The 140,000-nt window shown below is 46.0% G+C and overlaps 4 protein-coding genes across 4 annotated transcripts in view; 1 reads left to right on the top strand and 3 right to left on the bottom strand.

Moving 5' to 3' along the window:
- The window catches only part of KIFC3 (kinesin family member C3), a 38,442-nt gene extending 32,726 nt beyond the window's left edge, over nt 1–5,716 (bottom strand). Inside the window, 1 exon segment of the mRNA XM_075189439.1 lies at nt 5,405–5,716. Coding sequence (XP_075045540.1) covers nt 5,405–5,554 — 150 coding nt within the window. The 5' untranslated portion in view covers nt 5,555–5,716.
- A 15,660-nt stretch (nt 5,717–21,376) lies between these two features.
- Nucleotides 21,377–84,825, bottom strand: CNGB1 (cyclic nucleotide gated channel subunit beta 1). The gene is made up of 44 exons (XM_075189438.1): nt 84,715–84,825; nt 84,326–84,573; nt 83,950–84,077; nt 82,151–82,184; nt 81,493–81,535; nt 81,227–81,341; nt 78,799–78,817; nt 77,284–77,326; nt 76,208–76,319; nt 75,798–75,825; nt 74,791–74,923; nt 74,300–74,393; nt 73,480–73,519; nt 73,366–73,390; nt 72,986–73,000; nt 71,023–71,089; nt 70,407–70,443; nt 49,788–49,898; nt 45,414–45,524; nt 42,143–44,053; nt 40,457–40,613; nt 39,632–39,664; nt 39,152–39,193; nt 38,597–38,650; nt 36,235–36,328; nt 35,462–35,504; nt 34,010–34,243; nt 32,986–33,142; nt 31,856–31,924; nt 31,523–31,680; nt 31,233–31,418; nt 30,052–30,260; nt 28,760–28,810; nt 27,649–27,735; nt 27,501–27,565; nt 27,236–27,358; nt 25,717–25,858; nt 25,458–25,617; nt 24,942–25,039; nt 24,764–24,847; nt 24,389–24,507; nt 23,135–23,281; nt 22,762–22,948; nt 21,377–22,358 (listed from the first exon to the last, which is right to left on the bottom strand). Exons 3-44 carry the CDS (start codon nt 84,067–84,069, stop codon nt 22,152–22,154), a joined length of 5,964 nt encoding a protein of 1,987 aa, XP_075045539.1. The 5' UTR covers nt 84,070–84,077; nt 84,326–84,573; nt 84,715–84,825; the 3' UTR covers nt 21,377–22,151.
- A 9,083-nt stretch (nt 84,826–93,908) lies between these two features.
- SPMIP8 (sperm microtubule inner protein 8) lies at nt 93,909–105,026 on the top strand. Its single transcript, XM_075189437.1, has 8 exons — nt 93,909–93,977; nt 97,301–97,507; nt 97,668–97,729; nt 97,801–97,975; nt 99,521–99,582; nt 100,605–100,669; nt 102,516–102,548; nt 104,919–105,026. Exons 2-8 carry the CDS (start codon nt 97,318–97,320, stop codon nt 104,947–104,949), a joined length of 618 nt encoding a protein of 205 aa, XP_075045538.1. The 5' UTR covers nt 93,909–93,977; nt 97,301–97,317; the 3' UTR covers nt 104,950–105,026.
- A 1,828-nt stretch (nt 105,027–106,854) lies between these two features.
- ZNF319 (zinc finger protein 319) lies at nt 106,855–113,710 on the bottom strand. The gene is made up of 2 exons (XM_075189436.1): nt 110,593–113,710; nt 106,855–110,559 (listed from the first exon to the last, which is right to left on the bottom strand). Exon 1 carries the CDS (start codon nt 113,326–113,328, stop codon nt 111,661–111,663), a length of 1,668 nt encoding a protein of 555 aa, XP_075045537.1. The 5' UTR covers nt 113,329–113,710; the 3' UTR covers nt 106,855–110,559; nt 110,593–111,660.
- Between the last annotated feature and the right edge of the window lie 26,290 nt (nt 113,711–140,000).

The raw sequence follows: 140,000 nt of genomic DNA, 5'->3' as shown, positions 1-140,000 counted from the left end.
GCTCCGGGGTCCCACACTGGCTGCTCAGGGATCCGACACCGCCTGCTCCGGGGTCCCACACCGCCTGCTCCGGGGTCCCACACCGGCTGCTCCGGGGTCCCACACCGGCTGCTCCGGGGTCCCGCACCGCCTGCTCCGGGGTCCCACACCGGCTGCTCCGGGATCCGACACCGCCTGCTCCGGGGTCCCACACCGCCTGCTCCGGGGTCCCACACCGCCTGCTCCGGGGTCCCACACCGGCTCCTCCGGGGTCCCACACCGGCTGCTCCGGGGTCCCACACCGGCTGCTCCGGGGTCCCACACCACCTGTTCCAGTAGGATGTGGAGATCACGTAGGAGAACAACACATGATGGTGATATGGGCAGAACTAGGAAGGTATAAAAAGGACTGGGTGGCAAAGGGAACGTCGGTGGTCATAGACGGCCATGTCATAAATATTTTAAGCTTTATATATAACCCAGCTCACAATGTGGAAACTGTATTTGATGTATTTGTAATGCACTGGTTCTCACACCTGTCCTCACCCACTGCAAATGTTTTGGATCTCTTCCCAGAAGAACACATGGAATAATTACTGACCCAACTGTCCTATACGTGACCTGGTAGAAGATCACATAGTCGTCGGCTCAGTGCTGCAAAGGACAATGGTAGAATTAGCAGCAGGAGATCAGCTCTCTGCAGGTCACCCAGAAAGTGGCACCAAGTGCTCTTAATTATAATGTAGTATTTGGAAACATAAAACAGAGGCTCTCCCGGGTTAAGTAGCTATTAAGAGATCATTAAGAACAATTACGTAAATTCCGTATATCGAAGCTGCAGCCTACAATACGTAGATGCCTCCAGTTCAGAAATCACTGATATTTATGTCTAAACAGGCTGAGAACTTATACAGTAAACCTCATCACAACCAACTCACACACTATATATATATTTATATAAACACACACACATATATCTATCTATCTAATCTCCCATCAATGTCACCCGTTAGATCTGATCTCCAGTCCTTGATTTACAACCTGACCGCAGGCTCTGGACCCCTATCCTGGGGACGCCCTGTCTCACATACACAGAACACTGCACACAGAGGGTCCTAGTTGTAGATAACAGAGCATAATGAAAACAGTCAGAGAGCAGACTTGTATCTTTGTGGTCATGCCGGTTGTAGTATGTACAGAATGTTATATACACCAGGAGCCTGAGTGTGATATACAGGAAGAGACTCATCGCCCCATATATTGTGTCCTACTATGTCTGCAGAAAACCTGACACCACAGCAGTAGCTGCAGTGTTAAATATTTCATATCCAGCCACGTGATTCCCAGTCAGATAAACACCTGTCACACGTATAACAGGTAACCTAATAGATTATATTCAATCAACTCTTTAATGCACCGCAATATGGAAGCGGAAATCACCACATAACAAGGTCCAGTCACAGTATATTACTTTATATGGCCCAAGAGAGAAGAAGAGGTGAAAATAAAGCACAATCTGCCCATATGTGCTGGTGAGTCCATTAATGGAGCAGAATGAGGAACCCTACACTGAGCTGATGAGTCCAACAGAGGGGGAAACAGCTGTATGGAGCCGACACTTACCTGCCTACTGTATACTCAATGGGTAACTCAGAGGACCTCTGAATCCTCTCACCAGCCCACAGTCCTCGGTGCCTCTCCAGCCCACAGTCCTCGGTGCCTCTCCAGCCCACAGTGCTCGGTGCCTCTCCAGCCCACAGTCCTCGGTGCCTCTCCAGCCCACAGTCCTCGGTGCCTCTCCAGCCCACAGTGCTCGGTGCCTCTCCAGCCCACAGTCCTCGGTGCCTCTCCAGCCCACAGTCCTCGGTGCCTCTCCCGCAGACTGATAACACACCTGCAGTGCTCCAGCACAGCTCCTCTCACAGACACTGACTCATAGTAATAATACTAATATGCTCAGACAGGGAAGTTTACATGGAATCCTCTAAACCTCCACACCCTCCAGTATCAGGGACACTCATCCGTTTCACAATTCTGTACAATATTATTAATTATACGAGTTCCCGGTGAGAGTAATGATCACTCGACTTACAACAATGAGTTTGGCTGCAGGCTCACAGCACAGACCCAATAAACTCTGTTTTCCCAAATGTCAGGAGAAGGCAGAGAAACCAACCAGATGAAGATGGATACACAGGTCTCTCACCTGCTCATATTAGCCAGTATTATTGTTTATTTATAGGGTGCCGTACAGGGGTAGAGTAGACCATATGACTGAGGGGCCCAACAGACAAAGTACCAGATACAGGGGATGTAAAACAGGTGCCCCAAAGAACATGTTGGGCGCGAGGACGAACAGGTGGACAACATGGGAGCTGTCAAGATAACAGGAGGAAGGAGGGCCCTGGTCATGAGAGCTGACAATCTAATGGGGAGGAGCGTGGCTGAGACAATCGGGGTGACACAGAGAGAGAATGTGGGTGCAGACAGGAGTTAGGGTGAGTGCAGGTAGGAGGTGAACTGATGGGTTTCTAAGGAACTTTTGAAACATGGAGGCTGGTGGAGAGTCTGATTGGACATTGGAGTGTAGTCCATTGGTGAGATTGGCACAGGAGAAGTTTTGAGGACGGAGTGTGATGTGGTAACCAATGGGGAGTTTAGGCACGGTAGAAGTCTTGCAGGCGAGCATGGGAGGAGGTAATGAGAGGTGAATGGAGGTGGAGGTCAGAGGTGGAGCGGAGTGGTCAGGTAGGTAGGTACCTGGAGACATGGTCAGAGATGTGAGGGGGAGAAGAGTCACTAAGGGCTTTGTATGTGAGGGTGAGGAGCTTGATCTGAATTCTGAAATGGATTGGGAGCCAATGAAGGGATTTATGCAGAGGAGAAGCAGAAGTGGATGAGCCCAGCTGCAGTATTCTGTATGGATTGAAGGTCAGAAATGTGAGTCAAGAAGGTCAGTGAGAAGGAGGTTGTAATAGTCAAGATGAGAAATGAGTGAATGGACCAGGATTTTGGTTGCTTCCTAGGAGAGGAAGAGACGGATTTCCGTGATGTTACGGAGGAGGAAGTGGCAGGATTTGGTAAGGACTAGATGTGAGGGGTAAAACTGAGGGCTGAGTCAAGGGTGACTCCAAGGCTACGGGCTTGGGTGACAGGAGAAAGAGAGATGTTGTCAACCAAGAGGGAGATATTGGAAGGGACAGCAACATTGGCGGGAGGAAAGATAACGATGAGCTTGGATTTGGAGATGTTGAGTATCAGCAAGCGCTATGACATCCAGGTAGTGACAGCAGAAAGACAGCTGGATACCTGGGTTAGCGAGGCGGGAGAGAGGTTAGGGGAGGAAAGATAGATTTGCATGTCATCAGCATAGAGTATTGAAGGCCAAATGACTGAATGAGTTCATCAAGAGAGGTGGTGTAGAGAGAAGAGCAGAGGGCCAAGGACAGAGCGGGAGAGGAAAGAGTCAGAGCAGACACACTAAAAGACCAGCCAGAGAAGTAGGAGGCAAACCAGGAGAGAGCTGTTTCGCAAAGACCTAGGAAGTGAAGGGTGGTGATGAGAAGAGAATGATCGATGGTGTCAAAAGCAGCAGAGAGGTCGAGGAGTACGAGAAGGGAGAAGTGACCTTTGACGAAAGGCAGACTGGAGAGGGTCAAAAAGAGAGTGGGAGGAGATAAAGTGATTCAGACGATTTTAGAAGCGAAGGGAAGCAGAGATATGGGGCGATAGTTGGAAAGAGAGGATGGGTCAAGGGAAGGTTTCATGAGAATAGGAGAGATGAGAGCATGCTTGAAGGCCGAGGGGAAGATACCAATGGAAAGAGAGAGGTTAAAGAGGTCAGCAAGATGACAACAGGCATTGGGAGAGAGGGAGCGGAAGAAATTGGAGGGGACAGGATCGAGAGGATTGTAGAAGAAAAGGTGGAGAGGAGACAGAGGATTGTACTGGAAATAACACTGGCTATTTTAAATTTAGAGGAATGCAATAGGAAAAGCTAAATAATTAAAGAGGGCACTAAAACTGCAAGACAAGTTCACAAATATCAGGTCTCTGTCTTGTACCAACTAAAACTACCTCCAAATACTCAGGGTGGACAACATTACATCAAGCCCCTTGTACCACTAGATAATGTCCTGTGCTCTATAGGGACATAGAGGAAGTGGAAACGGTGTATTACACTCTTATATTCTCAACAATTCCTCCATATTGAGGATGACTGTGGAACCTCCCGTCTGACTGGCAGCTCTCCAGAGACAAATGAGATTCTCATGCCAGAGATTTATACTTCACATCAGCTATTAGCAAAGTAATTGTGTCTCCCGGGCACAGGAGCCGTAACAGGTAACAACATGTCATTGTTTGGGCTGCTTCTCACCCATCTGCGATGCCCATTTCTCTCTCTCTGGCAGAGATGTACCCGTCACGTACCTGGTAGATGTATAAACACTACACGGCATCATGACCAGAGTCCACCCGCTCCCTCTTTCTACCTACAAAAAGTGCAATTTAACTGGATTCTGTATTATTGTGCAGACAAACGGCAGAAACATGACATAGTACATACTACCAATCAGACATCAGCTGTGATCAGGGCAGAACTACAAACTTGTAGCCCCCACAGCAAGATTCTAGGGGTCCCCTCCTCGAACCCCCACTTACTGGTCTCTGCGCCACACCGCACTTCCTGCGATCCCCACCGCTCTGAGCAGAATTTAACTTTGGATCCTGTTCTATTACTAATCTATAGGTTCCTGCTCTATTACTAATCTATAGGTTCCTGCTCTATTACTAATCTATAGGTTCCTGCTCTATTACTAATCTATAGGTTCCTGCTCTATTACTAATCTATAGATTCCTGCTCTATTACTAATCTATAGGTTCCTGTTCTATTACTAATCTATAGGTTCCTGTTCTATTACTAATCTATAGGTTCCTGCTCTATTACTAATTTATAGATTCCTGCTCTATTACTAATCTATAGATTCCTGTTCTATTACTAATCTATAGGTTCCTGTTCTATTACTAATCTATAGGTTCCTGCTCTATTACTAATCTATAGGTTCCTGCTCTATTACTAATCTATAGGTTCCTGCTCTATTACTAATCTATAGATTCCTGTTCTATTACTAATCTATAGGTTCCTGTTCTATTTCTAATCTATAGGTTCCTGCTCTATTACTAATCTATATGTTCCCGTTCTATATACTAATCTATATGTTCATGGTCTATGACTAATCTATACGTTCTGTCCTGTATCTGCACATATTAATGTCATACATGTGTCTTTATTAAGGCATTTTATCTGATGTGAGTTTTAGAATCACAGACAGAGTCACTATAAGAAATAAAGAGAGAACTGCTATGTACACATAAGGATACTCCATCTGTAAATACTTGTATGGTGTTACTTGTTGTCTCTCACCTGCAGCATTGAGGGGGACATCCCGATCTTATTCATCATTGTAGATCTCAGTGTTTTTCTCTTTGTTTTCTCCATTTTCCTGTCTGTCCTCTGATCTCGGACTATAAAGTTCTGGATGGAGAGAATCAGCAGGGAAGAAAGAACATACATTATAGATGAACGCTCAGTCCCTAGCGGATCTGGGGGCAGTAACAGACGGGCATCTCCTGGCACGGGACAGTAGGGTGGTCTCCTCTCCTGTGGCTGGTAGCTGGTAAAGGGCCACAGATCCTGATCGCTCCACTCTATGTCTCCCACTCCAAGGAGCTGATGGATGCATAAACATAGGGATTACAGTAGGGCACGTACGGTGAGTAATATATAACCTGCACAAAGCCAGCCACATCCATGATCCGCAGCAGAGCTCAGGATAAGCAGCCCCCTCCCTGGAGACCATCTGTCGGTCTGACCTCATTGTGGACGGGCTGCGGCTGGGATCTGTGCAGTCAGCTGGGGGACCCCAATTCCTCAGAGCCCCCTTATTTCTCCTATACATTACATTATACCTGGATTCTGCTATACATTATATTATACCTGGATTCTTCTTTACATTACATTATACCTGGATTCTCCTATACATTACATTATACCTGGATTCTTCTATACATTACATTATACCTGGAATCCCCTATACATTACATTATACCTGGGTTCTCCTATACATTACATTATACCTGGAATCCCCTATACATTACATTATACCTGGAATCCCCTATACATTACATTATACCTGGATACCCCCTATACATTATATTATACCTGGATTCTCCTATACATTACATTATACCTGGAATCTCCTATACATTACATTATACCTGGATTATCCTATACATTACATTATACCTGGAATCTCCTATACATTACATTATACCTGGATTCTCCTATACATTACATTATACCTGGAATCTCCTATACATTACATTATACCTGAATTCTCCTATACATTACATTATACCTGGATTCTCCTATACATTACATTATACCTGGAATCCCCTATACATTACATTATACCTGGGTTCTCCTATACATTACATTATACCTGGAATCCCCTATACATTACATTATACCTGGAATCCCCTATGAATTTCATTATACCTGGATTCTCCTATACATTACATAATACCTGGAATCCCCTATACATTACATTATACCTGGATTCTCCTATACATTACATTATACCTGGATACCCCCTATACATTATATTATACCTGGGTTCTCCTATACATTACATTATACCTGGAATCCCCTATACATTACATTATACCTGGATTCTCCTATACATTACATTATACCTGGATACCCCCTATACATTATATTATACCTGGATTCTCCTATACATTACATTATACCTGGAATCTCCTATACATTACATTATACCTGGATTCTCCTATACATTACATTATACCTGGATACCCCCTATACATTACATTATACCTGGGTTCTCCTATACATTACATTATACCTGGAATCTCCTATACATTACATTATACCTGGATTCTCCTATACATTACATTATACCTGGATTCTCCTATACATTACATTATACCTGGAATCCCCTATACAATACATTATACCTGGATTCTCCTATACATTACATTATACCTGGGTTCTCCTTACAATGATTGATCTCTAACTGATATTCCCCATAACCCGCAGAATCCTGCAACAATTACAGTCATAGAAACGTTATTTCCAGCCCCGGTCTGTAAGCTGAGAAGTTATCACTAAATCTGTGTCCCGGTGTTTTACTGTGCACCATCCCCTCCTATGTGTATGGGTCAGAAATAAATAATCACACCTGTCACCCAGAAGTAATCATACCCGGTACCAGGGACTACACAGTGAATATTATATCTGACTGCAATGTTACCCAACAGAGCAGGGATCCTGGGGCAGAATATTCTGTAAATGTCACACAACACACACACGGGGTATTATTCACATGTTCCTGTTGTATCTGGTGATTCCATCTTCATCATTACTGTTTATTTATATAGCTCCAACATATTACACAGCGCTGTACAATACTATACATATATATATTTATATAATACTAACCACTGTGCCCCCTAATACTAAGCGCTGTGCCCCCTATATATAATACTAAACGCTGTGCCCTCTATATATAATACTAACCACTGTGCCCCCTATATATAATACCACTGTGCCCTCTATATATAATACTAACCACTGTGCCTATATATAATACTAACCACTGTGCCCCTATATATAATACTAATCGCTGTGCCCCCCTATATATAATACTAACCACTGTGCCCCCCTATATATAATACTAACCGCTGTGCCCTCTATATATAATACTAACCACTGTGCCTATATATAATACTAACCACTGTGTCCTCTATATATAATACTAACCACTGTGCCTATATATAATACTAACCACTGTGCCCCCCTATATATAATACTAACCACTGTGCCCCCCTATATATAATACTAACCACTGTGCCCCCCTATATATAATACTAACCGCTGTGCCCTCTATATATAATACTAACCACTGTGCCTATATATAATACTAACCACTGTGCCCCCCTATATATAATACTAACCACTGTGTCCTCTATATATAATACTAACTACTGTGCTCCCTATATATAATACTAACCACTGTGCTCCCTATATATAATACTAACCACTGTGTCCTCTATATATAACACTAACCACTGTGTCCTCTATATATAATACTAACCACTGTGTCCTCTATATATAATACTAACCACTGTGCCCCCTATATATAATACTAACCACTGTGTCCTCTATATATAATACTAACCACTGTGCCCCCTATATATAATACTATCCACTGTGTCCTCTATATATAATACTAACCACTGTGCCCCCTATATCTAATACTAACCACTGTGCCCCCTATATATAATACTAACCACTGTGTCCTCTATATATAATACTAACCACTGTGTCCTCTATATATAATACTAACCACTGTGCTCCCTATATATAATACTAACCACTGTGCCCCCCTATATATAATACTAACCACTGTGCCCCTATATATAATACTAACCACTGTGCCCCCTATATATAATACTAACCACTGTGCCCCTATATATAATACTAACCACTGTGCCCCCTATATATAATACTAACCACTGTGCCCCCTATATATAATACTAACCACTGTGCCCCTATATATAATACTAACCACTGTGCCCCCCTATATATAATACTAACCACTGTGCCCCTATATATAATACTAACCACTGTGCCCCCCTATATATAATACTAACCACTGTGCCACCGTGTTACGTGTTACATATTTATCTCAGACACGGTTCCTACAGTTCGTCACTAATAATCTCTATAAATGTGCACATTGTAATAAGTCACAATCAGGTGATAGTTTTACAGTAGGATCTACATGAGGGGCTACTACGTGTTATACCAGTAAGAGTAACATTAAGGGGGACCGGTAAATATACATAAATAGTATATGAATTGTTTAGTATTATTATTATTACTAGGTATATAGTGATTTATGTTTAAATATCATTTTAATGTTGTGGCCTTTTTAGTTTTCTTTGTGTATGAAGTTACTGCGCTCTTAGTCAATATGGTTAGGACCCCTCCTGTAATGAGGGCCCCGGGCCCCTGTAGCCTCAATCCAGCTCTGAAACAGACACCCAGGCCGCAGAGCAGACAAGCTCCTAGTATATCAGACAATCGCTACAGACCAGATTGTTGTCTGTCCCGGATATTATCCGTGTTACAGATTCCTGCGCACAGATAGCGATTCTAGGAAATTCAACTGAGAAACCTTTTCAAATATGATCTTTTCATTAAAGAATTTGTATAAGACCAAAATCTGACAGATCCGATATATTGAACATGTTCAGAAAAAACATTGGTAAGATCTCATCCAATATGATTGCCACAAAGACATCATTCTGTGTGTGGGCGCCTTCATATATTGACGTATACAGAATATAATATAATATCTCCATCTAGCACAGTGATACAACTTTGTCCTACTAATTGTGCCACAAAGTAATTGCATCATGTGCTGACGTATGATTTAGGGAACTAGTAACTTTATGACAGAAGTTTATATTTGAGAGATGTGTAGAATGAAGATGAGATTAGCAGCTTCCACTTGTAAAAGACTGAAGTCTGAGTAGCAGCAATTATCAAGTATTAAAAAAAATCTAAATAAAACGCTCTACAATGGGTAATAAAACCTCTCTATATAGACGTTAGAAGCTTGGAAACACCAGTAATAACCACAACTGGTAAAGGGCCACATCAGAACCGGATAAATACAATAGAGAAATATCCCTCTATAATATAACCGGGGGAAGAAAGTTACCAGCCTCAATTACAGGTGTGAAGACAGAACACTTTATATATCTGTACATAACAAGAAAGCCAGTGATAGGAGGTATTGGTCACACACCATTTGTACTATAGAATCACCACTGGTAAGTGCCACAAACAAGGGCTGGAGTGTGGGCATTGTATATAGATATATGGGAGTGTTCTGTATATAGATATATGGGAGTGTTCTGTATATAGATATATGGGAGTGTTCTGTATATAGATATATGGGAGTGTTCTGTATATAGATATATGGGAGTGTTCTGTATATAGATATAGAGAAAGCCTCTAGTACTTCATCTATTGTTGGATTCTTTCTGAGTTCACTTAGCGTCTATCCCTCCATTATGTGACTATGTTCTGCGTACTGTGCGCTGCCGGATGACTGACCAGAGCTGCCTGTAAAACGCTTACACTGGATTTGTGAGGAGAAAGCATTGAGCGGACATCCGTGTACAGAAGTTGTGTCTTGGCTGTCATTAGATACCCTCAGAAAGTCCTCGCTCCGTGGTCTCTCTCACCCAGTGGATAATCTTACCTAGACTTCACTCAATGGACACGATTTCCATATATCGATGGTCTGCTTCTTCATAGCTATTATTTCTATATTCTATTCTATATATGTGAATTTGCTGTGTATAAGGAACCTAGATGGACAATCAGCTGTAGTTCCTGTTTTCTATTTTCATAATTTTCCTGATAAATACGTTGAAATGAGAGATTCCGGATCCTGTCCCATCTGAGGGATTTGTCACTTCACCTACTGAACAGGTAACTGTAAGGACATCACGAACATATAAGGTCTCAGACAATTGCCTATATGGTGGTTTGGGATGTGCCCTATGTCCCTGTCTTGGCTTGAAGGGGTCCTTTCCCGACACTTTCCAATGTGGGGATTGGCTGCACAGTCATTGTTGGTAATTGGAGCAAGTGGCCAATCACTGCACAGAATCCCCTGGAGCGCAGTGACATTAATAACCACAGAAACAGGAGGATTACATCTGTGCTGACATATCTCTGTGCTGCCTATCACTGGCTACAGACACTGAGGAAAAGATTTAGATCTTACACCGGGCGCTGGCTGGTTGGCAAATAAATTGTAAATGTGTACAGGGGCAAACGCAGGAGTCCTGGGGGGAGAGTTCAGAAAAAAGCAAAAAAATACAACAAAACACTTTCTGCAAGAATAATACAATTAGAACAATACAAAATACATAAATGTAATAACATATGTTAAAGAAAACAATGAGATGTAAACACACTTGTCGATGTCAGAGGGGACGTCAGGTGACAAGTGCAGGAGGAGTCATGGTCCCGCCAGGGCATCACCACGGCCCCGCCTCCTCCTATGTAATCCCGAGATAGGGGAGGAGCCTGATGATGCCAATTGGGTCCATTCACTAAAGTCAAAAGTAAATACAATCACAGTGGCCATTTTGATGAAACCAAAGAATCATTTCTGATACACTGTTACAAGCCCCGGGGTAGCAAAGTGGCTCAGTAGTTAGCACTTCTGCCTCACAGCACTGGGGTCATGAGGTCGATTCCCGACCATGGCCTTATCTGTGAGGAGTTTGTATGTTCTCCCAGAGTTTTGCGTGGGTTTCCTCTGGGTGCTCCGGTTTCCTCCCACACTCAAAAAAACCCAAAACATACTGGTAGGTTAATTGGCTGCTAACAAATTGATCCTAGTCTGTGTGTGTGTGTCTATATTAGGGAATTTAGACTGTAAGCCCCAATGGGGCAGGGACTGATGTGAGTGAGTTCTCTGTACAGCGCTGCGAAATCAGTGGCGCTATATAAATAAATGATGATGATAGCCTGCAAGCAAGAAGCACTGACCAGCGCTGGATCGCTTGTCGGGTGAGTATCTCCCTCATCACAGGCTCTGCATCCTGGGGGAACCATCTCAGATTTTTGGGCAACTGATAACACCCCCTAAGGCCGTTTAGGTGTTTCTGACCTTTAATGTACACATTACTGATGGTGATGTCACACGCTGCAGAATGGGATCCCCTGTGCCCGCAGTTGTCTCACCTAAGGTGAAAAATGATTGTACAGTCCTCACCAGGGACCCCGAAGGAGGTGATGGGTTTAGAGAGAGGACAAAGGTCAGGAAAAGAGCAATGAGTCAGGGCTTCGTGTAGCCAGGGATCAAGAGAAAACTGCTTGGGTCAGATACCCTCAACTTGGACAGATGCAACAATAACGGCTCATTTATGACCGTGGGGGGAGATAAATAACCAATCACTGAAATAAAGTACAGAGCACCTGTGAAATGGAGACATCCGACCTGAAATACTCATTGTCCTGACCCCTATGAAATGCATAAGATATATATATATTATTGCACAAAGTGAGGTCAGCTCCTCCGTGAATCTCAGGACTATGCCCTAATCCATTGCAACCATGTGCTCCTCAGGTAGCAAATATCCCTATGCCGGCACCTATTAAATAACCTCAACCTAATACTAAGCATCGATTATACAACATCCTGTCTAACTCTGACACTGTATCCAGGTATTGTTAACCCTACAATCTGTGCTGGTGTTACAGATGATGTGTGTCCACCCCATATTTAGTTTTCTGTATCCCTATTACCCTAGAAATCATTAATAAAGAACAAGGTTAAAGAAAGACATGAGGACATAAAAGTGTTAGTGTGTATATATTAGGCCACGGTTTGTAATGAGAAAGGCATATGGTGGCATGTTAATACATTCACAGTATAGAGCAGGTTTCTCTGGGCTATGGTTAACATTTAATTCCCCGCAAGCGACGAGGGATTATGAGTCTGACCTACATCCTGTACCTCACTAGGCTACTACTCAATATAAATAGTATGAAACTTTAGGTGACTATGGGGTTAAATGCAGCAAGTTCTCATTCTGCAATTTCATCTCTTGCCAAGCGCACACTGATAGAGGAAACTGTGGTTTCTTCTCTTCTCTCTCTGTGATGCGCTGTCTGTGGTCCAGACGCTATGCTTGCGGTTTATTGATTTTATCTGACAAAGCTGAGAATGCAAAGTTTCCACATATCTGACACGGATATTTCCTCCGCTCCACAGTCGTCAGGTAACATTTGATTTAAATCTCTTAAAAATTCTGTGTTTGTGTCCACTATTAATGACAACCTGGAAATATCTGACTTGTGCTAACAAAATGAAACATTTCTTTCTTTATCCACTTGGTGATCGCTGAATGGCTTAAACAGAGGCCCACGGTATATTTACTAAACTGCGGGTTTGAAAAGTGGAGATGTTGTCTATTACAACCAATCAGATTCTGTAGAATGTACTAAATAAATGATAACTAGAACCTGATTGGTTGCTCAGACTTCGCTGGAACCTGAATTGTAGTTTTACAATAGCTCATAAAACAGCCCTGAAAACCCACTAGAGAGTATTTTCCAGCCTTGCGGGGCTCTCACTGCAAGGTCTCACTCTTATCAGCCTTCCTATAAAGCCAATAGGACAAGTGCATCCTCTGTATGGCTATCTGCCCCTCATAATCACTTAACAATCCAGCCCCTCTCCTCTAATACCAAATTCTGGGATCCCAGAGCTGTCTAATAACATTCTCCACAATTCAAAATACCCAATAAAAAAAGTAATTCTCCCTGTCTGTCCTACCTTCTCCTCTTCGGTCCTGTCCTCTCCCACCCTGTCCTCTCCCATCCTACCTTCTTCGGTCCTGCCTTCTCTCACCCTGTCCTATCCCATACTACCTTCTCCCGCCCTGTCCTCTCCTGTTCTACCTTCTCCTCTCCGATCCTGTCCTCTCCAATCCTACCTTCTCCCGCCCTGTCCTCTCCTGTCCTACCTTCTCCCATCCTGTCCTACTTCTCCTCTCCCGCCCTGTCCTCTCCCATCCTACCTTCTCCTGCCCTGTCCTCTCCTGTCCTACCTTCTCCTGCCCTATCCTCTCCTGTCCTACCTTCTCCTCCCTTGTCTGTCCTCTCCCATCCTACCTTCTCCTCTCCCGCCCTGTCCTCTCCTGTACTACCTTCTCTTCGGTCCTGCCTTCTCTCACCCTGTCCTATCCCATACTACCTTCTCCCACCCTGTCCTCTCCTGTCCTACCTTCTCCTGCCCTGTCCTCTCCTGTCCTACCTTCTCCTCTCCCACCCTGTCCTTTCCCATCCTACCTTCTCCCGCCCTGTCCTCTCCTACCTTCTCCTCTCCCGCCCTGTCCTCTCCCATCCTACCTTCTCCCGTCCTACCTTCTCCTGCCCTGTCCTCCCTTCTCCTCCCTTGTCTGTCCTCTCCCATCCTACCTTCTCCTCTCCCATCCTACCTTCTCCCGCCCTGTCCTCTCCTGTACTACCTTCTCTTCGGCCCTGCCTTCTCTCACCCTGTCCTATCCCATACTACCTTCTCCCACCCTGTCCTCTCCTGTCCTTCCTTCTCCTGCCCTGTCCTCTCCTGTCCTACCTTCTCCTCCCTTGTCTGTCCTCTCCCATCCTACCTTCTCCTCTCCCACCCTGTCCTTTCCCATCCTACCTTCTCCCGCCCTGTCCTCTCCTGTACTACCTTCTCCTCTCCGATCCTGTCCTCTCCAATCCTACCTTCTCCCGCCCTGTCCTCTCCTGTCCTACCTTCTCCCATCCTGTCCTACTTCTCCTCTCCCGCCCTGTCCTCTCCCATCCTACCTTCTCCTGCCCTGTCCTCTCCTGTCCTACCTTCTCCTGCCCTATCCTCTCCTGTCCTACCTTCTCCTCCCTTGTCTGTCCTCTCCCATCCTACCTTCTCCTCTCCCGCCCTGTCCTCTCCTGTACTACCTTCTCCTCTTCGGTCCTGCCTTCTCTCACCCTGTCCTATCCCATACTACCTTCTCCCACCCTGTCCTCTCCTGTCCTACCTTCTCCTGCCCTGTCCTCTCCTGTCCTACCTTCTCCTCCCTTGTCTGTCCTCTCCCATCCTACCTTCTCCTCTCCCACCCTGTCCTTTCCCATCCTACCTTCTCCCGCCCTGTCCTCTCCTACCTTCTCCTCTCCCGCCCTGTCCTCTCCCATCCTACCTTCTCCCGCCCTGTCCTCTCCTGTCCTACCTTCTCCTGCCCTGTCCTCTCCTGTCCTACCTTCTCCTGCCCTGTCCTCCCTTCTCCTCCCTTGTCTGTCCTCTCCCATCCTACCTTCTCCTCTCCCGCCCTGTCCTCTCCTGTACTACCTTCTCCTCTTCGGTCCTGCCTTCTCTCACCCTGTCCTATCCCATACTACCTTCTCCCACCCTGTCCTCTCCTGTCCTACCTTCTCCTGCCCTGTCCTCTCCTGTCCTACCTTCTCCTCCCTTGTCTGTCCTCTCCCATCCTACCTTCTCCTCTCCCACCCTGTCCTTTCCCATCCTACCTTCTCCCGCCCTGTCCTCTCCTACCTTCTCCTCTCCCGCCCTGTCCTCTCCCATCCTACCTTCTCCCGCCCTGTCCTCTCCTACCTTCTCCTGCCCTGTCCTCCCTTCTCCTCCCTTGTCTGTCCTCTCCCATCCTACCTTCTCCTCTCCCACCCTGTCCTCTCCCATCCTACCTTCTCCCGCCCTGTCCTCTCCTGTACTACCTTCTCTTCGGCCCTGCCTTCTCTCACCCTGTCCTATCCCATACTACCTTCTCCCACCCTGTCCTCTCCTGTCCTACTTTCTCCTGCCCTGTCCTCTCCTGTCCTACCTTCTCCTCCCTTGTCTGTCCTCTCCCATCCTACCTTCTCCTCTCCCACCCTGTCCTTTCCCATCCTACCTTCTCCCGCCCTGTCCTCTCCTGTACTACCTTCTCCTCTCCCACCCCTCTCCTGTTCTACCTTCTCCTCTCTGATCCTGTCCTCTCCAATCCTACCTTCTCCCGCCCTGTCCTCTCCTGTCCTACCTTCTCCCATCCTGTCCTACTTCTCCTCTCCCGCCCTGTCCTCTCCCATCCTACCTTCTCCCGCCCTGTCCTCTCCTGTCCTACCTTCTCCTGCCCTGTCCTCTCCTGTCCTGTCCTACCTTCTCCTCCCTTGTCTGTCCTCTCCCATCCTACCTTCTCCTCTCCCACCCTGTCCTCTCCCATCCTACCTTCTCCTCTCCCACCCTGTCCTCTCCCATCCTACCTTCTCCCGCCCTGTCCTCTCCTGTACTACCTTCTCCCCCCTGGTCCTGTCCTCTCCCATCCTACCTTGTCCTCTCCCGCCCTGTCCTCTCCCATTCTACCTTCTCCTCTCCCGCCCTGTCCTACCTTCTCCTCTCCCACCCTGTCCTCTCCCGCCCTGTCCTCTCCCATTCTACCTTCTCCTCTCCCGTCCTGTCCTACTTTCTCCCCTCCTGCCATGTCCTCTCCCATCCTTCCTTCTCCTCTCTGGCAGTGCCATAAGCAGACATTTTAGTGCCCTGGGCAGGACAGGGCACTGGCGCCCCCCATTTAAGTGGGAGTGACATTTGCCAAGTGGGTGTGGCCAACCTAATGTGGGGGTGTGGCTAGCACTTTACTGAAATAATTCTGTTACATGTCTGCGGACCCCAAATATGAGCACAAAAGCATGGAGGAGAAGAAGCTCCTCTGTAAGGTGAGGTACAAGGGGTCTCACAGGCGACCAATCTCCTCCAGCTATTATCTGCTGTTAGTATCACTGATTTACATCTCTTCACTGGGGAAATGTCAGATAATACGTAAACTTGTCTTATCCATCCCTGATATTAGTTATTGCTGCCACTACCTGAACTTTTAGTTTATTTTCCCTCTCAATGTATTTAATTTGTCCCTCCTTCCATTGCTTGCTGTATGTGTTTGGTTTGTTTCTCCATGATTCCTTTAAATTATCTTATTTCTTTCCATCTGTGATTGTTTAGACCTGTGCATGAAAAATCAATCTACAACATAAAGGGGTCTATAATGTCACCACCTGTCACCACTTCAGAAGTGATGGAGTCCTGTCTGCAAATTTTTCTCCACTAATTTATTTTTAAAAAGGCGACAGCACCGCCTGCACCTGTCTAGTTACGGCTCTCCTCTCCGGTCCTCTCCCATCCTACCTTCTTCTGTACTGCCTTCTCTCTCCCTGTCCTCTCCGGTTCTGTCCTCTCCCATCCTACCTTCTCTCTCCCTGTCCTCTCCTGCCCTACCTTCTCCTCTCCGGTCCTGTCCTCTCCCATCCTGCCTTCTCTCTTACTGTCCTCTCCTGTCCTACCTTCTCCGGTCCGGTCCTGTCCTCTCCCATCCTACCTTCTTCTGTCCTGCCTTCTCTCTTACTGTCCTCTCCTGTCCTGTCCTCTCCCATCCTACCTTCTTCTGTTCTGCCTTCTCTCTCCCTGTCCTCTCCTGCCCTACCTTCTCCTCTCCCATCCTACCTTCTTCTGTCCTGCCTTCTCCTGCCCTGTCCTCTCGTGCCCTACCTTCTCCTCTCAGGTCCTGTCCTCTCCCATCCTACCTTCTTCTGTTCTGCCTTCTCTCTACCTGTCCTACCTTCTCCTCTCCGGTCCTGTCCTCTCCCATCCTACCTTCCTCTGCCCTGTATTCTCCTGTTAACCCTTTACCTGCTCTTTTCTCTTGAGTCTGCTCCTGTCCTACCTCCTCCGACCCTTTCCTCTCCTGTCTTGTCCTCTTCCTTCCTACATTTTCCCACACAGTCCTCCCCTGTCCTGTCCTTTCCCATCCTACCTGTTCCTGTCCTGCTTTCTCTCAACCTTTCCTCTACAGTCCTGCTCTCTCCTGTCCTATCTTTTTAAGCCTTTTCCTCTCCTGTCCACTCTCGTCCTGCCTTCTCCTAACCCTCTTGTGAAGATTATGTAGTATATCTAATCACTGATTGTTATTTTCTGTTGAATTCATCATCATAATCATCATCATTTATTAATATAACGACAGCAGATTCCGTAGCGCTTTACAATTGGGATCAAACAGTAATAAAACAATACTGGGTAATACATACATACGTAGATGTAAGAAGGCCCTGCTTGCAAGCTTACAGTCTATGGGACAATGGTTTGATAATTCATGTATGACAATGTGAATATTTAATGTAACCTCTCAAAGTATGCTTTGCTGACTGAATTAAGTGACCTGTGCAATTGATCAAAAGTCTTTTGAAATTAACCATGCCCGGGATAGATAAGCATCTCGGGATAGATAAGCATCTTGGAGGAGTTTGAAGCCCGAAAGTTGTAAACCATCTAGCCTCTCAAGCAGAGCAGAGGTGAGAGATCCTCTGAGATGCCAACATATATCTTAGTGATAGATAATTTACTTCAAAAGCTCTGTGTCATTTTGGGAATCAATCTGACTTAATTGAAAATGTAATTCCTAAGGTGGGGGGTAAAGAGCCTGTAAGAAGGGTTTAAAATCTTTTGCTTTAGACATTACAGTGTGCATTTTCATGAAGGGATCTATCAAGACTGAAATGTCCCATATTTCTCAATTGTGTTCCCTCACACACACCAAGTCTTAACTAGTAAGTAGTGACTCTGGTTTTATTTCCTATTTTATTTCTGAAACTTACTTATGCAACTTATTGTATGTCTTGTTATTAACTTTTTTGTAACTAAGCCTTGGAAACATTTTTTGGATTAAAATAAATTTCATCTAGTGTATTCTCAGTGATTCTTTGTGAAGTTATGAAGCCCAGGGAGGCTCATGCTACCTGTGTATGTGATTTAATTGTGAAACATTAATAAGTGGTTCTGGTGAATGTAAGGACACCATTATAAATCCTTCATGGTGGCAGAAGAGGTGCATTCATTGCTAAGTGACTAAGGTGACGCCAGTCACGGCCAGCTGTTCAGATTGCTGTATCTGAGACAGGCTGGGCGTTCGTGACACCTCTCCCATCCTAGCATCTCCTGCTTTTTCCTCACATGTCCTCTCCCATCTGCTGCCCTCTATCCCCCATGCTGCCTTCTCCTGTCCTTGTTTTGCCACCATCTTTTCCTGCCATGCCTTCTCCAGCTCTCTCCTCTGCAATTTCCACAATCTCCCATCCTACCTTCTCCTGTTTTGCCCTCTCCCGTCCTACCACCTTCTGCCCTCCTGTTTCCTGATACCCCCCATCACACACACTGCCTTCTCCCCTCCTCCATCTCCCACCCTGTCTTCTCCCACTCTGCTTTTTCTGCTCTGCCTTCTAATCTCTCAGCGCAAAGATATTTCTGATAACCGATGGTGAGTTAACACCTAGCGAGCTCCAGTCCATTAATTAGCCCAACTAGAGGCCTCTTATGGGACCTTAGGAATACTCCACCTGGCTCTGGTGGCTGTCAGAGATGAATGGTGATAAATAAAGTCGCTGGTCCATGTGACCATAATGCTCAGTCTATGGGTGTATACTCCGTGTAAGGCTGTGTATAAAGGTGACATATACTGTATATATGAAATATACGCTGCAGAGTAATCCGCATTGTTCATGGTCTTTTCTGGAGATATGTCAGTGTGCGGGGACTGTTCTCTAACTGATAATTAAGGGATCTGCCGTCATTTACAGACAAAATGTTCAGTTCTCCGGGTACTGGCCTTGCAGATGGTGGTGCAGTAGCACCACCTAGTGCCAACACACAGGTACAACATAAAGTAACATTGTCGGCCTGGTTCATAGGAATAGGAACGTAAATTCTATTTTCTTTCCTATAAAACACACGTAACTCGTGCATACGCATGACCGTTTTCAAAGACAAGCGCACAAAAGGAATACGTTCACAGATGAATGCGGTAGTAACTCACGTAAACTCTGACACAAGTGTCATAGCATCTTCTATGTGATTTTGGAGCAATTGCAGCTTATTTCACTACATCTTTCTTTACACCTAACTCACAGATGATTAATTACCCCTATTCACCTCATTACTCCTAAACAATTACTGCATATTAACCCTTTATATGCATTGCCACATCAACCTGCACCGTTCCATGATGAAAAAAAAAATTCAGAACATACTTCAATGACAAATACACATTTGCTTAAAAATATAACACACAAAAAGGTTTTTTAAATAAACTTTTTTTAAAATAAAAAATCAACTATTTTTGGGATCAAAATGTGTTTGAACATTACATAATCTGCACCTGGAAAAAAAATGATAATGTATGCAACTATACAAAGGCAAAACAGTACTAACGTTTTAAAACATTAAACCGTATTTCCTAATGTATGCAATTATGTCTAAACATCTAAAACAATATTCTGTGATGCAGAGTCTCAATTTATTAGATGCATTTTTAAGTCTCACATTGAACATTTTTAAAAAGGGTCCGTAAGACGATATAAAACATCCTCACATGCTAACGTATGCCATACTTTCAAATTACAATAAAATGCTTTTGTTGTTACTGAGAAGCACATGTGAAAGTTTCACCTACCTCTAAACAGACAGCAGTATGTCAATCAGTCCAACACAATGTAGAGGTAAGTGGCAGGTAGGTAGCGCAATCAGGTCCAACTGCAGGGCCAGTTGCAGGAAAATAGTGTAATCAGGCACAAGGTCAGTGGCAGGCAGCGGGCAAATAGCATAGTCAGGACCAACAACAGGGTCAGCAGGAAACAACTAGAGAAATCAGGCACAGGGTCAGCGGGAAGCGATAGGTAAAGAGCGTAGTCAGGTCAAGACACAGGGTCAGCGGTAGAAAAATAGAATAATCAGGCACAGGGTCAGTTGCAGGCGTCGGGCAAATAGGGTAGTCAGGTCCAGGCTCAGGGTCAGCGATGGTGAACAAACCAAAACACAACAGGAGACAGGAACTAGCAGCAGAACCAGTACTGACACCTGTGAGAGTTATAAAGCACCATTACTGGCTGCAGGATGATGTTATCCGTCTCTCTGCTGAAATGGTGTCTGCACACAGCGACACCTCAGGCGGGAGGATGTTACTGCACCTGCAGAATCACAGAGGTCAGGACTCCCGATAGCTGAATCGTGACCCCCCCTTCCAAAAAAAATAAACAAATTATCAATGTGATCGTCAAAGGGCACTAAGTTTGCCCTATATGGACTACCCCAAATAACCGTTTCTTCAAATTATATATTTATAGGCAAAACTAGGGGCAAACCTACTGCCCATAGCCGTCCCCAGTGAAAGTCATACTGCCTCTCTGAGATCCGCCAGCCCAGCATTGGGAGTGCTGGGTGTCTAATGAAATGTAAATACATAGGTGTGACTCCAATTAATATCCCCCACCAAGTTAGGAATGTGAATGTAGGACCTCGGATAGGCAATGTGGCTCTGAAGACAAACACCAACAAAACTTGACAGCTTAGAAGTTAGAGACCCTATACCTGATATTACGGGGTGACCCTATACCTGATATTACGGGGTGACCCTATACCTGATATTACGGGGTAACTCTATACCTGATATTATGGGTGACCCTATACCTGATATTATGTTGTGACGTGATGGGGGTGAATGTATTAGTGCATTTTAAGGAGATGATTAATGAAGGGTAATAAATACACTTTGATGTTCTATCCTTAATATCATCTAGTCGGACAGGGCAATGGTCTGGGAGAGATTTCAGATCCTGTTGGAACGTCTTAGTGGGATCATAAGGTTGATAGAATTTTCCATGGATAGAGCACCATATGAATCAATCTCAGATTACTTATGACAAAGACAATACAGACCTTGAAACTGCTTAGCATCATTACTTTTATTTAAAAAATATAAATTCTAAGAGACTCCTTTACAAAGCTGTACTCCGTTACATGTAAGTCTGTCGTCACAGGGGGAGCTGTATGGAAACCACAACACAAAAGGTTTGTAAGTGTCTCCTGCATCTATTGTGCATTCACTCCCGTAGCTCAGATATTGTGGTTGTGGAGCTGCACACTGAGGTCACACTAAGTACGATCCCAGCAGTGTTACATTGTAACTATGAGGATGAGCTTCTGAAACCCCTATATGTACTGCCTGACGGGCCCCTGTCTTGCTGATGAAGAATACCAGCCTGGTGCTTGTATTTCTGTGAGTTCTCCTGCAGGTCAGCTCCAAGGTATAGATCATACACATATATAGGGGGTCAATAGATGCATATCTTCTCTCAGGCTCCTAGATTTATATACACTACACCTACAGTGCATATACTATGCTTGCAGATCTGGTAATAGTTCCCTCCGGTAAGCTGTGTGTATGGTCTGTCTCCTGAGGAGCAATAAGCAGACTCTTTCTATCCATCTGTTCATGTCCATTCTGGCTGCAAATAGTAATATTACTCCACACGGTGACTTGAGTTAAGAAAGGGTCGGTTTAACCCTCTGTGTTCCCAGACCACACTTTTCTTTCTCCAGAGAATATCATTATCAGTCTGGTGGTGACCCTCGTGGGTGGTACCATTGTGGTAATACTGTGCAAGCTCCCCTAGGAGAGCATTTATCTGCGCTCACTCTATATTCCGATGCTGTTTTCTATTTCTGTTCCTCCTCTGGGCCTGTTACTTCCACAGAAAGTATCTGCTCATCCCCTCGGGGAGAAGGGCTGACTCTTATAAAGACGGTGGTGTCTGCAGACTCGGAGACTATCTCAATGGGATCGTCATCTTCTGGTTTGCTGGTGGGTACCGGAGAACGCCGGTGTACGGGTGACCCAGGAGGAACAGGGCTGCTTCTCGTGGGCTATGGAAACAATTACACAAACAAACACATTAAGAAGAACATCTATGTTACTCATGATGAAGCTCATGCCGGACCACCATCATTCACACCGCATTATGGGCCTGAATTATCTCATTACTTATTTGTAAGCTACAATGAAAACAGAGATGTCGTAGTTGTGTTTGTTCTGCAGTTTTCTCGTGTGTTCCCAGATCCACCTATCAGAGACAGTGTTCACTGCCTTGTTGTTAGCTCCTGTGCTGAGAATGTACCTCTGTCATTAGCAGTAAGTCATTGTGCATTATGTCACACAGTCTACATCTGTGGAACTACACTCTTATACTATGTTGTACAAATATTTACCAACTTTGAGAAATGTTCATGTAAAATGTCCTTCTAGATCCTTAGGATCTCCAGGTCTCACCTCAATGGTAGTTTTGACTTTCAGATGGCGCCTTAATCTAGATAATCCCTTGAAGCCCATCTTTTCAGTGGCTGCAACAGCCGCCTTCAGTAATTTAGGAGTCTCTGGTTTGGGTGGTATGATGTGCTGGAAGCCTTTCTGTGTCGGACCCTCTTCTTTAGGTTTACTGCTGTTTTTAAGCATTTTCCTGGAGTGAGGAAACACACAATGTATAACTAGAATACAAAGAGCTGTCATTATTGAGGTTCTCCCTGATTATTGTGGCCACCGATCCCCGAATGACTGTGGCTCTTGTTCAGACGTGATGAATCTGTTATTTGATCTCTACTAAGTCACCGGGAACTACAGTCTGGGTGACATCAGGGTCACTCACTTTGCTTTCCTGCGTAGAACCTTCTGGGACTCTGGGTAATGGGTCAGGATGTCATTCAGATCCTTCTTATCCAGGATGAAAAGGTTGGTGAATCCATGGGCCACCACATTTGCTGTGCGTCTGTTTCCCCCACCGACTGCCAGCAGACTGACGGAAGCAAAATAGGCGACAAAGTAACCTACAAACGACTTAACCCCAAACCTTTTCCTGATAGAGTTGATGATGCTCCCAACTCCTCCACACAACTTACAGTGGAAGGGACCAAAAGGTGCAAATTAGGAGGTAACCCAAAGATTGAAACAGGTATATCATAATGTCCCGGTGGTGAGCAGGGAGTTATATCACATTGTACTGGGAGTGAGCAGGGGGTAATATCACAATGTACTGGGGGTGAGCAGGGGGTAATATCACAATGTACTGGGAGTGAGCAGGGGGTAATATCACATTGTACTGGGGGTGAGCAGGGGGTAATATCACAATGTACTGGGAGTGAGCAGGGGGTAATATCACAATGTGCCGGGGGTGAGCAGGGGGTAATATCACAATGTGCCGGGGGTGAGCAGGGGGTTATACCACAATGTGCCGGGGGTGAGCAGGGGGTTATACCACAATGTGCCAGGAGTGAGCAGGGGGTTATATCACAATGTGCCGGGGGTGACCAGGGGGTTATGTCACAATGTGCCGGGGGTGACCAGGGGGTTATGTCACAATGTGCCGGGGGTGAGCAGGGGGTTATATCACAGTGTGCCGGGGTGTGCAGGGGGTTATATCACAATGTGCCGGGGGTGACCAGGGGGTTATGTCACAATGTGCCGGGGGTGACCAGGGGGTTATGTCACAATGTGCCGGGGTGAGCAGGGGGTTATGTCACAGTGTGCCGGGGTGTGCAGGGGGTTATATCACAATGTGCCGGGGGTGAGCAGGGGGTTATATCACAATGTGCCGGGGGTGACCAGGGGGTTATGTCACAATGTGCCGGGGGTGACCAGGGGGTTATGTCACAATGTGCCGGGGGTGAGCAGGGGGTTATGTCACAGTGTGCCGGGGTGAGCAGGGGGTTATGTCACAGTGTGCCGGGGGTGAGCAGGGGGTTATATCACAATGTGCCGGGGGTGACCAGGGGGTTATATCACAATGTGCCGGGGGTGAGCAGGGGGTTATATCACAGTGTGCCGGGGTGTGCAGGGGGTTATGTCACAATGTGTCGGGGGTGACCAGGGGGTTATGTCACAATGTCAGCTGTAGCGAGCTCACCTGATCTCTCCAAACACAGATCCAGCCTTTAGACTGACCAGCACAGTCTGCCCCTCTGGTCCCCCCAGGACATGTACTTGTCCGGCTTTGATGATGTACATTTCACGCCCGATCTCTCCCTGCAAGACATATTATCTATCCATTACCAGATCCATATTGTCACAATGCCCAAAGCCACCTTCATGTTTATGTCAGAAATCCCCAGGGGGGTAAAATGTTGTCTGAGATTTATATAACAATGTTACATGAAAGTGCTGAGTACTAACATTGTACATAATCAGGTTATAATCTGCTTCCGGTCAGTGAGGACGGTGGACCTTTTCTGTCATCTATTATAAAGTAGCTTCCGGTTCAGATTATTATGTTATTATCTACCTTTTTACAGACATAATCTCCTGGCAGGTAAACAACAGAACGAAGCCTCTTGAGCATGTCGTAGATCATCTGACGGTCACAACCCTAAGTAACAAGAGAGTCACAGAGTAATAACCCGCAGCCACAGTCATCACGTGGAACGTGACATGTAAGGGGCGGTATAGAAAGTGAGGTTTACCTGGAACAGAACCACTTTGCTTACAATGTTGTAATTCACATCGATAGCGAGGTCCAACCTCATCTTTTCCGGAAGCTGCACCATCAACTCAGACTCATCTAACATAGAACATAACGCATTGTTACCAACCTCCTTATAGTACTGTACATGTAACATACCAAGGCAACGCATGTTGTAGCCGCACACATTGTGCCTGATTCAGAGTGAGAGGTGCCGTTTGCTGAGCGGATCTTTTTCACGTGCTCAGAAAGTGAACGTAGACAACTGCGGCCACTCAGACCAGCAAGTTTTGGCCTTTACAGCTCCTTACTCCTGAAGAGGTGATGGGGGAGGGAGGGGGCGCTCTAACCTAGGCAGTGTACAGCAAGGGCATGGTCGGCCAATTGTGTACGGCTTCAGACGGGGACGTAGGCATAGATACGGCTGAAGGTTTATTTGTCGGTGGTCGGGGGTAGGTGTAACTAGTGAACAGCTTGTAATTAGAGGCTTGTGAATAATCTGCAGAACAGTTCTTACCCAGCATGCCTTGGGACTGCCACGTGTATTCATACCACTGCTTTACTCGGCTTTGCACAGAGCGAGGAATCTTGTAGCAGTTCATGTATTTGATCGTGCTGTCCATACAGCTGCGGTAATACGTCTGCCCAGCAGTCGCTGCGCCCACCACGTCCCTCATCTGTAGCAGGGGAGAGAGAGACAGACGCTGTGGGGTGTACCTCTTACATACTCTATATTCAGCTCCATATAAACGCTATAAATTCCATACACAACGTACCTGACCAATCATCACAGAGAAGGCAAATACACCCATGAAATAATTCAACAGCTGGAACCAAAGTTCAAAAAGTGTCGTTGGATCCGGGAGTCCTCCGATCGTGATGAGGGTCTTCACAGCCCAGTAATAACAGCGGATGTAACTGGGGGGACAGAAAACCTTACAATACATTGCAAATACTTTTTGCAGCTATTTACATGTATACTGAAGGAATTCGGGCAGGTGTGAGAATTATAAGTAAATATATGTGTGATGTTACTGAACGTTTCTCACCAGATCCCATAAATCAATGTCACTACGCCCAGCCAATAAGATATGCAGCCCTCCACCAGAGGTGGAGATTTATCCATACCCCTGAATCTCTATACTGTCACTGCAATGCATTGGTTTACCTGTCAGTGGCACCAGTGGGGGCGGGATAAAACAAGAATTTAAACTCCACCTCTCTACTGCTAGCCACGCCCACCACTTAAGATTCAGTCTCCTGTTTAGCAGAGCTGTCTAGGTGGAGAGATAGGTGGGAATCAGAAAAGCAACGAGAGGATTGGGCAGAGAAAGGCAGCGATACATTACATGTCCCAGTAAAAAGGGTACAACTAAGGGCGCCTAAAATGTAGGGATATACCAAAATCTGTCCCACAAATTGAAATAGGTAAATAACTTATATAACTTTTTCCACTGGGGAAAAGTCTACAGAAAGTCACATGTGCAGAAAATTGGACAATGCCTCCAGGGCGATTGAAAAGATCGGAAGCCACATAACCACCTTCCAGTGTTGGTTCACAAGGCAGATGTATGAGATCAAGAAATTAAATGTCTCCTCATATGCCAAGCCCAAGATACAGGAGAAGTGTCCACAGTAGTGTAACGTTACTGAAACGTCAGCTCTCATGTCCTGTGACCGCCATAGATACATCATTCTTAGTATCTCAATACTTATAGCCTTCCTGACCAGGTGTGGGCCGCTGGTGTGGACTCATATACCAGCTGCACCATGGCACAACGTGGGTACAGCGAGACCTCGCTGAGTTACTGTGGACACAGTAATATTGAGGGTGAGTTATTTGTTGAGTGTTGGACAGGGCCTGTCCCCAATGTGCGCTGTGTGAGTGAGATTAGGGCTTCTTATCGTTAACCACTGTTATTGTTCTCATGTCAGAGTATATTATCCCTTCTACCATCCTTTCCCACATCCATGACTTCCCTGTCACACGCCAGTAGCCTTTCATGTATCACACGTGTTTACTGAGCATGGGGAGGACAATTGGATACAAGGTGAAAAGTGTGAAATGCACTTACCCAAAAATATAACCTAAAAAGTTATACTACACGCCCAACAGTTCAGAGTTCTGGGTGTAACCTACTCACAGGGCGACACAGCAAACCTTAATCCTGAGCAGTGGACATGATATCAGGTCTTGTTCGTCCTACTGGTGACACCTACCCTCACTTCACGCCGACTCTCACAGCCCATGATGAAGAACGGATTCCTGCATCTACAATGTATCAGGTAACTCACCTGTTACCTTCTCCGTCATACACCCACTTGGTGGACCTCAGACCCTCGTAGTCGGAGGCCCAGTAGTAGAGACAAGCATTGATATGCAGACAGTACAGGAGATAGGCCGTCGTCCGGATGACTCTGCCAATGACAAGAGAAGAAGGCCGGCTGCTGAGTGAATGTAACATGTAACGGACACACGTGTTTATTCCCTCCCCTACATGGAGAATCTCGCTACGTGTAACACTGGTGGTGACAAGTAATAATATAACAAGGCTCTGACCTGTAGATATACGCCTTGCTGAGGATCGACTCCAGACGGTTGTTAAATTCTAAGAAGGCCATATACTGTAAGGGAGAAGGGATCTGTCTGATATATACAGTATATATAGGTGAATAACACACTGCATAGAGTGTCACAACCTACTCACCTTCAGTAAACGTGGAAAGCGCAGAATGGACTTAACACCAAACTTAAAGTACAGAAGATCCAGCGGGAGAAGAGAGATCATGTCCATCTACCAGTAACAGGAATAACCAGTGAGACCAGCATCTGATACCGTGTACAGTAACAAGCAGAGAACATGACGACAGTGGGAGAAATATGGGTGGTACAATAAGATACACAGGGCGGGAGGCATAGGAATAGTGGGCGATATAACATGGGCAGCACGGTGGCACAGCAGTTAGCATCGCTGTGGTCATATTGTGTGAAGGGAACGGGAATGTGGTCCCAGAGACAGACTAGTCAACTCCATAGATTGAAAGCTTGCGAGCAGGTGGTGGTACTCATTAAAACAAGGACGGAAACACTGACAACAGACACCCCGACATGAATACACCAAAGGTGTAATCCCCGACATTCTGCTAATACTGGTCCCGGCAGGCAGCGATGACGTCACTATGAAGGGCCACACTATGATTCCTGCTCTTAACCTGGTAATTTATGGAGGCGCCACCTGTACAATGTTCTTTATGAAGCCCAGTACATTGTACAGGTGGCGCCTCCGTCATAGTAAAACTACTGTAAAGCTCTATATAAATAAATGTTAATGATGATGATAACTGTATGTTAGACATCGAGCAGGAACTGGACAATGAGATGAGATGCAGTGGGAACCTGTCTCAGTTATTATGAAGGATTCATACAAATAGAAGTCACCAGTAAATCTTACACAGCTGAGATGACGGCGCTCCCGATGCTGCGGTCACAGATTGAGGGGATACGTTTAGGACAATCTGATGCTTCGGCTGGATCATGAGATCCCCACATACTGTTACAGGCTACATACATGTGCTTTAATGTTTACCAGTACTACACGTGGTTAGGGTGTGGGGCATCTCGCTCTCCATTGCTGTTATGGTAATGGAATATTTAATTTAGCTAAATCTTGTTACAGTCTATTTTCCCTTCATTTCATTCATTTAAAAGATTCCACTTTAACAATGGTTGTATTAATTAATACAATCCTGAGCACAGAGTCACAGCAGCCGGACCGACCACTTGTGTACATACATCAGCACGTTCCAGCAGAGAATTACCTTAAACCGCTCGGACTTGACGTAGTTCTCACGCATATCCTTCTTAATCATCTGTGAAGTACAAGAGCAGAGGAGAAATTAGTGGATATAAAAGTGGTCACTCTGCATTTCCTTCCACAAAGCAATATTTAATTATTCATGATACAGAACTGGTGAAAAAAAGAGAGAATCCATCGCACTCTGTTCCCACCATCTGCAGCAGCCCTCAGTAGTCGCTGCACTCCACCCCCTGGTGTTTCACCCCTGCTGAACTCCACACATGCTGCGCTCCACACTCATTGTGCTCCACCCCTGCTGCGCTCCACACTCACTGTGCTCCACCCCTGCTTCGCTCCACACTCACTGTGCTCCACCCCTGCTGAACTCCACCCATGCTGCGCTCCACACTCATTGTGCTCCACCCCTGCTGAACTCCACACTCACTGTGCTCCACCCCTGCTGAACTCCACACTTACTGTGCTCCACCCCTGCTGAACTCCACCCATGCTGCGCTCCACACTCATTGTGCTCCACCCCTGCTGAACTCCACACTCACTGTGCTCCACCCCTGCTGAACTCCACACTTACTGTGCTCCACCCCTGCTGAACTCCACCCATGCTGCGCTCCACCCATGCTGCTCTCCACACTCACTGTGCTCCACCCCGGCTGAGCTCCACACTCACTATGCTCCACCCCGGCTGCGCTCCACACTCACTGTGCTTCACTCCTGCTGAACTCCACCCCTGCTTCGCTCCACACTCACTGTGCTCCACCCCTGCTTCGCTCCACACTCACTGTGCTCCACCCCTGCTGCGCTCCACACTCACTGTGCTCCACCCCTGCTGCGCTCCACACTCACTGTGCTCCACCCCTGCTGCGCTCCACACTCACTGTGCTCCACCCCTGCTGAACTCCACCCATGCTGCGCTCCACCCCGGCTGAGCTCCACACTCACTGTGCTCCACCCCGGCTGTGCTCCACACTCACTGTGCTCCACACTCACTGTGCTCCACTCCTGCTGAACTCCACCCCTGCTTCGCTCCACACTCACTGTGCTCCACCCCTGCTGCGCTCCACACTCATTGTGCTCCACCCCTGCTGCGCTCCACACTCACTGCGCTCCACCCATGCTGAACTCCACCCATGCTGAACTCCACCCGTAAGGACCTGAGATTGAGTAAACTGGGAAAGTTTACAAAGGATATAACAGATTTAGCAGACGTTGTGCTTGGCGGACTATTAACCATGGCATGGTGGTCACTCTGTAACCGCTTACCCGGATCAGACATGATCACGCTATTCTCAGACTTACTATGATGTCACCTCCTCGCACAAACTGCAATCGGGCCTGGAAGACGGTAATATCCAGCAGATAGATGAGGTCACACAGATAGTCCATAAACAGCCAGTAATAGATGTTACTGGGCGTCTGATAGGGGAAGGCCCAGCGTACAGGGATCAGCCAACAGTTCCAGTTCCAGGCCATGACCACGAAGAACAGCCACAGTACATACATGAGGTCTGCGTGTAGGAGATACAGAGACAACATAGTACATACATGAGGTCTGCGTGTAGGAGATACAGAGACACGGATAACAAGATACAACACAGTACATACATGAGGTCTGCGTGTAGGAGATACAGAGACAACACAGTACATACATGAGGTCTGCGTGTAGGAGATACAGAGACACGGATAACAAGATACAACACAGTACATACATGAGGTCTGCGTGTAGGAGATACAGAGACAACATAGTACATACATGAGGTCTGCGTGTAGGAGATACAGAGACACGGATAACAAGATACAACACAGTACATACATGAGGTCTGCGTGTAGGAGATACAGAGACAACACAGTACATACATGAGGTCTGCGTGTAGGAGATACAGAGACACGGATAACAAGATACAACACAGTACATACATGAGGTCTACGTGTAGGAGATACAGAGACACGGATAACAAGATACAACACATCACATACTGTGATACAAAACTAGCGATGATCCCTATTGCGCCCGGCGGTGCAGGGTTATTTCACGGTCTCAGACGCTGCGCTGCGCAGCTGGCGAATACTTTCTGCGCTGTGTATTTCATATGACAGGATCCTGCTCCAATAGCCTCTTACTTTCCAGTAACAGATAAATGAGGGTCATCCTAGACCAGGCCTGGGCCAGGTGCTGTGAACTACAAGCTCCAGCATGCTTTGCCAGCAGATAGCTGGCAAGGTGTTTTGGGACTTGTAGTTTCACAACACCTGGAGAGCCATAGGTTGGACAGACCTGTCCTAAACATTATATTTACAGTAATCAGGAAAAGGACATTTAATGAGAGGTTAATGGTGAATGTACTTCTCCTGGAGGTAGTGTAATTCCAGGTCACGAGGTGACAGAGTACAGGGACAACTTCAATGCTGGAAGAACCTGCCCCTAACTCCCCTCTCCACCCCCATCCCCCCCACCCTCTCCATCACCCCCCACTCCTTACTGGTCAGTGGATCGATGCTGGATGGGAATTTGTATTTCTGATAACACTCTCGCCAGGGCCGGGTCTTGAGCTTGCAGCAGAGCATCTCGCAGTAATGTTCCTCCTCTGCGGGGCCATCTCCTTCTGGTTTCTTCTCCTCAACAGGGGGCGGTGGAGGTGGGGGAGGTGCAGATTTTTTAGATGGTGCTATATAGGTAGACAGATACAGCCTTTTATACTTGGCACACAGACATAATGTCCCCCATCTCGAACGGTTGTCCCAGTGTGTTATATGCACTCTGCAGACTCACACGCAGTTGGACTTTCCTCATCAGAAGACAACTCCGGGTCTATGAGTCGTTCCTTAACTCGTTCCGTTCTGTCCTTGAAGAGTCGGACCAGCTCCTGTAGTCGTTCCGTAACAATCGCACTACTGCGGCTGATAGTGGATGCGGATCGCTCCATCACCCTAATCAGAGAGACAGACGGAATCATTACAGCACCTGGACAGTGGCTGCTAACCATGGCCAAGACCTGGTCGTATCAAACTAGTATTATAGGAGCCAGGTACGATGCTCTTGTTGGTGTAAGAGCGACAATACTATAGATATTAATAGTAACATTGTGCAATGAAATCTCCTTACTCTTCATCCTCTGGACCAGCGTCTGACATCTCATCCATGTTCTCCCCATAGGATTGTGTCCTCTTCCGGCTGAGGAAACAGACAAATTGCCAGACTGAGATGTACAAAGTGCCTGGTATGGAATCACTAATTATATTTGGGTATATGTCAATCATTGGTCTGGGATTTTGCCCATTAATTATCATCTGTCATCGTAACGATGATTTTTTGGAATAATTTATTAAAATATCACCCCGGTACAGCGCATCTGATAGGAGGCCGTCCCGGTAGTGACTTCACTTACCTTAAAGCTCCCATGGTCTGTCTCTCCTCTTCGGTCACTATGGCAATGTTTCTTAGCGCATACGTGACCTTAGGTAGTGCAGACACATCCTGCGATAGTAACCGAAGGAGAGAGCAGGTAAGGTGTGGCGAGGGATCCCTCCACCACAACGCTCTCCCTTCAGGATTCAATGGCCAACGCCATCTTCATATGGCGTTACCCTTTGGGGACAGTCCCCATTGACTATTATGGGCACTGCAGTTAATGTGATAATTTGCTTAATGCAAACGACATCTCCAATCTCTCCTGTGTTAGGCTTGTTTTACATGATAATTTTACTTAAAAATGTCTAAACCATATGGAAAAAACAGTTTCTGCCTAGTTTATAGGTCCATAAATCTCAAATCCAAGTTACTGTCTCTGAACTTGTGGCACCGACAGATCTACGGGAACTTGCAGCACTGAAGGTATCTCTGATAGAGATTATTTTCCAATGCACATTAGATTTTCTATGTGTAAAGCAATTCGAGCAAAACCTCAGAGAGCACTTTCTGGTTATTTCCAAGTGCAGCCTAAACTTTGAAATACACTAATTATAAAGGTACAAAATGTTTGCGCGCTGTACAATACAGATACAATTAGATTAGTGTCTATTCCAGGTTTACATATGAATAGTCTATCTGCAGATCTAATGATACAAGCGGCTGAGAGATAGTTACATGTATGTATGTATGGACCTACATGTTCCTATGTCTGAGCTGGACGCTCCTTCATGTATCAGATTATTGCTGTCTGGAACCGATACAGTAGATTAGAGGATTATATAGACGACGGATTGTATAAGAGAGTGACAATGTCTCACGGTTACCTCTTTGAAGCCACGGAGGTCCCAGGTACAGCAAGAGTCCGGTGTTTATATGGGGAAAGAGGGGGCTTAATAGGACCCTCATGTCCTACAACATCCGTGACACTGCCGGAGTCCACGTCCTCAATGCTGACGGCAGGGTGACAGAAGGTCATCACATCTAGGAAGAAGTTATACAGGGCTATCAGATCTGCAGATGTAACAAGCAGGACACTGAATATCAGATGTAGATGCAGCCGCCAGTGACTCAGAGCCCCAGACGTGAGTGCAGGGTAACCTGTCCACAATCCTGTCACCCTTACGTCAGGCCGCATCCTTCTGCGTAAGACAAACAGGAGCGGGCTGGCAGGAAATAAAAGGAATATGGAGAAGAGGCAACAAACAATGGGACTTACTAGGTAACATCCTATAGGAAGAATATCTTTATACAGTCATCCCTAAATCTTTACATTAGACAAATGGGAGAATATGTTGCCCCTGGAGTAGTGACGTAAAGTGTAAGCAGATTGTTGCAGTGATTACATGCGATGATGTGACATAGCGCCACGTGCTGCGGGAGACGTACAGAGACTGCATGTAGGTCAGTGTATACAGATACATTGTGGTGAATGATCACTATTATCAGAATATGAGATGAGAGCGGGATTTACACGTGTACTGGTTAATACCCTGCACTGCGTTCCCCAAATGAAGAGCACAAATAGTGACCTGAACTGATACAAAAGTAGGGATCACTGATCTCTATGTGTAACAAAGTCAATAAGCTGTCATTATTTCAAAGGATGGCTGATAAGAGACTGAAGAAGGTCTGAAATAAGGAACATGGGTAATGATAATGATTATAAATAGAGCTCAATGATTTTGGTTTCTGCATCAGCTTGACTCATCCTTTGGTGAACACAACACAAGTCAACCAGCCCACGTTGGAGCTTAGATGGCCCAATGGGCACACGTGCAATGCCAGCCCAGCGACATGACGCACGGCAGGATAGAGTTACTACACACAGATAGGAGAGCGGAGGTCTACCTAGTGCCTGGGAGGGGGAGCCGCTATCACCCTGGAAGGAGGGATTCAGCACGCCATCTTTGAAGCTCAGAGGGAGGGATGGAGATCTGTAGTTGGGTACATTAGGAAGGTCTAAAGCTTCTGGAACGGCAGCTTGTGAGTGGCGCCCACCACGAGCCCCCTTAGGCACCAGTCGGGACAGTTCTACGTCTGCATTGTGACGAGACATGATGGCAGGAGCTACAGGGCCTGGAGCTTAAAGAGAAGGTGCACAGGGAACAGGTCAAGGTTAAAGCAAGCCAAGCCCATGCCGACACATTCTCTCTCCCGATGTCAGTCATATACCATTCACACCATCCCGAGAAACGGCTCTGGTTCCAGCAATGGACTGGTCAGTCCTCCGTTCTCCTGGACCCTCAGAATAATAGTAGTATCTCTTGTATGACTTCACAATATGACCAACTCCATGAAAAGACAAAAAGACCCACAACGCCGGCTAAAACTACGGATCATACAGGCTGGATCGTCTTAGAATAATTCTCCTTTTCTTCCGTCCTAAAGGTATCCATTAGGAATAAAAACCTTAACGTAGTAGTGGAGATGTGAAAGCTCCAACCAATCAGAGGCAAGCGGCTTTAATGGGCCATTTTCGCTGCACCTCCACTAGAACCACATTCACGTCACTGTTTCCATCTCTGTTGGATTACTTCAGGAGGGAATAAAGGAAGATTCAGATTAATTTAGGTGATCAATCAAGTGGAAAACGACGGATACGGCTGGATATTTATTTTAAATAGAAGATTAAAAAACATTCAGTGTGTTTTTTTTTTTTTACTATTAAGTAGGTTTGTTATACCAGATGATCCACATAACGCAGTTAATGGATGCCAGGGCTTGCTGGGACTTCTAGTTCCACAAACATAATATTTTATACACTATAACCATCTGCCTGGGAGGGGTATGAGGACCTGGATTCTCCTAGGGAACCGGGGAGGGAATCGCATTAGGACACAGGTATGTCACACTCTTTGTAGGGGAAACATTTTAGGAAGGGGCAGAAAACACTTTCTTTTTAATCCTATATTTACTGTTTATAAAAATAAAGTATGTGCTGATCATCACCGCAGGCTGCATATATCTTTATATATCTCTACACGAGGCTTAAGGGAGCTGCAAATATGACCCCTCCTAAGAGTCACATACACCTTTACTGTAAATCATATGTGACCACGCTCCTCTCGTGTAGGCGCTATATGAGATAAGCTTAGTAATAATAATATTACACAACAGTTAGGAGATAAGAAGCTTCTGCTACAATCACTGATGACAGATAATCTGAGTAAACTGCAGCTCTAAGGCAGAGACATCGACCTCCATCCACTAACACTGCAAATATATATATATATACACACACACACACACACAGGCATAATATACACACACACACATGCATACTCACCATGATGGACCTACCTGTGCCTTCCACTGAGAAAATGTCGGCTGCTTGTTCCACCGCCTGGAATACAAACACGTGCATAGTGTGTCATCTACGTACCACACACAGACATTCTAACAGCGTCCTGCAACAGTCAGTCAGTCGGCCAGCGCCCTGCATCAGTCAGTCGGCCAGCGCCCTGCATCAGTCAGTCGGCCAGCGCCCTGCATCAGTCAGTCGGCCAGCGTCCTGCATCAGTCAGTCGGCCAGCGTCCTGCATCAGTCAGTCGGCCAGCGTCCTGAATCAGTCAGTCGGCCAGCGTCCTGAATCAGTCAGTCGGCCAGCGTCCTGCATCAGTCAGTCGGCCAGCGTCCTGCATCAGTCAGTCGGCCAGCGTCCTGCATCAGTCAGTCGGCCAGCGTCCTGCATCAGTCAGTCGGCCAGCGTCCTGCATCAGTCAGCATTATTTTAACCACCGTCTAGAAGACGTTGAATGTTTCTTTTTACAGTTAACATTTAAAAAAATAAATTGAGGTTCAGGATACAATTGAACGATCATTTTACTTTCATGTGATATTTCTGAGAAGCGGTGTCTGGAAGGGGTGCAGCTTTACCTGCTGCTGTGAGCTTTATATAGGGATTGCAGCCCTGATATATTATATAACCTACAGGCTGTGAGAGGACACCGACCCCATCAGTTGTATTTTATATAAACCCATCTATCTGCCAGTTACTATCACACAGCAGCTATAAGTTAACACCGCAATACGGTTCCTTCATGTTGTCAATGCAAAGTCACATTTATAGTACCTGAAAATACTGACTGGTCACCTCCTCTTCAGTCACCGCCGGTGCGAGAGCCGAGGTGTCCGGATATTCAGGGGGACATTCCAGGGTCACCTGACTGACATGTGACAGAAGTCCCAATAGGTGAGTCAATGTCACAGCAATCACTAGTGACGGAAGAAGATTCCCTAATACAGATGTTAGTTCTCACTGACCAGGTGATCAAAAGGGAAAGCCTGTCTTACTGCAATATAAGGCAATGATGAGCCGCTATCTGTGTGCCTCTGGTCCATCTACTGGTGACTGCTATATGTGTGCCTCTGGTCCATCTACTGGTGACTGTTATCTGTGTGCCTCTGGTCCATCTACTGGTGACTGTTATCTGTGTGCCTCTGGTCCATCTACTGGTGACTGCTATATGTGTACCTCTGGCCCATCTACTGGTGACTGCTATATGTGTGCCTCTGGTCCATCTACTGGTGACTGCTATATGTGTGCCTCTGGTCCATCTACTGGTGACTTATCTGTGTGCCTCTGGTCCATCTACTGGTGACTGCTATATGTGTACCTCTGGTCCATCTACTGGTGACTGTTATCTGTGTGCCTCTGGTCCATCTACTGGTGACTGCTATATGTGTGCCTCTGGTCCATCTACTGGTGACTGTTATCTGTGTGCCTCTGGTCCATCTACTGGTGACTGTTATCTGTGTGCCTCTGGTCCATCTACTGGTGACTGCTATATGTGTACCTCTGGCCCATCTACTGGTGACTGCTATATGTGTGCCTCTGGTCCATCTACTGGTGACTGCTATATGTGTGCCTCTGGTCCATCTACTGGTGACTTATCTGTGTGCCTCTGGTCCATCTACTGGTGACTGTTATCTGTGTGCCTCTGGTCCATCTACTGGTGACTGTTATCTGTGTGCCTCTGGTCCATCTACTGGTGACTGCTATATGTGTACCTCTGGTCCATCTACTGGTGACCGTTATCTGTGTGCCTCTGGTCCATCTACTGGTGACCGTTATTTGTGTGCCTCTGGTCCATCTACTGGTGACCGTTATCTGTGTGCCTCTGGTCCATCTACTGGTGACCGTTATCTGTGTGCCTCTGGTCCATCTACTGGTGACTGTTATCTGTGTGCCTCTGGTCCATCTACTGGTGACCGTTATCTGTGTGCCTCTGGTCCATCTACTGGTGACCGTTATCTGTGTGCCTCTGGTCCATCTCCTGGTGACCGTTATCTGTGTGCCTCTGGTCCATCTACTGGTGACCGTTATCTGTGTGCCTCTGGTCCATCTACTGGTGACTGTTATCTGTGTGCCTCTGGTCCATCTACTGGTGACTGCTATATGTGTGCCTCTGGTTCATCTACTGGTGACCGTTATCTGTGTGCCTCTGGTCCATCTACTGGTGACTGTTATCTGTGTGCCTCTGGTCCATCTACTGGTGACTGTTATCTGTGTGCCTCTGGTCCATCTACTGGTGACTGCTATATGTGTGCCTCTGGTCCATCTACTGGTGACTGTTATCTGTGTGCCTCTGGTCCATCTACTGGTGACTTATTACAAACATACATTAACTGCTCCTCTACCCTATAATATAGACCAGGGGTAGGCAACCTGCGGCTCTCCAGGTGTTGTGAAACTACAAGTCCCAGCATGCTTTGGCAGTAGATAACCGTCCGATAGGTGGCAAGGCATGCTGGGATTTGTAGTTTCACAACACCTGGAGAGCCGCAGGTTGCCTACCCCTGGTATAGACACGTTACCCACACACAAGATCTGCCCCTTCCCTTCAGCGTAGACACAAGTTACCACACACACAATAACTGCCCCTCTTCCTTCCAGCGTAGACACAAGTTACCACACACACAATAACTGCCCCTCTCGTGCAGTCTCAGAGTGATTCCATGTCTCAGTAACCTTATGACTAATGTATCGCTCCCCTATTTCTATAGCTATAGCAAAGAAACAGAGGACGCTGTGTGATACAAAGTAATGTAATATACAATGTATTGGTGGGAGATCCCCACTGTCAGCCTCTCATTATATCACACACACACATATACATATAAAACGGAGCACTCACCTGACATACAGCAATGACTTACACTATCCCTGTACACAGACTTGAATTAGAGGGGGCTGCACGTGACAGAAGCTCTACCCACACCCCCGGGGTCTGTCACTTCCATCTCAGCTAATGACAGATATTGCTCTGTGATTGCCGGCATCAGATTAATGCTAATCAGCTTTTCCATGTAACATGATGCACAGGGACCGTTGCTAGGGGAAGCTGAGCGGTTGCTAGGGTGGAGGGAGGGTTGCTAGGAGACCATTTCCAGGGACATGATGGCTGCATGCAGCATCCCAGCCATAGACTTACTGTGTCACCTTTGTCTCCTCCTCACTGTCACTGTGGTAACAGGATATCTGCAGCCTAATAAAGAGAGACAGAGGGTGTAAATCCCGGGTACTCCGTGCACAGGACATGTATGTTCTAGTCACGGGATCCTCTCTAATTACCTCCCTGGCTTCATGTCCCCTGTGCCATAGTTACTGCACAAAATAAACTCTCACGTGTCGGGGCTGCATCAGATGTGTTGTACATTATAATAAGTTGTAGATTATAAAGTCACTTCCTAAATAACATTCCTTTCCCGGGAACCTAAAGCACTCTGGGATTTACAGAAATAGTGCTCAGTTATAGAGTGCAAACACCACAGATGTACCCTGTACCCACCAATCAGATATCAGCATTCACTACTCAATAATGACAGCTGATTGGCTGGTAATGTCAGGGCTCGCTGCTTGCAGCCCGGCACTGCGTAAACCTTATGGCACAGACTAATGACTGTCCTGATTCCTGCACCCTCAGCTAAATGTCCCAGAGAAACAGAGGGGTTCAGCTCAGCTGGAGAATAACAGGATTGTTTCATACTCAGATTCATCTTCATCTTCCTCCAGGATCCAGGAGAGTCGCCTGAGGAGAGAGGAGACAGATGTGGCTGGGATGTGAGATCAGCGCATGTCTGACTAAGGTCACTTACAGCTCAGAAGCACTTCTGACATCATGCACTTACCTTGTGCACTTACACCCGGTTTTACAGGGAAGAACGTGGATTTACAGGACAACATGGGTGTAGGGTGGATTGGGGAACAATATGAATTAGGAGTAAGACCTGTCCTGGAGCGTAATGATGTAATAGAGGGGATTCTCATTTATGTACTGCGCTACTACTCCTGTGTCTGCACTACACCCGACTGCTATTACACCTGCGGACTACACACAGAGTCACCGCCTGTCTCCAGGGACAGTATATAAAGAGTCACTATATCTTCAGGGACAGTATATAAAGAGTCACTATATCTTCAGTAAGGACAGGGACAAGCTCTGATGCACTAAGACTCTAATACTTACTCATTCTCAAACTCCATCACTTCTTTCTCTACCCTGGGAAGAAGAACACATGGTGAGTATCTGGAAGAATAAGGCGAGAGCAGATGAACTGTAAGGTGCTAAAGGAAATATATATAAACTGTTTCACAGGTAACTGAGAAGAAAAAGGGGGGCTGTAACCCATAGCAACCAGAAACCCATCAGTTACAATCTAACTGGTTGCTATGGGTTACACAACCTCTTCCGCACAGGGTGGGACATTCTCCATTAAGGTCTCATTACTTTGCAGTGATACCGAGAGCCAGTAATCTGAGGTATATCTCCATTTGTGGATTTATGGGTCCGTTTGTCTCAAGTGTCTGAGCCAACCTGAAGTAGGGCGATAGGTGGGTGTCCCTAACCTTTGTGGGAACGATACTACAACGTTGTGCAGAGAAATATGACCGGGAAACTAGTAGATTGCATTTTAAATATACAACAACCACAATCCACATAGTGCAAGGTACCAAACATACTACGAGCAAATCACAACGCCAAAGCCACCGACTGTACAAGGAACGTATGGAAACACTGGGCCTCATTCACATAGCGCAGAACAGTCAAGGCAATAAGGAACAACCTCTTTGGTGGTGCCGAGCACCTTGATATGGGCTAGTGCACCTCGAATTCTGCCAAGGGCGATGGCGGAGCAAGATGGTGACATCTGTCCCTACGGGAAAATCTCACCAATATAAATTGTATATGTTAGTCTCTCCAATTAATGATACGTTTTGTTGTGTAAATACTGATTGGTGAATATATCTGTGAGAATAGTAATAGAAACAGGAATTAAATATCATTTCTCACCTTTTCTTTTCTTCCTGTTCTTCTATCTTTGGCATGGAGGCTGGGATAGTCAGACAGGTCCCATCTTCATCTGTGGTGGCTTCCATGATTGCTTCAGCTTCCAGGTGAGGCTCTATCTCCTCGGTCACTAGGCTTTTATCTTCTAACTCCCCCATCGCTGTAAGGAGAGATGGAAAGAGAAGACTCCTTTCTTACTCACATGAATGCACCTCGTTATGTACCTACATTCACAAATTACATTTTTTATTTCACATAATAATTTTAATGATCTTTAAGTGGTAGAGAATTGCACATTCATAGGGGTGTTTCCTGTTCAGGTTGGTTTTCAGATGATTTTTCTCCCCTCCTTGAATTATATATGTATTCTGAGGAGTCTTAAGATTAAATTAGGCTAAACGGGAGAGAAGTGGGTTGTTGTAAAGCGTACTTGCAGACTTTGTAGACCTGCCCTCATCCTGGCCCATCCATCAATGGATGATGATGGATCAGTGGGCATGGTCTGCAGGCTATGATTGCGCAGTACGGGAGCACCGTAGATTTTCTCTCTGCAGTCCTGTCGGATATTCCAGGATGTATGTTCTACACTCTTAGTATGTTGGGTGTATAACAAATATCCAGCTGAATCTGCAATCCCACATAGATAGTCAAAGAGTACGTTTCCGGAGGCATTCAAGTTTGTGCAACCTCCACCCCTAACAGGTCAAATATTTCACCCTACAAAAGAAAATCTAATTTTGCTGGACTGAGCACACAGCCCAACAATTTAATGTACCTATTCCCCATGGCGAGGAAGGCCCCATCCAGCTATCATCCTGGAAAGATTTGCAGACACTGGACCTGTGTAAATCCAGTCCTGCAAGTGTGGTCTTAAGACATCACAACAATACTTGTCGGCTTCTTGCGCTGGAACATTGGTCTATGAATGACCCAGTTTGTGTCACAGATGTAGTGCTGACATCCTCTTCATATTACTGATTATTATCTGACTGTGTGCCGTCCAGACATATCCTGTAATGCCGACACTTTATGTATGTATCATTTATTTTGTATTTCCTTAAGAGCCTTTACATAAACATGGGTTGAAATAAAACTTTCATCACTCTAAACTGACTTCTCAGACACTCCACTAGCCCCTAACACCCCACTACACATAGATTACTACCCACGTAGATTAATCCCCCTCATACAGGCTACACAACACCCCGTCCAGTTAGGTGTAATCCATTATCACTCTGCTCAATGCAATCCATAGAATTGTTAGCTTAGTGCCCTAAAACTCCTAAACATCCCATTAGACAACCATTAAGAAACTGTGTCCTTGTAAATACGCCATTTCCCATAATCTTATGTATATTGTGTAATTGTTGGATAATGAGAGTTTCGCTGATATTTGCACCATGTGTCTTATATCGTCCTTCATCATAATAACATCTTTTACCAGTCCCACCATCTGCCTAGCTCTCATTTCATCAATACCTCACGGTTATTCTGTGGGACGCTGTATTCCTGACTGTTAGGAATACTTTTGTGGCCAGACAAGTGTATCACATATATGAGATTGCACCTCATGGAGGAAAAATTATTCAAGCGGTTGTACAGCAGCTTCAGACATGTTAACCACTAAATCATATATTATAATCGGGGAAATAAATGACACTGTCACTGAAATGGCCGAAGTTTTCATACCTTCTTGTAACTCTATTGTGTCAGATGGAGCAGATTCAGAGATGACGGCCACCTCCTCTTCATACAAGGTCTTTTCTACACTAGTTACATAACTGAGGTCAGGACCTGGACGGCTTTGGACATTTATCTCTCCTTGGCTATCCGAAGTCATTTCCTCAGGTTGGACTTGAATCTCTGAAGTCACCATCTCTTCTCCTCTGTATGACAGCTGCTCATCACTTGTTCTATCTAACTGACCATCGTGCTCAATAAACTTCTCTTCCTCATCCTGATCAACGTGTTCCTCATGAATCAGTTGGTCATTGTGTGTGAGGGCCCTTTCTTGCTCATACTGCCTGTTTATCTCTTCTTGTTGGACCTCTTTTTCCATCGGTGGTGTAGTTTGAGTTTGGCGTTCTTCAGTTTGTACAGGTATCTCTTCATCATATGAGGCCTGTCTTTCACCTTCAGTTTGATACGTTGTGTCTTCGGTTTGTGTTTGTCTCTCCTCAGTTTGAACATTCCTGTCCTCTTGCTGTGGGTCTATGTCTACACTTGATTGACTCTGCAAGTCTGCAGTTTGCATTTCACTTTCTTCATTTATGTCACGCTCCGTTTGTAGCTCTAAGTGTGAACTTGTTGCATGTGACTGTTCATCTTTCCAGAGATTATTTATTACTTCCTCATCTGGGTGTGTTTGTACATCAGTGTCATGTCTGGGGAATATCTCTCCTGTCTTGGTTTGAATGTCTTCTGGAACTGCTATGAACATGTCCTCCTGGATTTGCACCTCCTCTGTGAGATGATCCTTCGTCAGGTCTTCTAACTGAACGTTAATCGGTACTTGCTCACTACTTTCACCCTCTGCCTCTAGATGGGAGTCTACAAGCTCTGCTTGATTTACATCACCATCCTCATCCATAAACTGCTTTGTCTTGCTCTCTGTTTCTATCAGACTTTCTGAATTAACAGTTAGGTGACTTAAAATATCCTCTTCCTTCTGGCGTCTGACCTCCTCTGGGATGGGTTGTAGGACACTGTGTGTTTGCTGATTACACCCTTCTACAAGGTTATCAGTATCTTCATCTGGTTTACTTTGTATTTGCTCATCTCCTTCCTGTTGTATCTGGTCAGCTAGATGGATTACTTCTCCTTGTTTGTCTATCTGGGACCTTCTTTCTTCCACATGTACGTTATCTTCTGGTTCCACAAGCTTTGTGTCCTGATTTTCTGTTATCTCTTTTAGCCTTTCAGTTGGTGAATCATCTTTATGAGTTATCTTGTCCTCCTCCTCGTGTACTCCATCTTGATGACTTTGCTCGTCAGGTTGTTTTTCTACAACCTCATCCTCCACCGGAGTTTGCCTTTGTTCCATGCCATCTTGTTGGTTTTCTCTGCTGTGGTGTTGAGCTCCTGTTTGTTCACCCTGTTTAAGCTGATCAGAATTTATCTCCGGTTCATTTTGTGTTTCCCAATCTCTGGTTGTGTTTTCCCCTGTTGGTCTTTCTCCCAAACACTCAACTGCTATTTCGTCTTCTGGAAACGTCACTTTCTCATCAGATTTGGTAGACTGATCATTGCCCACGTTCTGCCCTCTCTCTTTTTCATGTGTTTCCCATTTACCTTCTGTCTCATGGATCTCATACTGCTCAATTTCAACATTTCTCTCACTCCCATTTTGGATACTGGTTTGGTCTTTGGACATGTTGAGCGGATACTCGCTAACTTCCATGGTATCATCTGGACTCTTGTCCTCATTTTGCCTTTGTCCTTTAATGTCACATATTATTTGCTGCTCCTCCATTGACTCAATGTTGAACTGTTGTTCTTTAGTTAGGGATGATATCTCCGCGGGGCAGCCAACCTCTTCCACACTCTCTGCTTTGGGGAACCCTCTGCTCAGTTCTTCAGGGTATTCGGTGGAACCTCTCCCTGGAAGGGAGGAACGTGGCATGGGGTTACCATGTTGTTTATAACCCAGTCATAGTGGCATCAGTACAGTACTATATGCTGAATAGAGGATGGGCTGAGAGATACACAACAGGGTAACTTCAATCATAGAACTATGGGAACATATGACATGACCACTAGATACCAATAGATTAGAACCCCATAAAAGGCTTCGACATCTCTCTGAACATTATAAAAGGCTTCAGGTCATAGCAGTGGCCGGGTAGATGGGTGCTGACTAGAGACATGATGACCTTGGGGGCAGGTCATCAGGAAGGTTATTGTTTGGGGGTGACTTGGAGGGGGTCTACCAGGCATAGGAGTAGGTTAAGAATAATGGACATTAGGGAAAGGATTTAGAGCAATGATAGATCTGTGAATATTGAGGGCAGAGATTTACAAAGACCACCCTCTTGGAGAATGAGGGATTAGGAGATTAGTCTCATGTCACAGCTTAATCACTATGAGTGAAAGAGTAAGTGGTAGCTGGCATAGAAGGATTTAATACCAACTGAAAATAGGAGTAAAGAAGGGAATGGAGAACTGCACCAAACAGTCCACCTATCTCATAACATTATCACACGGAAATCTGAGTGTTGCAGGTGACGGTATTGTCAGGGTAAGAGCGGGTGACGGTATTGTCAGGGTAAGAGCGGGTGACGGTATTGTCAGGGTAAGAGCGGGTGACGGTATTGTCAGGGTAAGAGCGGGTGACGGTATTGTCAGGGAAAGAGCGGGTGACGGTATTGTCAGGGTAAGAGCGGGTGACGGTATTGTCAGGGTAAGAGCGGGTGAGGGTATTGTCAGGGTAAGAGCGGGTGAACTGCAGCCAGGGAGAAGGGCAGTTCCTTGTTTAAATCTTCTCCATCTCCACCCACAAATCTAACACTTGTCTCTCCTGCAAATCTGGATAAAAAACCCAACCTGAAATATGTTCAGAATGCAATATGTGTTCAATAATCTAGATATTCTTAGTTATTATAAAAGTCTGGATAATGTAAACATTGTTCAATTTTTCAGCAAAATACATTTAATATAAATGTTGCAGACATCATAATTTCAGCACTGAAGCAAATATGGTCCAAATGTAGAACAAGGTGTTTACTTCTCAGCGGTAATCTAGATATGTCTCATTCAGAATCAGTTCCTGTAGTAAATTGCAGGCAGTCTATTAGACCTTCTGTTCCATGTACATTGTATATGTAATGTGATGCAGTTATTAAGTAGCAGCCTGATACAGTGAATAGAAATGGACTTTCAGGCACTGCCCTGACAACCGATAGGTTACACTGCAGTTATGGTGACTGGGTCTGTTGTACAGTAATGAGCTATTGCTACCTACCTTCGCTTGCCTGGACCTCTGGGCCTGTGTGTGATATAGGTTCCTCGCTCACAGTTTCCAGGTCCTCCACACAGAGATTGTCTTCTTCCACGCTCGGAGGTAAGATACAGACTGCAGAAAAATAATGATTCCCCTGTTTGTTGTGCTGTAATATTGTGTCACAGCCTCCAATGCATAAATACTGGGATATAAAAACAACTAAGTGTGTGTGCACACAACTACTGTGTATATTGTACTGTGTATTACACTTTAATTGTGATTATTTGCATCAAATACATGGATTCCGCTGTGAGCTCAGATTGGGGAGGTGGGTGAGGCGTTGTAGTACAATGTGAACATTTATGACTGGTGATGAAAAGTACATAAATAATCTATTATTTATGTTTCATTTTATAACATATAACAGATTCAGATACAATTGAATTAGCACACTGATTGGGAACAAAAATCCTCCCTCATTGCAAACATTTGGCTTGTAAATACTTGATAAACAGGTTTTGAACATTTATTCTGTAATTACCATATGAAAGACTGTAGCCAGGTTCTAGACTCTGCCCACAAGAAAGGTTTGTACTGTACACAGAGAAATAAGCCTTCTCTCCATGCTTGATCCCCGGACAGAGAGGACATGCGGCTTTTACTCCTAGGTGAACAGGCCTTAGGCCTTGACTAGTGTGAATGATGGAGCTTGAATGTAGTAAAAGGTGAGTATGGATACATAAATGTTACATGGGAATGAATGATTATGTGTAAGGTATATGAGAATGAAAGTTTGAATACAAATGGTAAATGTGATTGGAAAGATTTTGGTTTGGTATGGACAGAGTTACATAAATGCATGCCTTGTTGGGATAGATTGTTGGTTTAAATGAAAGCATTTATGTTATACATAGTTGTTTGATGGTTAAGCTTTGGTCATGGAAGCATTGGTGTTATACATAGTCCTGTGTGGTTTTGTGTTGGTTTCAGGAAGTGATCAGATTGTTAAATATAACGTTTTGTTGGCTGTGTTGGTTTATGCATAGAAAGTGCAGGAAGTAATCAGATTGTTAAATATAACGTTTTGTTGGCTTGAAGGGAAAGTAGAGCAGATGGATCTGGTTGTAACCATGTGTTTAAAAATGGCCGTTGGACCTGAGTGAGGTGTGCATGCTTGTCTGTGTGGATTCTTCCCTTCCCCCTTCACTACACAATGCATTCACATATACATAGCTTAAAACATACACACACACACACTACACATTTAGACAAGAGTTAGTTAACACACACATAATTACATAGATATGTATATTACAGGCAATAAGAATGATGTATGGCACAAAATCTATATTTTGTGTAAAATATTGTTACGCTGTTTATTGTTCTATAATATAATACAACACACTTTAAATGAAGTTATATCTTGTTGTGGTCATTCTTGAAGTCTGTCGATATAAGAGAATATAAGATTGATGTTGCTTTGGTTAATTTAGAAATACCTTTTGAGAGGAGTTGGTTGACGGTAATAGTCATATATATAACGCAATTAAATGGTCATACATACATTTGCCAGAATATTAAGGAGATTGAAACCCGAAGGAGGTAAAACTCCTTTAACAACTGGTTAATCCTAATCCCCCTCTCTATGAAGCCTCCATGACTTCAGTGGTCACTACAATCCCTGAGCACTCCCACTAAGTGGCATTATCCCTGAGATATAGCACAATCCTGACCCAAACTACACCTCACTCCAGAACATCAATTCCAGATAAATGTTTTTTTCCTCTGCTGTCTTCAGATGTCCAGAACAAACACCAGGGGGCGGAACGTCCATAAGGAATGAGCCCCGTTGTGGGTCAATTCCAGAAAGTGTCCAGATTCACCTCCGCACACGGAATGGCAATGTTGGCTCAACTAGTGTAGAAGTGGGACAGCTCTTATTGAGCCATGAATATATAAGTGCCCCTGTGGATGGCCCTAAGCATACATCTATATACGGAGACAGGCCCACCGTATACCTGTATATAAGGAGACAGGCTCACCGTATACAGGTATATAAGGAGACAGGCTCACCGTATACCTGTATATAAAGGAGACAGGCTCACCGTATACCTGTATATAAAGGAGACAGGCTCACCGTATACCTGTATATAAAGGAGACAGGCTCACCGTATACCTGTATATAAGGAGACAGGCTCACCGTATACCTGTATATAAGGAGACAGGCTCACCGTATACCTGTATATAAGGAGACAGGCCCACCGTATACCTGTATATAAATGAGACAGGCCCACCGTATACCTGTATATAAATGAGACAGGCCCACCGTATACCTGTATATAAAGGAGAAAGGCCCACCGTATACCTGTATATAAGGAGACATGCTCACCGTATACATGTATATAAAGAGACAGGCTCACTGTATACATGTATGTAAGGAGACAGGCTCACCGTATACATGTATGTAAGGAGACAGGCTCACCGTATACATGTATGTAAGGAGACAGGCTCACCGTATACATGTATGTAAGGAGACAGGCTCACCGTATACATGTATGTAAGGAGACAGGCTCACCGTATACATGTATGTAAGGAGACAGGCTCACCGTATACATGTATGTAAGGAGACAGGATCACCGTATACATGTATGTAGGGAGACAGGATCACCGTATACATGTATATAGGGAGACAGGTTCACCGTATACAGGTATATAAGGAGACAGGCTCAGCGTATACAGGTATATAAGGAGACAGGATCACCGTATACAGGTATATAAGGAGACAGGCTCACTGTATACAGGTATATAAGGAGACAGGATCACCGTATACAGGTATATAAGGAGACAGGATCACCGTATACAGGTATATAAGGATACAGGCTCACTGTATACAGGTATATAAGGAGACGGGCTCACTGTATACCTGTATATAAGGAGACAGGCTCACTCTGACACAGAAATCTGAGTGTTGCACGTGACGGGCGACGTATTGTCAGGGTAAGAGCGGGTGAGGGTATTGTCAGGGTAAGAGCAGGTGACGGTATTGTCAGGGTAAGAGCGGGTGACGGTATTGTCAGGGTAAGAGCAGGTGACGGTATTGTCAGGGTAAGAGCAGGTGAGGGTATTGTCAGGGTAAGAGCGGGTGAGGGTATTGTCAGGGTAAGAGCGGGTGACGGTATTGTCAGGGTAAGAGCGGGTGACGGTATTGTCAGGGTAAGAGCGGGTGACGGTATTGTCAGGGTAAGAGCGGGTGACGGTATTGTCAGGGTAAGAGCGGGTGACGGTATTGTCAGGGTAAGAGCGGGTGAGGGTATTGTCAGGGTAAGAGCAGGTGACGGTATTGTCAGGGTAAGAGCAGGTGACGGTATTGTCAGGGTAAGAGCAGGTGAGGGTATTGTCAGGGTAACAGCGGGTGAGGGTATTGTCAGGGTAAGAGCGGGTGAGGGTATTGTCAGGGTAAGAGCGGGTGAGGGTATTGTCAGGGTAAGAGCGGGTGACAGTATTGTCAGGGTAAGAGCAGGTGACAGTATTGTCAGGGTAAGAGCGGGTGACGGTATTGTCAGGGTAAGAGCGGGTGAGGGTATTGTCAGGGTAAGAGCAGGTGACAGTATTGTCAGGGTAAGAGCAGGTGACAGTATTGTCAGGGTAAGAGCAGGTGACGGTATTGTCAGGGTAAGAGCGGGTGAGGGTATTGTCAGGGTAAGAGCGGGTGAGGGTATTGTCCGGGTAAGAGCGGGTGACAGTATTGTCAGGGTAAGAGCAGGTGACAGTATTGTCAGGGTAAGAGCAGGTGACGGTATTGTCAGGGTAAGAGCGGGTGACGGTATTGTCAGGGTAAGAGCGGGTGACGGTATTGTCAGGTTAAGAGCGGGTGAGCTGCAGCCAGGGAGAAGGGAAGTTCCTTGTTTAAATCTTCTCTATCTCCACCCACAAATCTAACACTTGTCTCTCCTGCAAGTCTGGAGAAAAAACCCAACCTGAAATGTGCTCAGAATGCAATATGTGTTCAATAATCTAGTTATTCCAAGTTATTGTAAAAGTCTGGATAATGTGAACATTGTTCAATTTTTCGGCAAAATACATTTAAAATAAATGTTGCAGACATCAAATATTCTGCAATGAAGCAAATATGGTCCAAATGTAGAACAAGGTGTTTACTTCTCAGCGGCAATCAAGATATGTCTCCTTCAGAATCAGTTCCTGTAGTAAATTGCAGGCACTCTATTAGACCTTCTGTTCCATGTACATTGTATATGTAATGTGATGCAGTTATTAAGTAGCAGCATGATACAGTGAATAGAAATGGACTTTCAGGCACTGTGCTGACAACCGATGGGTTACACTGCAGTTATGGTGACTGGGTCTGTTGTACAGTAATGAGCTATTGCTACCTACCTTCGCTTGCCTGGACCTCTGGGCCTGTGTGTGATATAGGTTCCTCGCTCACAGTTTCCAGGTCCTCCACACAGAGATTGTCTTCTTCCACGCTCGGAGGTAAGATACAGACTGCAGAAAAATAATGATTCTACTGTTTGTTGTGCTGTAATATTGTGTCACAGCTTCCAACGCACAAATACTGGGATATAAAAACAACTAATTGTGTGTGCACACAACTACTGTGTATATTGTACTGTGTATTACACTTTAATTGTGATTATTTGCATCAAATACATGGATTCCGCTGTGAGCTCAGATTGGGGAGATGGGTGAGGACTTGTAGTACAATGTGAACGTTTATTACTGGTTAATCCTAATCCCTCCGTGACTTCAGTGGTCACTACAATCCCTGAGCACTGGCGCTAAGTGGCATTATCCCTGAAATATAGCACAATCCTGACCCAAACTACACCTCACTCCAGAACATCAAGTCCAGATAAATGTTTATTTCCTCTGCTGTCTTCAGATGTCCAGAACAAACACCAGCGGGCGGAACGTCCATAAGGAATGAGCCCCGTTCTGGGTCAATGCCAGCAAGTGTCCAGATTCACCTCCGCACACGGAATGGCAATGTTGGCTCAACTAGTGTAGAAGTGGGACAGCTCTTATTGAGCCATAAATATATAAGTGCCCCTGTGGATGGACCAAAGGATCAGAGGGAGTTTAATAAATCCCCCTCCTCCAATTTACAGTGGAAGAGGTCAGTTATAATGTTTTTTTCCTGGGAAAGGAAAGCGCCCCCCCCCCCCCCACCATCATACACACTGTGGTCTCCAGAATGCAGAGAGTTTCATGTTCCCAGTCATAGTAATACAATATACGCTGCATCTCTTGAATTGGGAGTAAAACATCTGTCAGAGGGCTCCAGGTTGTCCGTGAATGGGGAACATATTTTTTGAAAGCTTTCAAAATAGCCCCAGGCCACATATGTACATTTAATACACCAATATCCCCATTAACCAGATCTGTCCAAAGTAAAGAGTGCAGAGGAGCAGTATCAATGACACAATGTAGCAACAAAACGGTGTCTAGAGAACCAGCCTGAATGGGAGGATCTGAGGCAATGAGACAGGTGGAAAAGATAAATATATAACTTAACTCAAAAATTATGTTACTTAATGAGAATCGTTGCGATGGTACTACAACATCTTTCAATAACTGCTGATATACTGCTACTCACTTCTTTTAATAGAATTCCGCCTGAAATAATCTGTTGGACATTCAGAAATCTACTGTTGCTGTCTTTTGACAGGTTGTGAATAACTAAGTGTCCAAAGTAACATCTGCAACAATGAAAACAAACTGTGGATGGCTCGCATTGTTATATATTTACAGGAAAGTCAGTTATTCACAACCTCTTTGCCAAATAGCAGAAAGAGTGCGTTTATCAGTTTTCAACAGGCAATTTCGGCAGGAGACCTAATTCAGACCTAAGTCAGCATCATGATTTTAATTAGACAAAATAAATTTTAGTGGCGCTCTGTTTTAAGCTGAATAAATCAGTCCCTTGAAGGGATAGGGATAGTACACTGATGGATCTTGTGAGACATAACTTCCTAGTCCCCATCTGCGATGTATGAGGAGTGCATGGAATGTACGGTATAAATGTCAGTAACCTTGTAGTAGAATCTCATCTACAGTTTCTTCTATTTAGGAGTTGGACATTCTCAATGTAATTACATTCTAGAGAGGAATTTGGTCTCTGGCGAATCCTTGTGTACTAATCTTCATATACTGAGATGTCTGTTCTGTCCTTGTCTTAATTTCAAGCCAAATTCTCAAAAGTAAAGTGAGATTAAAATCATTGAATGAATTCGGCCACATTTTTACTAAGCTCTAAGGTCCATTTTAATACTTATTCAGGGAAAATGATGAAAAAAAGGTGATGGTGCGTTAAAAGTTAATAAATTCATTTAAAACTGGGATTAACTTCAAATTACATCCAGATTTAACATCATATTTTGTGTATATGATGTTATATAGAGCAGTCTTCAGACTGTTAACTCCATATAATTAATATTGGAAACCTTTATTTGTCTTTATGCCACAATCTCCACATCCCTGAGTGTACAGAGCAGTGTCTGTGAATTCGGCTATAAACCTGAGATTTTAGCAAGAGAAGTAAATGCAGCGGTAATAGGAATTTAGGCCCCAGAAGGGATCTGCTCCATACCTGACTGTCAGACATGTATACAGATGTAACAACACGTTACTTGTAGTAAGAGCAGCACATTCCATGAATTCTACACATAGAAACTACTGACTGTAAACACACCAGATCAGGGTCACCAATGTATTATATTCATGGACAATATTATTTATTTTACAGAGACAGAGACACGTCCCTGTTCCTGCAGAGGAATTGTCTTCATTTTGTTATTAAAGCCATTAAGGTCTATACCGGATAACTATTCAGCAAATCATATATTTCATGTCAGTTGTTGGTTTTCATATAAAGTGATTTCTTAGCACCCACAAAAGCTGCAGAAGGATTGTGTTGTCAGGGACACAGCGACAGCCACTGACAGGACAACACACACCTGGCTGCTGGGCAGCAGCATTGTACAGTACAGCTGGAGTCATTGGGGATCAGGGACACAGCGACAGCCACTGACAGGACAACACACACCTGGCTGCTGGGCACCAGCATTGTACAGTACAGCTGGAGTCATTGGGGATCAGGGACACAGCGACAGCCACTGACAGGACAACACACACCTGGCTGCTGGGCACCAGCATTGTACAGTACAGCTGGAGTCATTGGGGATCAGGGACACAGCGACAGCCACTGACAGGACAACACGCACCCGGCTGCTGGGCACCAGCATTGTACAGTACAGCTGGAGTCATTGGGGATCAGGGACACAGCGACAGCCACTGACAGGACAACACACACCTGGCTGCTGGGCACCAGCATTGTACAGTACAGCTGGAGTCATTGGGGATCAGGGACACAGCGACAGCCACTGACAGGACCACACACACCTGGCTGCTGGGCACCAGCATTGTACAGTACAGCTGGAGTCATTGGGGATCAGGGACACAGCGACAGCCACTGACAGGACAACACACACCTGGCTGCTGGGCACCAGCATTGTACAGTACAGCTGGAGTCATTGGGGATCAGGGACACAGCGACAGCCACTGACAGGACAACACACACCTGGCTGCTGGGCACCAGCATTGTACAGTACAGCTGGAGTCATTGGGGATCAGGGACACAGCGACAGCCACTGACAGGACAACACACACCTGGCTGCTGGGCACCAGCATTGTACAGTACAGCTGGAGTCATTGGGGATCAGGGACACAGCGACAGCCACTGACAGGACAACACACACCCGGCTGCTGGGCACCAGCATTGTACAGTACAGCTGGAGTCATTGGGGATCAGGGACACAGCGACAGCCACTGACAGGACAACACACACCCGGCTGCTGGGTACCAGCATTGTACAGTACAGCTGGAGTCATTGGGGATCAGGGACACAGCGACAGCTACTGACAGGACAACACACACCCGGCTGCTGGGCACCAGCATTGTACAGTACAGCTGGAGTCATTGGGGATCAGGGACATAGCGACAGCCACTGACAGGACAACACACACCTGGCTGCTGGGCACCAGCATTGTACAGTACAGCTGGAGTCATTGGGGATCAGGGACACAGCGACAGCCACTGACAGGACAACACACACCTGGCTGCTGGGCACCAGCATTGTACAGTACAGCTGGAGTCATTGGGGATCAGGGACATAGCGACAGCCACTGACAGGACAACACACACCTGGCTGCTGGGCACCAGCATTGTACAGTACAGCTGGAGTCATTGGGGATCAGGGACACAGCGACAGCCACTGACAGGACAACACACACCTGGCTGCTGGGCACCAGCATTGTACAGTACAGCTGGAGTCATTGGGGATCAGGGACACAGCGACAGCCACTGACAGGACAACACACACCTGGCTGCTGGGCACCAGCATTGTACAGTACAGCTGGAGTCATTGGGGATCAGGGACACAGCGACAGCCACTGACAGGACAACACACACCTGGCTGCTGGGCACCAGCATTGTACAGTACAGCTGGAGTCATTGGGGATCAGGGACACAGCGACAGCCACTGACAGGACCACACACACCTGGCTGCTGGGCACCAGGCATTGTACAGTACAGCTGGAGTCATTGGGGATCAGGGACACAGCGACAGCCCACTGACAGGACAACACACACCTGGCTGCTGGGCACCAGCATTGTACAGTACAGCTGGAGTCATTGGGGATCAGGGACACAGCGACAGCCACTGACAGGACAACACGCACCTGGCTGCTGGGCACCAGCATTGTACAGTACAGCTGGAGTCATTGGGGATCAGGGACACAGCGACAGCCACTGACAGGACAACACACACCTGGCTGCTGGGCACCAGCATTGTACAGTACAGCTGGAGTCATTGGGGATCAGGGACACAGCGACAGCCACTGACAGGACAACACACACACCTGGCTGCTGGGGCACCAGCATTGTACAGTACAGCTGGAGTCATTGGGGATCAGGGACACAGCGACAGCCACTGACAGGACAACACACACCCGGCTGCTGGGCACCAGCATTGTACAGTACAGCTGGAGTCATTGGGGATCAGGGACACAGCGACAGCCACTGACAGGACAAACACACACCCGGCTGCTGGGCACCAGCATTGTACAGTACAGCTGGAGTCATTGGAGGGATCAGGGACACAGCGACAGCCACTGACAGGACAACACACACCCGGCTGCTGGGCACCAGCATTGTACAGTACAGCTGGAGTCATTGGGGATCAGGGACACAGCGACAGCCACTGACAGGACAACACACACCCGGCTGCTGGGCAGCAGCATTGTACAGTACAGCTGGAGTCATTGGGGATCAGGGACACAGCGACAGCCACTGACAGGACAACACACACCTGGCTGCTGGGCACCAGCATTGTACAGTACAGCTGGAGTCATTGGGGATCAGGGACACAGCGACAGCCACTGACAGGACAACACACACCGGCTGCTGGGCACCAGCATTGTACAGTACAGCTGGAGTCATTGGGGATCAGGGACACAGCGACAGCCACTGACAGGACAACACACACCCGGCTGCTGGGTATCCAGCATTGTACAGTACAGCTGGAGTCATTGGGGATCAGGGACACAGCGACAGCCACTGACAGGACAACACACACCCGGCTGCTGGGCACCAGCATTGTACAGTACAGCTGGAGTCATTGGGGATCAGGGACACAGCGACAGCCACTGACAGGACAACACACACCTGGCTGCTGGGCACCAGCATTGTACAGTACAGCTGGAGTCATTGGGGATCAGGGACACAGCGATAGCCACTGACAGGACAACACACACCTGGCTGCTGGGGCACCAGGCATTGTACAGTACAGCTGGAGTCATTGGGGATCAGGGACACAGCGACAGCCACTGACAGGACCACACACACCCGGCTGCTGGGCACCAGCATTGTACAGTACAGCTGGAGTCATTGGGGATCAGGGACACAGCGACAGCCACTGACAGGACAACACACACCTGGCTGCTGGGCACCAGCATTGTACAGTACAGCTGGAGTCATTGGGGATCAGGGACACAGCGACAGCCACTGACAGGACAACACACACCCGGCTGCTGGGCACCAGCATTGTACAGTACAGCTGGAGTCATTGGGGATCAGGGACACAGCGACAGCCACTGACAGGACAACACACACCTGGCTGCTGGGCACCAGGCATTGTACAGTACAGCTGGAGTCATTGGGGATCAGGGACACAGCGACAGCCACTGACAGGACAACACACACCCGGCTGCTGGGCACCAGCATTGTACAGTACAGCTGGAGTCATTGGGGATCAGGGACACAGCGACAGCCACTGACAGGACAACACACACCCGGCTGCTGGGCACCAGCATTGTACAGTACAGCTGGAGTCATTGGGGATCAGGGACACAGCGACAGCCACTGACAGGACAACACACACCCGGCTGCTGGGGCACCAGCATTGTACAGTACAGCTGGAGTCATTGGGGATCAGGGACACAGCGACAGCCACTGACAGGACAACACACACCCGGCTGCTGGGTACCAGCATTGTACAGTACAGCTGGAGTCATTGGGGATCAGGGACACAGCGACAGCCACTGACAGGACAACACACACCCGGCTGCTGGGCACCAGCATTGTACAGTACAGCTGGAGTCATTGGGGATCAGGGACACAGCGACAGCCACTGACAGGACAACACACACCCGGCTGCTGGGCACCAGCATTGTACAGTACAGCTGGAGTCATTGGGGATCAGGGACACAGCGACAGCCACTGACAGGACAACACACACCCGGCTGCTGGGCACCAGCATTGTACAGTACAGCTGGAGTCATTGGGGATCAGGGACACAGCGACAGCCACTGACAGGACAACACACACCTGGCTGCTGGGCACCAGCATTGTACAGTACAGCTGGAGTCATTGGGGATCAGGGACACAGCGACAGCCACTGACAGGACAACACACACCTGGCTGCTGGGCACCAGCATTGTACAGTACAGCTGGAGTCATTGGGATCAGGGACACAGCTGACAGCCACTGACAGGACAACACACACCTGGCTGCTGGGCACCAGCATTGTACAGTACAGCTGGAGTCATTGGGGATCAGGGACACAGCGACAGCCACTGACAGGACAACACGCACCCGGCTGCTGGGGCACCAGCATTGTACAGTACAGCTGGAGTCATTGGGGATCAGGGACACAGCGACAGCTACTGACAGGACAACACACACCCGGCTGCTGGGCACCAGCATTGTACAGTACAGCTGGAGTCATTGGGGATCAGGGACACAGCGACAGCCACTGACAGGACAACACACACCCGGCTGCTGGGCACTAGCATTGTACAGTACAGCTGGAGTCATTGGGGATCAGGGACACAGCGACAGCCACTGACAGGACAACACACACCCGGCTGCTGGGCACCAGCATTGTACAGTACAGCTGGAGTCATTGGGGATCAGGGACACAGCGATAGCCACTGACAGGACAACACACACCCGGCTGCTGGGCACCAGCATTGTACAGTACAGCTGGAGTCATTGGGGATCAGGGACACAGCGACAGCCACTGACAGGACAACACACACCCGGCTGCTGGGCACCAGCATTGTACAGTACAGCTGAGTCATTGGGGATCAGGGACACAGCGACAGCCACTGACAGGACAACACACACCCGGCTGCTGGGCACCAGCATTGTACAGTACAGCTGGAGTCATTGGGGATCAGGGACACAGCGACAGCCACTGACAGGACAACACGCACCCGGCTGCTGGGCACCAGCATTGTACAGTACAGCTGGAGTCATTGGGGATCAGGGACACAGCGACAGCCACTGACAGGACAACACACACCTGGCTGCTGGGCACCAGCATTGTACAGTACAGCTGGAGTCATTGGGGATCAGGGGACACAGCGACAGCCACTGACAGGACAACACACACCTGGCTGCTGGGCACCAGCATTGTACAGTACAGCTGGAGTCATTGGGGATCAGGGACACAGCGACAGCCACTGACAGGACAACACACACCTGGCTGCTGGGCACCAGCATTGTACAGTACAGCTGGAGTCATTGGGGATCAGGGACACAGCGATAGCCACTGACAGGACAACACACACCCGGCTGCTGGGCACCAGCATTGTACAGTACAGCTGGAGTCATTGGGGATCAGGGACACAGCGACAGCCACTGACAGGACAACACACACCTGGCTGCTGGGCACCAGCATTATACAGTACAGCTGGAGTCATTGGGGATCAGGGACACAGCGACAGCCACTGACAGGACAACACACACCCGGCTGCTGGGGCACCAGCATTGTACAGTACAGCTGGAGTCATTGGGGATCAGGGACACAGCGACAGCCACTGACAGGACAACACACACCTGGCCTGCTGGGCACCAGCATTGTACAGTACAGCTGGAGTCATTGGGGATCAGGGACACAGCGATAGCCACTGACAGGACAACACACACCTGGCTGCTGGGCACCAGCATTGTACAGTACAGCTGGAGTCATTGGGGATCAGGGACACAGCGACAGCCACTGACAGGACAACACACACCCGGGCTGCTGGGCACCAGCATTGTACAGTACAGCTGGAGTCATTGGGGATCAGGGACACAGCGACAGCCACTGACAGGACAACACACACCCGGCTGCTGGGCACCAGCATTGTACAGTACAGCTGGAGTCATTGGGGATCAGGGACACAGCGACAGCCACTGACAGGACAACACACACCTGGCTGCTGGGCACCAGCATTGTAGAGTACAGCTGGAGTCATTGGGGATCAGGGACACAGCGACAGCCACTGACAGGACAACACACACCTGGCTGCTGGGCACCAGCATTGTACAGTACAGCTGGAGTCATTGGGGATCAGGGACACAGCGACAGCCACTGACAGGACAACACGCACCTGGCTGCTGGGCACCAGCATTGTACAGTACAGCTGGAGTCATTGGGGATCAGGGACACAGCGACAGCCACTGACAGGACAACACACACCTGGCTGCTGGGCACCAGCATTGTACAGTACAGCTGGAGTCATTGGGAATCAGGGACACAGCGACAGCCACTGACAGGACAACACACACCCGGCTGCTGGGCAGCAGCATTGTACAGTACAGCTGGAGTCATTGGGGATCAGGGACACAGCGACAGCCACTGACAGGACAACACACACCTGGCTGCTGGGCACCAGCATTGTACAGTACAGCTGGAGTCATTGGGGATCAGGGACACAGCGACAGCCACTGACAGGACAACACACACCCGGGCTGCTGGGCACCAGCATTGTACAGTACAGCTGGAGTCATTGGGGATCAGGGACACAGCGACAGCCACTGACAGGACAACACACACCCAGCTGCTGGGTACCAGCATTGTACAGTACAGCTGGAGTCATTGGGGATCAGGGACACAGCGACAGCCACTGACAGGACAACACACACCTGGCTGCTGGGCACCAGCATTGTACAGTACAGCTGGAGTCATTGGGGATCAGGGACACAGCGACAGCCACTGACAGGACAACACACACCCGGCTGCTGGGCACCAGCATTGTACAGTACAGCTGGAGTCATTGGGATCAGGGACACAGCGACAGCCACTGACAGGACCACACACACCCGGCTGCTGGGTACCAGCATTGTACAGTACAGCTGGAGTCATTGGGGATCAGGGACACAGCGACAGCCACTGACAGGACAACACACCCCGGCTGCTGGGCACCAGCATTGTACAGTACAGCTGGAGTCATTGGGATCAGGGACACAGCGACAGCCACTGACAGGACAACACACACCCGGCTGCTGGGCAGCAGCATTGTACAGTACAGCTGGAGTCATTGGGGATCAGGGACACAGCGACAGCCACTGACAGGACAACACACACCTGGCTGCTGGGCACCAGCATTGTACAGTACAGCTGGAGTCATTGGGGATCAGGGACACAGCGACAGCCACTGACAGGACAACACACACCTGGCTGCTGGGCACCAGCATTGTACAGTACAGCTGGAGTCATTGGGGATCAGGGACACAGCGACAGCCACTGACAGGACAACACACACCTGGCTGCTGGGCACCAGCATTGTACAGTACAGCTGGAGTCATTGGGGATCAGGGACACAGCGACAGCCACTGACAGGACAACACGCACCTGGCTGCTGGGCACCAGCATTGTACAGTACAGCTGGAGTCATTGGGGATCAGGGACACAGCGACAGCCACTGACAGGACAACACACACCCGGCTGCTGGGCACCAGCATTGTACAGTACAGCTGGAGTCATTGGGGATCAGGGACACAGCGACAGCCAACTGACAGGGACAACACACACCCGGCTGCTGGGCACCAGCATTGTACAGTACAGCTGGAGTCATTGGGGATCAGGGACACAGCGACAGCCACTGACAGGACAACACACACCTGGCTGCTGGGCACCAGCATTGTACAGTACAGCTGGAGTCATTGGGGATCAGGGACACAGGACAGCCACTGACAGGACAACACACACCCGGCTGCTGGGCACCAGCATTGTACAGTACAGCTGGAGTCATTGGGGATCAGGGACACAGCGACAGCCACTGACAGGACAACACACACCTGGCTGCTGGGCACCAGCATTGTACAGTACAGCTGGAGTCATTGGGGATCAGGGACACAGCGATAGCCACTGACAGGACAACACGCACCCGGCTGCTGGGCACCAGCATTGTACAGTACAGCTGGAGTCATTGGGGATCAGGGACACAGCGACAGCCACTGACAGGACAACACACACCCGGCTGCTGGGTACCAGCATTGTACAGTACAGCTGGAGTCATTGGGGATTCAGGGACACAGCGACAGCCACTGACAGGACAACACGCACCCGGCTGCTGGGCACCAGCATTGTACAGTACAGCTGGAGTCATTGGGGATCAGGGACACAGCGACAGCCACTGACAGGACAACACGCACCTGGCTGCTGGGCACCAGCATTGTACAGTACAGCTGGAGTCATTGGGGATCAGGGACACAGCGACAGCCACTGACAGGACAACACACACCTGGCTGCTGGGCACCAGCATTGTACAGTACAGCTGGAGTCATTGGGGATCAGGGACACAGCGACAGCCACTGACAGGACAACACACACCCGGCTGCTGGGCACCAGCATTGTACAGTACAGCTGGAGTCATTGGGGATCAGGGACACAGCGACAGCCACTGACAGGACAACACACACCTGGCTGCTGGGCACCAGCATTGTACAGTACAGCTGGAGTCATTGGGGATCAGGGACACAGCGGACAGCCACTGACAGGACCACACACACCCGGCTGCTGGGCACCAGCATTGTACAGTACAGCTGGAGTCATTGGGATCAGGGACACAGCGACAGCCACTGACAGGACAACACACACCTGGCTGCTGGGCACCAGCATTGTACAGTACAGCTGGAGTCATTGGGATCAGGGACACAGCGACAGCCACTGACAGGACAACACGCACCCGGCTGCTGGGCACCAGCATTGTACAGTACAGCTGGAGTCATTGGGGATCAGGGACACAGCGACAGCCACTGACAGGACAACACGCACCCGGCTGCTGGGCACCAGCATTGTACAGTACAGCTGGAGTCATTGGGGGATCAGGGACACAGCGACAGCTACTGACAGGACAACACACACCTGGCTGCTGGGTACCAGCATTGTACAGTACAGCTGGAGTCATTGGGGATCAGGGGACACAGCGACAGCCACTGACAGGACCACACACACCTGGCTGCTGGGCACCAGCATTGTACAGTACAGCTGGAGTCATTGGGGATCAGGGACACAGCGACAGCCACTGACAGGACCACACACACCCGGCTGCTGGGCACCAGCATTGTACAGTACAGCTGGAGTCATTGGGGATCAGGGACACAGCGACAGCCACTGACAGGACAACACGCACCTGGCTGCTGGGCACCAGCATTGTACAGTACAGCTGGAGTCATTGGGGATCAGGGACACAGCGACAAGCCACTGACAGGACAACACACACCCGGCTGCTGGGCACCAGCATTGTACAGTACAGCTGGAGTCATTGGGGATCAGGGACACAGCGACAGCCACTGACAGGACAACACACACCTGGCTGCTGGGCACCAGCATTGTACAGTACAGCTGGAGTCATTGGGGATCAGGGACACAGCGACAGCCACTGACAGGACAACACACACCTGGCTGCTGGGCACCAGCATTGTACAGTACAGCTGGAGTCATTGGGGATCAGGGACACAGCGACAGCCACTGACAGGACAACACACACCTGGCTGCTGGGCACCAGCATTGTACAGTACAGCTGGAGTCATTGGGGATCAGGGACACAGCGACAGCCACTGACAGGACAACACGCACCTGGCTGCTGGCACCAGCATTGTACAGTACAGCTGGAGTCATTGGGGATCAGGGACACAGCGACAGCACTGACAGGACAACACACACCTGGCTGCTGGGCACCAGCATTGTACAGTACAGCTGGAGTCATTGGGGATCAGGGACACAGCGACAGCCACTGACAGGACAACACACACCTGGCTGCTGGGCACCAGCATTGTACAGTACAGCTGGAGTCATTGGGGATCAGGGACACAGCGACAGCCACTGACAGGACAACACACACCTGGCTGCTGGGGCACCAGCATTGTACAGTACAGCTGGAGTCATTGGGGATCAGGGACACAGCGACAGCCACTGACAGGACAACACACACCCGGCTGCAGGGCACCAGCATTGTACAGTACAGCTGGAGTCATTGGGGATCAGGGACACAGCGACAGCCACTGACAGGACAACACACACCCGGCTGCTGGGCACCAGCATTGTACAGTACAGCTGGAGTCATTGGGGATCAGGGACACAGCGACAGCCACTGACAGGACAACACGCACCCGGCTGCTGGGCACCAGCATTGTACAGTACAGCTGGAGTCATTGGGATCAGGGGACACAGCGACAGCTACTGACAGGACAACACACACCTGGCTGCTGGGCACCAGCATTGTACAGTACAGCTGGAGTCATTGGGGATCAGGGACACAGCGACAGCCACTGACAGGACAACACACACCCGGCTGCTGGGCACCAGCATTGTACAGTACAGCTGGAGTCATTGGGGATCAGGGACACAGCGACAGCCACTGACAGGACAACACACACCTGGCTGCTGGGCACCAGCATTGTACAGTACAGCTGGAGTCATTGGGGATCAGGGACACAGCGACAGCCACTGACAGGACAACACACACCTGGCTGCAGGGCACCAGCATTGTACAGTACAGCTGGAGTCATTGGTGATCAGGGACACAGCGCTAGCCACTGACAGGACAACACACACCCGGCTGCTGGGGCACCAGCATTGTACAGTACAGCTGGAGTCATTGGGGATCATGGACACAGCGACAGCCACTGACAGGACAACACACACCTGGCTGCTGGGCACCAGCATTGTACAGTACAGCTGGAGTCATTGGGGATCATGGACACAGCGACAGCCACTGACAGGACAACACACACCTGGCTGCTGGGCACCAGCATTGTACAGTACAGCTGGAGTCATTGGGGATCAGGGACACACACAGCGACAGCCACTGACAGGACAACACACACCCGGCTGCTGGGCACCAGCATTGTACAGTACAGCTGGAGTCATTGGGGATCAGGGACACAGCGACAGCTACTGACAGGACAACACACACCCGGCTGCTGGGCACCAGCATTGTACAGTACAGCTGGAGTCATTGGGGATCAGGGACACAGCGACAGCCACTGACAGGACAACACACACCTGGCTGCTGGGCACCAGCATTGTACAGTACAGCTGGAGTCATTGGGGATCAGGGACACAGCGACAGCCACTGACAGGACAACACACACCTGGCTGCTGGGCACCAGCATTGTACAGTACAGCTGGAGTCATTGGGGATCAGGGACACAGCGACAGCTACTGACAGGACAACACACACCTGGCTGCTGGGCACCAGCATTGTACAGTACAGCTGGAGTCATTGGGGACCAGGGACACAGCGACAGCCACTGACAGGACAACACACACCTGGCTGCTGGGCACCAGCATTATACAGTACAGCTGGAGTCATTGGGGATCAGGGACACAGCGACAGCCACTGACAGGACAACACACACCTGGCTGCTGGGCACCAGCATTGTACAGTACAGCTGGAGTCATTGGGGATCAGGGACACAGCGACAGCCACTGACAGGACAACACACACACCCGGCTGCTGGGCACCAGCATTGTACAGTACAGCTGGAGTCATTGGGGATCAGGGACACAGCGACAGCCACTGACAGGACAACACACACCTGGCTGCTGGGCACCAGCATTGTACAGTACAGCTGGAGTCATTGGGGATCAGGGACACAGCGACAGCCACTGACAGGACAACACACACCCGGCTGCTGGGCACCAGCATTGTACAGTACAGCTGGAGTCATTGGGGATCAGGGACACAGGGACAGCCACTGACAGGACAACACACACCCGGCTGCTGGGCACCAGCATTGTACAGTACAGCTGGAGTCATTGGGGATCAGGGACACAGCGACAGCCACTGACAGGACAACACACACCTGGCTGCTGGGCACCAGCATTGTACAGTACAGCTGGAGTCATTGGGGATCAGGGACACAGCGACAGCCACTGACAGGACAACACACACCTGGCTGCTGGGCACCAGCATTGTACAGTACAGCTGGAGTCATTGGGGATCAGGGACAATCATCAGAAAGTCATAAGGTGCCCGGACGTGCTCTGCATTTATCAGCACGGAACAGCTAGCGATCCAGATATGGAATGAAACAGACGTTAGATATGTTTGGATGATGCTTGTATCGGACCATGTCTTCCATGACAGATTTAAGTGCCGAACAGGTTGATCTTTCAGATCTGGGCACCAGTAGCCAGAACAGCCAATGTATGGACAACCTACAGTGCTACAAACAGACACACAATCACGATACACTGACAGACACACACAGACAGACAGACAGACAGACAGACAGACAGACAGACAGACAGACAGACAGACAGACACACACGGTGCAGATACTTTTATTTAATGTGTAATTTGCATTGCAAAAAGAAAGGTGAAACATAATTGACCAAGGAAATACAATTAAAGCATTTCTGGGGTTAGTGAGGGGGGAACATTACACAAACTTTAACATAGAACAGCTCATATCCAGATTGATTTCAAACTGTCACCGAACATCTATACAACTTGTGCATTGTGACACCGGGAGAGGACTGTGCTCCAAGCGATGGACATTATAACGAAAAAAAGACATTGACTAAAATTTTTAGATTGTAATCAGTGAAGATTACTGACGATCTTATCTGATTATCTGCATCCGATGCAGAGATATTACTACATAGTCTTCTCAGCCCTACAGGGGATCAGCAGTACCATCATTACTCCCACAAACAGAGGAAGCATTCTCACATCTCACCGTACATGACACTAATGTTACTATATCCTGTGTATCGGATCCCAGTCATGTGAACACAACTGTAACACACATGTACCAATAACACCATATGGCCCATTTATCTTCCAAATTCATAGTCACAGTGTTCTCCAATACCCTGATTATTATAATGAGCTCAATGAGTTATCGCCACCACTCTGGTACTAATTACATACTAATCACCATGGACTGCGTCATCAGTCCCGGAACTCGTTACAAGGTATCACGTCATCAGTCCCGGTACTCGTTACAAGGTATCACGTCATCAGTCCAGGTACTCGTTACAAGGTATCACGTCATCAGTCCCGGTACTCATTACAAGGTATCACGTCATCAGTCCCGGTACTCATTACAAGGTATTACGTCATCAGTCCCGGTACTCATTACAAGGTATTACGTCATCAGTGCCGGTACTCATCACAAGGTATTACGTCATCAGTCCCGGTACTCATCACAAGGTATTACGTCATCAGTCCAGGTACTCATCACAAGGTATTACGTCATCAGTCCCGGTACTCATCACAAGGTATCACGTCATCAGTCCAGGTACTCGTTACAAGGTATCACGTCATCAGTCCCGGTACTCATTACAAGGTATTACATCATCAGTCCAGGTACTCATTACAAGGTATTACGTCATCAGTGCCGGTACTCATTACAAGGTATTACGTCATCAGTCCCGGTACTCATCACAAGGTATTACGTCATCAGTCCCGGTACTCATCACAAGGTATTACGTCATCAGTCCCGGTACTCATTACAAGGTATCACGTCATCAGTCCCGATACTCATCACAAGGTATTACGTCATCAGTCCCGGTACTCATCACAAGGTATCACGTCATCAGTCCCGGTACTCATCACAAGGTATCACGTCATCAGTCCCGGTACTCATCACAAGGTATCACGTCATCATTGCCGGTACTCATCACAAGGTATTACGTCATCAGTGCCAGTACTCATTACAAGGTATCACGTCATCAGTGCCGGTACTCATCACAAGGTATTACGTCATCAGTCCCGGTACTCATCACAAGGTATTAAGTCATCAGTCCCGGTACTCATCACAAGGTATTACGTCATCAGTCCCGGTACTCATCACAAGGTATTACGTCATCAGTCCCGGTACTCATTACAAGGTATTACATCAGTCCCGGTACCGATTACTGTTGATTCTTGTTATCAGGGTCTTATCAAGGCTCTAGGACAGTGGGCAACAGGCGGGGAGGTGTCTGAACTTGGGGACCGAAGGACAGGGCTCCTGTGACTTCTTTTTTCCATTTGTTTCAGGGGTTATTTAAACCCCACTCCCCTCTGAAACAAAGGAGAAGAGAAAACAATTAATATAGAATATGCAGCCTCTGCCCCTTAAGCCCCATTTACATTAAGTCAGTGACACAAATCTTCCCAAGTTACAGACCTGGAGGATAAAACCATATGGAGTGCAGTCTTATCACATGGAATTTGTATTACATCAGAGTAATTCTCATTAACTGTGCAATGAGTATCTACTGTATCACCGGACAAATGAGACACAAGACACCCTGTATACAAGTTCTACTGAACTATACACTCATTCCAGAGAAGCGGAATCATCCGCAGCCCACATTCACCCACCCGTTCCATAGGAGCGGAATCACACATCCCCGGCCAGTCAGTGCCCCCTCCTCCCACACATCCCCGGCCAGTCAGTGCCCCCTCCTCCCACACATCCCCGGCCAGTCAGTGTCCCCTCCTCCCACACATCCCCGGCCAGTCAGTGTCCCCTCCTCCCACACATCCCCGGCCAGTCAGTGTCCCCTCCTCCCACACATCCCCGGCCAGTCAGTGTCCCCTCCTCCCACACATCCCCGGCCAGTCAGTGTCCCCTCCTCCCACACATCCCCGGCCAGTCAGTGCCCCCTCCTCCCACACATCCCCGGCCAGTCAGTGTCCCCTCCTCCCACACATCCCCGGCCAGTCAGTGCCCCCTCCTCCCACACATCTCCGGCCAGTCAGTGCCCCCTCTTCCCACACATCCCCGGCCAGTCAGTGTCCCCTCCTCCCACACATCCCCGGCCAGTCAGTGCCCCCTCCTCCCACACATCTCCGGCCAGTCAGTGCCCCCTCCTCCCACACATCCCCGGCCAGTCAGTGTCCCCTCCTCCCACACATCCCCGGCCAGTCAGTGTCCCCTCCTCCCACACATCCCCGGCCAGTCAGTGTCCCCTCCTCCCACACATCCCCAGCCAGTCAGTGCCCCCTCCTCCCACACATCCCCGGCCAGTCAGTGTCCCCTCCTCCCACACATCCCCGGCCAGTCAGTGCCCCCTCCTCCCACACATCCCCGGCCAGTCAGTGCCCCCTCCTCCCACACATCTCCGGCCAGTCAGTGCCCCCTCCTCCCACACATCGCCGGCCAGTCAGTGCCCCCTCCTCCCACACATCGCCGGCCAGTCAGTGCCCCCTCCTCCCACACATCGCCGGCCAGTCAGTGTCCCCTCCTCCCACACATCCCAGGCCAGTCAGTGCCCCCTCCTCCCACACATCCCCGGCCAGTCAGTGTCCCCTCCTCCCACACATCCCCGGCCAGTCAGTGTCCCCTCCTCCCACACATCCCCGGCCAGTCAGTGTCCCCTCCTCCCACACATCCCCAGCCAGTCAGTGCCCCCCTCCTCCCACACATCCCCGGCCAGTCAGTGCCCCCTCCTCCCACACATCCCAGGCCAGTCAGTGCCCCCTCCTCCCACACATTGCCGGCCAGTCAGTGTCCCCTCCTCCCACACATCCCCATCCAGTCAGTGTCCCCTCCTCCCACACATCTCTGGCCAGTCAGTGCCCCCTCTTCCGACACATCGCCGGCCAGTCAGTGCCCCCTCCTCCCACACATCTCCGGCCAGTCAGTGCCCCCTCTTCCGACACATCGCAGGCCAGTCAGTGCCCCCTCCTCCCACACATCGCCGGCCAGTCAGTGCCCCCTCCTCCCACACATCGCCGGCCAGTCAGTGCCCCCTCCTCCCACACATCGCCGGCCAGTCAGTGTCCCCTTCTCCCACACATCTCCGGCCAGTCAGTGTCCCCTCCTCCCACACATCGCCGGCCAGTCAGTGTCCACTTCTCCCACACATCTCCGGCCAGTCAGTGCCCCCTCTTCCGACACGTCGCCGGCCAGTCAGTGCCCCCTCCTCCCACACATCCCCGGCCAGTCAGTGTCCCCTTCTCCCACACATCTCCGGCCAGTCAGTGTCCCCTCCTCCCACACATCGCCGGCCAGTCAGTGTCCACTTCTCCCACACATCTCCGGCCAGTCAGTGCCCCCTCTTCCGACACATCCCCGGCCAGTCAGTGTCCCCTCCTCCCACACATCCCCGGCCAGTCAGTGTCCCCTCCTCCCACACATCTCCGGCCAGTCAGTGTCCCCTCCTCCCACACATCACCAGCCAGTCAGTGTCCCTCCTCCCACACATCCCCGGCCAGTCAGTGTCCCCTCCTCCCACACATCCCCGGCCAGTCAGTGTCCCCTCCTCCCACACATCCCCGGCCAGTCAGTGTCCCTCCTCCCACACATCACCAGCCAGTCAGTGTCCCTCCTCCCACACATCCCCGGCCAGTCAGTGTCCCCTCCTCCCACACATCCCCGGCCAGTCAGTGTCAGTTAGAAGAGGCGATAAGGACCCATAAAAATATAATTTGTAAAGTAACACATTCCAGGAGTTTTCCAAACAAAATAAGTGAACTAAAGAATTAAGACATGGGAAGTATAACTGAGACTTGGGGGTATATTTACTAAACTGCATGTTTGAAAAGTGGAGATGTTGCCTATAGCAACCAATCAGATTCTAGCTGTCATTTATTTAGTACATTCTACAAAATTACAACTAGAATTTGATTGGTTGCTATAGGCAACATCTCCCCTTATTCAAACCCACAGTTTAGTAAATATACCCCTTGGATGAATGAGTCTCATGATGGATCCATGAGTATGGAAGGCTATGCTATGAACAGAGGACTGCAGCTTGTTGTAAGTTAGTAAGGCTTACAGATGGTTGTGAATGTAATTACAACTACTAAGGTTTTAATAAAAATGTAAGGACACCAAAGAAACCACAAATTAGAAAGGTCAATTCTGAAGAGCTCAGACAGACATTAACGCTGATCCTGGGATCTTGCTCTATCACAGAAAAGCCCTGAGGGTGAATGTATTTAGTACAGGTATATACCCTACAGTAACAAGTTACATGTAGAAGATACCAAGAGGTCATTATTTAAATACAAGAACTAAAAGTAATATAATATAAAAATATAAAAATAGAAATCAGGCAAATAAGATGAAAACGTCATTGCTGAAGAAAGTAAATCTAATCCCAAATAAATAATTGTAAACCCTTAAAGAAGTTGGTGAAACACGTTGGTTTCAGGAAGACATCTCTAAAACTTATCGCACTTTGCAGAAAACCTTTTAGACTTAGGACTATACTCATCTCTAAATGGGAAATACCTGTGACAAGTTATTTATGACATGAAGTCGGAGGTTTTCAGCAAAACACAATACGTGAAGCAATATCTTAGTCAATATAGAAATCACCAAATTAAACTAAATCTGGAATACTGGATAAGGTGACCTTATTAATGAACTGAATTAAAGGGTTAATAGTGAACAGCTGGGCAAACTGAGGTTGCTGGAATAAAGGTCAACAAATATATTCGAGGAGAACACAAAGATTTATCGGACACGATTTTTTACACCAAGGACAGAACAGAAGGTAAGTCGGCATCGGAGGAATACCGCTTCCCCCGTGTGATTGGCAGATGGTCCTGGGGTTTTGTTTCATCTTCTGCTGGGCTGACACATCTGGAATTTATGAAGTGTAAATGTTATGTAGCTACTATAAGGACTTGTAGTGCCCCCTGATGGGTAGTAAAGGTTACTGCAGGTAATAAAGATACCTGGGCTGCCATGTACAGGTCCCGTTGGTATAAAATCATCATCATCACCATTTGTTTATATAGCGCCACTGATTCCGCAGCGCTGTACCGAGAACTCATCATCAATGTCGGTATAAATATTAAATATTGCTGGTATAATATATATATAATATAAGCATTTCACTTGACCAGATACACGTGATGACATCACTACAAGGTTATGTTTTACATACTGTATATTAATGTCACTTGTGTATTATAATAATCACTATATACCACACCCCGTACATCCTATACGTACGTATTATAAGACGTATTACTTGAGCTGTGTGACAGTTACAGCTACTACTGTGATACAATGTGTTTATTTTATACATTAGTGGAACATTTATCATGATTTTGATACTAAACCATATTTCATATTGCAGTATCTGTCCCTGGCATATTACAGCCTCTATACATAAAATTCTAATCTTATTATTCCCACAGCTGAGAGAGAAATCCCCAATGCATCAGGAACAAATAGGATTAATGGACCAAAAATATCACTTACTTTCCTCCACCGGACAGAGGGTGATGGTCTGTGTATCCTGTCAGAGAGAAGAGAAACCATCACTAACGTATTATACCCCGGACGCACCCCTGAGAGTCAGCTCAGTCGTTCTCTACATGAGGGGGACACAAACCTCAAACTGTTCCTCTGTACTGGAGGAACGGCCTGCAGGGTCCCTTCGTCCCCTTCCCCCCCCCAAAAAAACCAAAACAACTTCTCCACTAAGATCCCTGATAAGAAACCAAGGGGGGTGTGGGGGTGGATGTGAGGGAAGTGGGGGGTTTATAACACACCTATAGGAGGAGGGACAAGAAGAATGGTGGGAGGGGCTGCTGGTGTATAACTATATATATATATATACACGTATTGATGCTTTAATAGAAGTGGTCAGTGCACCATCAGCAGGTAAATCAGTGACTGAGTCCAGGTAACAGAGGTGCAGCGAGGGCCAGGACAGCCACTAGAATTACAGGGGTGGTGCACATTTCTGCTGCACCCCATATAGCAATTGGAGGAAGCGGATAGTGGGAGAGAGCCGAGGATAGAGCTGGGGGAATGATAATCCGACTGCACTGTTATGGAGAAGACAGAGGCTGGCTGTATGATGGATAAATACCTGCTTAGCTGCAGTTACTGGCTGTGGGATGACTTTCTCCAAACCATAAGTGATCCAGCTCAAAACCCTGCAAAAACCCAAAACATATGTTACAACCGTAATGACTCCCATACACAGCGACCCCAGGGGACCCCCACACGCCGAGACCCCAGGGGACCGCCACACGCCGAGACCCCAGGGGACCGCCACACGCCGAGACCCCAGTGGACCGCCACACGCCGAGACCCCAGGGGACCGCCATACGCCGAGACCCCAGGGGACCGCCACACGCCGAGACCCCAGGGGACCGCCACACGCCGAGACCCCAGGGGACCGCCACACGCCGAGACCCCAGGGGACCGCCACATGCCGCCACCCCAGGGGACCGCCACACGCCGAGACCCCAGGGGACCGCCACACGCCGAGACCCCAGGGGACCGCCACACGCCGAGACCCCAGGGGACCGCCACACACCGAGACCCCAGGGGACCACCACACGCCGAGACCCCAGGGGACCGCCACACGCCGAGACCCCAGGGGACCGCCACACGCCGAGACCCCAGGGGACCGCCACACGCCGAGACCCCAGGGGACCGCCACACGCCGAGACCCCAGGGACCGCCACACGCCGAGACCCCAGGGGACCGCCACACGCCGAGACCCCAGGGGACCGCCACACGCGGAGACCCCAGGGGACCGCCACACGCCGCCACCCCAGGGACCGCCACACGCTGAGACCCCAGGGGACCGCCACACGCTGAGACCCCAGGGACCGCCACACGCCGAGACCCCAGGGGACCGCCACACGCCGAGACCCCAGGGGACCGCCACACGCCGAGACCCCAGGGGACCGCCACACGCCGCCACCCCAGGGACCGCCACACGCTGAGACCCCAGGGGACCGCCACACGCCGAGACCCCAGGGGACCGCCATACGCCGAGACCCCAGGGGACCGCCACACACCGAGACCCCAGGGGACCACCACACGCCGAGACCCCAGGGGACCGCCACACGCCGAGACCCCAGGGGACCGCCACACGCCGAGACCCCAGGGGACCGCCACACGCCGAGACCCCAGGGGACCGCCACACGCCGAGACCCCAGGGACCGCCACACGCCGAGACCCCAGGGGACCGCCACACGCTGAGACCCCAGGGGACCGCCACACGCCGAGACCCCAGGGGACCGCCACACGCCGCCACCCCAGGGACCGCCACACGCTGAGACCCCAGGGGACCGCCACACGCTGAGACCCCAGGGACCGCCACACGCCGAGACCCCAGGGGACCGCCACACGCTGAGACCCCAGGGGACCGCCACACGCCGAGACCCCAGGGGACCGCCACACGCCGCCACCCCAGGGACCGCCACACGCTGAGACCCCAGGGGACCGCCACACGCCGAGACCCCAGGGGAAAGCCACAAGCCGCCACCCCAGGGGACCGCCACACGCCGAGACCCCAGGGGACCGCCACACGCCGCCACCCCAGGGGACCGCCACACGCCGCCACCCCAGGGGACCGCCACACGCCGCCACCCCAGGGGACCGCCACACGCCGAGACCCCAGGGGACCGCCACACGCCGCCACCCCAGGGGAGCGCCACACGCCGAGACCCCAGGGGACCGCCACACGCCGCCACCCCAGGGGACCGCCACACGCCACCACCCCAGGGGACCGCCACACCTGACTCTGGTTCTTGTTTTCTTCACCCTAATTATTTACCCAGTAAGGATGAAAAGTATGAATTTGGGTCTACATGTGGTTGGTTGTTGATAATAAACTGATCAGATTGGGGCAATTAAATTGTTTGCAAATTATTCATTTGAAACTCTGATCTGTGGAATCCCTGACAATGAGATTCCCCTGTCCACAACTAGGTCTGTACTCGGCACATAAGGTAACCATCATGGTATTTCCGTTCCTCCCAGGTATATTCAGATTGTATGATAGCCAGCATTACCACACAGGGCATAAAACCTACCCGATGCTGTCAGCGCTGCGTCCGAAACACAGCAACAGGAAGGAACAGAACGTGTTAGGTGGGAGCTTTAGATTATCTTTACTAAAAACATGTTGTAGATTGAATATAACCGGGCATAATCCACTGAGCAGAATTGTATAAATAACTCATACCCATTATTCCCGCAAGATTCTCTGGGCTTCAACAAAATGGCCAGTGTAGTCCACATCTGCGGACAAATAGCGCCTGTGTTGTTGGTACACTAGTGCCCAGCAGATGATAGACAGGTTATATGGGGCAATAAAGTCCCCTCACACTGCAATATGAGGAAGGTCTATTGACTAATAATGATTATATATCAGGAATAGAGATTGTGTGCTGACACCCAAGGAGTGACTTACCTTCCCTTAGAGTCTTTCCGGGTCACTGGAAAGAAATAAAGATCCTGTCAGAGAGGTCGACACTCAGGTGGGGGGTGTAGGCGAGGACAGACACAAGACATTCCTGACGCTCACCTGCTGGGGGGGGCGGCACCTCTTCTTTTGGCTTTTCCTCCTGTCAATCAAAACCAGAAGTAATCAAATCAACAAATAGTCCCCATAACAGGGACTCACCGACCCACACAATGTTCAGTGCCGTCTGCTAAAGACAGGAGGGCCCACGTCCCCTTACGACAGACAGGAGGGCCCACGTCCCCCTACGACAGACAGGAGGGCCCACGTCCCCCTACGACAGACAGGAGGGCCCACGTCCCCTTACGACAGACAGGAGGGCCCACGTCCCCTTACGACAGACAGGAGGGCCCACGTCCCCTTACGACAGACAGGAGGGCCCACGTCCCCCTACGACAGACAGGAGGGCCCACGTCCCCCTACGACAGACAGGAGGGCCCACGTCCCCCTACGACAGACAGGAGGGCCCACGTCCCCCTACGACAGACAGGAGGGCCCACGTCCCCCTACGACAGACAGGAGGGCCCACGTCCCCCTACGACAGACAGGAGGGCCCACGTCCCCTTACGACAGACAGGAGGGCCCACGTCCCCTTACGACAGACAGGAGGGCCCACGTCTCCTTACGACAGACAGGAGGGCCCACGTCTCCTTACGACAGACAGGAGGGCCCACGTCTCCTTACGACAGACAGGAGGGCCCACGTCTCCTTACGACAGACAGGAGGGCCCACGTCTCCTTACGACAGACAGGAGGGCCCACGTCCCCCTACGACAGACAGGAGGGCCCACGTCCCCCTACGACAGACAGGAGGGCCCACGTCTCCCTACGACAGACAGGAGGGCCCACGTCCCCTTACGACAGACAGGAGGGCCCACACTCACCTCCACTTTTTTAGGGATTACAACAGGAGTCTCTGGCTGTGGCACCACTTTTTCCAGACTTTGCATGAGCCAGTTCAGCACCCCAACACCGGATCTGTGCACAAACAAGATACCACTGAGACACAATGTTCACTAGCAGGAGAGCGTCACAACCTGCAGGCCATGTTTTCAGAATTTCCCATGCTCAGAATAGGAAGTGACATGACTGGCCCAGATACTACAGTGATTAGAGGCTTGGCACTGGTAGCTATGGGGTAACCCCATGGATCTGTAATTTGCTTTTCCTCCTTTTTCTCTCCCAACAATGTAGAAAGCTCATTAAAGAGATTAAATAATATAGAAGGTCCAGCTCAATCTGTATAAAGTAAATAATATCATACTAATATTTCAGGGAATCTAGTACTACCTATACTGTGCCAGTACACACGTGAGCTGTCATCTCCTAATGTCACGTGTATGTACTAATCATGTACACTGTGTGATGTTCATACCCTTTGTCTGGAGCTGCTGCATCTGCTTCGGAAGTGGTTGCTGGTAATACCTCCACTGGGGCAGGTGGGGGCGTTGCTGCTGCAGGGGCTGGTACAAGGCTGTGTACTGGAGAGGGCGGAGGAATAATCACTTCTGCCACACAAGGAGGAAAGGCATCAAATACGTATAATTATTCTGCTGCACCCTGTTCCCACCACGTCTCATCCGCGCTCTCCCGCCACATCCCATCCTGTACCCCCCCCACAGCTTACCCTGTACACCCCACGTCCCACCCATGCTCTCCCGCCACATCCCATCCTGTACCCCCCACAGCTTACCCTGTACACCCCACGTCCCACCCATGCTCTCCCGCCACATCCCATCCTGTACCCCCCACAGCTTACCCTGTACACCCCACGTCCCACCCATGCTCTCCCGCCACATCCCATCCTGTACCCCCCACAGCTTACCCTGTACACCCCACGTCCCACCCATGCTCTCCCGCCACATCCCATCCTGTACCCCCCACAGCTTACCCTGTACACCCCACGTCCCACCCATGCTCTCCCGCCACATCCCATCCTGTACCCCCCACAGCTTACCCTGTACACCCCACGTCCCACCCATGCTCTCCCGCCACATCCCATCCTGTACCCCCCACAGCTTACCCTGTACACTCCACGTCCCACCCATGCTCTCCCGCCACATCCCATCCTGTACCCCCCACAGCTTACCCTGTACACCCCACGTCCCACCCATGCTCTCCCGCCACATCCCATCCTGTACCCCCCACGCCCCACCCGCCACTTCCCACTCTGTATCCCCCACCCGCCACTTCCCACCCGCCACGCCCCACCCACATCATCATACCCTGTACTCGCCTTGTCCCACCCGCACTTTCCCACCCGCGGACCATCCTGTGCCCCTCACATTACATCTGCACTATTTCCCGCCACGTCCCACCGACAGTCTCTATCTATCTTACCCCTTCCATCTAGTACACTTACTGCCAGCCCTGCTGTCTTACCTTCAATCTTCTCTTCTAATTGTGGTTTCTGAAACAAAGAGATATTTTAGGTTAATTGTAGTTATATAAAAAGGGACATAAGCTAAAAACTAGGTTGTATCCATCAGTGTCCCAGATATAAAGACTTGTAATCTCTATGTACAGCGCTGTGCAATATGTTGGCGCTTTATGGATAAAGGATAATCCTTTATGAACAGCAGATCCACACTTTGTGTCTCTTTATGGGCCACGCCCATTCTAGATGTCCGCCCAGACGACGCCTCTCCCAGGACGCTTACACCGACTGTTTCTCCTTCCCAGGATACATGGGGTCACAACTGGCGCTTTCTTAGATTTTTCCCCAACCCGGCATATAAGTGTAATGGTGGGCACGGTACAGCATAGGATCCAACCTATGCAGAGACACTTACCTGCTCTATAACCACAACACTTGGCTCCGAGCTCGTCCTGGGGCTCCAGGCGGGTTGAGGGACAACCTTTTCCAAGCCCTGGGACAACCATGAAAGGACTCCCAGAGAGGAACTGTTGGAAGAGGGAAAATAAGACCACCAGCTTAATATGTGACTCCTAAACAAGAGCACGGCTACGGGTAGAGAACAGGACGGGGCAGGGCGACGGGACGGGGGGCAGGACGGGACGGGGGTGGCAGGGTGACAGGGCAGGACGGGGACGACGACAGGATGACAGGGCAGGACGGGGGGGAGGCAGGGTGACAGGACAGGGTGGGGGGACAACAGGGTGACAGGGGAGGACGAGGGGAAGCAGGGTGACAGGACGTGTCAGGGGGGGGGGACAGGACGTGACGGGGGGGGACAGGACGTGTCGGGGGGGGGGACAGGACGTGACGGGGGGGGGGGACAGGACGTGACGGGGGGGGGACAGGGTCATGTTTAGCATTATGGTGTTTGAAGTGTCTCCAGGTCTGTGGTAGGTAAGAAGGACATGCAGACTTGTTTCTATGTACAAGGGAGCTGGGGACATATACAATAATCACAGTTGAAGGGATGAGGAAGAGGCAAAGGAAATACAAAAATAAAAAAAAAGGGAAATGAATGAACCACCAATAGCACAAATCCACAGCAGTAAATATCACATGCGAGCTCTGCCTGGTCTAATAACAAGATTATCATCCACCATCTAAATCAGCTCTGGCATCCTGTGACTCTCCAGGTGTTTTGAAACTACAATTCCCAGCATGCCCTGCTGGCTATCTACTGGTAAAGTAAGCTGGGGCTTGTAGTTTACAACACCTGGAGAGCCACAGGTTGGAATAAGCAGAAGGAGTAACATTCACAGAGCTATAGTCCACCCCCCTGTAACAATACATTTATGGCGTCACATTAACTATAGAGCTCTAATCATTACAGCAATTAGCTAAGAGCTCCCAGGAGGCTACAGACCACTTTATGTAGCAATCACAGTTCTCCATGATAAGAGATACAACAAACATAACATGAAGGAGGTTATAGCGGATTACAAGTCTCACCTTTCCGTCTGGTCCGTGGGTCCATTCTCTGTTCTTTTTTCCACTACAGAGAAAACAAATATTAATAGCAATAAACATACACAAAGTATACAGCATAGTGTGCACAATAATGCAAAGAATCCTCCCGATGTAATGTTATGTGACGGTATCTCTTTCTAGGTACCAGTGATACGGGTTTCCAAACTGTAACATTAATAAAGTAATTACAGCCCAGGCACATCGTTATGAGCACAAACACCAAGCCCCGCCCCCAATGTCCTGCGACTTGGACTCTCACATTCCCAGTTACTCACTAAAAGTCTTATGTGAGTCAGACAAAGTATTATTCATAAATAATCACAGCTGCCCCTATATCTCATTAATACTCATAGCTGTCCTTATATCTCATTAATACTCATAGCTGTCCCTATATCTCATTAATACTCATAGCTGTTCCTATATCTCATTAATACTCATAGCTGTCCCTATATCTCATTAATACTCATAGCTGTTCCTATATCTCATTAATACTCATAGCTGTCCCTATATCTCATTAATACTCATAGCTGTGCCTATATCTCATTAATACTCATAGCTGCCCCTATATCTCATTAATACTCATAGCTGTCCATATATCTCATTAATACTCATAGCTGTCCCTATATCTCATTAATACTCATAGCTGTCCCTATATCTCATTAATACTCATAGCTGTCCCTATATCTCATTAATAATCATAGCTGTCCCTATATCTCATTAATACTCATAGCTGTCCCTATATCTCATTAATACTCATAGCTGTCCCTATATCTCATTAATACTCATAGCTGTCCCTATATCTCATTAATACTCATAGCTGTCCCTATATCTCATTAATACTCATAGCTGTCCCTATATCTCATTAATACTCATAGCTGTGCCTATATCTCATTAATACTCATAGCTGTCCCTATATCTCATTAATACTCATAGCTGTCCCTATATCTCATTAATACTCATAGCTGTCCCTATATCTCATTAATACTCATAGTTGTCCCTATATCTCATTAATACTCATAGCTGTGCCTATATCTCATTAATACTCATAGCTGTCCCTATATCTCATTAATACTCATAGCTGTGCCTATATCTCATTAATACTCATAGCTGTCCCTATATCTCATTAATACTCATAGCTGTCCCTATATCTCATTAATACTCATAGCTGTCCCTATATCTCATTAATACTCATAGCTGTGCCTATATCTCATTAATACTCATAGCTGTCCCTATATCTCATTAATACTCATAGCTGTGCCTATATCTCATTAATACTCATAGCTGTCCCTATATCTCATTAATACTCATAGCTGTGCCTATATCTCATTAATACTCATAGCTGCACATAATATAAAGACTTCATCCAGACACGTAATAAGGTGATTACAAGGATACTACACAGCTGTAACATGCGATTATTTACATGTTGTCTGCTCAGATAAGGGTATAACCATGCTATATACCACCTAGCACCTCCACATCAGAAGTCCTCCTTACCTGCCTCACTCTGCGGCTTCTGAAATGAAAAGAGGAGAAGGCAGATAAGTTGCAGGAAGCTACTAATGATCCTGTCACCATAAACCATCAGCTGCATATAATAATCATTTACTTACGCAGAGCTATACATAGACTATGTAATCATCCACATCAGTCCCTGCTCCATTGGAGGTTACAGTCTAAATTCCCTACATAACCCACACATTGTCAATTTTTGTCCACAGCCAATTAACCTACCAGTATGTAGGTTAACATACAAACCACACACACAGATAGGACCCTAGAGTTATATAATGTAAGGAGCAGGGTCCCCCAGCAGCACAGAGTATATCAGGAGATGAGTGATGTGTTAGTGAGGACAGGGCTGCATGTGACAGGGGCAGTGACATGATGTGAGGAGGGGAATGGAGGCAGCAGGAAGCCACAGACTGAGAGTTATATACTGGAAGGAGCAGGGTCTCCAGCAGCACAGAATATATCAGGAGATGAGTGATGTGTTAGTGAGGACAGGGCTGCATGTGACAGGGGCAGTGACATGATGTGATGAGGGGAATGGAGGCAGCAGGTAGCCACAGACTGAGAGTTATATAGTGGAAGGAGCAGGGTCCCCAGCAGCACAGAGTATATCAGGAGATGAGTGATGTGTTAGTGAGGACAGGGCTGCATGTGACAGGGGCAGTGACATGATGTGAGGAGGGGAATGGAGGCAGCAGGAAGCCACAGACTGAGAGTTATATAGTGGAAGGAGCAGGGTCCCCAGCAGCACAGAGTATATCAGGAGATGAGTGATGTGTTAGTGAGGACAGGGCTGCATGTGACAGGAGCAGTGACATGATGTGAGGAGGGGAATGGGGGCAGCAGGAAGCCACAGACAGAGTTATATAGTGGAAGGAGCAGGGTCCCCAGCAGCACAGAGTATATCAGGAGATGAGTGATGTGTTAGTGAGGACAGGGCTGCATGTGACAGGGGCAGTGACATGATGTGAGGAGGGGAATGGAGGCAGCAGGAAGCCACAGACTGAGAGTTATATAGTGGGAGGAGCAGGGTCCCCAGCAGCACAGAGTATATCAGGAGATGAGTGATGTGTTAGTGAGGACAGGGCTGCATGTGACAGGGGCAGTGACATGATGTGAGGAGGGGAATGGGGGCAGCAGGAAGCCACAGACTGAGAGTTATATAGTGGAAGGAGCAGGGTCCCCAGCAGCACAGAGTATATCAGGAGATGAGTGATGTGTTAGTGAGGACAGGGCTGCATGTGACAGGGGCAGTGACATGATGTGAGAAGGGGAATGGAGGCAGCAGGAAGCCACAGGCTGAGAGTTATATAGTGGAAGGAGCAGGGTCCCTAGCAGCACAGAGTATATCAGGAGTTGAGTGATGTGTTAGTGAGGACAGGGCTGCATGTGACAGGGGCAGTGACATGATGTGAGGAGGGGAATGGAGGCAGCAGGAAGCCACAGTCTGAGGGTTATATAGTGGAAGGAGCAGGGTCCTCAGCAGCACAGAGTATATCAGAAGATGAGTGATGTGTTAGTGAGGACAGGGCTGCATGTGACAGCGGCAGTGACATGATGTGAGGAGGGGAATGGAGGCAGCAGGAAGCCACAGACAGAGAGTTATATAGTGAAAGGAGCAGGGTCCCTCAGCAGCACAGAGTATATCAGGAGATGAGTGATGTGTTAGTGAGGACAGGGCTGCATGTGACAGGGGCAGTGACATGATGTGAGGAGGGGAATGGAGACAGCAGGAGGTCACAGACTGAGAGTTATATAGAGGAAGGAGCAGGGTCTCCAGCAGCACAGAATATATCAGGAGATGAGTGATGTGTTAGTGAGGACAGGGCTGCATGTGACAGGGGCAGTGACATGATGTGAGGAGGGGAATGGTGGCAGCAGGAAGCCACAGACTGAGGGTTATATAGTGGAAGGAGCAGGGTCTCCCAGCAGCACAGAGTAGGGATGTCAAGCTGCTGTCACACGGATACGGAAAGATTGAGGTATCAGACGCATCTCTACATGAAACAAAGCTCATATGAAGGCAGAACAGTAACAGTCAGTTAACTTCTGTAAAATTTTGGGAAAAAGTTTATTGATTGGTCTGTAAATAAGATGTAATAACAATATATTATTTTTTTTAGCGTGTTACTGCAATTAACCCTATCCTGCCATCTCTAAGAATATCCCCCACTGTGATATCAGAGCCGATATGTAAGATCCTTCCCTGAACAGAAGAATTAGAATCACAATCAGTTGTTAGTATACATATATTCTTTCATAACCAGTAACTGGTGGAACTAGTTTAAACATATATCTTAATAGACGATCAGAAGACATGTGGACATCTGGTCTCCACTAATGTATGTGGAAGAGCCTGGTCTGTTTATACGAATTGTGTTTGGCAGGAATAACATTTGTGTCACTCCGTTACCTGTTCCACCACAGGCTCCGCCTCCTTGTTTGCCCTCTGCAGGGTGGGACTCTCCGCAGGTTGGGGGACAACTTTCCCCAAGCCCTGTGCCAGCCAGCTGAGAACTCCCCCAGAGCTGCAAGACAACGTACGGGGTGGCCCAGTTATTCAGGGGTATGACAAGCAGCTTAATGTCACAGAGACAAGACAACGTACGGGGTGGCCCAGTTATTCAGGGGAATGACAAGCAGCTTAATGTCACAGAGACAAGACTCAGACATACGCACCTTTTATCAGACTCTGCGCTCGTTTCTTGTGGCTTGGAATCAGCTGTAGGAACAAAGCCAGTCAAACGTTGGGACAACTAATAACCAAACAGCCAACGGTCCAACCCCAATGAGAAGACCCAGAATGATGACCTGCTAACTGGTACTCAGCCCCCACCCAGCCAAAAAACTACAAACATTAACCCCTTCCCAGCCCAAAAACTACAGACATTAACCCCCTCCCAGCCAACAAATTACAAATCTTTATTTAATCCCTTCCCAGTCAATAGATTACGAACCTTTACTTAACTCAGTGTTTTTTTTCAAACCCAGTCCTCAGGGCCCCCTAACAGTGCATGTTTTCCAGATCTCTCTGCTGGAGCACAGGTGTAATCATTACTGACTGACACAATGTAACAGATCCACAGGTGTAATCATTACTGACTGACACAATGTAACAGATCCACAGCTGGTGTAATTATATCACTGGTCAGCTGGAAGCTGCACTGTGAGGGGGCCCTGAGGACTGGATTGGGGAAACACTGGGGTAACCCCTTCCTAGCCAATAAACTACAAACATTTACTAAACTCCTTATCAACCAGAATCTAATAACTCTTTGAATCAATAACCCCTTGTATGCCAGTGTGCGCTGGGCCAGGGATCTGGGTTTGTGGTTACCTGGAGGGTGGCTGACCTCAGGACGGGGAACATTCTGAAACAACATACAGGTGTACATTACAGGACATACATTGGTCAAGGGAGAACACTGTATCTAGATATATGGACAGCTTGTGTCATTGCTCTATAATTGGTGGACATATCAGTAATCCTCTCCTCCACGACTCTCTAACTGTACTGGTGACTGGAGGGGATTTAATCCCACGTGACCAGTGGTTCTCACACCTCTCTCATTATCATGCACTTTCATTGATTCATCTGTCCTGTTATAATAAAATCCATGTACACTGTGATATAGGATGTGTGGCCAGATACTGCGGTGTATGTGACCGAAATCAATAGGATCATTATCAGGAATTGTCCTGCTGCACGGAATATTATTCTGCTAGTTAATGTGTAATACCTGGAATCACTCCCTTAAAATATCCCTATACTTAAATACCAACCACTTCCACAGTACCATTCCCCTTGGTGTGTATAGTATCAGTAGCCTATTATGTATGTAATATAACTACACAGTACCGCTTCTCTTGGTGTGTATAGTACCAGTAACATATGTATGTAATACAACTACACAGTACCACTCCCTTTGGTGTGTATAGTATCAGTAGCCTATTATGTATGTAATACAACTACACAGTACCACTCCCCTTGGTGTGTATAGTACCAGTAACATATGTATGTAATACAACTACACAGTACCACTCCCCTTGGTGTGTATAGTACCAGTAACATATGTATGTAATACAACTACACAGTACCACTCCCTTTGGTGTGTATAGTATCAGTAGCCTATTATGTATGTAATATAACTACACAGTACCACTCCCCTTGGTGTGTATAGTACCAGTAACATATGTATGTAATACAACTACACAGTACCACTCCCCTTGGTGTGTATAGTACCAGTAACATATGTATATAATACAACTACACAGTACCACTCCTCTTGGTATGTATAGTACCAGTAACATATGTATGTAATACAACTACACAGTACCATTCCCCTTGGTGTGTATAGTATCAGTAGCCTATTATGTATGTAATACAACTACACAGTACCACTCCCCTTGGTGTGTATAGTACCAGTAACATATGTATGTAATACAACTACACAGTACCACTCCCTTTGGTGTGTGTATAGTATCAGTAGCCTATTATGTATGTAATATAACTACACAGTACCGCTTCTCTTGGTGTGTATAGTACCAGTAACATATGTATATAATACAACTACACAGTACCACTCCTCTTGGTATGTATAGTACCAGTAACATATGTATGTATTACAACTACACAGTACCACTCCCTTTGGTGTGTATAGTATCAGCAGCCTATTATGTATGTAATACAACTACACAGTACCACTACCCTTGGTATGTATAGTACCAGTAACATATGTATATAATACAACTACACAGTACCACTCCCCTTGGTGTGTATAGTACCAGTAACATATGTATGTAATACAACTACACAGTACCACTCCTTTTGGTGTGTATAGTATCAGCAGCCTATTATGTATGTAATACAACTACACAGTACCACTACCCTTGGTATGTATTGTACCAGTAAAATATTTATATAATACAACTACACAGTACCACTTCTCTTGCGGTGTATAGTACCAGTAACATATGTATGTAATACAACTACACAGTACCACTTCTCTTGCTGTGTCCCAGTATAATATTCTGCATGTAAGGACAGCAGCACAGGTGCAGACAGGGGGCTGTACCATTATATGCAGAGTAACGGGCCCCACCCACCCTATAATCCTTTGGGGCCCCAGCCCTCACCTCGGCACACTTAGATGACACAAGTATGGGGGGAGCCGGGGCGGCCTCCTGCCCATCAGGAGATGTCTTTTTGGGAGTCTCTGGAGGCTGAGGAATCGCTTTCTCAATCCAGCTAAACATTTTGGGTCCTACAGAAAATAAAATAAAAAAACAGTTTCCATCGTTATTTAAAGGTTTTTAGGAAGGGGCCTCAGTGAGAACAGTACATATTAGTAGAATAGTAAATATATATAATAGATGTAGTATCTCAGAGAGGAACATTAAGACACGTAAAGGATCAGACATGTCCCATAAGACACATTCACACATCAGACATTCCGGCCTCTCCCAGCAGCCCCCAAACCAGGCACTGTCCCCCGTTCTCCCACCTCCGTACCTGATTCCAAGGCGAGTGACCCTCTTCACACTGCTGGGCTCACTGAGGCTCCGAGCAGGCGCAGCGTCCTTGACTTAATCTGCCTGGTGCTGAGGCAGCTGATTACAGCCTGATCCCGTTAACTGACACACATATTAACTGGATTTCACACTGTCCCTAATATCTGCTACAATGTGTCAGGCTGAGCTACGTCACTGTGGGTTAATGTGTCTTATCTGATTACTATACTGAGACCCCCAGAAGGGAGACTTCCCCACCTACCCAGTCTTATAATGCAGATCTATAATGTAATGGAAGCACACTAACCTTACACTAATACTAACTGTACACTAACCTTACACTACCCTCAAACTAACACTAACATTACACTAACCTTCCACTACCCACACACTATCCTCAAACTAACACTAACCGTACACTAAAACTAACCGTACACTAACACTAATCTTGCACTAACACTAATCTTGCACTAACACTAACCGTACACTACCCTCAAACTAACACTAACCGTACACTAACCGTACACTAACACCACCCACACACTATCCTCAAACTAACACAAACCTTACACTAACACAAACCGTACACTAACACAAACCGTACACTAACCCTAACGTACACTAACCCTAACCGTACACTAACCCTAATCTTACACTAACACTAATCTTACACTAACACTAATCTTACACTAACACTAATCCTACACTAACACTAATCCTACACTAACACTGTTACTCTCACTCCCTACTATGCCTCCCCGCTCTCACTCCATACCCATACTCTCCCCCCGCCCTACCTCTCCCGTTCCTCCCCGCGCGCTGCTCATCTTGCTAACCTCATCCCCATTTCTTCCCTCTCCTCTCTCCCTTACTTCTGTGCCCTCTGGAATGCCAGATCCGTCCGCAACAAGCCGACTGCTATCCACAACCTCTTTCTATCCAACTCCTTTAACCTTCTTGCCATTACTGAAACCTGGCTCTTCGATTCTGATACTACTTCCCCCGCTGCCCTCTCCTATGGTGGCCTCTCCTTCACCCACTCCGCCAGGCCTGGTGCCCACCCAGGCGGTGGAGTGGGCCTCCTCCTCTCCTCCACCTGTACTTTTCGTGTCATTTCCCCTGAACCCTCCCTCTCCTTTGAAGCTCACTCCATCCGCCTCTTCTAACCCATCCTCCTCCGCGTCACTGTCATTTACCGCCCCCCTGGCCCCACCTCCCTCTTCCTTGACAACTTTGCTAGCTGGCTTCCTCACCACCTCTCCTCCGATATCCCTCGATCATTCTCGGTGACTTTAACATCCCCATCGACAACCCCACCTACCCTGCTTCCAGCAAACTGCTCACCCTCTCTTTCTCACCCAATGGACCTCCTCATCTACCCACTGCCTTGGTCACTCCCTTGATCTTGTCTTCTCCTACCTATGTAGTCTCTCCGACTTCTCCATCTCTCCCTTTCCTCTATCCGACCACCATCTCCTCTCCTTCTCTCTCTCCTCTTCTCCTGCTCCCCTCCCCCTGCCCAAACCTACTCTGTCCATACGCAACCTTGACGCTCTTGACCCTGCCTCTCTGTCCTCCTCTCTCCCCTTTCCTCCCAGGCCTGCCCCAACCAGGCGGTCTCCCCCTACAATCACACCCTCAGGACGCGGTCGCCCCTGCGCACTCCGTCCACCCCTGCTGCTCCAAACCCCAACCCTGGCATTTCAAATTTACCCGCTTCCTCCAAAAATGCTCCCGTACCGCCGAACGTCACTGGAGAAAATCCCGCTCCCTTGCTGACTTCCTCCACTTTAAGTTCATCCTTTCATCCTACAGCTCTGCCCTCTCACTCGCTAAACAATCTTTCTTTAAATCCCTCATCTCTTCCCAGTCCTCTAACCCCCGCCGCCTCTTCGCCACCTTCAGCACTCTCCTGCCCCCCTCCACCCAGTCCCTCCTCCCTGCCTCCGATTTCGCCTCCTTCTCCTCTAAAATCGAGGCCATCCGACTTGAAATCTCCTCCTCCACCCCTCCCACTCTTCCGTCCCCCCCCCAACCATCTTCCCCTCCACTTCTTCCGCCCCACCACCGGCGAGGAAGTCCACTCTCATTTCATCCTCCTCCCCCACCACCTGCTCCCACCTCGCTCACCTCTTTAATCTCTCCCTCTCCACTGACATTTCCCCCTCCTCCTTCAAACATACTCTCGTATCCCCCATTCTTAAGAAACCTAATCTTGACCCCACTTCTCTCTCGAACTACCGCCCCATATCTCTTCTCCTCTTTGCCTCCAAAATTCTCGAGAGGCTCGTCTGCAGCCGTCTCACCTCCTACCTTTCTGAACACTCCCTTCTTGATCCTCTCCAGTCTGGTTTCCGCCCCCTCCACTCCACTGAAACTGTCCTTGCTAAAGTCACCAATGACCTCCTCTCTGCTAAAGCCAGGGGCCACTTCTCCCTTCTCATCCTCCTTGACCTCTCTGCAGCCTTCGACACCGTTGACCACCCCCTCCTCCTTCACACCCTCCAGTCTTTTGACCTTTCCGGCCCAGTCCTGTCCTGGTTCACCTCTTACCTTACTCACCGATCCTTCTCTGTCACCACCTCTGGGTCTCTCTCCCCCCCGTCCACCCTTCCAGTCGGGGTCCCTCAGGGCTCTGTTCTGGGACCCTTACTCTTCTCTCTATACACCTCCTCCCTGGTTGAACTCATCAGCTCCTTCGGCTTCAGCTACCACCTTTACGCTGACGACTCAACTTTACCTCTCCTCTCCTGATCTCTCTCCCTCCCTCCTCTCTAGGGTGTCCGCCTGCCTCTCTGCCATCTCCTCCTGGATGTCCTCTCGATTTCTCAAACTTAACCTTGCCAAAACTGAACTAATAGTCTTTCCTCCCCTCACACCTCGCCCCCTTCTGACCTCTCTATCACTGTCGACAACACCTCTATCTCCCCTGTCCCCCAACTTCGCTGCCTTGGTGTCATCCTCGACTCCTCTCTCTCCTTCGGCCCCCACATTCTCTCTCTCTTGCTAAATCCTGCCGCTTCCAGCTGCGTAACATCGCTCACATCTGGCCCTTCCTCTCCCAAGATGCCACCAAATGTCTTATTCACTCTCTGATCATCTCCCGCTTGGACTACTGCAACCTCCTCCTCACTGGCCTCCCCCTTTCTCATCTCGATCCCCTTCGATCTGCTCTTAACGCTGCCGCTCCTCTTCTGTCTCCCCCCTCTACCTAGCCCTTCACTGGCTCCCTTTCCCCTTCAGAATCCTCTTTAAGCTCCTCACACTCACCTACAAGGTCCTCGCCAACTCCACTGCGTCCTACATCTCCACCCTCCTCTCTAATTATGCTTCATCCCGTCCTCTCCGTTGCCTCTCTTCCCCCCGTATAACCTCCTCCCATGCGCGTATTCAAGACTTCGCCCGCGCTGCCCCCCTCCACTGGAACAAGCTCCCTCCCTCCATCAGAACTTCCCCTAATCTGTCCAGTTTCAAACGGGCCCTAAAAACTCACCTTTTTCTTAAAGCCTTCCAGTCTCCCACTTAACTTCCTACCTTATCTTCTGCCTCCGTTCCCCTACTCTCCCTCTCTCCCCTGCATCTCTCTGTCTGTCCACCCCTCCACTTAGATTGTACGCTCCTCTGAGCAGGGCCATCTCTCCTCCTGTTTCCACCACTTCTAACTCTGCTCTCCAGCTACTTACCCTCCTCCTCGAGGGTCCTCCACCCCACGTCCACTCTCGCTCCCTCCTCCCCCCTGGGGGTCTCCCTGTCTTCCGCGCCCTCCTTCTTGGGTTTGCGGATCCTCCCTCCCCCTTCCCCGCCCTCTCTAGCTGTGCATTGAGCTTACTGAGTTGCTGTGCTTACCGTTTACTGTACTGTGCTGTCTCCCATTGTATTTTAATTTGTTTGTCCCTGTGCGGTGCTACGGACGCCTTGTGGCGCATTATAAATGAAAATTAATAATTTATAATAATAACACTAACACTAATCTTACACTAACACTAACCGTACACTACCCTCAAACTAACACTAACCGTACACTAACACTAACCTTACACCAACACTAATCTTACACTAACACTAACCGTACACTACCCTCAAACTAACACTAACCGTACACTAACACTAACCGTAAACTACCCACACACTATCCTCAAACTAACACTAACCGTAAACTACCCACACACTATCCTCAAACTAACACTAACCGTACACTAACACTAATCTTACACCAACACTAACCGTACACCAACACTAACCGTACACTAACACTAACCGTAAACTACCCACACACTATCCTCAAACTAACACTAACCGTACACTAACACTAATCTTACACCAACACTAATCTTACACTAACACTAACCGTACACTACCCTCAAACTAACACTAACCTTACACTACCCACACACTATCCTCAAACTAACACTAACTTACACAAACCTTATACTAACCCTAACCTTACACTACCCTCAAATTAACACTAACCGTACACTAACACTAACCTCAAACTAACACTAACCTCACACTAACACTAACCTCACACTAACACTAACCTCACACTACCCACACACTATCCTCAAACTAACACTAACCTAACACTAACCTTACACTAATCCTAACCTTACACTAACAATAACCTCAAACTAACACTAACCTTACACTAACACAAACCTCAAACTAACACTAACCCAAACACTAACCTTATATTACCACTAACCCACACACTAACACTAACCACACACTAACATTAAGCACGCACTAACACACACACTATCAGTAACCACACTACTAACCATATACTAACTCACACACTAACACTAACCTCAAACTAACACTCACCCACACACTAACACTAACCACAGACTAACACTAACCACAGACTAACACTAACCACAGACTAACACTAACCACAGACTAACATTAACCACACACTAACATTAACCACACACTAACATTAACCACACACTAACACACACTTTCACTAACCACACTAAACACTACTAACCTTATACTAACTTATACACTAACACTAACCCACACATTAATAACTTTACACTAATCACACCACACTAACCTTATTATTATTAATTTTTATTTATAAGGCGCCACTAGGTGTCCGTAGCGCCGTACAGGGACAGACAGAAATACGGTACAGGGTGAGACAGCACGGTACAGTTAACAAGAAGCACAGTAACTCAGAGCTCAAAGTACAGCTAGATGAGAGGTGAGAGCCCCCAGGGGTAGAGAGAGGGGAAGAGGAGCAGAAGGACCTCACGGAAGAGACGAGGAGCTGGAGAGCAGAGTTAAGGTGGTGGAGAACAGGAGGAGAGGAGGCCCTGCTCGAAGGAGCGTACAATCTAAGGGGAGGGTAGGACAGACAGAGACGCAAGGGTGGGAGGAGGAAAGGGGGGGGGAAGCGGAGGCAGGGACGGAGGGTGGGGGGAGAAGAACGATGAGGAGGCAGGTAGGAGGGGGACAGAAGGGGGGCAGGAGTGGGAGGGGGGAGACTGGAAGGAGGGCAGTTAAGTGGCTAGTGTAAGTTAACCTTACACTAACCACACCAAACACTAACATTGCACTAACACTAACCACACCACACATCTGGTAATGCCCAATACTGCCGCAGATACCACTGATATCAACAGCGCTAACCCGTCAGCTGTCATCGCCAATCCGATGGTTCCCCCGTACTGTCACTAATCACAGTGATAGGGAATCTCCCATCACCAGGATGTATTATAAGATATCACTGTGTACAGGCAGCTGTAGCACCTACTGACCGGTCATCAGGTAACGTACTGTCACTAATCACAGTGATAGGGAATCTCCCATCACCAGGATGTATTATAAGATATCACTGTGTACAGGCAGCTGTAGCATCTACTGACCGGTCATCAGGTAACGTACTGTCACTAATCACAGTGATAGGGAACCTCCCATCACCAGGATGTATTATAAGATATCACTGTGTACAGGCAGCTGTAGCACCTACTGACCGGTCATCAGGTAACGTACGGTCACTAATCACAGTGATAGGGAACCTCCCATCACCAGGATGTATTATAAGATATCACTGTGTACAGGCAGCTGTAGCACCTACTGACCGGTCATCAGGTAACGTACTGTCACTAATCACAGTGATAGGGAACCTCCCATCACCAGGATGTATTATAAGATATCACTGTGTACAGGCAGCTGTAGCACCTACTGACCGGTCATCAGGTAACGTACTGTCACTAATCACAGTGATAGGGAACCTCCTATCACCAGGATGTATTATATGATATCACTGTGTACAGGCAGCTGTAGGACCTACTGACCGGTCATCAGGTAACGTACTGTCACTAATCACAGTGATAGGGAACCTCCCATCACCAGGATGTATTATAAGATATCACTGTGTACAGGCAGCTGTAGCACCTACTGACCTGTCATCAGGTAACGTACTGTCACTAATCACAGTGATAGGGAACCTCCCATCACCAGGATGTATTATAAGATATCACTGTGTACCGGCAGCTGTAGCACCTACTGACCGGTCATCTGGTAACGTACTGTCACTAATCACAGTGATAGGGAACCTCCCATCACCAGGATGTATTATAAGATATCACTGTGTACAGGCAGCTGTAGCACCTACTGACCGGTCATCAGGTAACGTACTGTCACTAATCACAGTGATAGGGAACCTCCCATCACCAGGATGTATTATAAGATATCACTGTGTACAGGCAGCTGTAGCACCTACTGACCGGTCATCAGGTAACGTACTGTCACTAATCACAGTGATAGGGAACCTCCCATCACCAGGATGTATTATAAGATATCACTGTGTACAGGCAGCTGTAGCACCTACTGACCGGTCATCAGGTAACGTAATGTCACTAATCACAGTGATAGGGAATCTCCCCTCACCAGGATGTATTATAAGATATCACTGTGTACAGGCAGCTGTAGCACCTACTGACCGGTCATCAGGTAACGTACTGTCACTAATCACAGTGATAGGGAACCTCCCATCACCAGGATGTATTATAAGATATCACTGTGTACAGGCAGCTGTAGCACCTACTGACCGGTCATCAGGTAACGTACGGTCACTAATCACAGTGATAGGGAACCTCCTATCACCAGGATGTATTATAAGATATCACTGTGTACAGGCAGCTGTAGCACCTACTGACCGGTCATCAGGTAACGTACTGTCACTAATCACAGTGATAGGGAACCTCCCATCACCAGGATGTATTATAAGATATCACTGTGTACAGGCAGCTGTAGCACCTACTGACCGGTCATCAGGTAACGTACTGTCACTAATCACAGTGATAGGGAACCTCCCATCACCAGGATGTATTATAAGATATCACTGTGTACCGGCAGCTGTAGCACCTACTGACCGGTCATCAGGTAACGTAATGTCACTAATCACAGTGATAGGGAACCTCCCCTCACCAGGATGTATTATAAGATATCACTGTGTACAGGCAGCTGTAGCACCTACTGACCGGTCATCAGGTAACGTACTGTCACTAATCACAGTGATAGGGAACCTCCCATCACCAGGATGTATTATAAGATATCACTGTGTACAGGCAGCTGTAGCACCTACTGACCGGTCATCAGGTAACGTACTGTCACTAATCACAGTGATAGGGAACCTCCCATCACCAGGATGTATTATAAGATATCACTGTGTACAGGCAGCTGTAGCACCTACTGACCTGTCATCTGGTAACGTACTGTCACTAATCACAGTGATAGGGAACCTCCCATCACCAGGATGTATTATAAGATATCACTGTGTACAGGCAGCTGTAGCACCTACTGACCGGTCATCAGGTAACGTACTGTCACTAATCACAGTGATAGGGAACCTCCCATCACCAGGATGTATTATAAGATATCACTGTGTACAGGCAGCTGTAGCACCTACTGACCGGTCATCAGGTAACGTACTGTCACTAATCACAGTGATAGGGAATCTCCCATCACCAGGATGTATTATAAGATATCACTGTGTACAGGCAGCTGTAGCACCTACTGACCGGTCATCAGGTAACGTACTGTCACTAATCACAGTGATAGGGAACCTCCCATCACCAGGATGTATTATAAGATATCACTGTGTACAGGCAGCTGTAGCACCTACTGACCGGTCATCAGGTAACGTACTGTCACTAATCACAGTGATAGGGAACCTCAGATCACCAGGATGTATTATAAGATATCACTGTGTACAGGCAGCTGTAGCACCTACTGACCGGTCATCAGGTAACGTACTGTCACTAATCACAGTGATAGGGAACCTCCCATCACCAGGATGTATTATATGATATCACTGTGTACAGGCAGCTGTAGCACCTACTGACCGGTCATCAGGTAACGTACTGTCACTAATCACAGTGATAGGGAACCTCCCATCACCAGGATGTATTATAAGATATCACTGTGTACAGGCAGCTGTAGCACCTACTGACCGGTCATCAGGTAACGTACTGTCACTAATCACAGTGATAGGGAACCTCCCATCACCAGGATGTATTATAAGATATCACTGTGTACAGGCAGCTGTAGCACCTACTGACCGGTCATCAGGTAACGTACTGTCACTAATCACAGTGATAGGGAACCTCCCATCACCAGGATGTATTATAAGATATCACTGTGTACAGGCAGCTGTAGCACCTACTGACCGGTCATCAGGTAACGTACGGTCACTAATCACAGTGATAGGGAACCTCCTATCACCAGGATGTATTATAAGATATCACTGTGTACAGGCAGCTGTAGGACCTACTGACCAGTCATCAGGTAACGTACTGTCACTAATCACAGTGATAGGGAACCTCCCATCACCAGGATGTATTATAAGATATCACTGTGTACAGGCAGCTGTAGCACCTACTGACCGGTCATCAGGTAACGTACTGTCACTAATCACAGTGATAGGGAACCTCCCATCACCAGGATGTATTATAAGATATCGCTGAGACAGCTGACTGATGAGACGTTGCCTGGTAATACTGTCCATTGGCCGGTGGACTCGCAGGTCACTCTCCAGGTTATGCGCACACGCGACCCAGCTAGGCCAGACTCGGGCCGTCAGCTCCACTTGTATAAAATAAATATGTTTAAAAATAGAAACAATATTTCCATGTGAAACAAATTCTTTATTCAAATCATGAAGTATCTCGTCACCCTAATAACAGAAGGATCATGGCGGTATTTGTTCTTATACCGCTGTGATCCGTGTTAAATAGGTTTCTCCAGCTTTGCATGGGGGAAACTTTGGCTGGAGAAACCCGGTAAATCATTTTCCCGCTGAGGGGAACGCTGGCAATGCCATCACTATCGCCAGTGGTGACCCTTTGGTAGATGCCCTGTCTGGGGCTGTTCTTTGTTTAATAAGGAGGCCCCATAATTAGAGTAAAATGCGTGTGCGGAGCGATCAGATAAACCTTAATAAAGTAATATTGTATTCAGGTGTAAATGATGCTGTGGTCCTGAATGTAATGTTAGTGAATGAGTCCAGCACTAGAGGCCCCGGAGCTCGGCATCTCCCCTGCAGGATACAGACATAATGTGTTAGTATCACAGCAACTGCAGCCTGGAGACACTGCAAACACAGACACACAACGTCCAGGGACTCGTCCGTTCTACGAGAGGTGAGATTACCCAGAAATGCCTCAACATACACTACATACCAGGAGAGACACATCACATACATGGATCTAACACACTACATACCAGGAGAGAGACACATCACATACATGGATCTAACACACTACATACCAGGAGAGACACATCACATACATGGAACTAACATACCAGGAGAGACACATCACATACATGGAACTAACATACCAGGAGAGACACATCACATACATGGAACTAACACACTACATACCAGGAGAGACACATCACATACATGGAACTAACACACTACATACCAGGAGAGCCACATCACATACATGGTACTAACACACTACACACCAGGAGAGACACATCACATACATGGAACACACTACATACCAGGAGAGACACATCACATACATGTAGCACACTACATACCAGGAGACACCTAGACACATCACATACATGTAGCACACTACATACCAGGAGACACCTGGACACATCACATACATGTAGCACACTACATACCAGGAGAGACACATCACATACATGTAGCACACTACATACCAGGAGACACCTAGACACATCACATACATGGAACTAACACACTACATAACTGAGGGTAAATGTATTAACTTCTGATTTCTGCATGTCGCTGCTATTCAGCAATGGCTTTAAAGGCATCATGACTTTCCAGTTTTGCTGGGAATCCCTTTTGCGTTTCCCAATTTATCTTAGGAAATATTATATTGTTTCTCGGATATATCAGTGTTTATTACTTTATATTAGCTGGGGAAAAAATAAGCTTTTCTATAATTCTTTCCAGTTCCATTTACATACTTCAGGCACTCCCAGAAAGGATCTTGTAATGTATTAGAACAAGTCTTTCATTACTCGGGTACCATATTTGTGTACTTTTAATCAAAGCCTGAGAGGACTCCAACAGGTCTCCTCTATTTCCATTACTAATAGATCAAATGTAAAGAGGATTAACTACCACAGCAGCTACTAGTCATTCATGTCAGTGTGGATCTATAATATATAATGTCTTCTATGTAAGGATCATGTCCTGGCCAATCCAGAGGACATCCCAGGTGACATCACTGTGGCGCTCGTTACTCCTACACTGTAAGAACAACAGTCACGTTTGTATCTCTGGGCCAGGAACCAACGCCTCCATCCGTCAGGGGTTATCTCTGGGCCAGGAACCAACGCCTCCATCCGTCAGGGGTTATCTCTGGGCCAGGAACCAACGCCTCCATCCGTCAGGGGTTATCTCTGGGCCAGGAACCAACGCCTCCATCCGTCAGGGGTTATCTCTGGGCCAGGAACCAACGACCTCCATCCGTCAGGGGTTATCTCTGGGCCAGGAACCAACGCCTCCATCCGTCAGGGGTTATCTCTGGGCCAGGAACCAACGCCTCCATCCGTCAGGGGTTATCTCTGGGCCAGGAACCAACGCCTCCATCCGTCAGGGGTTATCTCTGGGCCAGGAACCAACGCCTCCATCCGTCAGGGGTTATCTCTGGGCCAGGAACCAACGCCTCCATCCGTCAGGGGTTATCTCTGGGCCAGGAACCAACGCCTCCATCCGTCAGGGGTTATCTCTGGGCCAGGAACCAACGCCTCCATCCGTCAGGGGTTATCTCTGGGCCAGGAACCAACGCCTCCATCCGTCAGGGGTTATCTCTGGGCCAGGAACCAACGCCTCCATCCGTCAGGGGTTATCTCTGGGCCAGGAACCAACGCCTCCATCCGTCAGGGGTTATCTCTGGGCCAGGAACCAACGCCTCCATCCGTCAGGGGTTATCTCTGGGCTAGGAACCAACGCCTCCATCCGTCAGGGGTTATCTTTGGGCCAGGATCCAACGCCCCATCCGTCAGGGGCTCCGTGTGTCGGAGTGACTCTTATTACAGACATGTTCAGGGACCATCAGCTGCTTATTACACTGGTCAACACTCATATTATTGCCAATCACAATACAGTGATTTTGGGGTAACTTGTGGTGTTGATTCCAAACATGACATCAGTTTTGCTAGATTGGGTCTCATTTTTAAGATAATTGGTACCACATTGAAACACATAATAATGCAAAAAAATGAAATCGCATTGAGATTGTCTGAATTCATACAAAAGTAAACACATGAAATACATAATGACATTTTATTCTGTATAACAGATAAACATACCAGGCCGATTCAGATAATTACAATTAATGCAGTAAAACGCTGTCTGTACGATTTACTTTTATGTGGGTTATCAGGACACTCACGTTGGAGGCTCCAGTAATACTCAGCCATCATGTGTCTGTCCCATCTGCCCTGTCCTCCATCACCTCTATATCCTGATAAAACCTCTCTCCTTGTTCTCACTAAAATCACCAGGATTACCCAGAAATCTGTGTAAGTGGCTATGGAGATAAAGTACCTTTATACTGATATCAGTAGCCACAGTTTTACGTTTGTGACCATGTTTTGCACTAGTCAGCTCTGTGGTTACCCAAGAAGTTCTTGACAACTGAGACATAACTGCACCAGCAGAAGCTTCAACTCCATTCATACATTTTGTGACATTAGATTCCTTGACAAGATTACAAATTTGAGGACCATCAAAGATTGCAGCTTTTAGTTTTTCCATACATAGTCCTGGGACCGATCTACAAATCGCCATCTTTGTCCAAGGCCTTAATAAATTGTTTCATTAGTCCCAGCTTGATATGGAGAGGTGGGAGAATAATTTTTCCCTCTCAACCAATGGCTCATTAAAGATGTTGGCTGCACCTACAGTCACGTGATCTCTATAAGGACAGGACACTTTCCAATTATCTTGCTTTGGTCTACAATCTCACAAATAGATTAAACAAGGGTACTTTGTACCCAACCAAGTACCTCTGGATCCTGCTCTCACATAGCTCCACCCCTTCTGCACTGGCCACAACCATTTCTGTTTCCCAGTTACCTACCTCCGAATCCTGCTCTCCCCTGGCTCCACCGCCTTCTGTAACCCAGATGTCCTCCCATGGTTCCACCACATCTACATCGGCCCCACCCAGTTCCTGTTCGGTGAGCAGCACCCTCCTCTGATTGGTGCATCTCAGTGCTGTCAGTCATCTGCTCTCTTCTTCTATCACTTTTGTTAATGTGTCCAAATTTCTGTCAGGGTTTTTCCAGCTACGGTCACCCTGTCACCTGGGCTGCAGCTAGTAATACATCCCCTCTCCTGACCCAGATGTATGTCCATCCCTGGGTGTGTCCATCCCTGGGTATACTAGTAGTCACCTTCAGGAATGTACATTGTGTGTAAGTAAAACGAAGGTGCAGAACAGCTGGAACTCACGGTAGACTTTATTCCCAGATGTTAATTAGCTCAGAATGATGCTTTCCCAAGACTCGTCTGGGACTCGCTCAGATGGATCCTGCGGGTCACCGGTGTACAAGCTGGCAGGAGTAAAACAGACGCTGTACCACCCCCGGCTGCCATCCTTACGTAGAATGGAGATGGACACTATTGGGCACAAGCTGAGCGATCATCACTCGAGGACCAGCACACCCTGCACCCATAGTGAGTATCCGCTATCAGGACCTCTGAGGTCAGCACGCTGTACGCTTTATAAAGGTGCAGTCCTACCAGTATCACATACATTATCTTACTCACTCGTAGAATATACCCTGAGCGTGGACAATAGTGGGGTCAATAAGATTTTCCATCTTGTCTCTTGCAGAAAACTTCAGCAATGCCAAGATGCCCACATATGACCTCCCCGAGCACCGTCTGCCATCACTTGTGAGTCCATCACATTTCATACCTCTAATTCTACACATCCCGTATTATAACTATTACCCTGTTTGTCTCAGGAGGTCACAGACATCGGGAGGCAGATCACACAGCGATATAGAAGGGGTAAGGTGGCGCCAATACCCCCTGGCATGACCCAAGAGGAGTGGCTGAGCTTTACCCAGGCCGCTAATGACTGGTACAAATATGTTCCATATGCTGGAGAGCTTCAGCTGCAGGACCTACAGAAATATGGTGAGGACACAGATAACCGGGCAGGGTCATTAATCACCCATCAGGGGAGATCAGTATGATCTGTCACAGTGCTTCCCAAACCTGGTCCCTAGTGACCCCTAACAGGGCTTGTTGTCCAGATCTCTCTGCTGGAGCACAGGTGTAGTCATTACTGAGTGATACAATGTAACAGATCCACAGGTGTAATCATTACTGAGTGATACAATGTAACAGATCCACAGGTGTAATCATTACTGAGTGATACAATGTAACAGATCCACAGGTGTAATCATTACTGAGTGATACAATGTAACAGATCCACAGATGGTATAATTATCTCACCTGTCACCTGGAAGCTGCACTGTGAGGTACCCTGAGGACTGGGTTTGGGAAACACTGATCTATCATCTTCTGTTATTGATGCAATAAAATGGAACTTGTATCTGCATTTATCAAACATCTCACAGGCAATAGGGCTCTTTGTCCTTTCATAAATAGACACCACATTAGTCATAGAGGCTGCTAGGTGCAACTGCGATAGTACTAATCTTGTATGTTCCTCAGTTACTAAATACTGCCGCTCAGTAAGGCCTTATTAATAACATGTATCTATGTATCTGCCCAGTAAGATGTAATAGATAAACATAAGAGCATTTATTAGTTGTAAAGGTCAATCCCCCTCCATGATCTCACTACGCTGACTCTATTTACACCCTCAGTAACATTTTGTTATAGTATAAGATATTGATGAATAAAATATCACATCGACTCAACACTCTTACAAATCAGTGAGTCAGGCAGACCATTGTATATATGAAAAGTATTAAGATATAAATGTCTATTAACCAGATTATTTGTTTGTAGTCTACCATTTATTCTATATATTCATAATTTACAGAATGATGGATTACTAACATCACTATACATCTGCAGAACATTGCTCTGTTCCCCCTACCCCCTGACAGATATATAGTGATATATTCTACAGATTATTACATTACTGACCTCTCTAGATATCTGCAGAACATTGCTCTGTTCCGTCTACCCCCTGACAGATACAGTGATATATTCTACAGATTATTACATTACTGAATTCTGTAGAGATCTGCAGAACATTGCTCTGTTCCGTCTACCCCCTGACAGATACATAGTGATATATTCTGCAGATTATTACATTACTGACCTCTCTACAGATCTGCAGAACATTGCTCTGTTCCGTCTACCCCCTGACAGATACATAGTGATATATTCTGCAGATTATTACATTACTGACCTCTCTACAGATCTGCAGAACATTGCTCTGCTCCATCTACCCCCTGACAGATACATAGTGATATATTCTACAGATTATTACATTACTGACCTCTCTAGAGATCTGCAGAACATTGCTCTGTTCCCCCTATCCTCTGAGATACAGATTGGTATATGCTGCACAGTTGTTGCAGTGACTATGTCCAGGAATAATAAATGACTATTCTCCCACTCCGGCTCTGTCTCATCCTCGCATTGGTTACCAATAGCTAATATTTAATAACTCACAAATGATGTCATGTCTCTTATGTACAGTGTTAGGGTACAGAGGTCGTGTGGTAAGCTGCCTGTCCCCCAAGGTCTCTCGTTCCTGGAAGGTAAGAGAAAAACAATATTTCTTATACAGATACGTGTTACTGCATTCACTTCCAATTATCTCTATAACCCTGAACCTAGCGGTTCCCTGAGCATCATTATTACCTGATCCGTACCCTAGAGGTGCCCCCAATACCAATACTACCCCATAGGTGCCCCCAATAATAATACTACCCAATCTATCCCACAGAGGTCCCCAATACCCTTATAATTCTGTCTCCAGGTCCCACTACATGCTCTCCCAGGATAGCACTGCTGCTTCCTCAGCTGCTGTATTTTTGCATAATATACTGATGAGGGCCACCTTGACAACATTATGGGCCCCCGGGCAAAGCAGTGCAGCGGGGCCCCTACCTCTATATATGTGTATTATATATATATATATATATATATATATATATTTATTTATTTTTGCAGGATTTATTTTTTTTTGCAGGATTATTTATTTTACTTAAGAGCCCTGTCTATGGGGCCCCCAGGCACCTGCCCATCGTGCCCAATGGAAAAGATGGCCCAGATACTGATTTCCATACTGCGCTGTGCAGACATATGTCCATTTGTAGACTTTTACGTATCGCTGACTTCTGTCTCCTGGGGGGTAGAACAGGGACACAGAGGTGTAAGGACAGGTTCACGTAACAGTGATTAGCGTTTCAGGAGTCGCAGCGATATGTACTAATGATGTCTGTCGGCAGCACTAGTTAGACGCTTTGATTGGTTGATTACATTTTGACCCTCCAGCTGATAGTACATAAATCATTAGCATCACACCTATATCATATGGAGCTGCAGCCATATATTCACATTACATTTGTATTACTGTCTCCTATAGTCAAGCCGGAAATTCTAGCCTATGTATACGATTGGTTGTGAGCTGCTCACTTCGCCTTCCCCCTGGACACTATACAGCCCTCTGCATATCCTAGAGGAGCCCCCGATCTCAGGGCCGATTGTAGCACTCATCATACAGTGAGAAATCTACATGTAGTGTTAGAGGGTGATAGGTCTCTTCTCTTTCCTCTAGTACTGCCTGCAGCAAAACCTGACACTGGATCACCATGGTCAGAGACCGCTCCCTGTGGAAACAACGTAAGATATAGGCAGATCTAGCGCCCCGTTCCCTCTGTCACCCCAGTGATCCCTCTAACGCCGCCCCGTTCCCTCTGTCACCCCAGTGAGCCCTCTAACACCACCCCGTTCCCTCTGTCACCCCAGTGAGCCCTCTAACACCACCCCGTTCCCTCTGTCACCCCAGTGAGCCCTCTAAGGTCACCCCAGTGAGCCCTCTAACACCGCCCTATTCCCTGTCACCCCAGTGAGCCCTCTAACACCGCCCTATTCCCTCTGTCACCCCAGTGAGCCCTCTAACACCGCCCTATTCCCTGTCACCCCAGTGAGCCCTCTAACACCGCCCTATTCCCTCTGTCACCCCAGTGAGCCTTCTAATGCCGCCCCGTTCCCTGTCACCCCAGTGAGTCCTCTAACACCGCCCTATTCCCTCTGTCACCCCAGTGAGCCTTCTAACACCACCCCGTTCCCTCTGTCACCCCAGTGAGCCCTCTAACACCACCCCGTTCCCTCTGTCACCCCAGTGAGCCCTCTAACACCGCCCTATTCCCTGTCACCCCAGTGAGCCCTCTAACACCGCCCTATTCCCTCTGTCACCCCAGTGAGCCCTCTAACACCGCCCTATTCCCTGTCACCCCAGTGAGCCCTCTAACACCGCCCTATTCCCTCTGTCACCCCAGTGAGCCTTCTAATGCCGCCCCGTTCCCTGTCACCCCAGTGAGTCCTCTAACACCGCCCTATTCCCTCTGTCACCCCAGTGAGCCTTCTAACACCACCCCGTTCCCTCTGTCACCCCAGTGAGCCCTCTAACACCACCCCGTTCCCTCTGTCACCCCAGTGAGCCCTCTAACGCCGCCCCGTTCCCTCTGTCACCCCAGTGAGCCTTCTAACACCACCCTATTCCCTCTGTCACCCCAGTGAACCCTCTAACACCGCCCCGTTCCCTCTGTCACCCCAGTGAGCCTTCTAACACCGCCCCGTTCCCTCCGTTACCCCAGTGAGCCCTCTAACACCGCCCGTTCCCTCCGTCACCCCAGTGAACCCTCTAACACCGCCCCGTTCCCTCCGTCACCCCAGTGAGCCCTCTAACACCGCCCCGTTCCCTCCGTCACCCCAGTGAGCCCTCTAACACCACCCCGTTCCCTCTGTCACCCCAGTGAACCCTCTAACGCCGCCCAGTTCCCTCCGTCATCCCAGTGAGCCCTCTAACGCTGCCCCATTCCCTCTGTCACCCCAGTGAGCCTTCTAACACCGCCCTATTCCCTCTGTCACCCCAGTGAACCCTCTAACACCGCCCGTTCCCTCTGTCACCCCAGTGAGCCTTCTAACACCACCCCGTTCCCTCTGTCACCCCAGTGAGCCCTCTAACGCCGCCCCGTTCCCTCTGTCACCCCAGTGAGCCCTCTAACGCCGCCCCGTTCCCTCTGTCACCCCAGTGAGCCTTCTAACACCGCCCTATTGCCTCTGTCACCCCAGTGAACCCTCTAACACCGCCCCGTTCCCTCTGTCACCCCAGTGAGCCTTCTAACACCGCCCGTTCCCTCCGTCACCCCAGTGAGCCTTCTAACACCACTCCGTTCCCTCTGTCACCCCAGTGAGCCCTCTAACACCACCCAGTTCCCTCCGTCACCCCAGTGAGCCCTCTAACGCTGCCCCATTCCCTCTGTCACCCCAGTGAGCCTCTAACGCTGCCCCATTCCCTCTGTCACCCCAGTGAGCCCTCTAACGCTGCCCCGTTCCCTCTGTCACCCCAGTGAGCCCTCTAACACTGTCCCTTCCCTGTCACCCCAGTGAGCCCTCTAACACCACCCCGTTCCCACTGTCACCCCAGTGAACCCTCTAACACCTACCTCTCTTCTTTCTACAGAAACACCTTCCGCATGTTTGGCTCTTCATACAGGTGAGTGGTTTTCCAGCCATCAGCGCTGACTACGTAACTAATGCAGCGGGGACAGGCAGAGGCTTGGAGATAGACATGGATAACAGTGGCATGCTGAGGCACCGGTCATTGGCAGAGTGGAGAGGGTGGGAGGCAGTGTGGAGTGAGATGAGGTCGGAGATGGAAGTGAGCGTGAGTGCCTAATTTGGATTATGTAAAGCATGGTGAGCAAGTATAGCAAATGGGAGAGTGCGGTGCTCCAGGAGGGGTAAATTAGTCACGGGATTGAGGATGGTTTGAAATGGGGAGAAACGGGTAAGAGACAGGCCAAAAAGAAGGAGGTTGCAGTAAACGAAAGGGGATGAGAGTGTGGTTGAGAAAGGATCTTATCCTGGTGAGGTTTTGAAGCTTAGGAGTGAGACGATGTGAGGAGTGAAGCAGAGGATGGCGTAAGGGTGACAGCCAGGCAGCGGACATGAGGAGACCGTAGTGTTGTCCATAGAGAGAGTGAAGAGGTTTGGAGACTCTAGAGGATGATGAGGGACATCCGTGAGGAGGCAGCAGGCTGATACCTGGACACATGAGAAATGAGATGTCGGGGGAGAGGGAGATTTGGGTATCAGTGGCATAGAGGACTGGAGAGCGAAGGAGTCGTTTAATTCACGGAGAGGAGGTATACAGCAAGAGCGGAGTCTTCTGGGACTCCAACAAGTAGAGGGAGAGGAGTGGATGGAGGTAGAAACAGGTGAGGTGTCCAGGAGGATGAGCAAGGAAATGACTTAGTAGAGAGAAGATTGTTGGTGACTTTAATGAGGGTACACTCGGTGGAGTGGAGGGGATGGAAGCCAGATTAGAGAGGGTTGAGAAGGCTATAGAGAAAAGAGGAAGCTTGTGAGGTATTATAGACAAGCCACGCAAGTAGTTTGTAGGCAAATAGCTGATAGTTAAGAGAAAGGTGTAAGGTCAAGGGAAGTTTTTTTGAGGATGGGTGAGATAAGAGCGTCTTTAAAGGATGAGGGGAAGATGCTTGTAGAGACAGATAAGTTGAAGAGGTGGGTTAGATGCAGGGAGGGTTCAGAGAGAAGAAGCAGAGAAGGTGAGAGGGGATGGGATCAAGGGGGCAGGTAGAGGGGGGAGAAGATGACAAAAGAGCATGGACCTCATTCCCAGAGTTAGCGGTGAAGTGGTGGCAAACGCAAGGGCCACAAAGGAAAAGAGGAGGAATGGACAGAGGAAGGAACTTTAAGATGGGAAAGACACAACAGGGACTGAAAGACTGGGTGGATGTTAGAGGCTTAAGCTAGGTTTGCTTAGAGAGAAGGCAGTGCTGGAAGACATTAGAAGTGGAGGCAGTCAATGTTACAGTGGGATTTCCTCTAACAGCGTTGAGCAGTATGGGAACATTTCTGAAAGTAACGGGTATGCTTGGAGTACCATATCTGAGAGGTGACAGGAGGTGAGGTGACAACGCAGTTATACGAGGAGTCACCCAGATTAGGGCATCACAGATGACAGGATAGAGGAGTAGTCCAATTGTAGGAGAATAGAGGGCAGGATAAAAAGCTTTGGGATGACATTGAGAGCACATGAATAGAGGGGACGGGGAGAGACTGAAGGAAAGGGGGTTGAGGTTGGAAGGGGAGATAGAACATAGGTGGGAGAAGACGCGATCAAGGGAGTGACTCTTACAGTGGGTGGAAGTTGACTGGGAGAAGACAAAGTAGGAAGAGAGGGAGAAAAGTTCAGAGTCAGTGGAGTTATTAATGGAGATATTGCAGATTTCCCCCAACTCCATTGTTGTAACGTGCCACAGGATATTCACCTTGGAGACTTGCTGCAGACATGAGTACAGCCCCGTATGAGGCTTACAGTCTACTTATCCAACAATGTCTAGGGAAGCAACTCGTGTGTGTGTGTGTGTGTGTGTGTGTGTGTGTGTATGTATGTATGTATATATATGTATATGTATATATATATATGTATATGTATATATATATATATATATATATATATATATATATATATATATATATATATATATATATATATATATATATATATATATATATAAATAAAACGAGAAGCAGCTATAAACTGCAACACAGAAAGTGGCTGTAAATTATATTAACAAACAAGCAGTATATTTATCATTTAACACATGATTTTTCTGATGCCAAATGGACTGGCTTATATTAGTCATTTGATGTGACACATTTTAATGAATTGCCACTTCGAAAACAAGCCCAGGACCAGCACAATGTGATTTCAGACTTACAGAAGGGTCGGTACACAGATCCCACCCAGGTCACGCAGTCAGATTGTATAAGTAACGTACATTACATGGGACAAGTTCTGTAACTCTCTGGTGTGACATCTTTATTTTGTCATTAGCAGCAACACATACATGAGACCCTGGCACTGACTGAGCGGAGGGGAAGAGGAGATTGGGATGCTGGAAGAGAGATCGAACAGATAAATTACAGCTTAAATAAACGGATATCACAGACAGGTCTCATCATTTCTTCATCCCACAATGCAAAGTTGTTGTATTAGCTCAGGAAGTTTACATCATTGTCCCCATTAGTTTATACACAGGAGAGGAGAACCACATCCAGGACAACCAATCCCCCCCTTACAAACAACATGGAGGGTGGATTATAAGGCTTGACCACAATGTGATTCCATAGCACTGCCTGGTAGTATAAATTGAAGCTGGGGACTTGAAGACCACTTTGGATTTGAAACAAGGGAAAAGCTTTAATAGCCCAACACTTTCACTAGGTGAATGTGGAGCAAAGGCTCTGAAGTGTATATAATAAAAGGTTAGATAAGTAATGATAGGATGAGATATAGGAAATAAGGAAGAATATTCATTTTAACAAAACCAATACTGTCATAGCATAACCAAGTAGTTCTGTTGCCAACTGTCAAGTCTTTTAAACAAGGAGATGACCAGGGGTGAGAACCAAGCGCATCAGAGCAGATGGAATATTCAGCCCCCAGTATTTCATTTATTAGTCTTGACACTTACATGTGAAGGCAGAAACCATTGTATCAGGGAGCGTTACATGGAGAACCTTTGATTTGTCATTAAAGTTGTCAATTTCCTTATTCTGGTCTTGGAAAGAAATGGAAAGTTGCGTAATAATGGCTAGAAAGTCATCTGCAAACAAGGCAGATCTGTGGTGTTATTACCCCCAAAATGTTGTATTTGAGAGGATGACCTGCACCAGGAAATCATACAGATCATGACGTTGAGCGGGGAAAGTGGACAACCGTGTCAAGTTCCTTTAGTGACACTAAACAAATCTATAAACATCTCAATCTGGACAGAGGGGTCTCTTTTATAGGATGTCCATTATTAAGACCCCTCTGCCCAGGACAGTTCCATGACCAACCAGTCCATCCTGTCCGAATGCTTTCTCCGTATCAGTAGAAGAGCGAGGGATTACTTTGGAAATCACCTGGTGAATGAGATTGATAACTTTGGGGATGTTGTCCCTAAGGCTCACAACCCCATCTGCTATAGGCAGCTCCTTTACATACAACATTGAACATTGAACGGGAACAGAGGTCTGTAACTTGGGGATTCTGTCCTGGTCTGGGCAGGATAAGTAACATGAGCAATAAAAGACTGAGGAGAAGATGTAGCAGAATCAGATATACAGTAAGGAAGCATTTACTGCCGAAAGATTTTATGGTAATGGACAGGAAAACCATCCGAGCCTGGACTTTCCCAGTACTTGTCTGTAACAAGCCCGGTGAAGTTCTGGAAGGGTAAATGGTGAATCTAGCTTCTCTGATATTGGCTACTAAGGGGTATATTTACTAAACTGCGGATTTGAAAAAGTGGAGATGTTGCCTATAGCAACCAATCAGATTCTAGCTGTCATTTTGTAGAATGCACTAAATAAATGAAAGCTGGTATCTGATTGGTTGCTATAAGCAACATCTCCACTTTTCCAAACCTGCAGTTTAGTAAATCTAGCCCTAAGAGTAGATATATCTGTTGTGGTATGTGTGAAATACGTGTGGCCTCAAGGTTAGTGTCTGCTGAAGATGTTTTCCGCATTAGTTTTAGTATGAAAATTCAAAGGTAAGGGGGATACAAAAAGAAGAAAGAGGAAGGATCAAAAACAGGGAAGTCGACACAAAGTACACAAAAATATTATGTGACCACTGTAACATATAAACCCCTATGTATGGAAATCTAGCATCCAGTGATCGATTATAAAGACACATACCAATGTTTAGATGGAGGATCTAACGAATTCCTGGCGTCAAGTAATTGTACACTTGAAGCTCAGAGAATGACTGAAGCTTTGGAGACTGGGAGTGTGGACTCTTTAATAAAAGAACAGAGACAAAATGGTGAATTTTTAAAAATATTTAAAATAAATACAGTTGCAAGTACATACCGCATGGCATCAACATTTCTAGGATTAAAAGGCAACCAATGTGGTTACATAATAAAAACAAAAGAGAGCATTTAGATTGTTAACACTAGAATGGACTGAATGCATGACAGAGATACCAGGAACATGTAAATAGAAAACCAGGTTTCTAGAAGGCTGAATGGAACATGGACTGCGAAAGATTGCAAATATTATCCCAAAACTTTATCCAAGTTGATACATAGGAAGAAAAATAAAACTGACAATATTGTGCCAATATATGATAAAATAGGAAACATTATTAGAACATAAAGCTGATCTATGATACATGTTTTTTCATCTGCATTTCACAAAGAAGGAAAGTACAGTAGGACATAGGCTGTGTAGCGGTAGATGTATGCCAGCCATTATAACATAGACCCCAATGCTCAGTTACACCTAGACAAGATTAGGACACAGGCTGCATCCTCTCAGGTGTGCTAAATACACTACGCTCAATAAATGATACAACATTGTTGTTATATTAATCTTTAAAAAGTGAACAGATTCTGGACCAGGAAATGATAGACCTGTAAGACGGACTGATGCTATGGGTGAATTATTAGTAGTGATCCTAAAATATATTGTAGCAAATAATGTGATAATACAGTGTCAGCGAGGCTTTATGAAAGACTAATCATACCTAACAAAGATAATGAGGTTTTATGAGGAAGTGAACTCTCAAACTGGATGCTGAGAACACAACTGATAGATAGATTTGAATTCTGTGAAAGTGATACTGTAATATTGTTATATTGTTCCACAGTCATACATAGGATGCTGGTACTAAGTCTATGGGATGCAGTAAGTACATGGGTAGTATAGAAGATGAAGGTCATTTGAAATGGGACATATTGGGACGGGGATAAAGTTATGATTGGTGTCACTGGGATCAGTATTGGACCGTTCTATAAATGACCTTGAAGACAACGTAGAGAGTGCCATGTCTCTATCTGCAGATGTCTCTACACTACGTAGGGTGATTAGCACAGCGCAGGATAGTAACGTGTAATAGAAGGATTGTGCCAAAATGGAAAACTAGGTTTAGACATGTCGGATGTAATTAATGTAGATAAATGTAGGGTATGCATCTGGGCCATGGTAACAGCTATGCTACCTACAGATTTAATGGAATATAAAATATATTAGCGGGCAATACAAATAACTGGCAAATGGACTTGTCGCACCAAGGACCATACAGAGGACAAGGGTGGATCAATGACAAACAGGAAAGACAGTTTCATCATCAGAGTGGGAAGGAATCTTTACTGTAAGGGTAGTTAAGCTGCAGAATCCCTTATCACATGATGGTGGTGAGAAAGTCACTAACAGAATATACAAAAAGAAAGATTCTTTCTACATTTTTTTTATCTGTTTTGTTACTTTCAAAAACAAAGATTGTATAAAAATAATTTAGGAATGGATTGGAGTCTTTTTCACTACAGCTATAATTAATGAAGGACATTACGAAGGTGACTGAGCCAAGGAATTTATCCACCACCATTACTGGGGTGTGGAAGGGATTTCTCCCGAGCGAGGCTGACCTGGAAGCTGTCTCAGAGGAGTTTGTTTTGCTTCTTCTGGATCAATATATCAGATTAGATCAAATGTTGAACATTGTGGCCCTTTATCTTTACTTCAATCTTATTATGGAGCCACTAACTGTATAACACACGAATGGCGCCATTAGGCCCCGTCCCACTGCTAAACTATACCACCAGTTCATCAGCAGGGTGGGTGGGGTCAGGACGACTTGATTAGCCTCGCCCCCATTCACTTCCCTAACTAAGTGGGCAGGATGCGGGAGGTCGCCCTGCTCTCCTGGGAGTCCGGGAGAACTCCCAAAAATGTGTGAGTCTCCCGGATATTTCAGCAGGTGCTCCTCTGTCATCATTACTGTATATTAAAGGTGGGGGGGTCTGTTTCGGGGGCTCTCTACAGGGCCACAAAAATTTATTCAAAATCAAATGCTTTATTTCATTAAAGATATGTGCCAAACTACACGGAAAAATAATGTTGTAATACTTATTAGCAATATTTAATAGATAGTTAAAGATAGTGACAACATAAGGTATACGGGTGTATTAAAAATTTCAAGTTGACAATAACTGAAAGTTCTGTTGTGGGGTTATAGCCAATAGCTGCTGTGTTATTATCTCATGTCATTCATGTCACCGTTAGATTCATTGTCACTTCTGCTTAGATATCTGTCTCAGGTAGTGATTACGTTATACTTCTAGTTAGATTATTATTATCAATGTAAATATCACCTTTCTGTCTTTATTCACTTGATGTTCACTGTGAATTTACAAACCCTTAAGACCGTACTCGGCAGTAAAAATCATTGAATACGGCGATGATTTTATTATGACTTAGACTTATTATATCTATTTATAGAGATTGTATCTGTTTCCTCGCTACACCTATAACTATCTTCCGCATACACTAACAGAGCTGCTAACTGGAGTCTTGTGATGCTACAGACGTATGTTTCACTATAGCTTCCACTGGGTATATTGACACTTTCACACTTTAACAAACCTTCCTACTTAATATTTAATAGCTGGTTAAAGACAGTAAAATGATAAAGTATTACAACATTTGTTTTCTGTTTAGTTTGGAAGATCTTTTTAATGATATGATACAAATGAAATAAGGTTTTTGAATTTTAATTAATATTTGTGGACCTGCAGAAAGCCCCTGTAATACCACCCCCCCCCCCCTTGTCTTTGATACAGATATTGTATCCTAGTCAGCAGAAAATGTGCTCTTTATTGTACACTATCAAAGAACAGAGGCTGTATTGTACACTGGCCATGGGTTAAGAAAAGTTATGTTGTCTACTAGCCACCAGATAACACTACTGCACCAATAATGGGGACTGCGTTGTACACTAGCCGCCCGATAATGGGGACTGTATTGCACACTAGCCGCCCGATAATGGGGACTGTATTGCACACTAGCCGCCCGATAATGGGGACTGTATTGCACACTAGCCGCCCGATAATGGGGACTGTATTGCACACTAGCCACTAGAGATGCTCACTGACCCCCGTGAACTGGTTTTCATTTTGGATCTGGATTAGCTTTGTGTTTTGGCTTTAGCAAAACCGCCCTCGTGTGTTTTGGATTGTTTAGCAAAAAATCCTAAAATCACATAATTTTGCTCTTTTTTTTGTTCCTACATTATTATTAACCTCAATAACACTAATTTAATGTCATTTGCAGTTATTTTTGACCACCTCACAGACCACAATATTATTTTCATACACTTTTAAACAAATACTGCAGCGACCTGGCTGGATGGTAAGCGACAGAGCAATGACACAAACACACGGCAGTTCCCAGCACATCTAGGACACATTAGCACACAGAAGGGGCAGAAAATAAAAATGGGGGTCCGTCCTCCCTTCTACCCCCCACTATGTTGGATCTTAAAAAGGATTCCAAAACTCGAGAGATCCAAGATCCGACGACGTAATGATGACGTTTTGCCTCGTTTTCAAATCCAAGGATGTGCGACTCTCGGTACTCGGATCTGCTAAGTTCGGGTATGTTCGGTTCTCGGAGAACCAAGCCTGAGCATCTCTACTTGCCACCTGATAATGGGGACTGTATTGTACGCTAGCCACCTGATAATGGGGACTGTATTGTACACTAGCCATCCAATAATGGGGACTGTATTGTACGCTAGCCACCTGATAATGGGGACTGTATTGTACACTAGCCATCCAATAATGGGGACTGTATTGTACGCTAGCCATCCGAATGGGGACTGTATTGTATACTAGCCATCCGATAATGGGGACTGTATTGTACGCTAGCCATCCGATAATGGGGACTGTATTGTATACTAGCCATCCGATAATGGGGACTGTATTGTACGCTAGCCATCCGATAATGGGGACTGTATTGTACGCTAGCCACCTGATAATGGGGACTGTATTGTACACTAGCCATCCAATAATGGGGACTGTATTGTACGCTAGCCATCCAATAATGGGGACTGTATTGTACGCTAGCCATCCGATAATGGGGACTGTATTGTATACTAGCCATCCGATAATGGGGACTGTATTGTACGCTAGCCATCCGATAATGGGGACTGTATTGTACGCTAGCCATCCGATAATGGGGACTGTATTGTACGCTAGCCATCCGATAATGGGGACTGTATTGTATACTAGCCATCCGATAATGGGGGCTGTATTGTACGCTAGCCATCCGATAATGGGGACTGTATTGTATACTAGCCATCCGATAATGGGGACTGTATTGTACGCTAGCCATCCGATAATGGGGGCTGTATTGTACACTAGTGACAAGAGAATGGGGGCTGTATTGTACATTTATTCTCTGCATAGGCCCTGCAAGGGGTCACTGTGGTGATATGTTATGTGGGTTGTGCTGGTATAATGTATGGGAGGCCATTATAATGTGGATCTGTGAATGAAACTGTGAGAACATTAAGGATGGGAGTAGGGTCTCTATTGTCTTCTAATATGGAGATTTTGTACAAGGATGTGCATGGTGTGGATTTAGTTGTACTGCAATGAAATGCACCAGTAAAGTCTGTAATATGGGTCCTCTCTGCCATGCTATTCTGCACCTACTTACACTGATCCCTTCCCCTTTACTCAGTGACAGGTCTATAGATACTGGTAATGCTGCCCGGTGAGGGGAGCCGGTTATTACAGTAGTCATGGCAGACAGGCAGCCACTTGGAACGCCCCATCCGCTGTGTGTTGGGCACTGTGTTCCTGAAGCTGGCCCAGGTCGTGGAATCTCTCCCCACACCACAGACACTTGTACTGCTGCTCTCTGTTGTGGACACTTTGGTGCTTGTTCAGATGCTCCCGCTGCTTAAAACTTTTGTCACACGACAGGCACTTGTAGGGTTTCTCCCCCGTGTGTACCCGCCGGTGTCTCTGAAGGTCTGATGCATATTTGAAACGTTTTTCACAGTCCGGGCACTTGAGAGGTTTGTCTCTGGCTGGGTCACAGCGATGCTGCACAAACTCCGAGGAGGAGAAGAAGCGCCGTTCACAGGCCGTACATCGCAGCGGCTTCTCTGAACAATGTGCGGCCTGGTGTTTCTGTAGGGCAGACGAGCGCTTGTAAGTCTTGTGACACACACTGCATTGGAACGGCCGCTCTGCACTGCTTTGTCCACACTTGTGTCTTAACAACTCCTGCGACTGGTTGAAGCCCCGCTGGCAAGCATTGCATTTGAAGATGCTCTCTGCCGCGTGTTGGTTATACACCATACCCTTATCACACAAAGTGCAGTTGGTGGGATCCTCGGTTTTGTGAGTGCGTCGATGTCTCATGAGTGCGTACTGTTGCTTAAAACTCATCTGACACAGGTCGCAGTGAAAGGGACGCTCCTCGCTGTGTGTCCGCTCATGCTGTCTCAGGTCAGATGGGCGACGAAAAGTCTTTTGACAGGCGGCGCACCGGAAGGGTCGCTCTCCTGCTGGCGTGCACGGGTGATGCAGTAACTGCGAAGATTCCTTAAATCGCAGCTGACATGTCTGGCATTGGAAGAGCTGCTCTCCAGCGTGGGCATACATGTGCCGTAAGAGGTGGGAACGATGCTTAAAGCTCTTCTCACATACTGTGCACTTGTAGGGGCGCTCAGAGCTGTGCGTCCGCTTGTGATGCACAAGGTGCGAGGACTGGCTGAAGCTCTTATCGCACAGCGTGCACTTGTATGGTTTCTCCCCGGTGTGAATGCGCTCATGACGAGATAGTTCTGATAGGTGTTTGAATGGTTTGTGGCACAGGGTGCAATTGAAAGGTCTGTCATGTGAGTCATGCAATGACTGGGCAGTGGTGGTTAGGGGAGGGGGTCCAGTGGGCAAACAGGCTCTATCCGCATCCGGGGATTTATACGTTTTTTCACAGATAGAGCATTTTAGGGAACTCTCGTTATGGGCATTGTGGTGCTGGGCGAGTGAGGTCAGGAGCGAGAACCCCATTTTGCAGACACCACAAACAAAAGGTTTTTGCTCGACCTGTGTACACTGGTGTTCCAGAAGCTCGGTTGCCTGATGAAAGATCTTCAGACACTGGGTGCATTGGAAGGAACGGTCCTGACTCACAGAGGGCATGCACTGATGTTCCTGTGGGTTGGTGAGGTGAGAGAGGTCATGCCCACATAACCCACATTTGTGTAGGGGCTCGCTGGGTGGTAAGGGAGGATGCTGGACCCCAAGCTCTGGTTGTAGCAGAATACCATACACGGCACAGCCCAGTGGGTTCTCGGCAGAGCCTGGGTTGGGGTGCTCCCCGAGGGCGATGGGATGCTGTTGGGTAGGCTGCAATGAGAGCGGTGGGGCCTGTGCGGGAGGCCAGCCCTCTGACATGCTGGGGGAAAGGAAAAAGAAGGCTTCAGGGTTTGTGGTGCGTTGATGTCCGTTCCAGCAGAACAGTCATTCGGGGGATGTGTCTCCTGTGCAGAATGTCACTGCATTATTCAAAGGATACCTGGAAAGAGAACAAGAGTCTAAGCAGCTTCATGAAACACTACACCAAGTATAATACATAGAAATGAGCCCTATGACATGGAAGGAACAAAATGTATATATTAAATATGAGACAAAACACCCCACATAGGGGTGCACAAGATGAACGTATGGGGGAACTGGAATCAGAGATTCTGATTTATTTTCATATAAGAAATCGAGATATCATTCATCAACAGTGTCCTATCTGTGAATGATTACAGGAGGTCGGCTCTTTGCTTCCAGGAATATATTCTGTGTTTATTATCATTTACGTTCACCTCTCTTGGTACTTAATTCCTCAGATTTCTACACCGCTGGGCATTGAGGTCCCATTCCGGGACCCATCTCGACGTGATACAAACCTATTATTTTCCTATTACAGTTACCTGTACAGTATGAAATGATTTAATAAGAGACACTTTTACAGCAATTATTTGACCGATAAGTAAAAAGAACAGAGCACGGTGGGAAATGGATCATGCAGCAGGGGTGCAGGCAGGCCCGGCGCTCCCATTAGGCACTAGCCTAGGGCGCCGTGGACCCTAGCACCGGCCCTGGTTGCAGGGCCTTTAATTCCCCATCCTTGGCTTAAATACATAAATGGCCGAGAATGGGCACTGGACTGGCGCTTCCTGGCACTACGCACTGGTTAATAAAATTGCTGATCTTCATTATTAATAAACTAGCAGCTCCCATTAGAGATCCTCCTCTCCAACAACTCTTAAGGGGCGGTTCACAATCACCGAGTTGTACAGACACATGGATGACTTAGTGCTGTCATCCTCAGACCGGCTTACAGGCCATTCTACCATATGGATCAGATAGTTTCAAAACACAGACTCACATGCAACCTTATCCAACGAAGTAATTCCCATCTATGATGATAATTGTAGTGTTCTTTAATTACCCTGACACCCATGTATGGGATTCCAACCACATAACGCCCTCCATTAACGATTGGGCTACCGACCCCGGAGACCTTCCATTCTCCTGCCCCCTTTACCCTCTATACCACCTTGTTGTTACATTATAAATGTGTTATTCTGGAGTATGTACTCCTCCTTTCTGCACAGATAGTTTACCATCTTTTTATTGTTTCTGGGTTGCTTTACTCAATAAGGTTATTATTATATTACTACAGTTATCTCCAGTTTTTCAGAATATGTCTAAGACTTTTGTTGCTATAAAAGCAGTGTTGAACCCCAAACGCTATAATGTTTAATGTTTGTATCCTACTACTTATCGGATTGTCTTTCCATCTGTACTTCCTGTTCTTTCAATAAAAATTATATTGCAAAAAAAATAAAACTAAACAAGCAGCTCTTCAGTCAGCTGTCGGAAGACAGACGTGTGCTGGGGCAGACAGGGAGATTCTGCTCAGCTTCCGAGCATCTGTACAAATATCATATTATCACCTCATAACTGAAATAATATTGCAGTGTCAGGGTATTATAATGCCTATATATAATATTCCAATTCCCAACACACACAGAGTAGGAGTATTATAATACATAAACACTGATCAGCCACAATATTAAAACCAACACCTAATATTGTTTAGGTCCACCTCGTGCCGCCAAAACAGCTCTGACCCGTCGAGACATGGACTCCGCAAGACCTCTGAAGGTGTCCTGTGGTATCTGGCACCAAGACGTTAGCAGCAGATCCTGTAAGTTCTGTAAGTTGCAAGGTGGGGCCTCCGTAGCTCGGACTTGTTTTTTAAGCACATCCTAAAGATGTCAACACCTTGAACTCTTTTTCATGTTCCTCAAACCATTCCTGAACAATTCCTGCAGTGTGACAGGGGCATTATCCTGCTGAAAGAGGCCACTGCCATCAGGGAATACCGCTGCCATGAAGGGGTGTACTTGGTCTGCAACGTTTAGGTAGCTGGTACATGTCAAAGAAACATCCACATGAATGTCAGGACCCAAGGTTTCCCAGCAGAACATTGCCCAGAGCATCACACTGCCTCCGCCAGCCTGGCTTCTACCCATAGTGCATCCTGGTGCCCTCTCTTACCCAGGTAAACGTCGCACACGCACTCTCGGCCGTCCACATGATGCAAAAGAAAACATAATTCCTCAGACCAGGCCACCTTCTTCCATTGCTCCATGGTCCAGTTCTGACGCTCACGTGCCCATTGTAGGTTCTTTCTGCGGTGGACAGGGGTCAGCATGGGCACTCAGACCAGTCTGTGACTACACAGCCCATACGCAGCAAGTTGTGATCTGACACCTTTCTGTCACAGCCAGCATTAACTTTTCAGTAGCTTCTGCGGGATTTGACCAGACGGGCGCCTACACTACCCACGTGCATCAATGACCCTGGGTGCCCATGACCCTGTCGCCAGTTCACTGGTTGTCCTCCTTTGAACCACTTCTGGTAGGTACTAACCACTGCACACCAGGAACACCCCACAAGATCTGCCGTTTTGGAGATGCTCTGACCCAGCCGTCTACACATCACATTTTGGCCCTTGTCACAGTCGCTCAGATCCTTACGTTGCCCATTTTTCCTGCTTCCAACACATCAACTTCAAGAACGGACTGTTCACTTGCTGCCTAATCCCACTTTTTGACATGTGCCATTGTAACCAGATAATCAATGTTACTCACTTAACTTGTCAGTGGTATTAATAATGTGACTGATCGGTGTACAACAACACAGTATAGAGGTACACACGGTATAGGGGGTACTATAATAAATATAAATAAAAATAAATAATAATAATAATAATAATAATAATAATAATAATAATAATAATAAGGCGCCACTAGGAGTCAGTAGTGCCGTACAGGGACAAACGAAATAACAATACGAGGTCAGGCAGCACGGTACAGTAAACAATAAGCACAGTAACTCAGTGAGCTCAAAGCACAGCTAGAGGGCAGAGGGAGGGCACGGATGACAGGGAAACCCCCAGAGGGGAGAGGAGGGAGCAAGAGGGGACGGGGGAAGAGGGTCCTCGGGAAGGAGGGCTAGGTAGCTGGAGAGCAGAGTTAAAAGTGGTGGAGACAGGAGGAGAGATGACCCTGCTCAAAGGAGCGTACAATCTAAGGGGTGGGGTACACAGAAAGAGAGACATGGGGGAGGGAGGGAGAGAAGGAGGAATGGAGGATAAGGGAAAGTGGTTGAAGGGGGAAGAGGCAGAAGATAAGGAAGGAAGTTAAGTGGGAGACTGGAAGGCTTTAAGAAAAAGGTGGGTTTTTAGAGCCCGTTTGAAACTGGACAGATTAGGGGAAGTGCTGATAGAGGGAGGGAGCTTGTTCCAGTGGAGGGGGGCAGCGCGGGCGAAGTCTTGAATACGCGCATGGGAGGAGGTGATCAGGGGGGAAGAGAGGCGACGGTCATTGGCAGATCGGAGAGGGCGGGATGGAGCATGAATAGAGAGGAGGGTGGAGATGTAGGGGGCAGTGGAGTTGGCGAGGGCCTTGTATGTAAGAGTGAGAAGCTTGAAGAGGGTTCTGTAGGGGAAGGGGAGCCAATGAAGGGATAGGTAGAGGGGGGAGACAGACGAGGAGCGGCAAGAAAGGAAGATAAGCCTAGTGGCTGCGTTAAGTACAGATCGAAGGGGAGCGAGATGAGAGTGGGGGAGGCCAGTGAGGAGAAGGTTGCAGTAGTTCAGGCAGGAGATGATCAGAGAGTGAATAAGACATTTGGTGGCATCTTGGGAGAGGAAGGGCCGAATGCGAGCGATGTTACGCAGCTGGAAGCGGCAGGATTTAGCAAGAGAGAGAATGTGGGGGCCAAAGGAGAGAGAGGAGTCGAGGATGACACCGAGGCAGCGAAGTTGGGGGACAGGGGAGATAGAGGTGTTGTCGACAGTGATAGAGAGGTCAGAAGGGGGTGAGGTGTCAGAGGGAGGAAAGACTATGAGTTCTGTTTTGGCGAGGTTAAGTTTGAGGAATCGAGAGGACATCCTGGAGGAGATGGCAGAGAGGCAGGCAGACACCCTAGAGAGGAGGGAGGGAGAGAGATCAGGAGAGGAGAGGTAAAGTTGAGTGTCATCAGCGTAGAGATGGTAGTTGAGGCCGTAGGAGCTGATGAGTTCACCCAGGGAAGAGGTGTATAGAGAGAAGAGTATGGGGCCCAGAACAGAGCCCTGAGGGACCCCGACTGGAAGGGTGGACGGGGGGGGAGAGAGACCCAGAGGTGGTGACGGAGAAGGATCGGTCAGCAAAGTAAGAGCTGAACCAGTACAAGACTGGGCCGGAGAGGCCAAAGGACTGGAGAGTGTGGAGGAGAAGGGGGTGGTCGACGGTGTCGAAGGCAGCAGAGAGATCAAGGAGGATGAGAAGGGAGAAGTGGCCCCTGGCTTTAGCAGAGAGGAGATCGTTGATGACTTTAGCCAGCGCAGTTTCAGTAGAGTGAAGGGGGCGGAAACCAGACTGGAGAGGATCAAGGAGGGAGTGTACAGAAAGGTAGGAGGAGAGACGGCTGCAGACGAGCCTCTCGAGAATTTTGGAGGCAAAGGGGAGTAGTGATATGGGGCGATAGTTAGAGGGAGAAGTGGGGTCAAGATTAGGTTTCTTAATATCCCAGCTCTCCATAGACACAGTACAGGGGTACTATAATACATATATAATATCCCTGTTCCCCATACAAATAGTTATGGGGTACTATAATACAGATATAATATCCCAGCTCCCCATATACATAGTATTGGGGTACTATGCTTCAGATATAATATGCCTGTTCCCCATACGCATAGTATAGGGGTACTAAAATACATATATAATATCCCAGCTCCCCATACACACAGTACAGGGGTACTATAATACATATATAATATCCCAGCTCTCCATAGAAACAGTAAAGGGGTACTATAATACATATATAATATCCCAGCTCCCCATAGACACAGTATTGGGGTACTATAATACATATATAATATCCAAGCTCTCCATAGACACAGTAAAGGGGTACTATAATACATATATAATATCCCAGCTCTCCATAGACACAGTATTGGGGTACTATAATACATTTATAATATCCCAGCTCCCCATACACATAGTATAGGGGTATTATAATACATATATAATATCCCAGCTCTCCATAGACACAGTACAGGGGTATTTTAATACATATATAATATCCAAGCTCTCCATAGACACAGTACAGGGGTACTATAATACATATATAATATCCCAGCTCTCCATAGACACAGTATTGGGGTACTATAATACATTAATAATATCCCAGCTCCCCATACACATAGTATAGGGGTATTATAATACATATATAATATCCCAGCTCCCCATACACCTAGTATAGGGGTATTATAATACATATATAATATCCCAGCTCCCCATACACATAGTATAGGGGTACTATACTACATATATAATATTCAAGCTCCTCATACACACAGTATAGGAGTACTATCATACATATATAATATTCAAGCTCCCAATACACAGTATAGGAGTACTATAATACATATAGAATATCCCAGCTCCCCATACACACAGTATAGGGGTTCTATAATACATATATAATATCTCAGCTCTCCATAGACACAGTATAGGGGTACTATAATACATATATAATAGCCCAGCTCTCCATAGAAACAGTATTGGGGTACTATAATACATATATAATAGCCCAGCTCTCCATACACATAGTATAGAGGTACTATAATACATTTATAATATCCCAGCTCCCCATAGACACAGTATTGGGGTACTAAAATACATATATAATATCCCAGCTCTCCATAGACACAGTATAGGGGTACTATAATACATATATAATATCCCAGCTCCCCATAGACACAGTATTGGGGTACTAAAATACATATATAATATCCCAGCTCTCCATACACACAGAATAGGGGTACTATAATACATATATAACATCCCAGCTCTTCATAGACACAGTATAGGGGTACTATAATACATATATAATATCCCAGCTCTCCATAGACACAGTACAGGGGTACTATAATACATATATAATATCCCAGCTCTCCATAGAAACAGTATAGAGGTACTATAATACATTTATAATATCCCTGTTTCCCATATACATAGTACTGGGGTACTATAATACATATATAATATCCAGACTCCCCATACACATAGTATAGGGGTACTATAATACAGATATAATATCCAAGCTTACCATACACACAGTATAGGGGTACTATACTACATATATAATATCCCAGCTCCCCATACACACAGTATAGGAGTATTATAATACATATATAATATCCCAACTCCCCATACACACAGTATTGGGGTACTATAATACATATATAATATCCAAGCTCCCTATACAAACAGTATAGGGGTACTATACTACATATATAATATCCCAGCTCCCCATACACACAGTAAAGAGGTACTATAATACATATATAATATCCAAGATCCCCATACACATAGTATAGAGGAACTAAAATACATTTATAATATCCCAGCTCCCCATCGACACAGTATTGGGGTACTATAATACATATATAATATCCCAGCTCTCCATAGACACAGTATAGAGGTACTATAATACATATATAATATCCCAGATCCCCATAGACACAGTATAGGGGTACTATAATACATATATAATATCCCAGCTCTCCATAGACACAGTACAGGGGTACTATAATACATATATAATATCCCAGCTCTCCATAGACACAGTATAGGGGTACTATAAAACATATATAATATCCCTGTTTCCCATATACATAGTATTGGGGTACTATAATCCATATATAATATCCCAGCTCCCCATACACACAGTATAGAGGTACTATACTACATATATAATATTCAAGCTCCTCATACACACAGTATAGGGGTACTATAATACATATAGAATATCCCAGCTCCCCATACACACAGTATAGAGGTACTATAATACATCTAGAATATCACAGTTTTTCATAGACACAGTATAGGGGTACTATAATACATATATAATATCCCAGATCCCCATAGACACAGTATAGGGGTACTATAATACATATAGAATATCCCAGCTCTTCATAGACACAGTATAGGGGTACTATAATACATATATAATATCCCTGTTCCCCATATACATAGTATTGGGGTACTATAATACATATATAATATCCCAACTCCCCATACACATAGTAATGGGGTACTTTAATACAGATATAATATCCAAGCTCCCCATACACACAGTATAGGGGTACTATAATACATATATAATATCCCAGCTCCCCATAGACACAGTATAGGGGTACTATAATACATATATAATATCCCAGATCCCCATAGACACAGTATAGGGGTACTATAATACATATATAATATCCCAGATCCCCATAGACACAGTATAGGGGTACTATAATACATATATAATATACCAGCTCTCCATAGACACAGTATAGGGGTACTATAATACATATATAATATCCCAGCTCTCCATAGACACAGTACAGGGGTACTATAATACATATATAATATCCCAGCTCTCCATAGACACAGTATTGGGGTACTATAATGCATATATAATATCCCAGCTCTCCATCCACATAGTATAGAGGTACTATAATACATTTATAATATCCCAGCTCCCCATACACATAGTAAAGAGGTACTATAATACATTTATAATATCCCAGCTCTCCATAGACACAGTATAGGGGTACTATAATACATATATAATATCCCAACTCCCCATACACATAGTATTGGGGTACTATAATACAGATATAATATCCAAGCTCCCCATACACACAGTATAGGGGTACTATAATACATATATAATATCCCAGCTCTTCATAGACACAGTATAGGGGTACTATAATACATATAGAATATCCCAGCTCTTCATAGACACAGTATAGGGGTACTATAATACATATATAATATCCCAGCTCCCCATACACATAGTATAGGGGTACTATACTACATATATAATATCCCAGCTACCCATACACACAGTATTGGGGTACTATAATACATATATAATATCCCAGCTCCCCATACACACAGTATAGGGGTACTATACTACATATATAATATCCCAGCTACCCATACACAGTATTGGGGTACTATACTACATATATAATATCCCAGCTCCCCATACACAGTATAGGGGTACTATAATACATATATAATATCCCAGCTACCCATACACAGTATTGGGGTACTATAATACATATATAATATCCCAGCTCCCCATACACATAGTATATAATACATATATAATATCCCAGATCCCCATAGACACAGTATAGGGGTACTATAATACATATAGAATATCCCAGCTCTTCATAGACACAGTATAGGGGTACTATAATACATATATAATATCCCAGATCCCCATAGACACAGTATAGGTGTACTATAATACATATATAATATCCCAGCTCCCCATACACACAGTATAGGGGTACTATAATACATATATAATATCCCAGCTCTCCATCCACATAGTATAGGGGTACTATAATACATATATAATATCCCAGCTCTCCATACACATAGTATAGGGGTACTATAATACATATATAATATCCCAGCTCCCCATACACATAGTATAGGGGTACTATAATACATATATAATATCCCAGCTCTCCATCCACATAGTATAGAGGTACTATACTACATATATAATATCCCAGCTCCCCATACACATAGTATAGGGGTACTATACTACATATATAATATCCCAGCTCTCCATCCACATAGTATAGAGGTACTATAATACATATATAATATCCCAGCTCCCCATAGACACAGTATAGGGGTACTATACTACATATATAATATCCCAGCTCTCCATCCACATAGTATAGAGGTACTATAATACATTTATAGTATCCCAGCTCCCCATAGACACAGTATAGGGGTACTATACTACATATATAATATCCCAGCTCCCCATACACATAGTAAAGAGGTACTATAATACATATATAGTATCCCAGCTCTCCATACACATAGTATAGGGGTACTATAATACATATATAATATCCCAGCTCCCCATACACACAGTATAGGGGTACTATAATACATATATAATATCCCAGCTCCCCATACACACAGTATTGGGGTACTATAATACATATATAATATCCCAGCTCTCCATAGACACAGTATAGGGGTTGTGAGAGCAGTTTTAGGGCCTCAATTATGATGGTAATAATGATATGTGAAGGAGTTAAAAAATCTTGGTATTTGCCTTAACAATACATTCAGCATAATCACCAGCTCCAGCCTTGACCTATCTCAAAGACCCCGGATGGAGGCCTAGGACATGGGATAATGGATGATGGCATTGGGAGTACTAGGACATGGGAACAGGAATGATGGCATTGGGAGTATTGGCGCCAGCAAAGATGATAAGAAGAACCCATGATAAGAAGAACCCATAAAAGTGACATGAAGAGAACTAACTAGCTTTGTCAGAAGATTTATATTTACTCAGGAAAATATCAATCTTGTGTTTCTATCCTATAACCAGATCAAACGTTTTTTCATGTATAAATGTATGCCAGAAATAAACGAGCACAGTTCAGTATACATCTTGGCATTGGCATGTCTGTGTCTTGATTACTGATCTCCTGGTTAACCAGCATCTTATCTCACTGATATCTGAAGGGACTTGATAAAGGAGAGGTAAAATTACCCTAACATTACGTGGGGGCTCCAATAGCCGGGATCTCGGACAACCGATACAGATGACAAATAATGCTTGCAGCACCAGCTGGAATCACGGACAGCTCAAACCCGTACGGTGAGTAAATTCAGCTGTGATTTTTTCCACTGATTTACTCTCTGTCCAGCATTCTTGTTGTGTATCTAAAAGCTGTTCATCTGTATATGGTAAGAGAGATTTTCTGAACCCAGATATCTGTTTGAGAGCATAAAAAGCGCTAACTATATGGTTGCATTTAATATATGTCAAAAGTACTCACGATTGTATTTTAATAATTCATTTGGTTATTGTTCAGACTGTTCATGTGCTGTTATACTTAGAAAGCATTCTGATGATACTGTTCTACACTGGAAGCTGTAATTGATAGAACTGTTTTTGAATGTGTTGTGGATGCAAAGCAATATTATTGTATGTTAAATGTGCATTTAAATAAGGATATATATTGCAGCAAAATATAGGGTATTTTTGGTCTCAAGTGTTACTATATTGGCAAGTTAATCACATACCCCTTGAAGGGAAGCCTATCTGTCTGTACAGTATAAAGAAATTACCACCTGGGTTACATAATGAAATTGTAAAAGGATATTCTGGTGATTATGAAATAAGAAAACAAAAATGGTTACAGCTGCAACAGAGATTTGCACAATTGTTATTATTGTTGTTTGATTATATTTCTTTGTATAGTATGCAAATATTTTTCAGCCAGAATAGAAGGAATTAAGAGGTTTTTGAACGGTGGTATTGAGGTATAATTCTCTGTAAAATACAGATAACTGCTATAAGAGTGCATGCGGTAAAGCAACCCAACAGTACAGTATATTCAGAAATTGATCAATTCTGAATACTAGGGTGCACAGGCTAGCAGGGTTGTTGGGTTATAAAACCCAACAAAGGTACAGGAATACAGAGAAGTAAAGAAATTTCTAAAAAAAAATAAAAATAAATCGACAACAAATATTTAAAAACAAATATTTGACAGAGCAGGTTTCCCATTAGAGGGCACACTAGATCCAGAAAAGTGAAAAAGGTTTCAAAACACCAATAAAGCATGGATAAGCAGAAAAGGACAAGCAGATGTGGTTAACATGTGGTATACAGTATCATTAGAGATGAGAAAAAAAAAAAAAAAAAAAAGAAAAGAGAGAATGCACACATAGGTACAGGTGTATTAGACATGCCACCGCCTTATGTGGACCCTACAGCTCCACTGCAGAAACCAGACAATAGACCAGATACACCACCAGTACCTCAACAGGCAGGTCACATAGTACAGTTAGCAGCACAAAAGGGGCATTCGCAATTAGAAACTCATTCAGTGACCCCAGTGGACGCAGGTAACACTCCATCAATCACGTTTCAAACTCCAAGTCAAATCCATTCTCAGTCTGCTAATAATGAAATAAATGATTATCCTGAGAGACAGTGTTTGCAATGTGGAATCTAATGCACCTCCTTGTACAGATAATTCTTACAGGAAAATGTTTACAAGATACCAATGATGGTAAGCCGGTTGAAGGATCACAATATCAGTCCATTAAAGAGAAACAACAAATCAGAGGGTGAGAAGGAGAATAACATTGGAAAAGCAGGTATTGCATTCTCACACTAATATGTATCCAGTCAGAATACAAAGGGTGCCTAACCCAAACTTTGATGCCAATACTGCCGAAGGTGCTAATAATGGGAGTGATGACTCAAATAATTAACAGCAGGGGTTTACAGCAAGCGCACCAGAAGGTGACAGGGGGGCTATTACTCATCCTGCACCCCCTGTAGAAGAAAGAAATACGTATAACTGGTCTTGAATTTCTAGCCAGAGTACAATGGTGGTGTCATAAACAAAAATTAAAAGCACCAGCAGCACTAGACATAACACAGAGAAATGATTCAGTAAGGATGTATTTGGATAAATTAACGACCAGACAAAATGATGGTTTTTCTACAGAAACCCCAGATGGTCAAAGAATGTTGAAAACAAAGTTTTTGAATGGTTTAAAGAATGAGGTAAGAAGCCAACTCTTTACAGTCAGACCTGAGGCATTGTCTATGAAAATGTAATCTTTGCTACAGGTACTTGGAGGACTGGAGGACCAGGAAGCAGAAAAAAAAAGGGAAAAGAATGCCCAAAAGACTCCTCAGGTAACTGTACACCTGGTACAGTGAAAAGGAACATGGCAAGTAAGCCAGCAGCCAAAAGGAACAGAAACAGTAAGTGCAAGACAAAGGAATCAAGGTGAGGACATGACTGGCAGATGTTTTTGATGTGAATTACCAGGTCACATGAAGAAGGACTGCAGGAAATACAAGAAATGGCAGCAGCAGCAAAGAGATGAAGATATGGCTCCCTGTTGTCAACACCTTGCCCAGTTCTTGTAAACACCTCTGAAGAAGGTAAGCTGCCTGGAACTACTGTCCAAATTACACTGCCCACTGGTCAATAATTGGACTGCCTAATTGACACAGGAGCAAGCCAAACAGTATTGAGACACGATCAAGTACCACAAGAATAAGTGACCTCAGATTATGTAACAGCATCAGGGTTGACAGGACAGCCCATACACCTTAAAAAAAAGTAAAAAAAATTGAAGATACAAGTAAACAAAGACTGTACTCCTGTCCCTATAGAGTTTCTCACTTCAAACACTTGTCCTGTAAATCTACTGGGTGCCGACATATTAGTTAATGAGAGCATGCATTAAATACACCCCAGAAGGGATGAAATGCACCAGTCAACTTCCAGACAACATATCTAATCAGGTAGAAGCAGCAGCATAGGTGTTTTTGACACAACCAAGTGAAAACACATCTCAAGATGAGGCACCACTACCACAGTGGCTGAAGGATGTACCTGAGAAAATATGGTCAAAGGGAAAAAACTGATGTGGGACTGTTAAAAGTTGCTCTGGTACAACTTATACTAAAACCTAACACACTACCAATATGTGTTAAACAATATCCTTTGACTTTGTTACAGAATAAAGCAATCACAAAACAATTACAAGAATACCAAGACAAAGGTATAGTAAAGAAATGTCGATGACCTTTCACCACACCTTTATTCCCAGTCAAGGAAAGAGAACAGTAAGAGGGAGGAGTTCCCGAATTCAGGTTAATTCACGATCTCAGAGAAATAAATAAACGACTGGTTGTGAACATACCTATTGTCCCAAACCCACATACCTTGCTGAACCAAATTCCTGTTACATCAATGTGGTTTACAGTTATAGATCTAGCAAATGCTTTCTTTTCTGTACCAATAACTAACGATTCACAGAAAATGCTGGATTTTCTGCATGAAAGAACACAATACTGCTGGATCAGATTGCCCCAGGGAGGAGCCACCAGCCCTTCAGAATTCTCTGAAGCAATGTCAACTGTCTTACAAGGTTGGTTACCTCAATATCCTGAAACTACCTGACTATTGCAGTATGTTGATGACTTATTGATAGCTGCTGATAGTGAACAACAGTGTAAAGAAGAAATTGTTTCTCTACTAACCTTTTTGGCCCAGCAGGACTGCAGAGTGTCCAAATCCAAGCTCCAAGCAGCACAGAAGGTAATTTTCTTAGGACACTGCATTTCAAAGAGTACAATCGATACAACAGGTAAAAACACCTTTCAGCAGCCAGACTCACTAAGTACGAGGTAGCATTGTTAAGTGCTTCACATGTCAAAATCAAACGGTGCACAGTATTAAATCCATTGTTACCCCTAATGTATGAATCTCAAGATTCAAAAGGAGGGAATAATAGTGAAGAACAAGAGCCGTCAGAAGAAAGACATTGTGATAGTGAAGGTGATGACGATGAATTGGGTGAAAATATTAACCACAATTTTTCTTTTTCACATGATTGCCTCGCTCTTATGGATATGGAAGCACAGACTCTTCCAAATGTTATGGACTCTCCCTTGTCTAATGCTGTGTATGTACTTTATGTAGATGGTTCCAGGTATTATGATAACGGATCACCATTTACTGGATACGCAGTGACTACAGAAAATGAAGTAGTTGACTCAGGACCACTATCATCGATACTGTCAGCACAAGCTGCTGAACTGATAGCACTCGCCAAAGCATTGGAATATGCAGAAGGAACCACTGCCAATATCTACACGGATTCCAGGTATGCTTGGGGAGTGACGCAGGACTTTGGTCCAATATGGAAGAGCAGAGATTTCAAGACTTCTAGTGGTAAGGACATACAGCATGCCAATCTAATAAGAGACTTGTTTAGAGCATTGCAATTACCACACAAGGTTGCCGTAATTAAAATACAAGCACATACAAGGAATGAGACTTTTGAAACAAAAGGGAACACATTTGCAGATGCAGAAGCAAAAAAAGGCAGCCAAAAGAAAGCCTGAAAGAGAAGTATACACAGTACAAAATGAAATGCCTGACTACACTGATCTAAAAAAGTATCAACAACAAACAGGACCATTGGAGAAAGAAAGATGGAAACGATTAGGAGCACAAGAAGATTGCACTGGTATGTGGAAACTGAATGATAAACTTTGTCTTCCACAGGTTTTGTTGCCTCCCATGTTACAGATAGCTCATGGACAGCCACACCTGGGGAAGGAACAGATGACTAGCGTGGTCCATCACCATTGGATAGCTCCAGGATTCAATAAAGCTGCTACAGACTATGTTCAGGCCTGCTGGATCTGTGGAACTTCAAATCCAGGAAAAATGGTAAAAACGTCACAAGGTACAACTTCAAAAGCCTTTTATCCTTTTCAAAGACTACAGATAGACTATATACAACTGCCTAAATCTGGAATATATGAATATGTTCTAGTCTGTACATATCTTCTCAGTAAATGACCGGAGACTTGGCCAGTAGCCAAAGCAACAGCAAAAGCAACTGCGTAAAGACTGATTGGTGAGATTGTGTGCAGGTATGGTGTCCCTGAGGTAATTGAATCAGATAGAGGTACACACTTCACAGGGGAAATAATACAACACATAATGACAGATCTAGGCATACAGCAAGCTTTTCATGTGCCATACAGACCACAGGTTAGTGGGTGAGTAGAAAGGTTGAATGGGACATTAAAACTGAAGATTCAGAAAATCATAGCTGAAATAATAAAATAAAAAAAAAACATGCCCAGAATGCCAGCCCCTAGCCTCGTTTAGTGTAAGAACTATGCCAAATAGGAATAGCAAGTTGTCTCCTTATGAAATACTTTTTGGAACACTACCAAAAACAGGGTGTTATTATACACAGCAATTACAACATAAACATGGAGATTTGACTAGCTATATGAAAAGTCTAACTGATCATTTGAACTATTTGCATGTTCTAGCATTTTCTTCACTTCCAGAGCCTGGTTCAGACCTACAGCCGCATAAGCTGAAACCTGGCGATTGGGTGTACTTAAAGAAAACGTGAGGAGAATTTTCGAACCAAGATTCGAGGGTCCGTATCAGGTCTTGTTGACCACGCCCACATCGGTGAAACTCCAGAACCGAGACTCCTGGGTGCACGCATCACACTGCAAGAAGACACTGGTCACACTGGACACAGCATCATGACCAGATACATCCTTTTCATGGTTTATGTAGCTACAGCTACTGCAGCTACTCCAGGATTATTGCAGGCTGACAGAGGAAAATGCACAGGGACTGGATATATACACGAGGAGTTAAGAAAGGCAAACTTAACCATATGTAGGTGGGATATTAATGATCTCTCAGATATAGGAAGAAATGTAACAACGGGGAAGTGTTTTAAAAGTTACTTAGAAAATGGACGGGAGGAGAGTGAGGTGCGAAGAGACTTATTGTGTAGGAACTCTGGAAACATACACCATAAAAACAGAAACGCAAGTGTGTAAATTTATAGTTATGCCTATGATCCTACAGGATGGCAATCTATGGACACCTAAATTCAAAGGACATTACATTGATAAAAAGAATAGGACACATAACCTAGATCTCTGTGATAACACAGACATGGGACCGGTTTGCCCACAACAAACTGCAGTATTTGAACCATGTATGCTACAGCATAACACTAGTGTTTGTGTATGGGCATTACACCCAAAGGAATATGAGACACTAATAGAGGTAGCCCTCAAATGGTCTGCAGTCACATATGATGAAAAAATAATACTAACCTACGGGCTGACCTACCCATTTTCTGGGTGCCTTATGAATATAACCCATTTACAATGGCAAGGGAAAGTGTTGATATTTTATAAGGACCAAATGTCACAGGTAGACAAAATGTTCAAGTATAATAACCTAAGTCTGCCTCAGTTAACCTTAAATATAGAGGAAATAGTAAAAATTATAAATGAAACAATAATGCTGAGTGAACATTTAAAGCAGGTAAACTATACTAACAATCACGCAAAAATGGTCACGGTTATAGAAGGTAATGAATTAAAAGCTTTAGCCACCAAACTGAAGGATGATTTAGAGAAACATTGGTGGGATGTATTTACCGGATCATCTCCATCTATGACTGGTATATTTAACTTACTAGTACACCCACTACTCATTATCACTGTGGTATTGATCATATTGATAGGATGGAACTGGTATATGTCATGTACGTTCAGAAAAGATATTCGGAGATTACAGCAGAGGCATGAAGAAAAGATACTTTTTGAATAAACAGGGGCAGAAGTGCTGATATCTGTACTCGGTCCCGGGTGAATGGTGAAAGATCCTTGGTGTCTCACAAGAGACTGTACAAAAATAGTCTGTGCTGCGTTAGGTGTCACTATTTTAGGCCTCAATATTTTTAACCTTTTTATATATTATTAAAAGGGGGGAGATTGTGAGAGCAGTTTTAGGGCCTCAATTATGATGGTAATAATGATATGTGAAGGAGTTAAAAAATCTTGGTATTTGCCTTAACAATACATTCAGCATAATCACCAGCTCCAGCCTTGACCTATCTCAAAGACCCCGGATGGAGGCCTAGGACATGGGATAATGAATGATAGCATTGGGAGTACTAGGACATGGGAACAGGAATGATGGCATTGGGAGTATTGGCGCCAGCAAAGATGATAAGAAGAACCCATGATAAGAAGAACCCATAAAAGTGACATGAAGAGAACTAACTAGCTTTGTCAGAAGATTTATATTTACTCAGGAAAATATCAATCTTGTGTTTCTATCCTATAACCAGATCAAACGTTTTTTCATGTATAAATGTATGCCAGAAATAAACGAGCACAGCTCAGTATACATCTTGACATTGGCATGTCTGTGTCTTGATTACTGATCTCCTGGTTAACCAGCATCTTATCTCACTGATATCTGAAGGACTTGATAAAGGAGAGGTAAAATTACCCTAACAGGGTACTATAATACATATATAATATCCCAACTCCCCATACACATAGTATTGGGGTACTATACTACAGATATAATATCCAAGCTCCCCATACACACAGTATAGGGGTACTATAATACATATATAATATCCCAGATCCCCATAGACACAGTATAGGGATACTATAATACATATATAATATCCCAGATCCCCATAGACACAGTATAGGGGTACTATAATACATATATAATATCCCAGATCCCCATAGACACAGTATAGGGGTACTATAATACATATATAATATCCCAGCTCTTCATAGACACAGTATAGGGGTACTATAATACATATAGAATATCCCAGCTCTTCATAGACACAGTATAGGGGTACTATAATACATATATAATATCCCAGATCCCCATAGACACGGTATAGGGGTACTATAATACATATATAATATCCCAGCTCTCCATAGACACAGTACAGGGGTACTATAATACATATATAATATCCCAGCTCTCCATAGACACAGTACAGGGGTACTATAATACATATATAATATCCCAGCTCTCTATAGACACAGTATAGGGGTACTATACTACATATATAATATCCCAACTCCTCATACACATAGTATTGGGGTACTATAATACAGATATAATATCCAAGCTCCCCATACACACAGTATTTGGGTACTATAATACATATATAATATCCCAGCTCTTCATAGACACAGTATAAGGGTACTATACTACATATATAATATTCAAGCTCCCCATACACATAGTATAGGGGTACTATAATACAGATATAATATCCCAGCTCCCCATACACACAGTATAGGGGTACTATACTACATATATAATATTCAAGCTCCCCATACACACAGTATAGGGGTACTATAATACATATATAATATCCCAGCTCTCGATAGACACAGTACAGGGGTACTATAATACATATATAATATCCCAGCTCTTCATAGACACAGTATAGGGGTACTATAATACATATATAATATCACAGCTCCCCATACACATAGTATAGGGGTACTATACTACATATATAATATCCCAGCTACCCATACACACAGTATTGGGGTACTATAATACATATATAATATCCCAGCTCCCCATACACACAGTATAGGGGTACTATACTACATATATAATATCCCAGCTACCCATACACAGTATTGGAGTACTATACTACATATATAATATCCCAGCTCCCCATACACATAGTATAGGGGTACTATAATACATATATAATATCCCAGCTCCCCATACACATAGTATATAATACATATATAATATCCCAGATCCCCATAGACACAGTATAGGGGTACTATAATACATATAGAATATCCCAGCTCTTCATAGACACAGTATAGGGGTACTATAATACATATATAATATCCCAGATCCCCATAGACACAGTATAGGTGTACTATAATACATATATAATATCCCAGCTCCCCATACACACAGTATAGGGGTACTATAATACATATATAATATCCCAGCTCTTCATAGACACAGTATAAGGGTACTATACTACATATATAATATTCAAGCTCCCCATACACATAGTATAGGGGTACTATAATACAGATATAATATCCCAGCTCCCATACACACAGTATAGGGGTACTATACTACATATATAATATTCAAGCTCCCCATACACACAGTATAGGGGTACTATAATACATATATAATATCCCAGCTCTCGATAGACACAGTACAGGGGTACTATAATACATATATAATATCCCAGCTCTTCATAGACACAGTATAGGGGTACTATAATACATATATAATATCCCAGCTCCCCATACACATAGTATAGGGGTACTATACTACATATATAATATCCCAGCTACCCATACACACAGTATTGGGGTACTATAATACATATATAATATCCCAGCTCCCCATACACACAGTATAGGGGTACTATACTACATATATAATATCCCAGCTACCCATACACAGTATTGGGGTACTATACTACATATATAATATCCCAGCTCCCCATACACATAGTATAGGGGTACTATAATACATATATAATATCCCAGCTCCCCATACACATAGAATAGGGGTACTATAATACATATAGAATATCCCAGCTCTTCATAGACACAGTATAGGGGTACTATAATACATATATAATATCCCAGATCCCCATAGACACAGTATAGGTGTACTATAATACATATATAATATCCCAGCTCCCCATACACACAGTATAGGGGTACTATAATACATATATAATATCCCAGCTCTCCACAGATACAGTATAGGGGTACTATAATACATATATAATATCCCAGCTCTCCACAGATACAGTATAGGGGTACTATAATACATATATAATATCCCAGCTCTCCATAGACACAGTACAGGGGTACTATAATACATATATAATATCCCAGCTCCCCATACACATAGTATAGGGGTACTATAATACATATATAATATCCCTGTTCCCCATATACATAGTATTGGGGTACTATAATACATATATAATATCCCAACTCCCCATACACATAGTAATGGGGTACTATAATACATATATAATATCCCAGCTCTCCACAGATACAGTATAGGGGTACTATAATACATATATAATATCCCAGCTCTCCACAGATACAGTATAGGGGTACTATAATACATATATAATATCCCAGATCCCCATAGACACAGTATAGGGGTACTATAATACATATATAATATCCCAGCTCTCCATAGACACAGTATAGGGGTACTATAATACATATATAATATCCCAGCTCTCCATAGACACAGTATTGGGGTACTATAATGCATAATATCCCAGCTCTCCATCCACATAGTATAGAGGTACTATAATACATTTATAATATCCCAGCTCCCCATACACATAGTAAAGAGGTACTATAAAACATTTATAATATCCCAGCTCTCCATAGACACAGTATAGGGGTACTATAATACATATATAATATCCCAACTCCCCATACACATAGTATTGGGGTACTATAATACAGATATAATATCCAAGCTCCCCATACACACAGTATAGGGGTACTATAATACATATATAATATCCCAGCTCTTCATAGACACAGTATAGGGGTACTATAATACATATATAATATCCCAGATCCCCATAGACACAGTATAGGGGTACTATAATACATATATAATATCCCAGATCCCCATAGACACAGTATAGGGGTACTATAATACATATATAATATCCCAGCTCTCCATAGACACAGTATAGGGGTACTATAATACATAAATAATATCCCAGCTCTCCATAGACACAGTACAGGGGTACTATAATACATATATAATATCGCAGCTCTCCATAGACACAGTATTGGGGTACTATAATGCATATATAATATCCCAGCTCTCCATCCACATAGTATAGAGGTACTATAATACATTTATAATATCCCAGCTCCCCATACACATAGTAAAGAGGTACTATAATACATTTATAATATCCCAGCTCTCCATAGACACAGTATAGGGGTACTATAATACATATATAATATTCCAACTCCCCATACACACAGTATAGGGGTACTATAATACATATATAATATCCCAGCTCTTCATAGACACAGTATAGGGGTACTATAATACATATAGAATATCCCAGCTCTTCATAGACACAGTATAGGGGTACTATAATACATATATAATATCCCAGATCCCCATACACATAGTATAGGGGTACTATACTACATATATAATATTCAAGCTACCCATACACACAGTATTGGGGTACTATAATACATATATAATATCCCAGCTACCCATACACACAGTATAGGGGTACTATACTACATATATAATATCCCAGCTACCCATACACAGTATTGGGGTACTATACTACATATATAATATCCCAGCTCCCCATACACATAGTATAGGGGTACTATAATACATATATAATATCCCAGCTCCCCATACACATAGTATAGGGGTACTATAATACATATATAATATCCCAGATCCCCATAGACACAGTATAGGGGTACTATAATACATATAGAATATCCCAGCTCTTCATAGACACAGTATAGGGGTACTATAATACATATATAATATCCCAGATCCCCATAGACACAGTATAGGTGTACTATAATACATATATAATATCCCAGCTCCCCATACACACAGTATAGGGGTACTATAATACATATATAATATCCCAGCTCTCCACAGATACAGTATAGGGGTACTATAATACATATATAATATCCCAGCTCTCCATAGACACAGTACAGGGGTACTATAATACATATATAATATCCCAGCTCCCCATACACATAGTATAGGGGTACTATAATACATATATAATATCCCTGTTCCCCATATACATAGTATTGGGGTACTATAATACAGATATAATATCCAAGCTCCCCATACACACAGTATTTGGGTACTATAATACATATATAATATCCCAGCTCTAGACACAGTATTTGGGTACTATACTACATATATAATATTCAAGCTCCCCATACACACAGTATAGGGGTACTATAATACATATATAATATCCCAGCTCCCCATACACACAGTATAGGGGTACTATACTACATATATAATATTCAAGCTCCCCATACACACAGTATAGGGGTACTATAATACATATATAATATCCCAGCTCTCGATAGACACAGTACAGGGGTACTATAATACATATATAATATCCCAGCTCTTCATAGACACAGTATAGGGGTACTATAATACATATATAATATCCCAGCTCCCCATACACATAGTATAGGGGTACTATACTACATATATAATATTCAAGCTACCCATACACATAGTATAGGGGTACTATAATACATATATAATATCCCAGCTCCCCATACACATAGTATAGGGGTACTATAATACATATATAATATCCCAGATCCCCATAGACACAGTATAGGGGTACTATAATACATATAGAATATCCCAGCTCTTCATAGACACAGTATAGGTGTACTATAATACATATATAATATCCCAGCTCCCCATACACACAGTATAGGGGTACTATAATACATATAGAATATCCCAGCTCTCCACAGATACAGTATAGGGGTACTATAATACATATATAATATCCCAGCTCCCCATACACATAGTATAGGGGTACTATAATACATATATAATATCCCTGTTCCCCATATACATAGTATTGGGGTACTATAATACATATATAATATCCCAACTCCCCATACACATAGTAATGGGGTACTATAATAAAGATATAATATCCAAGCTCCCCATACACACAGTATAGGGGTACTATAATACATATATAATATCCCAGCTCCCCATAGACACAGTATAGGGGTACTATAATACATATATAATATACCAGATCCCCATAGACACAGTATAGGGGTACTATAATACATATATAATATCCCAGATCCCCATAGACACAGTATAGTGGTACTATAATACATATATAATATCCCAGCTCTCCATAGACACAGTATAGGGGTACTATAATACATATATAATATCCCAGCTCTCCATAGACACAGTACAGGGGTACTATAATACATATATAATATCCCAGCTCTCCATAGACACAGTACAGGGGTACTATAATGCATATATAATATCCCAGCTCTCCATCCACATAGTATAGAGGTACTATAATACATTTATAATATCCCAGCTCCCCATACACATAGTAAAGAGGTACTATAATACATTTATAATATCCCAGCTACCCATACACAGTATTGGGGTACTATAATACAGATATAATATCCAAGCTCCCCATACACACAGTATAGAGGTACTATAATACATATATAATATCCCAGCTCTTCATAGACACAGTATAGGGGTACTATAATACATATAGAATATCCCAGCTCTTCATAGACACAGTATAGGGGTACTATAATACATATATAATATCCCAGATCCCCATAGACACGGTATAGGGGTACTATAATACATATATAATATCCCAGCTTTCCATAGACACAGTACAGGGGTACTATAATACATATATAATATCCCAGCTCTCCATAAACACAGTACAGGGGTACTATAATACATATATAATATCCCAGCTCTCTATAGACACAGTATAGTGGTACTATACTACATATATAATATCCCAACTCCTCATACACATAGTATTGGGGTACTATAATACAGATATAATATCCAAGCTCCCCATACACACAGTATTTGGGTACTACAATACATATATAATATCCCAGGTCTTCATAGACACAGTATAAGGGTACTATACTACATATATAATATTCAAGCTCCCCATACACACAGTATAGGGGTACTATAATACATATATAATATCCCAGCTCCCCATACACACAGTATAGGGGTACTATACTACATATATAATATTCAAGCTCCCCATACACACAGAATAGGGGTACTATAATACATATATAATATCCCAGCTCTTCATAGACACAGTATAGGGGTACTATAATACATATATAATATCCCAGCTCCCCATACACATAGTATTGGGGTACTATACTACATATATAATATCCCAGCTACCCATACACACAGTATTGGGGTACTATAATACATATATAATATCCCAGCTCCCCATACACACAGTATAGGGGTACTATACTACATATATAATATTCAAGCTCCCCATACACACAGTATAGGGGTACTATAATACATATATAATATCCCAGCTCTCGATAGACACAGTACAGGGGTACTATAATACATATATAATATCCCAGCTCTTCATAGACACAGTATAGGGGTACTATAATACATATATAATATCCCAGCTCTTCATAGACACAGTATAGGGGTACTATAATACATATATAATATCCCAGCTCCCCATACACATAGTATAGGGGTACTATACTACATATATAATATTCAAGCTACCCATACACACAGTATTGGGGTACTATAATACATATATAATATCCCAGCTACCCATACACACAGTATAGGGGTACTATACTACATATATAATATCCCAGCTACCCATACACAGTATTGGGGTACTATACTACATATATAATATCCCAGCTCCCCATACACATAGTATAGGGGTACTATAATACATATATAATATCCCAGCTCCCCATACACATAGTATAGGGGTACTATAATACATATATAATATCCCAGATCCCCATAGACACAGTATAGGGGTACTATAATACATATAGAATATCCCAGCTCTTCATAGACACAGTATAGGGGTACTATAATACATATATAATATCCCAGATCCCCATAGACACAGTATAGGTGTACTATAATACATATATAATATCCCAGCTCCCCATACACACAGTATAGGGGTACTATAATACATATATAATATCCCAGATCCCCATAGACACAGTATAGGTGTACTATAATACATATATAATATCCCAGCTCTAATCAGATACAGTATAGGGGTACTATAATACATATATAATATCCCAGCTCTCCATACACATAGTATAGGGGTACTATAATACATATATAATATCCCTGTTCCCCATATACATAGTATTGGGGTACTATAATACATATATAATATCCCAACTCCCCATACACATAGTAATGGGGTACTATAATACAGATATAATATCCAAGCTCCCCATACACACAGTATAGGGGTACTATAATACATATATAATATCCCAGCTCCCCATAGACACAGTATAGGGGTACTATAATACATATATAATATACCAGATCCCCATAGACACAGTATAGGGGTACTATAATACATATATAATATCCCAGATCCCAATAGACACAGTATAGGGGTATTATAATACATATATAATATCCCAGCTCTCCATAGACACAGTATAGGGGTACTATAATACATATATAATATCCCAGCTCTCCATAGACACAGTACAGGGGTACTATAATACATATATAATATCCCAGCTCTCCATAGACACAGTATTGGGGTACTATAATGCATATATAATATCCCAGCTCTCCATACACATAGTAAAGAGGTACTATAATACATTTATAATATCCCAGCTACCCATACACAGTATTGGGGTACTATAATACATATATAATATCCCAGCTCTTCATAGACACAGTATAGGGGTAATATAATACATATAGAATATCCCAGCTCCTCATAGACACAGTATAGGGGTACTATAATACATATATAATATCCCAGATCCCCATAGACACGGTATAGGGGTACTATAATACATATATAATATCCCAGCTCTCCATAGACACAGTACTGGGGTACTATAATACATATATAATATCCCAGCTCTCCATAGACACAGTACAGGGGTACTATAATACATATATAATATCCCAGCTCTCTATAGACACAGTATAGGGGTACTATACTACATATATAATATCCCAACTCCTCATACACATAGTATTGGGGTACTATAATACATATATAATATTCAAGCTCCCCATACACACAGTATAGGGGTACTATAATACATATATAATATCCCAGCTCCCCATACACACAGTATAGGGGTACTATACTACATATATAATATTCAAGCTCCCCATACACACAGAATAGGGGTACTATAATACATATATAACATCCCAGCTCTTCATAGACACAGTATAGGGGTACTATAATACATATATAATATCCCAGCTCCCCATACACATAGTATAGGGGTACTATACTACATATATAATATCCCAGCTACCCATACACACAGTAGTGGGGTACTATAATACATATATAATATCCCAGCTCCCCATACACACAGTATAGGGGTACTATACTACATATATAATATCCCAGCTACCCATACACAGTATTGGGGTACTATAATACATATAAAATATCCCATCTCCCCATACACACAGTATTGGGGTACTATACTACATATATAATATCCCAGCTCCCCATACACATAGTATAGGGGTACTATAATACATATAAAATATCCCATCTCCCATACACACAGTATTGGGGTACTATACTACATATATAATATCCCAGCTCCCCATACACATAGTATAGGGGTACTATAATACATATATAATATCCCAGCTCCCCATACACATAGTATAGGGGTACTATACTACATATATAATATCCCTGTTCCCCATATACATAGTATTGGGGTACTATAATACATATATAATATCCCAACTCCCCATACACATAGTATTGGGGTACTTGAATACATATAGACTATCCCAGCTCCCCATACACACAGTATAGGGGTACTATAATACATATAGAATATCCCAGCTCCCCATACACACAGTATAGGGGTACTATAATACATATAGACTATCCCAGCTCTCCATAGACACAGTATAGGGGTACTATAATACATATAGAATATCCCAGCTCCCCATACACACAGTATAGGGGTACTATAATACATATATAATATCCCAGCTCTCCATACACAGTATTGGGGTACTATACTACATATATAATATCCCAGCTCCCCATACACATAGTATAGGGGTACTATAATACATATATAATATCCCAGCTCCCCATACACACAGTATAGGGGTACTATACTACATATATAATATTCAAGCTCCCCATACACACAGAATAGGGTACTATAAT

The sequence above is a fragment of the Mixophyes fleayi genome, chromosome 10, assembly GCF_038048845.1.
Source record: "Mixophyes fleayi isolate aMixFle1 chromosome 10, aMixFle1.hap1, whole genome shotgun sequence".
Classification (NCBI taxonomy): domain Eukaryota; kingdom Metazoa; phylum Chordata; class Amphibia; order Anura; family Limnodynastidae; genus Mixophyes; species Mixophyes fleayi.
This window is presented reverse-complemented; position numbering and strand designations above follow the sequence as displayed.

What these genes read in the sequence shown, in the direction of transcription:
- ZNF319 (XM_075189436.1), bottom strand. Translation starts at nt 113,328, where the DNA reads ATGTCAGAGGGCTGGCCTCCCGCACAGGCCCCACCGCTCTCATTGCAG.
- SPMIP8 (XM_075189437.1), top strand. Translation starts at nt 97,318, where the DNA reads ATGATGCTTTCCCAAGACTCGTCTGGGACTCGCTCAGATGGATCCTGC. An exon ending in CAGCACACCCTGCACCCATA is followed by an intron (nt 97,508 to 97,667) that starts GTGAGTATCCGC and finishes TGTCTCTTGCAG; the next exon opens with AAAACTTCAGCAATGCCAAG. An exon ending in GCAGGACCTACAGAAATATG is followed by an intron (nt 97,976 to 99,520) that starts GTGAGGACACAG and finishes TCTTATGTACAG; the next exon opens with TGTTAGGGTACAGAGGTCGT.
- CNGB1 (XM_075189438.1), bottom strand. Translation starts at nt 84,069, where the DNA reads ATGTTTAGCTGGATTGAGAAAGCGATTCCTCAGCCTCCAGAGACTCCC. An exon ending in GAGGAGACAAAGGTGACACA is followed by an intron (nt 36,329 to 38,596) that starts GTAAGTCTATGG and finishes GTCACATGTCAG; the next exon opens with TCAGGTGACCCTGGAATGTC. An exon ending in GCTGGTCCAGAGGATGAAGA is followed by an intron (nt 31,681 to 31,855) that starts GTAAGGAGATTT and finishes CTCTCTGATTAG; the next exon opens with GGTGATGGAGCGATCCGCAT.